This window comes from Drosophila gunungcola (assembly GCF_025200985.1).
Source record: "Drosophila gunungcola strain Sukarami chromosome X unlocalized genomic scaffold, Dgunungcola_SK_2 000021F, whole genome shotgun sequence".
Classification (NCBI taxonomy): Eukaryota; Metazoa; Arthropoda; class Insecta; order Diptera; family Drosophilidae; genus Drosophila; species Drosophila gunungcola.
In genome coordinates, this window is record NW_026453184.1 from 13,271 (window position 1) to 157,449 (window position 144,179).

The 144,179-nt window shown below is 36.9% G+C and overlaps 9 protein-coding genes and 1 long non-coding RNA gene across 23 annotated transcripts; 6 read left to right on the forward strand and 4 right to left on the reverse strand.

The window, feature by feature from the left end:
- Positions 1-16,094: 16,094 nt before the first annotated feature.
- LOC128260293 (uncharacterized) lies at positions 16,095-21,371 on the reverse strand. The gene is made up of 3 exons (XR_008268125.1): positions 21,009-21,371; positions 16,939-17,494; positions 16,095-16,631 (listed from the first exon to the last, which is right to left on the reverse strand). It is a non-coding gene; the product is annotated as an uncharacterized LOC128260293 (long non-coding RNA).
- Positions 21,372-23,800: 2,429 nt separating this feature from the next.
- On the reverse strand, positions 23,801-30,746 carry LOC128260356 (pyruvate dehydrogenase phosphatase regulatory subunit, mitochondrial). Its single transcript, XM_052993298.1, has 6 exons — positions 28,991-30,746; positions 26,843-27,140; positions 26,566-26,779; positions 25,688-25,841; positions 25,507-25,622; positions 23,801-25,440 (listed from the first exon to the last, which is right to left on the reverse strand). Exons 1-6 carry the CDS (start codon positions 30,552-30,554, stop codon positions 24,961-24,963), a joined length of 2,826 nt encoding a protein of 941 aa, XP_052849258.1. The 5' UTR covers positions 30,555-30,746; the 3' UTR covers positions 23,801-24,960.
- Positions 30,747-35,425: 4,679 nt separating this feature from the next.
- LOC128260355 (1-phosphatidylinositol 4,5-bisphosphate phosphodiesterase) lies at positions 35,426-85,698 on the reverse strand. Of its 7 annotated transcripts, none has more exons than XR_008268132.1 (15): positions 82,640-83,088; positions 73,882-73,924; positions 53,045-53,614; positions 52,539-52,598; positions 47,939-48,085; positions 46,808-46,887; positions 43,280-43,516; positions 43,049-43,215; positions 42,149-42,453; positions 41,146-41,310; positions 40,711-41,077; positions 39,259-40,522; positions 38,845-39,001; positions 38,251-38,764; positions 35,426-36,940 (listed from the first exon to the last, which is right to left on the reverse strand). XR_008268132.1 is itself a non-coding variant. In XM_052993293.1 (15 exons), exons 3-15 carry the CDS (start codon positions 53,222-53,224, stop codon positions 36,872-36,874), a joined length of 3,288 nt encoding a protein of 1,095 aa, XP_052849253.1. In that variant the 5' UTR covers positions 53,225-53,614; positions 73,882-73,924; positions 85,196-85,698; the 3' UTR covers positions 35,426-36,871. The 7 variants fall into 7 exon arrangements, 6 of the variants coding, with proteins under 6 accessions (XP_052849253.1, XP_052849256.1, XP_052849251.1 ...); XM_052993293.1 differs by lacking the exon at positions 82,640-83,088 and adding an exon at positions 85,196-85,698 and having other exon boundaries at positions 38,675-38,764; XM_052993296.1 differs by having other exon boundaries at positions 38,675-38,764; positions 82,803-83,088.
- Positions 78,357-80,901, forward strand: LOC128260358 (uncharacterized). 2 transcript variants are annotated; one of them, XM_052993302.1, is made up of 5 exons: positions 78,357-78,681; positions 79,133-79,202; positions 79,242-79,533; positions 79,685-80,175; positions 80,435-80,901. In XM_052993302.1, exons 1-5 carry the CDS (start codon positions 78,549-78,551, stop codon positions 80,697-80,699), a joined length of 1,251 nt encoding a protein of 416 aa, XP_052849262.1. In that variant the 5' UTR covers positions 78,357-78,548; the 3' UTR covers positions 80,700-80,901. The 2 variants fall into 2 exon arrangements, with proteins under 2 accessions (XP_052849262.1, XP_052849261.1); XM_052993301.1 differs by having other exon boundaries at positions 79,133-79,533.
- A 592-nt stretch (positions 85,699-86,290) lies between the features above and the next one.
- Positions 86,291-86,986, forward strand: LOC128260359 (39S ribosomal protein L33, mitochondrial). The gene is made up of 3 exons (XM_052993303.1): positions 86,291-86,446; positions 86,503-86,606; positions 86,835-86,986. The coding sequence occupies exons 1-3, from the start codon at positions 86,406-86,408 to the stop codon at positions 86,882-86,884; spliced, it is 195 nt and encodes a 64-aa protein (XP_052849263.1). The 5' UTR covers positions 86,291-86,405; the 3' UTR covers positions 86,885-86,986.
- A 264-nt stretch (positions 86,987-87,250) lies between these two features.
- On the reverse strand, positions 87,251-89,499 carry LOC128260357 (bifunctional lysine-specific demethylase and histidyl-hydroxylase NO66). 2 transcript variants are annotated; one of them, XM_052993299.1, is made up of 2 exons: positions 89,371-89,499; positions 87,251-89,311 (listed from the first exon to the last, which is right to left on the reverse strand). In XM_052993299.1, the coding sequence occupies exon 2, from the start codon at positions 89,305-89,307 to the stop codon at positions 87,295-87,297; it is 2,013 nt and encodes a 670-aa protein (XP_052849259.1). In that variant the 5' UTR covers positions 89,308-89,311; positions 89,371-89,499; the 3' UTR covers positions 87,251-87,294. The 2 variants fall into 2 exon arrangements, with proteins under 2 accessions (XP_052849259.1, XP_052849260.1); XM_052993300.1 differs by having other exon boundaries at positions 89,375-89,497.
- Positions 89,500-89,961: 462 nt separating this feature from the next.
- LOC128260331 (DNA repair endonuclease XPF) lies at positions 89,962-103,852 on the forward strand. Of its 6 annotated transcripts, none has more exons than XR_008268128.1 (8): positions 89,962-90,252; positions 90,315-90,476; positions 90,895-91,491; positions 91,553-91,707; positions 91,761-92,599; positions 92,667-93,670; positions 94,452-94,903; positions 103,355-103,852. XR_008268128.1 is itself a non-coding variant. In XM_052993234.1 (6 exons), the coding sequence occupies exons 1-6, from the start codon at positions 90,020-90,022 to the stop codon at positions 93,606-93,608; spliced, it is 2,928 nt and encodes a 975-aa protein (XP_052849194.1). In that variant the 5' UTR covers positions 89,962-90,019; the 3' UTR covers positions 93,609-94,078. The 6 variants fall into 6 exon arrangements, 1 of the variants encoding a protein (XP_052849194.1); XR_008268126.1 differs by having other exon boundaries at positions 92,667-93,665; XR_008268127.1 differs by lacking the exon at positions 103,355-103,852 and adding an exon at positions 98,368-98,965 and having other exon boundaries at positions 92,667-93,665.
- Positions 99,485-100,160, forward strand: LOC128260332 (uncharacterized). The gene has a single exon (XM_052993236.1). It carries the CDS (start codon positions 99,603-99,605, stop codon positions 99,891-99,893), a length of 291 nt encoding a protein of 96 aa, XP_052849196.1. The 5' UTR covers positions 99,485-99,602; the 3' UTR covers positions 99,894-100,160.
- A 9,667-nt stretch (positions 103,853-113,519) lies between the features above and the next one.
- Positions 113,520-115,743, forward strand: LOC128260290 (uncharacterized). Its single transcript, XM_052993152.1, has 3 exons — positions 113,520-113,652; positions 113,965-114,288; positions 114,406-115,743. Exons 2-3 carry the CDS (start codon positions 113,989-113,991, stop codon positions 115,549-115,551), a joined length of 1,446 nt encoding a protein of 481 aa, XP_052849112.1. The 5' UTR covers positions 113,520-113,652; positions 113,965-113,988; the 3' UTR covers positions 115,552-115,743.
- Positions 115,744-137,876: 22,133 nt separating this feature from the next.
- LOC128260367 (uncharacterized) lies at positions 137,877-138,371 on the forward strand. The gene has a single exon (XM_052993324.1). The coding sequence runs from the start codon at positions 137,999-138,001 to the stop codon at positions 138,299-138,301; it is 303 nt and encodes a 100-aa protein (XP_052849284.1). The 5' UTR covers positions 137,877-137,998; the 3' UTR covers positions 138,302-138,371.
- Positions 138,372-144,179: the final 5,808 nt, after the last annotated feature.

Here is a 144,179-nt window from a genome sequence, read left to right on the forward strand (position 1 = left end):
TTTCGAACAGCTGGCGACCTATACTACCCATCCCTAATCGGTTTAGTAAAATAATTTTTGATTTGATGCAAAAAACCGATTTTTAAAAATCGATATTTTGAAAAATTGATTTTATGACGCATTTTTGCGTTTTTGATAAGGGGGTACATCATCATTTTTTCTGAAAATTCGAAGATTTGAAAAATTGTAAACTGTAAATGCCATTTGATTGGCTATTTAATGACGGTTGTGATTAAAAACGAATTCGCCGATGTATGACATTCCATCGTTTGACCATTACTTCCCACGGTTGTGATTAAAAATCAGATTTTTTTTGGGTTTTTGGAGACTTATAAAAAAAGAAAGTCGTAAAGAGTCCTTTTGTTGTAACTTGGCCAAAATTAGACGCATAGTCATAAGAGTGACTGTTTTGAACAACTGGCGACCTATACTACCCATCCCCAATCGGTTTAGTAAAATAATTTTTGATTTGATGCAAAAACCGATTTTTAAAAATCGATATTTTGAAAAATTGATTTTATGACGCATTTTTGCATTTTTGATAAGGGGGTACATCATCATTTTTTTTCGAAAATTCGATGATTTGAAAAATTTTAATCTGTAAATGCCATTTGATTGGCAATTTAATGACGAATTCGCCGATGTATGACATTCCATCGTTTGACCATTACTTCCCAGGGTTGTGATTAAAAATCAGATTTTTTTGCGTGATTTTTTGGGTTTTTGGAGACTTGTAAAAAAAGAAAGTCCTAAAGAGTCCTTTTGTTGTAACTTGGTTAAAATAAGACGCATAGTCATAAGAGTGACTGTTTTGAACAGCTGGCGACCTATACTACCCATCCCCAATCGGTTTAGTAAAATAATTTTTGATTTGATGCAAAAACCGATTTTTAAAAATCGATATTTTGAAAAATTTACTTTATGACGCATTTGGCATTTTGATAAGGGGGTACATCATAATTTTTTCTGAAAATTCGAAGATTTGAAAAATTTTAAACTGTAAATGTTATTTGATTGGCAATTTAATGACGAATTCGCCGATGTATGATATTCCATTGTTTGACCATTACTTCCCAGGGTTGTGATTAAAAATCAGATTTTTTTGCGTGATTTTTTGGGTTTTTGGAGACTTGTAAAAAAAGAAAGTCCTAAAGAGTCCTTTTGTTGTAACTTGGTTAAAATAAGACGCATAGTCATAAGAGTGACTGTTTTGAACAGCTGGCGACCTATACTACCCATCCCCAATCGGTTTAGTAAAATAATTTTTGATTTGATGCAAAAACCGATTTTTAAAAATCGATATTTTAAAAAATTGATTTTATGACGCATTTTTGAATTTTTGATAAGGGGGTACATCATCATTTTTTCTGAAAATTCGAAGATTTGAAAAATTTTAAACTGTAAATGCCATTTGATTGGCAATTTAATGACGAATTCGCCGATGTATGACATTCCATCGTTTGACCATTACTTCCCAGGGTTGTGATTAAAAATAAGATTTTTTTTGGGTTTTTGGAGACTTATAAAAAAAGAAAGTCCTAAAGAGTCCTTTTGTTGTAACTTGGCCAAAATTAGACGCATAGTCATAAGAGTGACTGTTTTGAACAGCTGGCGACCTATACTACCCATCCCCAATCGGTTTAGTAAAATAATTTTTGATTTGATGCAAAAACCGATTTTTAAAAATCGATATTTTGAAAAATTTACTTTATGACGCATTTTCGCATTTTTGATAAGGGGGTACATCATCATTTTTTCTGAAAATTCGAGGATTTGAAAAATTTTAAACTGTAAATGCCATTTGATTGGCAATTTAATGACGAATTCGCCGATGCATGGCATTCCATCGTTTGACCATTACTTCCCAGGGTTGTGATTAAAAATCAGATTTTTTTTGGGTTTTTGGAGACTTATAAAAAAAGAAAGTCCTAAAGAGTCCTTTTGTTGTAACTTGGCCAAAATTAGACGCATAGTCATAAGAGTGACTGTTTTGAACAGCTGGCGACCTATACTACCCATCCCCAATCGGTTTAGTAAAATAATTTTTGATTTGATGCAAAAACCGATTTTTAAAAATCCATATTTTGAAAAATTGATTTTTTGACGCATTTTTGCATTTTTGATAAGGGGGTACATCATAATTTTTCAAAATATCGATTTTAAAAAATCGGTTTTTGCATCAAATCAAAAATTATTTTACTAAACCGATTGGGGATGGGTAGTATAGCTCGCCAGCTGTTCAAAACAGTCACTCTTATGACTATGCGTCTAATTTTGGCCAAGTTACAACAAAAGGACTCTTTAGGACTTTGTTTTTTTACAAATCTCCAGCAACCCAAAAAATCACGGAAAAAAAATCTGATTTTTAATCACAACCCTGGGAAGTAATGGTCAAACGATGGAATGTCATACATCGGCGAATTCGTCATTAAATTGCCAATCAAATGGCATTTACAGTTTAAAATTTTTCATATCTTCGAATTTTCAGAAAAAATGATGATGAACCCCCTTATCAAAAATGCAAAAATGCGTCATAAAGTAAATTTTTCAAAATATCGATTTTTAAAAATCGGTTTTTGCATCAAATCAAAAATTATTTTACTAAACCGATTGGGGATGGGTAGTATAGGTCGCCAGCTGTTCAAAACAGTCACTCTTATGACTATGCGTCTAATTTTGGCCAAGTTACAACAAAAGGACTCTTTAGGACTTTGTTTTTTTACAAATCTCCAAAAACCCAAAAAATCACGCAAAAAAATCTGATTTTTAATCACAACCCTGGGAAGTAATGGTCAAACGATGGAATGTCATACATCGGCGAATTCGTCATTAAATTGCCAATCAAATGGCATTTACAGTTTAAAATTTTTCAAATCTTTGAATTTTCAGAAAAAATGATGATGTACCCCCTTATCAAAAATTCAAAAATGCGTCATAAAATCAATTTTTTAAAATATCGATTTTTAAAAATCGGTTTTTGCATCAAATCAAAAATTATTTTACTAAAAACCGATTGGGATGAGTAGTATAGGTCGCCAGCTGTTCAAAACAGTCACTCTTATGACTATACGTCTAATTTTGGCCAAATTACAACAAAAGGACTCTTTAGGACTTTGTTTTTTTGCAAGTCTCCAAAAACCCAAAAAAAAATCTGATTTTTAATCAAAACCCTGGAAAGTAATGGTCAAACGATGGAATGTCATACATCGGCGAATTCGTCATTAAATTGTCAATCAAATGGCATTTACAGTTTAAAATTTTTCAAATCTTCGAATTTTCAGAAAAAATGATGATTTACCCCCTTATCAAAAATTCAAAAATGCGTCATAAAATCAATTTTTCAAAATATCGATTTTTAAAAATCGGTTTTTGCATCAAATCAAAAATTATTTTACTAAACCGATTAGGGGATGGGTAGTATAGGTCGCCAGCTGTTCAAAACAGTCACTCTTATGACTATGCGTCTTATTTTAACCAAGTTACAACAAAAGGACTCTTTAGGATTTTCTTTTTTTACAAGTCTCCAAAAACACAAAAAATCACGCAAAAAAATCTGATTTTTAATCACAACCCTGGGAAGTAATGGTCAAACGATGGAATGTCATACATCGGCGAATTCGTCATTAAATTGTCAATCAAATGGCATTTACAGTTTAAAATTTTTCAAATCTTCGAATTTTCAGAAAAAATGATGATGTACCCCCTTATCAAAAATGCAAAAATGCGTCATAAAGTAAATTTTTCAAAATATCGATTTTTAAAAATCGGTTTTGCATCAAATCAAAAATTATTTTACTAAACCGATTGGGGATGGGTAGTATAGGTCGCCAGCTGTTCAAAACAGTCACTCTTATGACTATGCGTCTTATTTTAACCAAGTTACAACAAAAGGACTCTTTAGGACTTTCTTTTTTTACAAGTCTCCAAAAACCCAAAAATCACGCAAAAAAATCTGATTTTTAATCACAACCCTGGGAAGTAATGGTCAAACGATGGAATGTCATACATCGGCGAATTCGTCATTAAATTGCCAATCAAATGGCATTTACAGTTTAAAATTTTTCAAATCTTCGAATTTTCAGAAAAAATGATGATGTACCCCCTTATCAAAAATTCAAAAATGCGTCATAAAATCAATTTTTCAAAATATCGATTTTTAAAAATCGGTTTTTGCATCAAATCAAAAATTATTTTACTAAACCGATTGGGATGAGTAGTATAGGTCGCCAGCTGTTCAAAACAGTCACTCTTATGACTATACGTCTAATTTTGGCCAAATTACAACAAAAGGACTCTTTAGGACTTTGTTTTTTTGCAAGTCTCCAAAAACCCAAAAAAAAATCTGATTTTTAATCAAAACCCTGGGAAGTAATGGTCAAACGATGGAATGTCATACATCGGCGAATTCGTCATTAAATTGTCAATCAAATGGCATTTACAGTTTAAAATTTTTCAAATCTTCGAATTTTCAGAAAAAATGATGATGTACCCCCTTATCAAAAATTCAAAAATGCGTCATAAAATCAATTTTTCAAAATATCGATTTTTAAAAATCGGTTTTTGCATCAAATCAAAAATTATTTTACTAAACCGATTAGGGATGGGTAGTATAGGTCGCCAGCTGTTCAAAACAGTCACTCTTATGACTATACGTCTAATTTTGGCCAAATTACAACAAAAGGACTCTTTAGGACTTTGTTTTTTTGCAAGTCTCCAAAAACCCAAAAAAAAATCTGATTTTTAATCAAAACCCTGGGAAGTAATGGTCAAACGATGGAATGTCATACATCGGCGAATTCGTCATTAAATTGTCAATCAAATGGCATTTACAGTTTAAAATTTTTCAAATCTTCGAATTTTCAGAAAAAATGATGATGTACCCCCTTATCAAAAATGCAAAAATGCGTCATAAAGTAAATTTTTCAAAATATCGATTTTTAAAAATCGGTTTTTGCATCAAATCAAAAATTATTTTACTAAACCGATTGGGGATGGGTAGTATAGGTCGCCAGCTGTTCAAAACAGTCACTCTTATGACTATGCGTCTTATTTTAACCAAGTTACAACAAAAGGACTCTTTAGGATTTTCTTTTTTTACAAGTCTCCAAAAACCCAAAAAATCACGCAAAAAAATCTGATTTTTAATCACAACCCTGGGAAGTAATGGTCAAACGATGGAATGTCATACATCGGCGAATTCGTCATTAAATTGCCAATCAAATGGCATTTACAGTTTAAAATTTTTCAAATCTTCGAATTTTCAGAAAAAATGATGATGTACCCCCTTATCAAAAATTCAAAAATGCGTCATAAAATCAATTTTTCAAAATATCGATTTTTAAAAATCGGTTTTTGCATCAAATCAAAAATTATTTTACTAAACCGATTGGGGATGGTAGTATAGGTCGCCAGCTGTTCAAAACAGTCACTCTTATGACTATACGTCTAATTTTGGCCAAGTTACAACAAAAGGACTCTTTAGGACTTTGTTTTTTGCAAGTCTCCGAAAACCCAAACAAAATCTGATTTTTAGTCAAAACCCTGGGAAGTAATGGTCAAACGATGGAATGTCATACATCGGCGAATTCGTCATTAAATTTTCAATCAAATGGCATTTACAGTTTAAAATTTTTCAAATCTTCGAATTTTCAGAAAAAATGATGATGTACCCCCTTATCAAAAATTCAAAAATGCGTCATAAAATCAATTTTTCAAAATATCGATTTTTAAAAATCGGTTTTTGCATCAAATTAAAAATTGTTTTACTAAACCGATTAGGGATGGGTAGTATAGGTCGCCAGCTGTTCAAAACAGTCACTCTTATGACTATACGTCTAATTTTGGCCAAATTACAACAAAAGGACTCTTTAGGACTTTGTTTTTTTGCAAGTCTCCAAAAACCCAAAAAAAAATCTGATTTTTAATCAAAACCCTGGGAAGTAATGGTCAAACGATGGAATGTCATACATCGGCGAATTCGTCATTAAATTGTCAATCAAATGGCATTTACAGTTTAAAATTTTTCAAATCTTCGAATTTTCAGAAAAAATGATGATGTACCCCCTTATCAAAAATTCAAAAATGCGTCATAAAATCAATTTTTCAAAATATCGATTTTTAAAAATCGGTTTTTGCATCAAATCAAAAATTATTTTACTAAACCGATTAGGGATGGGTAGTATAGGTCGCCAGCTGTTCAAAACAGTCACTCTTATGACTATGCGTCTTATTTTAACCAAGTTACAACAAAAGGACTCTTTAGGATTTTCTTTTTTTACAAGTCTCCAAAAACCCAAAAAATCACGCAAAAAAATCTGATTTTTAATCACAACCCTGGGAAGTAATGGTCAAACGATGGAATGTCATACATCGGCGAATTCGTCATTAAATTGTCAATCAAATGGCATTTACAGTTTAAAATTTTTCAAATCTTCGAATTTTCAGAAAAAATGATGATGTACCCCCTTATCAAAAATGCAAAAATGCGTCATAAAGTAAATTTTTCAAAATATCGATTTTTAAAAATCGGTTTTTGCATCAAATCAAAAATTATTTACCTAAACCGATTGGGGATGGGTAGTATAGGTCGCCAGCTGTTCAAAACAGTCACTCTTATGACTATGCGTCTTATTTTAACCAAGTTACAACAAAAGGACTCTTTAGGACTTTCTTTTTTACAAGTCTCCAAAAATCCAAAAAATCACGCAAAAAAATCTGATTTTTATTCACAACCCTGGGAAGTAACGGTCAAACGATGGAATGTCATACACCGGCGAATTCGTCATTAAATTGCCAATCAAATGGCATTTACAGTTTAAAATTTTTCAAATCTTCGAATTTTCAGAAAAAATGATGATGTACCCCCTTATCAAAAATTCAAAAATGCGTCATAAAATCAATTTTTAAAATATCGATTTTTAAAAATCGGTTTTTGCATCAAATCAAAAATTATTTTACTAAACCGATTGGGGATGAGTAGTATAGGTCGCCAGCTGTTCAAAACAGTCACTCTTATGACTATGCGTCTAATTTTGGCCAAGTTACAACAAAAGGACTCTTTAGGACTTTCTTTTTTTACAAGTCTCCAAAAACCCAAAAAAAAATCTGATTTTTAATCACAACCCAGGGAAGTAATGGTCAAAAGATGGAATGTCATACATCGGCGAATTCGTCATTAAATTGCCAATCAAATGGCATTTACAGTTTAAAATTTTTCAAATCTTCGAATTTTCAGAAAAAATGATGATGTACCCCCTTATCAAAAATTCAAAAATGCGTCATAAAATCAATTTTTTAAAATATCGATTTTTAAAAATCGGTTTTTGCATCAAATCAAAAATTATTTTACTAAACCGATTGGGGATGGGTAGTATAGGTCGCCAGCTGTTCAAAACAGTCACTCTTATGACTATGCGTCTTATTTTAACCAAGTTACAACAAAAGGACTCTTTAGGACTTTCTTTTTTTACAAGTCTCCAAAAACCCAAAAAATCACGCAAAAAAATCTGATTTTTATTCACAACCCTGGGAAGTAACGGTCAAACGATGGAATGTCATACACCGGCGAATTCGTCATTAAATTGCCAATCAAATGGCATTTACAGTTTAAAATTTTTCAAATCTTCGAATTTTCAGAAAAAATGATGATGTACCCCCTTATCAAAAACGCAAAAATGCGTCATAAAATCAATTTTTCAAAATATCGATTTTTAAAAATCGGTTTTTGCATCAAATCAAAAATTATTTTACTAAACCGATTGGGGATGAGTAGTATAGGTCGCCAGCTGTTCAAAACAGTCACTCTTATGACTATGCGTCTAATTTTGGCCAAGTTACAACAAAAGGACTCTTTAGGACTTTCTTTTTTTACAAGTCTCCAAAAACCCAAAAAAAAATCTGATTTTTAATCACAACCCAGCGAAGTAATGGTCAAAAGATGGAATGTCATACATCGGCGAATTCGTCATTAAATTGCCAATCAAATGGCATTTACAGTTTAAAATTTTTCAAATCTTCGAATTTTCAGAAAAAATGATGATGTACCCCCTTATCAAAAATTCAAAAATGCGTCATAAAATCAATTTTTTAAAATATCGATTTTTAAAAATCGGTTTTTGCATCAAATCAAAAATTATTTTACTAAACCGATTGGGGATGGGTAGTATAGGTCGCCAGCTGTTCAAAACAGTCACTCTTATGACTATGCGTCTTATTGTAACCAAGTTACAACAAAAGGACTCTTTAGGACTTTTTTTTACAAGTCTCCAAAAACCCAAAAAATCACGCAAAAAAATCTGATTTTTAATCACAACCCTGGGATGTAATGGTCAAACGGTGGAATGTCATACATCGGCGAATTCGTCATTAAATTGAAAATCAAATGGCATTTACAGTTTAAAATTTTTCAAATCTTCGAATTTTCGGAAAAAATGATGATGTACCCCCTTATCAAAAATGCAAAATTGCGTCATAAAATTAATTATTCAAAATGTCTTAAACAGTCCTTCTGTTGAACCTTGGCCAAAATTAGACGCATAAATTTAGTCTAATTTTGGCCAAGTTAAAACAAAAGGACTGTTTAGGACTGTGTTTTCTTACAAGTCTCCAAAAACCCAAACCTAGTCTTATGGGTGTGCGTTTTGTTTCGACCAAGTTACAACAAAAAAGAATGCGAAGAATTCATTTATGTATTGTAGTAAAATGTTTTATTTTGTTTCTAAAAATCTCCGCGTCAAAAGAAGGAGAAGAATCGGAAACAAGAGAACCAAAGACGGCAGGTGGCACTGCAGGTGGGTGGCCCGGCGCAGTTTATTGAACCTTCCACTGGCCAATTGAGATATTAGTAGCACTGCCATCGGTGATTCGGAGCACCTCCCCCCTGCCCCTTAACCCCCAGGAGCCCCCTAAGCCCGTAGGCGCCCACCCATTAACCCTTAACTGGTCGGCTGGCAAGCCAAGTTGCAATTTGGCCAACACTCATTCATTATGTCTCACAGTTATTTGAACCGGCTCGTTTGCAATTGGATTCAATTTAGTTACGAGTCCGCTGATGGGATCGGCCCCACCCCCTTCTCCTGCCACTCCCCCTTTTGTAGTGGTGGCGAGGGGAATGGGGAGGGGGAAAGGGAAAGGGAAAGGGGGCCAAAACGTCCGAGACACGAACCACGCCAAAATCGATATGACTCGATTAACGTGCTTGGATCGTCTTCGTCTTCGTCTTCGTCTTCGTCGTCGTCGTCGTCGACGGTGGTGCTATTGATGCCGGTGGTTTGGAGCTGCAGCCTGGACTTGTGCGATTTGGAGCCGATCTGCAGCCGTCGCCCCAAGCTGCTGCTGGATGTTGGTGGCGCCACACCAAGGCCGATCGAGAAGTTCCCGAAACAATATAGAAACTTTCATAGCTCAACCAGTGCCAAATTGAACTTAACTTACTATAATATGTTTAATTAATATAATGCAAAAATTATTTATCACTATTAGGAAATAAGCTGAAGATAAGCTATACACACAAAAACTAAGGTGTATTAAGTTTTGGTATTTTTAAAATTATTGGCTCCTAAATTTATTGGTCCTAAACAAAATATACCTAAAAAACGGACTTTGTGAAAGATATTCTCTATTCCAATATTCTCTTGAAGTGCAATTAAAATAAGCAGAACGTTTTAAAGTTGAAGACATCATAAGCTAGTAAATCGAATTATTTTGTACTCAATTTAAATCCATCACCCATTGCAGTTTTTATTAAAATATTAAAAATTTTTTAAATTTTTCATAGGACTATTTTTAAAATTGATTTTAATATCTGAAAATGTAATTTAAATTTAAGCCATATTTAGGTTTAATAAAATGATTTTTAATCAAAAAAGGAACTATTTTAAATCTAATATCTTCAAAATTAATTAAAGTATTTAATACTAAATCGTACAATTTAATACGCATTGTATTTAAAATTATGATTTAATATTTAATTTAAATATTAGGTATACAATTTTAAATTCAATAGTCAGATATTTATTTTTACTATTCCATTCTTTGTATCAGTGAACCTGTCATAGCCAAGTCCAAAAATTAAATAGATTTATTCTTTTGTTTAGGAATGGTTACCCAAAAAATCGTTAGTGATTAGAACGAATGTTCTTGAATTTTGCATAGGATCTCAAGGCAGGTGCTCATCTCGAACTGATGGATCCCCCCTCGATGACGAGGGCTCGAGATCGTATAGTCTGGAGCCAGACTCCCAGATCGGGCAGCTACTTCTACTTTGCGTGGTCGCGTTCATCATTTTGGTGTCTTGTTTTGTGGGTTTCATTGCTCTCGAGGCCCCCAAACCGATCCAAACCAAACCAAACCAAACCGAGCCGAGCCGAGCCAAGCCGATCCGATCCTCCGTTGTTAAATAGCTGGGCGGAACTTGATGAGATGATGGGCAATTATTTGCGGGAGGTCCCGCACACACAACACACAGGGGCGTAGGGGGGCGTGGAGGGGGGCTGGCAACAAACTATGTCTTACAACGTTCTGTTTTTTGTTGCCTTTATATTTTCTTTTTTTTTTTGTTTTGGTTTTCGGCCTCGGCAATTGTGATTTTGTGGTTGCGTTGCGCATGCGCGCCAGCTTCAGCGCCATCGCCATCAACGCCTCACGATTTCAATGAGTGCGAGCGGGAGGGCTAGAGGAGCGAGGGAGATGGCAAGACGGGGGGTTGGGGGTACTGGGCCCCCCAGTCGGTGCGAAAGAGAGGGGCACACACACAGGCTGACTGCTTTTTAGAGGGAGAAAGACACGCGTGCGCACTAACAAGCGACGACAGCTGAGATCAGTGTATGTTTGGGGAGATGGGGGGTTTCGCCTTATAAGGGGGCCCCAGGGGGAGGGGGGGTGGTGCATCAGGGTAGGTGGTGCTGGCATCTGGGCAGCAGCGGCAGCCAATCATTGCCTCAAGGCCAATTTGGGGCAACGAAAGAGTTGCAGTTGCGTAGATCCATTTAGTCAGCCAGAGATGGCAATGATCCATCTGGAAAACAGCAAACAAGGTGCCAGATAGCCAGCCACAATAATAACTCACAGCCTCTATTTCTAAAACAATCATCTACAAGTATATAACAAAAAAACATATTCTTCAAAGACAGATCAAGTATGTATTTAATTTAAATGATATAAAAACTATTGAAATTCTAAATATTTTATTTGTTTTCAGAAATACATTCTTTTTTCACTTTTTGAGACATTGTTTGTAAAAAATAACATTTACTTTTCTTTAAAATAAATAAACTAAATAAATCCTTTAAAATATATCTAAACATATTATGTTATTATTAAAAGTATTAAAATTAAATTAAATATTAAATTTAAGTATTTTAAATTGTAATTTTTAAAACAATATAAATCAAATCGCAAATATTCTTCACACTTATTAACACAAATGGAAGAAATGGATGAAAACTCTTTGGTATAACATCATTCTTGTATTATATTCCATAATCTAATCTTAGCTTCTAAATACAAAACATGAACAAGAACAAAATGTTGTTAATGTTTTCATATCACAGTAGGCCCCAATGTTCCAAAAATCATATTAATAGATTTTACTTTTGGAATGTGTACTATTTTTTGCTATTAAACCTATTTTTTGGGTGTGTTAAAAATATAATAAATAAATATATGCAAATTTATAAAAAAAAGTCCAAATAGTTACTTCTACTATTGCTTGGTTAATATTCGTATCTGATTATAATATTTTATCTTATCAGGTGCCGTTCGGGGAACATATTGTAGTGCTTTATGGATTTAATTTTTACAAAAACCTATTGAAGATCTCTGCGGTAAAAAGGCCAAATGGTCATCACTATTGGCTGGAGGGACCACCATCGAGTGGTGGTGGTGCTATTGGTGGTGCTTTCGGTGGTGGTGCCTGTGCCGGCGTCCCTGCGGTGGCGGCTCTGACGGCTCTGGCGGCCAAACAAACACGATGAGGCGTTGTTGGCGTCAGGGAAACTGAAAACTGAATACTGAAACTGCAGACGGGCCGAAAGTCCCGCTTCTGCCAACCGGCGACGCCCTGGCGACTCGAAAGCGGTAGAATCACCGACGACTGGTGATGTAGAGGGCACGGAGGAGATGTGGGGAACTGGAGAATCGGAAAATCGGAGGAATCGGGGTGAACGGGAATCGGGAATGGGGAGTCGGGAATGGGGAGTCGAGGCTGACACGCTGGCATTCGATAATTGCCTTGGAAAGTATGCGCCTCTCTCGATTGCAGTCGCTGTCTTCTGGCACAGTCTTCTGGCGCATTCTTCTGGCACAGTCCTCTGGCCCAGTCTTTCGCCTGATTCTTCAGTCTTTCAGTCTCGCACTCGCACTCGCACTGGCTTCGATTGGCTGTCCGTTTGGAAAATCACTCAACCAGGGTATTAAGTTGAGGGGGGTTTGGTGCACAAAAGGGGTGGGGGGTGGTGGTAAATTACTCTCCACCGAATCCATTGGCAATTAATTACTTTTGCCCAGCACACAGCAATAGCTGTGAGAAATGATTTCATTTTGCGGCAGCCGCTAATTGGCCACAAAAGTCGGGAGTCGCGAGTCGCGAGTCTGAAGTCGAGAGTTGGAGATGAAAAAAAAAAATGGGGAGAATAGAGTGATCTTCATTGCAGATCTTAACCGTTCCTGCAGAAAAATATCGATCACAAATGGCTGAGCTTCATGAGATGATTTTAATGAGTAGCTCAGATTAGAGGCAAAAGTCGTTGAGTGTAACAACCATAAAACTATCCGTGCTTAAACTATAATTCTTAAATATTCCTAAGCCTCAATTTTGGGCAAACAAAACAAATTGGCATCATATTACAAAATTGTTAATAACATTTATAAAAAGCGTGTTAACTGTTCAAAAACATCTTTTTTTTCAGTAGGCATTACATTATATTTATTGATCAATTAATAACATGTCATTCTTCAAAAATGTTCTACCAAGCCGCTTTAAATGTTTGATCATTATTGCCTCTATTCCAATATAAACTTAATAAAAACTAAATAATATAATTTTCAAAGGCCAACAAACACGTATCCTTTTTACCATTAAATAATGTTAATTTGATTTTAAAAATTTGTAATTTTTCGCTTTGCCTCTCTTTTTGATAATGATAAAGGGATACGCCAATTATCAAAATCTAATTAATGCGACATTTTTGTATCAAAACGATTATCATTCCACATCACTATCTTTCTGTACATAGATCAACAAAAAAATTTTTTTTTAATTCAAATATCCCTAACAAAGCATTTACCATGGAACCGCAATTATTGAGATGTCGATCCGTGTAACAGTAATTGCCAAGCTTTGATGCTGCGATCTGAAAATGTCAATCCAATTGCCCCGATTGATGTTAAAAAAGGCACAAAAGATCGAGGGACTCGACCCGGCCACATCCTTTCAGTCCTTGAGGATTATCCCTAACCACCGTGGCCGTATCCTGATCCCTTATCCTGGCTTATCGGGGATCTGCTGTGCAGATTCAACTTAATTAGTGCCCGCCAAGCCACTGGGCCACTTCAGGATGTCAACCCTAACTACTTTGCCTTGCCCCGCCTCACTTTACTTTTCTTTTTTGCTATTAAGATGGAGTTGGAGATGGAGATGGAGCTGGAGATTCGGGAGCTAAAGAAATGGCTTGCCATTTCAATAAGAGGAATGATGAATGACAGTCGCAGATTCACTGATTCGCTGATTCTGGTACCCCGAAAGCCGGAAACCAAGGCAGTTGGCCGTGTGACGGCTAGTGATGCATGCATCCCACTCCGAAGGCATCGCCATCGAAATTGCAGAAAGGACAGCCAGTACATGTACACTGGGCGAAATTGGGGCACAAAATATTTGGATGGTCTCATACTCAAAATAATTCATTATCATTGTGAACGACATCTATTTTATTTTAAAACAGAACAATCAAATAAAATATTGTTTAGAAAATATGATTGCTTAGGGTTCTTCTCAGTTTTATCAACATCAAGTTGTTTTATAAAAATGATTGTAACCAAGAACATAGAGAATATTTAAAAATAAATAAATTTACGTACATCTAAAATTGAATATGATACTTAAAAAATATTTCTTTAAAGCTCTTTTGATTTTTAAGGAAATCTATTTGTTCTAAACCGATATAAATATTCTTAAACCATATTTAAACTGATTAAAAAAACATCGCTACAAGAACACAAAAAAATAATGGCAACCAGAAGCAAAAAAATAAATAAAGTTTCTTAAGCTCTAAATAAAAATTTTACACTTTAAAGAGTTGTTATGAACTTTATTTTAAGGAAAAGGCTGTGCCGTATAATATTTTTCTGTGCATTCTCATCCATTTCGGGCTGCCTCGAGTGCGTGATTGCTATCAACAGCTTGATTTTAATTTCACCTCTCTTTCGCTTTCGGTAAACAAAGGCCTGTCCTTGTGTTTGTTTTTGTTGTTCGGCTTGCTGTGTTTTTCCAACTGTTTTGCCAGCGATTTGAGTCCTGCGTCCTGTATTCTGGGCTTCTGTGCCTCTGTGATCTGTGTCCTGTGCTATGTGCTCTGTGCTCTGTGTTCTGTATTTCGCATTCTGCATTCTGCATTCGGCGTCCTGCACGGCACTTCCTTCTGGCGGCGTTCAGCGGAGCGGATGAGCCGCATAGTTGGCCAGCAAGGTGGAAAAATCAGAGCGCCAGGACACAAGGACTGAGGACTAAGGACTATAGACTAAGGACATAGGACTAAAGACTTAGGATGCAGGATATAGGATATGCGGACGGGACCAAGGCAATCTGTACCGCATAGTTGCTGCACAATGAGCCAGCCGAGGCTCAGCCCAAGGATAATTACTTTTGTGCAATTATGCGATTAGTTTATAGGCCAATAAGTTTGTAAGAAGCCTACCCGGCATAATTGATGCGCTTAGAAGCGGTTAACAATACTCGCAAAACGGAAGTGACATACGGAAAAAAAAACATTTCTAGACATTACCTTTGACATTTTCAACCTTATTTATCGAGGAAATCTATGAACTGTTTAACTATTGTTGGACTACAAATTAATTTCTTATACTGTTTTTATTTATCCATTTTTTTTAGCAAATTTTCCCAAAAGAAGCGCAACATGTCCAAACATTTATCTTTGAAATATGCTATTAAAATTGTTTGTATTTCAAAAGGATTTGTATCAATGAATTATAAGTTATTTGATCAAATCACAATATTATAATATTTTAGACGCTAGCTATTTTGTTTTTTGTAAATTTAGCTTGGTGGTTACAAAAATATAAGAATGTGATTTCATAAGTTATTTGATCATACCTAAATAATTAGTTATTTAAAACACTAGTACTCCGTCTGGTGTATTTTTAGCTTAGTTTGTTATTATATAAAAAATCTACTATGGGGTCAAAAATGTAGGTTAATTTTAGCAGTACATTTAAGTTTCTTACTGACTCATGCTGACTATAGTCTTGGCCATCGATCTCATACTCATCCTCATCCACATCAACATCAACATCTGCACTGATTCAATCAGCAAACTCGAGCGAGACTAACGCACAAGTCGCCCATCAATAAAACGCTATCAAAATTGGCTTAAGTGGTGCATGTGGGTGTGGGTGGTGCGGTGGGTGGTGGGATGTGTGTGGTGCAGCCACCTGCGTGGAACCCTGCATTCCCAATCCCGATCCCGATCCCATGGGGTGGTTGCCATTGGCGAGTGATATATTTTTCACGCTCATAAAATAAATGTCAACCATAAACCGTGACTAAGTCGGGAGACAAACAAATTACTAAATAAACGCACATCACAAAACCGATGGGGGAGTGGCCTTGATGATCTAAACTCATATGTGGCGGACAGGGGCGTCCCTCAGAGGGGTTTAAAAATAAAAACTTTTTAAATTAAAATACAAATTAAACGGTACTAGGTACAGGTTGAATACAATTAGTTAAAAATGACATGGATTAAGTAGTAAAATATTGTATTGTATAACTATCTAGGAGTATCTAGACTATTTTCTGACAATCTCAGATAAATTACAAAAAAATGTGACTATTAGATCTTTATAAATTTGATCAGCCAATGAACGGACATATCTGAACAATATAAATCCCCCTTAACCTTGGGAAAACACCGCTCCTGCTATCGACAAGTGTCCACCACCGATTAGATGGCCACTATCTAGTATCCAGATGCCACCATCCCAGCGAAAAAAAAAACAAAAAAAAACACCCACATGTGAATCGAAATTTAGGCCTCATGCCCGCCGCATCCGCATCCGCATCCAAAATGTAAATATTTAATTCGAAACAGTGTAACTAAAGGGATTTGAAACGCGCGTGGCTGGCACACTGGATTATTTTTGGGGGTGGAGGTGGAAATCAACGGAACCCGCAGGATTCGACATGGTCCAATTTCTTGTGGGTTGGGAAATTGCCCTCGTTGTGACATGTGAAATGTTGCAATTTTCCTTGCCCTTCGGAGTGGAATTGGTTTTGATTTGGCCGAAGGATTCGGTTTCAGCCGAAGGACGGGTGCTGAATCCTTAAGATTTTGGGAGCAGGGCATCATGGTGTCGGCTTTCTTGCGGTGTTGCTATATTTTGCATGCTCTTTTTACACTCTGGGAAAAAAAAGAAATAATTAAATTAATAAATGAGCTTAAAGTCTGCGATTAAAAAGGAACTGTTTTATGTCTATAAACGTTTTTTATATGCCAACAATCTTTTAAACCTGAATTCTTCATAACTAATGCTTTAGGTTTAAAAACAATTTTCTTAAAAACTGTAAAACAATATTGTGATTAATCTTCAACGGATAAACTAAAATCTTAAATTTAAATCATCATAATTTGTTTGAATATACTTAAAGTTAAATCATGTATCTGTTAATAAAACAAGCAAATAATTTGTTAGTACATTTTTTCTTACCATTTAGAAGTTCAACGGTTTTCCGCCGAGTGTTGTCCACTCCCTCAGTTAAACTGGCCACATAACAAATGACATGTGTCTGTGTCCTTTTTTTATGGCCAAATAATATCGAGATAAGCGGCGCATTAGACAAAAGCCAGCGAGGCGACTTCCTTCAGTTGGCTGCGGGTCCCTGGGGCGTTCTTCCAGCAGGACCTCAACCTGGACACCATAGGTGGGCCATCATCCTTTTCATCCTCCGCCTGCTCCTGCTCCAGCTCCTCCCCCTTTTTATTTTTCACAACGCCTTTCCAGACTCAAAAGTTTTTGCCCTTTGCCCTTTTTTAATCGATTGATTGCTGCGTGTTTAGTTTTTTATGCGGGACCTGGCTTAAATCCCCGTATCCTGAGTGTCCGTCTGCCTCCGGATAAGATCTAATTGCAAATTGACTTGGGCAGAATGGAATATTGTAAGTCTAAAATCCCAGGCTTTTACTTTGGCAGCTGACCATTAAAGATGCAGAAAAGTAAGTTGTCCCATCAAGTGAAAAATTCATTTTGCGAATTAATTTTTTTTCTGAAAGATAAGATTGAAAATAAATTTTATAAATCTTTAAAAGGTAAAGAAGTTAGTAGCATATTAATATAAGATCAAATACAAGTTAGAATATGAATATTTAACTGGATTGGTAAAGTTATCTAATTTTCTAATAATTTATTCATTTAATTTTAAAACAAAGAAATCTTGTATTTGCAAATGGTATGCTTTTTTAAAAGCAACTAATTGGTATTTACAAAATGTTTTAGACAATTGAAATAAACCAAAGTCCATGACGTTAGAAACTCAAAATGTTATAAAAATGTAAAAATTTAAATTAAAAAATATATATCAAACATATTTTAGAAAATGTCTATAGCTATGTTAAAATAAGGAACTGTTTTTTGTCTATAAACATTTCTTATATGGCCAGAATCTTTTAAACCTTAATTCTTCAAAACTAATGCTTTAAGTCAAACATATTTTAGGAATACAAATTTATTTTATAATGGCTTGTTAAGTTGATTTAATTTTCTGAATCCACTGAATGTAACTTTAATTTGGCTCAAACTTTTTTAAGCCTTTCCCGCAAGTCTTAAAGTTTTTGCTGGATCACCTACATTTTTTTTGGGACGCCTGGCTTTTGTTTAGAATAAACATATATTTACGGCCCTTGGCTCTGAACTTTATGGATATGTGGCACTCCTCCCGGGCAATCAAAAAGGGCTCCTGGCCCACCCATCCTCGCGTCCTGGGATTCCCCCTTCGGGATTATTCTGACGGCAATCAAATGTTTTGCTAAATGTTAAAGACCACAGGCCCAGCGGGTGATATGGCGGCTATAACAATAACATCGGTGGTTGGGCTAGTGGGTGGCTGGCTGTGTGGTTGCTGGGGTTAGAGGGGTTAGAGGTCACACCTCTTGGCTGGCTATGCAAATCCGTCTGCTCTGGTTAATTTTGTATGCGCTGACAACAATTTAATTTCCAAAAGCCATAAAAATGAAATAAAATCTTCAATTGTAGCTGTTGGGCGTGGATTCGCCCTTGCTTGTTTGTTTTTCTTCTGTTTTTGTCTTTTTAGATATTGTTTTGGGGAGTGGGTGTTTTGGGGTGACTCTGATTTGGGTATTGAAATTTGGATTCGGTTCTGGTGGCTGCACTTGGCAGTGCGCAAAGTGACGCCGTCGACGCTGCCAATGACACTGTAATCGCAACCCTCCGCCGTCGGCTCATCCTCGTCCTCCACTGGCAGCGAACCACCCACTGAACCACCCACCCCCCTCCTTCGTTTCGTCCTTGGCATCCTGTTGACGCCTGCGACCGCCTGACTGGCTCAGATTCAGCTTCCTCTGCTCGGCTGCCTTTTTGACTGCCGCTTCTATTCCACTTGCACGGCCATGTGAGCTCGCGTTTTTGACTATTCATCGACCCCACTTTGCACCCACTTTCCACCCACTCTACACCCACTCCCCTTTGGCGGTGCAACCCTCTCAGGCATAAATCACAGTGACAAACTCGTCGCATGCAAAGGCGCGGAAAGCGAAGCGTGCCTTGTCACGGTGGAGTGGGTGGTGTGGCTGATGTGGGTGGTGCGGATGGAGCGGATGGTGTCGCGGAAACGGAGGTGGACCACTTGGGTGGCTACAGTGTCCTATAAGATAAAGAAAATTTTGCTTTCAATTATTAAAACATTTTTAAAAGCCTTATAAAGGTGTTTCAATATGACTATGCGTTCAGTATGATGTGTTTCTTTTTTAGTTTTTCGAAATTGAAAACAAATCAATAACAAAATTATAAATAACAATTTCACCAGATACTTATTTAAATATTCACAATTTTAAATGTAGGGCCTATAGTATCCTTCAAGATATTAAACGAATTCTCGAATATTTTAATTATTTTTAAAAGGCTTCAAAAAAGTTCTTAAGCTTTTTGTATTCAAATGCCAGAAAAAACCAAATGAAAAATAGTAAATAACAAGTTTACAAGCTACATAATTTAATATGAACATTTTTGGTAAATTTATTTAAAGGAGTGCTATCTAGATAAGGGCTTTTTTAAATTAACGAAGTTTAAATATATTTAGCTTAATTTAATTAATTAAATTATATAATTTGTATAGTGTCTGCATAAGTCCAAATTTTATTTCGAACTTCAGTCCATAAACTAACAGCTGAAAACCTCAAAGGAATTAATAAATGTACAATGTTTTTACATTTTCCCCCAACGAGTTTCCCAGCATTTGAAGCACAGTAGCCGGGGACACCGCGTAGTGAGATGTTTTCGATGGAAAGTGGCCTGACTTTGCCACCATAACTTTGCCGCCCGACATGGAATGAACCAATCCGAGACCGAGTTGCCAGCGCATTCAAATGCAATTTGGGCCATAAACAAATTAGGACTTATGGAGATGGGTGGCTGGGCAATCAAAGGCTTAGGCACGGTCACTAATAACTTCTTTGGGACGTGCCCGGCACTCAAAACTTGTAATCCCAGACCCGAATCCCGAAAATACGGAATACAGAACCCCAAAACTCCCAATCCCGGACCACTTCTATTGACAGACAATCAACATCAACCACTTGAGCGACGGCAAACAGAAGGGAAAAATCAAAGCCAAACCGCAAGATATCACAGATTTTCATTATGAAGCATTTAAGCCCGTCCAAAATCCACCCACTGGTCGTCCCGGGGGTTGACTTTTCCACTTCTTTTTCACATTTCCACTTTTCCACTCCTCCGCTTTGCCACACCCCCGACTTCTGTTTCGGTTTTTGGTTTTTGGCTCTGGCAAATTAAATTAGACGCTTAATATGCAGCGAACGTTTCATTTGTTTTGCGGCTAGAAAATCAACGTGGAAAATTAGGCAAACAAAAGCCCTCTTGCCCGACGAAATCCGGACGAAATCCGGATGGCCGAAGGCGGCGGAAAACCACGGAGCCGGGAGCTTAACCTCTAATGAGGCGCATTACTTTCGGCCATAGAGGATTTGAAATCATTATCCCATCGAACATAATCCGTCGGCTTTTTGGGGCTTCTGGGCTCCGGCATTTCGGCATTTGTTAATTTTCTGCAAACATCGGCTAACCAATCCTCCAGCTCCTGACCCCCACTGCATCCTTCGCATGGGCAAATATTGGACCAGTGGACAGCAGCACGTGCTCCGACATGAGTTGGGATTTAGGTAGAGATTTTCATGAAAGGAAATTGGGAGTTCATTTGTTAAGTTTCGCTTAAAAAGTCACCAATCATAGATTTCAATTAAACAATTCTTTTGGTTACTATTTAGACAATAATTCGTAAGCAAAAATCTAACTAAATTTAGAAAGAAGATTATAATTATTAAATTGGGCTAATAACTATAACCTTTTCAATAACACTTTTTGTTGCTCACATATAAACTAGTAATTATTAAGCAATTAATTTGAAATAAAGGAGCAGGGATACAATTGTGAGTTCATATTTGAAATTTCACTCAAAATGTAACCAATAATACATTTCATTTAAACAATTCATTTAGTAAATATATGGAAAATAGTTCACAGCATACCAACATTTTAATAACTATTTCAAGACTTCAACGATGCGAAGTGATTTTGGCTCCTTCATTAGGTAACAAGTCACATTCTGGGGTCTAGAAAAGTATAAGTGCGATTTTATAAATTCAGTTGTTGAGTTCCTGGAATTGTTGAGTTCCTGGAATTATTAATGCACTTGAAGATTTGGGAGCCACCCCTTTGATCTCTGGTTGCTCCACGAAAAGCATCTCTCTTCTGTTGTTTTCTAGTTGAAATGGCCGTAAACTCATATTAAAGTTAAATGCTTTTGTTCACAAACTTAATTTTGTTTTTGGAATTTCAACGCTTGCCAGTGTTGGAGGTTAGCCTTTTGCTATCAGCTAACAATTTATCGATATTTGTGCGACTGTACTGCCACAGAACACTTAACCTTAAATTAGATCAGACCACGTGGCAATTCCAGGAGCTCTAGGTTCACCGATAGGCAAGTCAAGTGATTCTTTTAAGAGTTGCCAACTTTCAAAAGCTGTGACACCAATAAAAGAACACCCTTGATGAACTTTTTGATATATTCCCTTGACTTATAACGATTAATTTACATTTGTGGGTCTTTTTTAATTATAAACTTATCTATTTATTTCTAGGGAACATAATTTGTAAAATATTTTTATGTAAGGGGGTATTCTGGTCTAGGAGCTTAAATTTTTTCAAGTAGGGTAAAAAACCAAATCGAATATCATTTTTAATACACATTTTTTTAATGTTTTTCCATTGACATTTTCAGATTAAAAAAAAATAATAAAACAAAATTCGCCTAGTCCGGTCTTCAAAAAAAATCGGTGCGACCTGGCTGACATGATCTCAGCCCTTAGTGAGATTGAAAAAAATTTCAAACAAATTCTTCGTCAATAAAATGGCGTCGACTTGAAAACAATAAATGTTTTTTACCCAATTTTTTTTTACCTTTTTGAATATTAAAAAAATACTTATAATCAACATCAACGCGGTTGAAAGTTGTATAAAGAAGATATATACCAAACTTTAAAAGAATCGGTTCAGTAGAACTTGAAATATCATGTCAACCACTTCAAAAAAGTAGTTTTGAGAAAAATGCGTTTAGTGTTTAGCAAGCATTTATAATGTTCATATTTCATGTAATTTCTGGTGTCAATTTCACTTAAAGTTTTTTTTTTTTTTTTTAATTCTGTGATTTTGATTTACATCTGTGGTAATCGATATTTGAATGACAACTCTAGACAGTAAAATATTGATGCCCTTGATTTATTGCATGCATCTAGCCATCTTGAATTCCAGAAGTCTCCTCTCTAATTCTTTTTGGATTCGCCTCCGTCGGAAAGAGACGCGTCTTCCCGGACTGGCAAAGTTAAAATTATAAAAAAAAGTAAGTGTTTTTTAATACAGTACTATACAAACAAAAAAGTAAGAAAGCTTATTTAAATTCAATTAAAATGCTGAATAGTTGAGAGTTCCTGCGAAAAGCTTAAAGTTTTGGCGAGCTGCGCCTGCGCATTTGTCTCCTTTTTTTCACTGCATTACGCAAACGCACGCTAGTTTTGGCAAACGATTTATCAAAATTGGATTGATTTGCCAAAATATTCAGTTTTTCCGGTATGTTTGTACATATGTACATACATACATAAATGTAGAGTCATCTCGATGAAGGCTCTAGTCTTCAGAGTCCAGTTTGCTGTTTGCAGACCACAAATTGACCCTAGAATTGCGACGACGGCGGCGACTGAAAATCGAAATCAGATTCTGAATCAGAATGGCTTGGGATGGGACATTTGTATGCAAATTCAGTGATTGCTCTCCGCAGAAACCACAGCAGGCAAAAGACGGTAGGAGCGACCGACCACACAATAAATGGGCATAAATTACACGACCCGAAGGAGGAGCCATCACCAGACAGTTGGTATTTGGTTTTTTTTTTTTTTTTTTTTTTTTTCTTTTTTTTTTTTTTTTTTTTTTGGTGCCACGAGGAGGGGCGTCGTCGTCGTCTCAAAATTGATCATTTCTGGCTGGGATGGGGATGGTGATGCGGATGGGGATGGGTGGATGGTAGGCAGATGCGGATGACGAAGAGCTGGCTAGCTGGCGCCATTGGAGTGCGGCGTTGCCACTTGAATTTTTGATTTAACAAATGCTCATTTGTAAAACGGCCCGGCCAAGAGCTCCTCCTGCTCCTCTTGCTCTGCAAAAATTCAAATGGGCCAAAACCAAAAGGCAAAGCCAAAGCCAGGGCCAAAACCAAATCCAAATCCAAAGAGGAGTCTCAGATGGGAGAGCCAAACTTTTGCCCAACTGCCTGGCAACAATAATAATGTCACGTTTATCGTGTGCAGCTAATTACTAACAAAAAGATAGTTTGTAATCCTACACAGCCGGGGGAGGTGGGGAATGGAGACTGGAGAATGGAGAATGAAGAGAACTTGGCCAGAAGAGTTAGCCAAGCGTGGCCGAAAGTGCCTTCAGGACAGAAAGTTAATGGCGGGGGGATAAGGGGAATGGCACAACAGACCACCGGTAGCCTGTATTCTGTATTCTGTATTTTTGGGGAAGCAAACTTTGCTAGCAAAGCACAACAAAAGCAAAGCATAAGCCAGCCAGCCAACCAGCCAACCAGTCAGCCAGTCAGCAAGTCGAAACTTGGCCAAAACATGTGCTGCAATCTTGGGCACTGAGTTTTCGGGCATTAGCACACGCCCAACTGAATGTCTTAGCCAAAAAGCCAGCGAAAACCCAACAAACCCCGAGCGCCGAACAGCTGCTCAAACTTTTTGGCAGCTCTCGGGGGGATCAACATCTTATGAAAGCTTTTGTAAACAGTAAATATATTTGTATAAATGTATATAGTACAATAGGATTTATAATATGCTGTATGTGTAAGTGTGTGTGTGTTGTATGTGGCTTATACATTTTACACACCATATAATTTACAAAGTCAATCGTCTGGGTTAGTAAAAAAAAAAAAACAAAAAAAAATTACTCAAAACTGTCTCAAAAACATTTTTTAATTTTTCGCTTATATAAATTTGCATTTAACCCTTTGTTTTTTTTTCGGTACTCCAATTAGTTGCAAAGCCAGCTCTGAGCAAAAATTTTAACATTTCTTGTGCCGTTTTTTTTTGTTGTTGTAACAATGTGCAAAACATTCTTCAATTATTCCAATATCACGGAAGTTTCTTAGATATATAGAACGGACATAGAACCGCATTTTGTAGCTTATTGTATATGTTTAATTGACAAGACAAAACCGAAACTCTCAAGAGAACAAGATATAAATGGCGATTTTCTTGGATTTTCATAAATACCAATTCGATGTTATGCCATTATCAGCGTTTAATTTTTTTTGTAGCTTTTCCTAAAATTTTGTAAAAGCTGAAATCGAAAAAAAACCAAAAAAATCCTGTTTATCTAATCTAGTAATTGAGCAAGCCAATAGTTTTCTTACTCATAACAATATCTCACCAAACGTTACCTTCTTTTTAATATCCAGTAATAAACATACTTTTTCTAATCAATGTGGAACATGAAATCAAGTGTTATTTTGTTAAATTTTAAGGGTCAGTATTTAAGCTAACAAAACTCATCCAAAAGAAAATTGTTTCATATAAAATTTGATATGGATTAATTGGTAGCTTGAATACTGGACCTAAAACGGAGTTTTTTTTTTGCGTCAAATGCTTCTCTAAAAGTAATTTTGTTGACTGATAAACTGATTTTAATGCCTCATAGTGGATAAGGGAAATTAGATTTAATAGTGATTGCCTTCGGTTGTGCTATCAACCATATTTGCCCCTCTAATATTCGCTCGAATCCCTAACGTACTAAACCGAATAATATCGCTTTGCTTTTGAGACTCTCGAGTGTTAACTAGAAATCTTTGCTTGGCACAGCCAAATGGCAGATGATGTTGGTCAGGAGCAGGAACGGGAACGGGAAGGGGAAGAGGAACAGGAACCCTTAAAGGTCCTCCGTTGGCGTTCCGGTGCCGGTGACTTTGGTCAAGTGAGCGCCAAATGAGAGTAGATCGGCTTGGTCCGGCTTGTCGCGAGTGGCATGATAGGCTTCGCGTTCTCTATCCGGGAACTTGGTGGGCAGGTTGGGCGAATGCAGATTGACCTTGGCCTCGAACCGTACGCCGGCCACCTCCACCTCGTAGTGGCCGGACAGCACGTACTCATTGGTCACCGCCAGCTCGCGTCCCTCGTCGTCGAAGTTGCGCACGAAGCCGAGGCAGACCTGCTTCTCGAACGTATAGCCATAGCCGGTGGTGGTGGTCATGCCCACATAGACGCCGTCGCGATAGATGGGCTCCCCGCCCCAGCACCACATGTCCACCTCGTGGTCGTGGTCGTTCAACAGCAGCTGCACATACATCCGCTTCACGCCCTCCTCGCGCTGTTTCAGCAGCGCTTTGCGGCCAATAAAGTCGATGGGTTTCTGCAAAGGAATTGCATTTCTCGATTATTTGATATTGTATCACATTTAGGGGGGAGGCCTGCTTACATTGAACTTGACGCGCCAACTGCGTCCGCACTCCAGCGGCGTGGTAAAGGTGTCCAGATCCTGGCCCCAAAACGCATAGAACTTCTCAATGCGCAGGGCTCGGGTAGCGTAGTAGCCTTAAATGGGCAACGATTGTCTTAATTCCCAATTCGGTTCAGATAAGTTATTGTTATTATCTCACCCGCATGCTGTATGTTGAACTTGTGGCCAGCCTGATAGAGTCGCGAGTACACATGCAGAGCATATTCGTTGGGAATATAGAGGACATAGCCCAGTTCACCCGTATGGGTGATGTTCAGCACTCGGATGCCGTCGGCCAATCCCACGTCCAGTTCCTACAAAGGATTGATCAACAATAAACTATCAATTAACAGATTCAAGCTTAAGCTTTTTAAAACCATTGTCAATGGGCAGCCGGTTTAGTGCTGTATCACATTTATACTATATTAAAAATGAATATTAAAACAAATCGATTTTAAAAAAGGAGGGATGTTTTGGAATATATGCTTAGGAATGAGGGTAGGCTTAAACTTAATCCTCATTCAAATCAATTAAAAATGGAGGGATGGATTGATACTTAATATGGATAATATGGATAATGGATTCACTCTTTAAATATTAGTCTAAAACTAATAACATTCGAAACGGAAAAGTTTTACAACGTGCGAAGCGTTAAATGAGAATGCAATCTTGAGCCAAACTTAATTCTCAAACAAATGCAAATCAAATTAAAAATGTATAGGATTTTGAATGAGTAATGACTCATTCCTTAGGAACTAAACTGAAACGTAGTACTTAAACATATCTCATTCAAATAAGAAAGGTTTTACTTGACTTATGCATAAAATAAAGTGCGAAACGTTAGATGAGAAAGCAATCTTGAACCAAAGAAGATTAGTTCTTAACTTAATCCTCATACAAGTACAAATTAAATATAAAATATATAGGGTTTTAAATGAGTAATGCTTATTGATAATGTTTTCTGATTCATTCCCAAGGAACTAGACTAAAACTTAGTCTTTAAGCAAATCTCATTCTTCCGGAAAATGAATCCCTCACCTTATACGTAAAGAAGGGGAAGCTCTTTGGCGTGAGATCCGTGTCGGTGAGCTCGGAGAGCAGGATGCGCGAATAGGGTCCCAGGATGCAGATGGCCGTGTACATGGAGGTCACATCCGCCACGTTCACCTTGGCCCTCAAATGATCCGGCATATGTTTTCGTATCCAGCACATGGAGCGCGTTTGCTGGATGGTGGGTGCAATCATCATGTAACTGAAAGTGTTTACTCATTGATTATCTCGTTTTGAAACAGGAAGTGGCAACAAATGTACTTACTGTCGCTCGGAGAGGCGTGCCAAGGAGCAATCGTTCTCGTAGCCACCATTCGGATTCTGCATGCCTGTGTGGATGATGGAGCCCACGGCCACATCGACGTCATTTGAGCAGAGGTACTGCAGCAGGTCCACCACCTCGTTGCCCTTCGACCAGAAGTCGTACTTGGTGAAGGAGCTGTAGTCGGCGATGCCAATGCGCTCCCTGCACGCCCGATACTCGGATGCCACGTGATCGAACCACGGCGGCTTGCCAAAGGTCCGCGTTTGGGCAATCCGAAAGCGCGGCAGTCCAAATTCATCTGGCACAAAGGAACAAAATGGAGAAGGATTAGTAATTCAGCCAAGGTATTTATATCTATTTTAGATTATTTATTATTTAAATTTAAAACAAGTGCTTTCAAGGTTTTGTTTTGTTTTAATACAATTTGTTGGTTATTGTGATTGCAATCATAGTTGCTGTAAATATTTATACAACACTAATGTTCTCAATTGGGATGTCAATACATTTAAAAACAAATAGCTTTACATTAACATTTTGATGTTGATTTAAAAGAGTGTTGTTTAAAATCATTCATGTCTTAAGAAGCATTGTCGTTAGATTGTTTTTTTTTTTTTACATTCTTTCGATAATGCTCTCTGAAACAAGATTGTGTTACTTCTGCAAATATGTATACATGCACATAAATACATATTAAAAAAAATATATATAATGAATTAAACATATATAAAATCAAGTGATTTTTTTTTTTAATTTTTTTTGATTATGCACTTCGTTTTAAAATCAACTTGTTCGCATTGTCTGTATTTGCATAATTTAGAAGAGTTTTACAATAATTTTAAGAAATTGAAACTAATTGACTGAATTCATTAATATTTAAGTAATGTGTTTCAATTCACTAAAACAATGGTAACATCATCTTCTTAAATGTTATGCTCAACGTGCTCTAGTCAACTTATTCGCGAAGATTTAATTTGAAAGCATACCATAAATATTTAGGCACCATGCTTTGTTTTCCCAATCACTTTAACAATATTTGTAAATGACAAAAATAATAATAATACACATTTTTATAATGAACAAGTGAGTATATTCAAATTGTTTAAAATCACTTTTGAACATTTAGTTTATACATTTATTCGCGTTGTCTGTGTATAAATCTGCCTTAAATCGACTATGTGTGTTCCAATGATTTTGTCACTTGAAGCATATGAACTGTATCTTTCAATATTTCAGACATGTGAATCAAATGTCGAAATCAATGGTAATATTATCCTCCTAAATGTTTTAAATAACATACCATTTAATGTTGGCTTTAAATATTAAGGCAACAGATATTTACGTTGAAACTGCCTTAAATCGACTATGTGTGTTCCAATGATTTTGTCTTTTGAAGCATATGAACTGTATCTTTCAATATTTCAGACATGTGAATCAAATGACGAAATCAATGGTAATATTATCCTCCTAAATGTTTTAAGCAACCGTTTTATAGTCAGTTTAAAATAACATACCTTTTAATGTTGGCTTTAAATATTAAGGCAACAGATATTTACGTTGAAACTGCCTTAAATCGACTATGTGTGTTCCAATGATTTTGTCTTTTGAAGCATATGAACTGTATCTTTCAATATTTCAGACATGTGAATCAAATGACGAAATCAATGGTAATATTATCCTCCTAAATGTTTTAAGCAACCGTTTTATAGTCAGTTTAAAATAACATACCTTTTAATGTTGGCTTTAAATATTAAGGCAACAGATATTTACGTTGAAACTGCCTTAAATCGACTATGTGTGTTCCAATGATTTTGTCTTTTGAAGCATATGAACTGTATCTTTCAATATTTCAGACATGTGAATCAAATGACGAAATCAATGGTAATATTATCCATCTAAATGTTTTAAGCAACAGTTGTATAGTTAGTTTATAGTAATAGTATAGGCAACAGATTCTCTCTGAAATAGTTAACATATTTTAACTAGGGTGAAATTTGATATGTATGTACTTATGATTCGGCAAAGTGAGTTCTTTCACTGTATGATTAAAATATTCAATGAATAGACTCTCTTTGCTCAATGATTTGTGACATGTTTTCTACGTAACAGTGGTTCCGTAAGGTTGTGCCCATAGCCCTTTATCGTACCCACCCTGTTTGTCCTGCTGATCGAAGTAGTTGGGCCGCTCGTAGCCCATCGACTGGCCGAAGACGGCGCCCGCCGCCTTGAGCTGCGGATAGATGGGCGACATGCGCAGGTTCCTGCCCGTCTGGAACTCCTCGAAGGGGTAGTTGATCTCGAAGTGCTTGCCCGGCGCCTCCTTGCAGCGGTCGCGCAGGAACTTGCGGTTGTTGTGCAGCCCCAGGAACCGACTGATGTCGAGGATGTGCAGGTCCACGTAGGTGGAGCCCTTGGTGATCAGATCGGTGAGCACGCGCCCAATGCCGCCGGATGCCGAAACGCCCATGGTCTTGTTACCAGCGGCCACATAGTAGTTCTGGATTTCGGGTGCCTCGCCGAGGATCCATTTGCAGTCGGGCGAGAAGACCTGCAGCGAGTTGGTCAGCCGGTCCAAGGTGGCCTCCCGGAAGGAGGGCACCCTCAGCAGCAGGGCGTCCAGCAGCTCGTGGAAGTGATCCCAGTCCGGCGGATGCTGGCGGGCTGTCTGCGAGAGCGGTATCACCCCATCCTCGTAGACCATCTTGGCCTCCCGTTCGAAGCCCCCGGCCAGGATGTGGCCCTCGCACTCCCGAAAGAAGATCCTGCCGTCGAAGTCCCTCACAAAGGGCGTATCCGGACTGAGGCCCTCGATGGGTCTGGTGTGCAGATAGTGATGTTCCACCGCCTTCAAGGGCACCTTGACCACCGGCTTGGACAGTGTGCCCACCTCGCGTGCCCAGAAGCCGGTGCAGTTGACAAAGTATTCGCATTCCACATCGCCAGCGGTGGTCTCCACACCCCGCACCTTGCCGTGCTCGCTGTGGATCTTCTTGATGGCACAATGCTCCACGATGCGCACTCCCAGCCGCTCCGCCTCGGTCATGTAGGCCTGGCACACGAGCTGGGGATCACAGACGCCGTCCTCGGGTATCCACAGGCCACCCTGGATGCCGTCCAGCGAGAGCAGTTCACAGTGCTGGCCACACTGCTCCGGGGAGAGGATTTCGCAGCGCATGCCCCAGGCCAAAGCCTGCGATTTCATGCGATTGAAGGCGGTCATGCGGTCCCAGCTGCGGGCCAAGTTGAGACTGCCCACTGGCCGCCAGCCGGTGGGCAGACCTTTCTCCGCCAGTCGCTTGATCAGGTCGATGGAGTACTCGGCCAGCTTGAGTTCCGTGTAACTGGGCTCAAAGCGGCCGGCCAGTCCGCAGGCGGACCACGGCAGCTCCCCGCCCACGCGATCCTGTTCCACGAGCAGGGTTTCGCCGCCCCAGCCACTCAGGCCCAGGTGATAGGCCACCGAGGCACCGGTTATGCCACCGCCACAGATCACCACCCGCGATTTTGTGGGCAGCTGGCCGGCCAACTCCTCGCTGAGATCCGCCGCCTTTTGCGGCTGGAACTTTCGCTTGCGCAGCACCTGCTCGTCGGCGGAATCGGCGGCGGACACCTGACCCGAGCCAACGCACCTGAGACACACTGCATCCATGTTGTGAGTGGCGGGTGAAATGCGCCTGGAAACTGCATTTCCCGTGCATTGCAGCAGTTTCCACATCTTGTACACTCGGGAAATCCAACTAAATCACGCACAATCCTTGTATATCACAAGCACCTCATGGAGCACATCTCCTCATCCTCTGCCAAAATCACCAGAATCGTGTTTAGCTATATATTATATTATATATATAGCAATTAAGTAAATCGCTGCTATTCTGCCACCATAACAAAAACAACGTCAAGCGAATTAGGGATGGTACGCGTTTAGCTTTTCGCTGTTAGAGATGGGTGAAAACATAATCGATTGAAAAAGTGCAAATCATCGAGTGGAACTTAGCGGTGACGCAAACCTTGGCGCCAGGTTTAAACATACATACATGAAAACACCAGGCCAACATAAAACAAAACATTCATTACTAGTTACTGAAGGTCAAGAGTTTGTTTTTTGTATATATAACAATCTCCCGACTTTAAGTAAGTAGTTATGACTGCTGACTTCTCTATCAAATAAGCTGAAACAAACAAACAAGTGGTAAATAAATTGTTTCGTTTTAATACAATTTGTTGGTTATTGTGATTGGGATCATAGTTGCTGTAAATATTTATACAACACTAATGTTCTCAATTGGGATGTCAATACATTTAAAAACAAATAGCTTTACATTTACATTTTGATGTTGATTTAAAAGAGTGTTGCTTAAAATCATTCATGTCTTAAGAAGCATTGTCGTTAGATTGTTTATTTTTATCATTCTTTCGATAATGCTCTCTGAAACAAGATTGAGTTACTTCTGCAAATATGTATACATCTATATAAATACATATTAAAAAATTATATATAATGAAGTGTGAATATATATAAAATCAATTGTGTGCTGAAGTGAATTTTCAAGTTCTCTTTTAACATTTTGTTGACTATTTCACTTCGTTTTAAAATCAAATTTAGAAGTGTTTAACAATAATTTGGTGAATTGCGTTGTCTGTGTATAAATCTGCCTTAAATCGACTATGTGTGTTCCAATGATTTTGTCACTTGAAGCATATGAACTGTATCTTTCAATATTTCAGACATGTGAATCAAATGAAGAAATCAATGGTAATATTATCCTCCTAAATGTTTTAAGCAACCGTTTTATAGTCAGTTTAAAATAACATACCTTTTAATGTTGGCTTTAAATATTAAGGCAACAGATATTTACGTTGAAACTGCCTTAAATCGACTATGTGTGTTCCAATGATTTTGTCTTTTGAAGCATATGAACTGTATCTTTCAATATTTCAGACATGTGAATCAAATGTCGAAATCAATGGTAATATTATCCTCCTAAATGTTTTAAGCAACCGTTTTATAGTCAGTTTAAAATAACATACCTTTTAATGTTGGCTTTAAATATTAAGGCAACAGATATTTACGTTGAAACTGCCTTAAATCGACTATGTGTGTTCCAATGATTTTGTCTTTTGAAGCATATGAACTGTATCTTTCAATATTTCAGACATGTGAATCAAATGTCGAAATCAATGGTAATATTATCCTCCTAAATGTTTTAAATAACATACCATTTAATTTTGGCTTTAAATATTAAGGCAACAGATATTTACGTTGAAACTGCCTTAAATCGACTATGTGTGTTCCAATGATTTTGTCTTTTGAAGCATATGAACTGTATCTTTCAATATTTCAGACATGTGAATCAAATGACGAAATCAATGGTAATATTATCTTCCTAAATGTTTTAAGCAACAGTTGTATAGTTAGTTTATAGTAATAGTATAGGCAACAGATTCTCTCTGAAATAGTTAACATATTTTAACTAGGGTGAAATTTGATATGTATGTACTTATGATTCGGCAAAGTGAGTTCTTTCACTGTATGATTAAAATATTCAATGAATAGACTCTCTTTGCTCAATGATTTGTGACATGTTTTCTACGTAACAGTGGTTCCGTAAGGTTGTGCCCATAGCCCTTTATCGTACCCACCCTGTTTGTCCTGCTGATCGAAGTAGTTGGGCCGCTCGTAGCCCATCGACTGGCCGAAGACGGCGCCCGCCGCCTTGAGCTGCGGATAGATGGGCGACATGCGCAGGTTCCTGCCCGTCTGGAACTCCTCGAAGGGGTAGTTGATCTCGAAGTGCTTGCCCGGCGCCTCCTTGCAGCGGTCGCGCAGGAACTTGCGGTTGTTGTGCAAACCAAGGCGCCAGGTTCAAACATACATACATTAAAACACCAGGCCAACATAAAACAAAACATTCATTACTAGTTACTGAAGGTCAAGAGATTGTTTTTTGTATATATAATAATCGCTCGACTTCAAGTAAGTAGTTATGACTGCTGACTTCTCTATCAAATAAGTTGAAACAAACAAACAAGTGGTTAATAAATTGTTTCGTTTTAATACAATTTGTTGGTTATTGTGATTGGAATCATAGTTGCTGTGAATATTTATACAACACTATAGTTCTCAATTGGGATGCCAATACATTTAAAAACAAATAACTTTACATTAACATTTTGATGTTGATTTAAAAGAGTGTTGTTTAAAATCATTCATGTCTTAAGAAGCATTGTCGTTAGATTGTTTATTTGTATCATTCTTTCGATAATGCTCTCTGAAACAAGAATGTATTACTTCTGCAAATATGTATACATCTACATGTATGTATGTATGTTAAAAAAAAAAATGTATAATAAAGTGAATGTATATAAAATAAATCGTGTGAATTTACAACTTATCTTTTAATATTTTTTTGATTATGCACTAGGATTGTAAAGTTTCGACAATAATTGGTTTAAGCTAAAGATTAATAAATACTTTAAATATTATTTTTAATATATGTCCAAATCCATCCAACAAAAACACAAACAGCGCTTTTCACTTGAAGATTTATTTCCAATAACCACCAAAACATCCATTAACTTCTTAGTTATTATATATTTTGTTTTTTTTTGTTTTTTTACAATTTCAGACGGAACCCAAATAATTTTCGTGTTGAGTTTTATTTAATGTCTATCAACTAGTATGTTTATGCTCCCCTGCTCGTTCCATAAAGTCAACAAACACATTTAGATCGAAATTATAGCAATCGAGAGCCCAAATCCGTTTAACCGTATCTGTATATATTGGGTATATAATGCATAGTGTGTGATGCTTCTCTAACATTTATGTTTTTCTTCTCGTAACGTTTATCTCTGTTTATCATCCTTGCGAAAGTTCGCTGTTTCTTAACACTGGGTAGGATCCATTACAAACTAAACTAATTTTTACAGGGGCAGAATTGTCATCGTGCGTGGGACTTCAGAAATTCAAATACTATACCACATTTCTCGGGAACGCGGTGATATGAGGCTAAAACTTAATCCATAAAATAATTGCTCTTATAGAGGGAGCTAAGTGCTGGCCACAAATAATGGCCAACAAATAATAAAAAGTGTGGTGGAGATAAATGAAAACAAATAGCAAACAAATGGAAAACCTGTAGAATCGCTTTGGAATAGAATTTATTGCAATTGAAGTTACTCACTCGCCAATCGTAATTATAATCATAATAAGGATAATAATGGTAATCATAATAGTTTAATATATAGTTTATAGTATATAATCATAAGTTCATACGCAGCATTTTAAATATAAGTTAATTTCATCGACCTCAGCTCGCGACCTCTTTAAACTATAGTTATAACAATTATGTTCTTGTAATCATATCTATGCAGACGTCGCTAATTTTTCTGCTCACAAACATAATCAATAAATACGTTGGTAGTAGATACATTTTCGAGTCATCTCGCTACTGGCTATCGCTTTTCATAATCTGGGTTTTTTTGTTTGCTCTCACAGAAGTACAAACTAGTTCAATGTTGCCCCGAATTTGTGGGTTACATAATCGTTCATATTGTAAACGTTTTGCTTTAGCGCTTCTTAATAGACTAACTTATTTAGATTAAAAAAAAACAAACAACAAAGAAATACAAAAAAAAATTGACACATTTTTTTAAGTGTAGACAAATCCAGGTAATTGGCTGGGTAAAATCACTTCTTTTTTTTTACTGATTGGAATATTTAATCAAAATTTACAGAGGTTTTGTGTTTTAATAACAATAAGACTTCTAAAAGAACAAATAAAAATAAAAAACATTTTTTTTATGTAACACTTTTTACATTGAATTTTAAAGAAATTATAAATCCATTTTACATCCATTTGGTGGTTAAATTTTATACAAAAGCCAGCCTGGTTTCAGATAAGTTTAAATTCGGAAGGTTCTCGATACATTCCCCGGAAAAGTTTTTACCCACGCCAATATTGCCTGGAGTTGTTAAGTGTTTCTAGGGTTTTTGGGTGTGCCAGAATTCAGGGCTTTTCGACTAAGAGGCTAGGCCTCTATCTAATGTATACATTATACATACATGCGAATAAATAAATTAGTTGCGATTTTTAGTTAGACGTTTTTCATTTCACTTCCATCTTCTGTTTTTGGTTATCATTGGGATTGGCACATTATATTACATATCATACAAAGCTTCGCACTCATTTTCTCCTTTAATCTTCAACATTCGTGCCCTCAGGGAACAAAAAAAAAATAGTGTTGGATAAGGCGAAAGTATTGGGGTTGAAAATAGTTGGGATTGGCTTTTCTTTGCTTTCGTGTAATAAAATGTAACCGCTTATCACATTCAAAAACTTGATTAATTCTCTAAATACATAGTCGTAGGCGTAGGTTAAATATAGTACATAATTTAGTACAGTTACCTTGTATGAGTTAACTAAATGTTTTCGTTTCGTTAATAGCACAGTGTAAACTTTTCTCCGACATCGATCTTTAGGGCACATATTCATGTTTAAATTCAATTCAAAATTTAAGGGAAATTAAATTTATGTGTGGATTTTTTTTCTTTGCCTTTTTTTTTTATATAATTTTCTAATTTTTTTTATAGTTCTTTTTTTTTTTTTTTTTGGTATTTTTGCAACAACTACATTACATGCAAACAGCAAATTTTGAGTGCAACATAAACGGTCTTGAAAACTCAAACAGAATCTATCTTAAGTTCATGTTTGTTTCATTTACTTTGGTATAATATATTCACTAGATCTATGCATGTTTTCATGTTTTTGTTTTGTGTGTATATATGTATATATTTTTTTTTGGCTACTTTTTCTGGTTGTAAAATTCGCAAAATCTTTATCTCGTTTTTGGTTAAAAATTACAAATTAGATCAAACTAATACGGAGCGGATAAAATTTCACATTTCATGTAAAGTTAGTTAAACCATTTTCGATTTGGCGTTCTCCGCCCAAAATGATGTGTGGTGTGTGTATTGTATATATAACTGCCGGTAGGGGTGTTTCATTGTTTGAATTACACATTTAATACTTAGGTTTTATAACATTTACTTTACAAACTATTCTGCATCGTTTCATCGTTCATGACTGTGAGTGCTGTTGTTTTAGGTTTTTTTTTTTTTTTATTAATAGTATTCTTTTTTCGAGCAGTTGAGGGTTTATTTTCCGTTAGGTATTTGCAAAATAAATGCTTTTGAAAAAAAAAAGTTCTACAACTTCTATGTTTATATATCATGAAATACATAGATCTGACTGATTTTTGGGTGTTAATTGTGGGCTCCTTGGATTGCTTTGCTGGTTAATGGGTTTCGGCTTACTGGTTAAGTTAGTTAGTTGGCTAAGCTATTAGGTGGAGAATCGGAAACTCATGTAAGTAGTTCACTTGAAACGTACGATTATTTTGGGAGTAGGGGTGTGTATGTGTGGTGTTGTGTGTATATGCATGAGTACAGTGTGTTCCACCGCTTAGGGGAGTACAAAGTAGTTCCCATAACCCTGAAACGCACTGTATGTGGTCTAAACTTATCGGTGTACTGTTGTTATCGTGTTATTAGCACAAAATACCATTCAAGATTTTTGGTATTCATTTTTTTTTCTTTAGTTTTTTGTTTCTGGTATTTCAAAATAAATTACAATGGATTCGAGTGGGGGGGGAATTCCCCGTAAACGACACACTTATGTGTGGCCTCTTCATTTATCTTTTCCTTCTTCATTAAGAATCTTAAATAAATATAAAGCACAGTGTTGACTTTCCAGTTTTGAATTCTAGTTGATAAGTATACTATGCTTATGCTTCTTGCATAGAGCACACATTTAAATATGTAAGTAAAGTTAATCCTTTCTAGATGTAGGCGAGTGTGTGTGTGTGTGTGTGTGTTTTGCATGAGTGTGTAAATACAGTATACAAAGAAGTATATATGTTAGCATCTTCATCTTGATCAGCAGCATTCTTTCATAGTGTTTTTCAACATTTTTTTAGTTTTTAGTTTTGGTATCGCAGTGCTCTCCTTTTTTTCACCTTTGACCTGGTATGATCTTAGGCATAAAACTCCGTTTTTCCTTGCGTCTTATAGGCCTCCTCCTCGATTTTGTACATGTCCATTAGCTTTTTTTTTTTTGAAGCGGCAGTTGGGTTTTTTGGATGACAGGCGGCAGCGTGTGAGACAGCAAATACAAAACATTTCGCAAAAGTAAACAAATTGTGTGATTTTTCGTGGTTTAAATGGCACAGAAAGAGACAGAGCATGGGCATGTGTACGTGTGTTGGAAAGAGGGAGAGAGAGAGAGAAAGAAAGAAAGAGCGAGAAAATATATAGAATTTTATTTAGTTTTATCTCGGTTATTTTGGCATTTATGCTATAGGGCGACACAGCAAACGATAAATGACAAGGCGTTAGGTGGGCGTGGCAGGTTGGGTTCTAGACAGAGACAGTTATAGAGAGTGAAAGAGAGAGAGACAGAGAGCGAGATATATATATGATATGTTATAATTTATATATATATATATATATATAACATAATATATATATATATATATATAAAATAATATATATATATATAAAATAATACATATATTTTATTTCTACAAAGTAGTTCGATAGTAGAGCTGCGAGCTTAGGATCTAAGGAGTTATAGGATTCGAGCCAAGAACTTATTTACACAACACATATACAAATTGGAAAGGGGACAGTCAGAGACAAAGGTTAGGGAAACAGTGAGTTGAACACACAGTACACAAAATATAATTTAAAAAGCACAGAAAAGCATATACAAAGAAACATATAAAGCCAACCAAGAAATAATATGAATGCCAATGTGAAAGATATTCCAAGTGAAATGCATTTGGCCATAAAACAAACTCAACAAAAGCTCCTATACAATACAGGAAACAGGTTTTACAACAAAAAACAATACAATAAATATTTAAAACATATTCCTAATAACCTTACATTGTTTTCACATTAGTTACTCTTTCATTTTTATTAAACCTTAAGAAAGAGCATTCAAAAACTTAAAATTCTGTTTTTGTTTCTTTTTATGGCGATACTCCTCGTAATCAGTACAAGAGATGATTCTTGAATCACTCTTAACATGACAATAGCAATATGTTATTTGTATTATTTTGTTTGGTAATTCTTTTAATAGGAACTATTTTAACGTTAAGGTTTCTTTATATTAAAAAAAAACCTCTTAACCAAACAATATAATTATATGAAGACTGCTTTTCAATCAGACATTCCACGTTGATGTGCATACCAAAAAATGCAAGCAAAATGAAGGAGCTAACCTATCCTCTATAAGATCGCAAAAACAGTGCTTGATTACAAGAAAAAAAGTTGAGCACACGATGAATTAATAAAATTAACATGTACCAATAAATATATAATACATATATAGGAAAAAGTAGATAATTACATCTTAGCAGTTAGTGTGAAAGATTAGCAGCTACTGACTGATCGATTACTTTTCAGGTTAGTACGGATGGGTTCGTTTAGGTTGGGTTTTTTGTTCGTGATCGGTTATTGTTTATCGATTATCGGAAGATGCATCCCCAGTCGATACTCTCTATCTCTCTTACTCTCTCTCTCTTTCTCTAGCGATAAGAATGGGATACAGCAACAACGATCGTATCTGGGATGCATATCTTCACTGTGGTTTCAGTATTGGTTATATTTTTTCTTGTTTGCTTTTGTTTCATTTCACGTTTCAGTTATCGGTTATATCGTTTGTCGTTTATCGTTTACGGTTTATCGCTCTCTAGCTATACAGGTGTGGTTGTCTAAAGTACAGTCTCAATACTGGTTATAGTGTCGGTCTGCGGCCGAGTTTCGTTCAGTACCTTTTGCACGTCGGTACTGAATTCCTCGACCTGCTTGGAGTGCGCCAGCTTCAGTTTTTCCATGGCACGACCCTGCTTAACGCCGATTTGCTGTGAAAGAGCGGATGTATATTTTGTTTAGATTCGGTTGGTTATTTTGGATAGGATAGGATGGGATAAGCGACTCGAACCTTCTTCTCCTCCATAAAGCGCTTCACATTGTTCTGGCGCTTTTCACGCAGCCTACGATCCTTTTCGTTCTTGGTCTTCAGCGTCTTGTCGTTCTGCACCTCCTTGGCGGTATCCGCCGACATCTTTGCCTGCTTGGCATTCAGATCCTTGATGTCCCTGTAAGAAAAAAAAACAAACAATAAAGATGAGATGCAAATCAACATAAGGGATTAAAAAAAAAATAAATTATTAAAGACTAGATAAATTAGTCTATTTTGTTCGAATCGACTAGAAATTTAACAGATAGTTGTACTTTGAAAATAAGCAAAGGGAAAAATTTGTAAAATTAAAAAAAAAGAACAAAACCAAAGTCTACAAGCTTTTGGGTGGTGATTTCGTAAAGTCTTTGGGAAAATATTAAGTAGCAAACGCACCTGGCATGCCGATCCTCCAGCTGCTTGATCTGCGCCGCCTGAACGGTGAGCATCAGCGCCTTCATGGCGTCCTGCGAGTCCTGGACATGCTGGCGCAGCATGTCCCACTCCTCCTTGCGATGGCGGGCGATCATGTCGGTCCACTGCTTGGTCTGGTCGTTGATCGAGTTCTTGATGTTGGCATCGTTGCGAATGTCGTCTTTGCTCTTGCCCTTGATCAGTTTGTCGATGGCCGCGTTCTGGGTCTTCTGCACGGAGGTGCGCTCCTTGGCGTGCTTCTTGCGCAGCGTGTCCAGCTCTTTGATCTGCTTCTTGCCCACCTTCTGGAAGCCCTTCTCCTGCCGCAGCGATTCGAGGGTGACGGGCTCAAACACCAACGGTGGCTCCTTCTTCTCCTCCTCCTTGGCCTTGCCGGCATCTCGGGCGGCACCGCCGCTCTGCTCCTCGATGCCCAGCGCCTTCATTTGCTCGTTCTGCTGCTTGGCCGCCCCGGCGAATCCACGCGGATCCGACAGCATGGCCATGAAATCCTCAAAACCGTCAGGTACATAGATCTTTAGCTCGATATTCACAAACAACATGGGCAGAGACATGGGGAAGTTGGCCTCTGTGCGCAGTGAGACATGGCGATAGCCAGCCTGCAGGCCGTCCAGCGGCAGGATACGCTGTCCCAGGATCTTTCCGCTCTCCTCATAAACGCCAAAACGCAGCACAGCCAAATCGGGCAACACCACTTTGCGGAACACGAAGGCGTCCTCGTTGTACACCGGATTCAGACCATTGTTGGCCACCAAACGGGTGCGAAACTCCTTCTTCACCGTATCGGAGGGCAGTCCGAACATGTCCACCTCCACATAGGTGCCCACTTTCTTATCGGACAAGAACTGACCGGCTATCACCTTGACGGAACACTGGGCCGCAATCACACCATCCACTGGCGCATCGGCAAACGGATCGAAATCCTTGTCCGCTCGTCGCATAAAATCGGGCTTCAATAGATAGCCACAGCCGCCGTTGTACTCGAACTTGCCCTGATTCAGTTGCATCGGCAGATCGGAGCTCTGGAAATTCAGCGAGACCATCTGACAGCCGGCATTCCAAAACACCTGCGGCATATAGTTCGAGGAGTCCGCCCGCGTGCCCTTCGGATAAATTCGCGACATCTGGCGCTTGTTGTAATTGACAAAGTCGATGGAGCTCTGCTTCAGGTAGTTCATGCCCGCCGATTCCGCGAACGAGGACATGTTGTGGGCAATGTTCTTTTCTGTATGGGTGTACACAATAAAATGCATTATTAATAAGTGTACATATATAATCAATTAAGAAATGTAGTATATATTCCTACATTTCACACAGTTGTCTCACATTTTCTATTTATTTTTTTGTACTTTTACTTTTAAATTGTACTTTTAAAATCAAAATGTGAATTTAGATTAAAGGCTTTTGCCTTACCGATTGCCTTGTCGAAGCCCTGGAACTTGATGGGCTGGGCGTAATTGACCATGGATGAGAGCCAAGGGTGCACGTTGGTGGTGGAGCCGCTGTAGTTGGCGGCGGCTGCCTCGGCCTCCGCTCCCCCGCCCCCCTCGGCGGCCCCCTCTGCGGCGGCGGCTGCTTCCGGGGCGGGAGCTGGAGCGGCGGCGGCCTCCGGCGGCTTGCCCGCACTGGCGTCCTCCTCGGGATCGTCGTCCGTCTTCAGCTCGCCCTTGAGCCACAGCTCCAGCTCGACCTTCTCCACCTCGGGCTTCATTCGCTTGTTCTTGATGAGGATCTTGCGCTTCAGCTTGCAGGGCGGCGGTAGCGGTAGTCCCGGATCCAGCTAAGAAAGTGGGTGTGTTCAGGAATAAAGATACACTACAAATCGATGAAGCTATCCCCACTACTCACCGGGTGATCCGAGAGCGGCTCCTTCAGCAGCAGGTCGCCGAAGAAGTCATCACAGTATTTGGCCAACTTGTATTGCTGGGCACGATTGCAGTGGTTCTCGAAGGATAGGATGACCGGGTACTCCGAGGATACAAAGGCGCAGTCCGCAATCGCCTGGATGCAGTCCTGCGAAATCAATAAATGAATGCATTAATTTTATTTGGCTGGAGTTTTATTTTTTGATTGGTAATCACTCTATTGAATTTACAAAGTTAACACAAGTTGGATAAATCAAGTTAATTGTAAAGTTCAATAAATATTCCCTTTCATTACACACTGCCCTAAACACTAATGTTATGAAAAGGATATTTCTGCTCAATTAAATCACAATTAACCTACACATATAAATTGGTAAACGAAATTTGATTGATAATCAAATTTCCGAAACCAGTTCACATCTAGCTACAATCTAAATTAGTGCAGTCGAAAACCATGTTATTATCAAAATCTAAATTAAATTAGTTCAGTCAAAAACTTTAGATTCATCTATTTAAATTAGCTTTACTTATTTTTCAAACATTTTATTTAACATAAACAAAATTATTTTCAACTTTTCATGACTTATTTTGACAATTAAGACTTTTAAATTTACAAACAAAAAGTTGAGCGTTTCAATTAACAGTTTTTTTTTCATCAATTATGAACTTTTATGCATCACATATATTTTGCTTTTGGCATGTTTGACCTGCTTTTGGTTTAGAAAATAAAATGTCACCTAAATTAGAAAATGTTTATTAAATGTTGAATGTAACTACAAGCTCTGTAGTATTGTCAATTGGTGCCAATTTACTAAATCAGCTAAATAAGAAACTTATTTGTATTATTTTAAATGTGCTAGATATTACTGCGTATTTTAAATGTGATAAATATTACAGCAGGTATGCTGTATTACTTATATTGAGAATAAGTTAACCTTGAACCTTCAATAAGTCAACCTTCTTAAAGGACTTCCCAAAGCACGTACCTTGAAGAGAATTTCCGTGCAGTAGGCGTGGCCGTGGGTGACGATCGGCTCCTCATCCTCCCCCTTTCCATTCCAACAGTCCAACTCCACACAGCGGCATCCTGCCAAAAGAGTCTGACGGTACATCTCCACGGAACTCTTTCCGCCGATTTGGCGACCCGACAGATAGGTATTATGAGAGCTGTTTATATAGTAATGGGCCAGTGGCTGATCCATCTCCATGTAGAAATCAAGTCGATCCAAAAACACCGGAGCATTCTCGTCAGACATCAGATAGCGCTTAAATCCATCCAGCGATAGTTGAACTAAGTGTAGGAGGAAGAGAAAAGAACAAAACAAAACAAATATACTATTTTAAATTCTCCGAACACATTGGTACATTGAATCCCTCAAAATGTTTTAGCATGTGTGCTTTTTATAAACATTTTTAATTACGAAAAAAGTTGTAGTCGTTTTAGTAGCTTCATATCAATTAACACAACTTTTCCAATTAGTTTATGAACAAATAGAGAGTTCATAAACTATTAATAAAAAGTCAGACTTTCTGAATAAGTTTTACTCTGCCTTTACTAGTTATAAAAGTAATACATTTTTTCTAGTTTATTATAAGTAATCAAAAAAATATTATATTTATATAACATATAAATGGAGCAAAGCCTCTTAGGCCTCCAAATACATTTTAATACTAGATATTTCAATATAACAAGAGCGTGAGCCTTCAAACTTAAGCCTGTTTATAATGCAATCAAATTTCCATAGAATAACTATGTAAACTGCTTTCATATATGTTTCACACAACTTTCAAGTATCTTAAACGTGATAAGAATCTAACCTAACAAATCAATGGAAAAATGTTTCTATACGTTATACATATTTTGTATTATTTTATTATCTTCTCACCATTCTTCTTTTTTTCCTCCTCCAGTTCGTAATCGTTGATGATCTCCGTGCAGCGTTTTTCCTCGTAGAGAGGATACAGGATCTCGTTCATTCGGGGATCACGCTGTTTGTCGTTCATGAACTGAATAAACTGTTCCAGACTGATGAAATCCTGCTTGCCCTTGGTACTGCAATCAGATATACCATTAAAATACCATTAAATGTAGTTATATATGGGTAAATTTCACTTACATGGAGGTGAACAGCTCCTCGATATCGTTACGGGGACAGACCTTGTGGTACAAGGCGTAAAACTTGTCGAAGGTGAACTGCTCCTTGGTCATCGTGGCGTTCTTGTCATCCGGCAAACCAGCATCCTTGATGCACGTGTACACCAGCTTCTCCGTTTTGCCGGAGGCGAAGGTCTTTGCCAGAGTTTTCACTGGAATTTTTCCGCTCTTTTCCACGCAGTAACTCAATCGCATCCAACTATTTTTTTTGGGTTAAGAGAGAAAGGCGGAGAGTAATTAATTGCACATTTTTCTTGGAACGAAACAAAGAATTTTTTGGGGGTGTTCGGTAAATGCAATTTAATAGACAAAAGCAAAACCAAGTTTTCGTAGAATTATAAACATTCAACAAGCCGAAAATTACTTATACATACCTGGAAGTGGTACGGAATATTTTAATCTTAGTTTAACTACAGTTTATGAATTAAAGTGTTAACTTGTAAAAACACAGAGGTTCATATAATGAGTATTTATTTAAATAATATTAAAAGAATATTAATATATTGAAAGAACGCTAAACAAAAGATGTATTGACTTCATTAATTTATGAAAGTTACAAATATGAAGGAAATATTGTTATTCATAATGTCTTATTATGCATAAAATACAACAAAATATTTATTGTGAAGATTGTGGTAAAAGGTAAACAAAAAATTAAAGCTAAGAATATTGAAATTTCTCTTTCTTATAATTAATTAAAATTCTATTGAAATTGTAATTTAAATTGAAATTTGTATTCCCCATAAGCAAAACAACATGTCTATGAAAGACCCTACATATTTTACAAATTGAACCCCAATCCACTCTCCTTTAACGACTGTTTAGTGAACAGTAAGCTGACCGGTAATCGAATCAAATATTGATTAGCAATCAAGTCCAGGCGATCCATTACGCAGATGATTAACGACCTGACCTGTTCCGAAAACGGAACTCATAACTAATTGAATCGAGAACCGCTCGCACTTGTGTGTCCAATTTGCATGCATCCATCCGTGGGAAATATTGCATCCTTTGGTTTTGTTTTCGATTTTGGTTTAGGTTTAGATTTCGGTTCAAGTAAATTGCCGGTCCGCCGCCGAATTACGCTTAAATAATGCAATCACAAACTAATTGCAAACTAGGACAACTAATTTACAACACAAACATGCAACTGCTACCCAGCCACGCCCACCCACCCACGTTCCAACACCGATTTTCCCGCCTTCCGTTTGACCAAAGGTGTTGGCCTCGTCGGTGGCTAACACGGTTGCTCGTTGAATGCACTTTGCAATTTTTTACTACCCAACCATAGCACCACTCAAAACTGCGGCACTGAATGAAAATATTACTGGGAATTGGGTTTTAAGATTGTTAAATAGTTGTCTGAATAATAAATTAGAAAAAAAAAACATAAGTAACGAGTTCATAAGCATTATAACTGACCTGAATATTTTTACCAACAATTACAAATTCAGAAATATAAACAAATAAACAGTAATATGCAAGTTCTTTTCTCAATAATGGCAACCAAAACAAGCGATTGTAGACTTCGGATGGCTAAAGTTTAACTTGTTTTTAATATCTTCTTCAAAATAAAAGGGTTTAATTTTTCAATAAAATCGTATCCTTAAAAGATTGTTTAAAAACTCGTAAATTTAGTATCGTTAGATTTCAGTGTATCTTTGCAGGTGTGTGATCCCGGATGCATAGCACTCGACTGGGCAGAGAGTTCACCGCAAGGCAACGCGTATCCAATGAACCGGACTTTAGTGGTCGTCTTTCAACTGCCTCCTGGAAATCGACCATTCGACCATCAACCATTGACCATTGGCCATTGAATGCATTCGTTTCACCTGCCTTTCAGGCGAGAGTCAAACTAAACGTTGGGCTGTTCAACCAATTTCGGATGACGAGGCTGCAATTTTCATTAAAGCACTCAATTTAATTTGGAATACACTTTGAAGATGGAAAAGGAACCGGAAACTAAAACGAATTCAGCTTTTAAGTGGTGGAAATGATTTAACTTTAATAGTGGGATAAACTTTAACTTGGCAATAATAACTATTTTTAAAATATGACTATTTTTTACTTAATCCATTCAAATTGTTTCACTGATTTAAAAAGTCTTTATTAAATCCTGTTCAAATAATTCAAAGCAAACAATGCATTGGTTCTTATACAAATATTGGCAGAAACCTTAACAAAAATATATGCATTAAAATCTGAAGGGAAAAATAGAAGAACAAGTCTACTTAAAACGTCAGTTTCATTTGTTTTAGTAACAAATTTTTTGTTAATTTTTGTTATTTCTTAAATTTAATATGGAGAGATTTTGTATCAAATTATAATAATCAGAATGAGCATTTATTTATTCCCAATGTTTTGATATGAATTTCTTTTTAAATAAAGATTACTTTTATTTTCGTTATTTATGTTATGACATTTCCTTATTTTTCAAAATGATCTTTGCCAAAAGTATGAAAAGCCCTTTGACCAGACACACAACACACACTACATCGCCGCACCCACTCATGAAATTCTCACGATGGCTTCGGTGGGAAAAAGAACAGCAGACCTGCAGAACGACCTTCCCCCTTTTTCTCTTATTATTTCTTTGCCCATTTTGTGTGGGACAGGAAATGCAAATAAAATGAATTTATTTTGTGCTAAAATTGAAAGGAAGCCATGAACGGACGTCATGGAACAGGAAAATCAACAACTATGGGAAACTAGAGTCCCTTGGCCACGGATCGAATTGCAGCTAGATTCCGAGGGATCCGACGGAGTTGGAATTCTCGGAATTGCGTAATCAGCAATCAGGAAATTAATAACGACAGAGCGCGAGTAATTGACCCGAAAAGTCTAGAAGTCGATGAAATTTTGGGGAAATAAGTTTAACGGATGGAATTTCAGTTTTTGTGGAATAATAGGAACGGGGATTCCAATTAGTCACTTTTTGCCTTTTTTCTCTAGCGACTAAGGCTTTAAAGTGCTAAAAAATTAGGTGTTTAAATATACGTTATAAAATAATGCTTTCAACTATTTACAAAGGACACAAATTTACTTACCGATTCAGGGAATATTCGCTCTATTTAATTTAAACCTCCAAACAAGCATTTCTACTTATGACTGTGTGACACCAGCTTTGAATTTTTTAAGCTTGATTTTGAATACTATCTTGCATTTATATTAGCTCTTCACTAAGTTAAATTTAAGGAGCCTAAATTGGTTGGCTAATTATTGTAAAAAATATCAATAAATAAATTATAGATATATTTTTTTTCTTAGCGTAAAATAGAGATTATTAAATTGTTTAGTCTTATACAAGGTATTTTAAAACATTTTAAAGGTACGCGACCATATTTTTTTCATTTTCTTCTTTCTCGTTCGAATAGCTTTTCTTACTTTTAAAATGCTGCTTAAAGCATCACTTTAGAAAATGATTCATTTTATCGCTTAGTGTCATTCAAGCACAATGTTTTATTTCTTTGTTTAGTGTGACCTTACTTACTGCTTCATCAGGTTGACGCGCGGACACACATTCGTGGCGCGATTGTTATGCGTGATGAGACGCAAGTTCTTCTGCCAGCTCTGTGCGAGTGAGACAGTTGTGTATATATATATAAAGAGAAACCAGACAATCGTAAAGGATAACGACAACAACAATAACGAGAAGAAGAAAAGAACAGCATGCAGAACAGAGAGAACGGAACAATCGATGCAATTATGTACACAGTGTAATCGAGTGAGGTGCAGCAAGTGGAATTAATGTGGCAAGGCGAAAGGACATGGGACTTGGGACATGGGACACAGTGGATAGAGGATAGTGGACCCAGGACTAAGGACAAAGAAAGGAAAACGTAGGGTAAGGGGTGAGGTAAGTGGTGAGGTAAGTAGTGAACACGCCCACTTACTGTTTCCGCAGACACATCATGGGGCAGATATTGTTCGCTTTGACATTATGGGTTATTTTTCGTATGCCATCTAGCCAGATCTAAAAGAAGAGAGAGTCGATAGAAGGATTGTGTGTTTCGGTGAGTGATTTCAGTATCAGTGTATTACTGCATTTGGGTGGACCTCTTAAGGCTATTAGCTAATTTTTTTTAAATTATAGTTCGATTAATCAAAAAAATATGTAATCAACATAATTACAAATTTATAACCAACTTATCAATGACAACCTTGCGTATGTGTTATATTTCCATAAACATTGAACCACAATGAAAACTAACTTTTATAATTATTGGTAGAAACTTTTTTATACTTTAATTTGGATATGTGTTTTATGACTTCCTTCTTTTGACAAAAAAAAAACCTCAAAATGTAAATCATGCAGATCGAGCTACACTGCGAATGAGTGATATAGTAATAAACCTATTTACAACGAATGCTTTTAAAGGCACAAAAAACTATCAATAAATAAAGTTTCTAGATTGAATCATCAATTAATACCAACAAATGGTTGGATATATGCCCTCGAGGTCCACTCTACAGTTATTAATATTGTATGCCAGAAAAATGAAATGCAGGACTCAGTTGCGAAAGGGATGTGTAAATTACAGATGTGAGCAGGAATTTTTGGTCCTAATTGATCGCTGCCATTGTCACTTTGGATCACTTTTACTCCATAACTGTAACTCACCTTAGCGGTTGCCGCATCTGGACAAATAACATGGTGATATGTTATATTGATATAGTCCGTATTCGAGCAGATCGTCAGGGATCGCTTATCCAGTTCCGGTATATTGGTTCCATTCTTCTTCGTCACCTTATCAAGTATCTTCGGATCCTGCAGGTTATACAAAAAAATATATATAGAAATAATGTTTATTAGCTTAGCCTTAGCCTTAAAAGAATCCAACTAGCTATATCCGTACACATTGCGCATACGCCCCGTTGTCAGCCATTTGACTGCAATTTGGCGCATTCAGTAGTATCTGAATCAGCATCGCAGAACATTAATCTCCAGTCGCATCATTAATCAAGGCTTGCGCAGAACATTTATCAACATTTGTGCAGCATTCGCGGAGCCAAACAAATATATTTTCATTCTATTTTCCGTTTTTGCCGTCAGCAACAATTAAATGCTGTGTACTTTTCCCACCAACCTTACCCTCATTCAATTTTGGTCAGCATTTCAATTTAATTGCTGCCGCGTCCAATAAAATGCAATTACGCAACTTTCTGAGCTCGAAAAAGTATGCTACGGTTAATTTCATTCGCCCAAAAACAAATTGAATACAGAAATGGTGGTGTAAACTTGGCAAAATGAAACATAGGCCAGAAGTAAAAAAAAGAACAGGAAATCTTTTGGTAGTAGAAATTTAGTTGGCCAGATTTGTTTGTTTTTTTTTTTTAATCTAAATACTACACATTAAAATAAAGCTTCAAACCCGTACTGTATCTATACCTAGTGTAGTTAAGAAACTTTAAATTATCTTGCTGTTTGCAATCCATTATTGTATATAAGAATAAATTCCTCATATTCTGATCTTCCTAATTTTCCTTCAGTGTCATAACGTGCAGTTATACAAAAGAATCCTGCTGCTTACCGCCCTAAATGCTGTTTCAAAGTCATCCACTTAAACAGTGAATTTCTTAAAGGAAATTGAATTATGCAGAGACCCCATTGAAGGTTTTTTTTTCTCACCTTCAAAATACACACACACACACACACACACACACACAGGCACACAATAGCTCAATCAGTTCAAGTGCAATTTGTGAGGAAAGTCGGGGAAGAAAAAGAAAGAAAGCAGCAGACTTTCGAGTGCTAAATAAGTCAGCCTTCCCCGATTTTATCCCCCTGTCGCTGCTTTGAACCAAATAAAGTGAAAGCAAATGTTATAAAAGTTTCGTTCCCTTATTCTTTCTTTCATTCTATATATATTTCTTCGTTTTTTTTTTTTGCCACTCGCTTTGTTACGTTTGCAGAGCTTCGTGCATTATTGAAAAGCGCCAGCAAACTAAAAGCCAGGAAAAGTCAGGGGCAATAACGAGAAAAAAACTGCAACCAAGCTCAAATTTTTCGTTTTCAATATTTCTTTTCGGTTGTGTGTTACCCACTTCCCTCTTTTCTGCTCAGACTTTTTTCTGCGGTTTTTCTCTGCCAAAACGAAGCAACTTTTAATGGTTCATTGTGCAAGGCTTTTCGGTGTATTTTGCCTCTTTCAGACTCAATAAACCCGTCTCTTTTACGCCTGAAACTCAAACACATTCTCCTCTTTCTCTTTCTGGTCCTGAGTCATTTCTCTCTTTCATTTATTTGACTGTGTGTGTCGCTCATTGATGACCGAACATTTCAAGTGATGGCAGAGCACTAAACGCACACAAACACACGCTTGCACACGAACTTTACACACAAAATAAAATGTTATAAAAACCATTTTTCAATTAATATGTTTCCTTTAATAAAATAATAATATAACATTTAATATTCTTGATTTAAATAAACCATATGTTCATACATTTAATTAGGCTGGTCACACTGTAAGTAAACTTGTATAAATAAATATCGAAATCAAAACAATAGTTTTAAATGTTTATTTCAATACGTGATCGAAAATAAAAAATGTATATATTATTGTTCTAATCTTGTTTAATAGTTTAAAAATACATTTTATTTGATACCTTTAGTCATCGTTTTCTCAGTGTACGAAAACTTGTGCTCTTCTAAAAACTTTTTGCATTTTGTGTCTGTTGCTTTCTCTCAGCTGGCGTTTTTTTTTTCGGCCATCTCATTTATGGTCAACTATTTTGGCACACACAATATGCGAATTTCTTGCAACTTCTGCTTTTTGGTGTTTATTTTGCATTTTAATTGAATTTCCCCGAGGGCAAATGTAGTGAAGAATCAAAGAAACACAAAAGATGTTAGGATGGGTTGTGAGCCAGAGATGATGGGTTCAACTGACACAAAACTGGCCAAAAGGTTTTCAGCTCAAGTTCTAGACAAATAAACGGCCGTCACTGTCAGAAAGCTAAACAAAAATTTTGCATTGAGGAACAGAAGTGCAAAGTTTAAAGGTAAGTGTTATATAAAACCTTTTTTTAAATATATATTCGCTACATTTATATAATTTTAAGGACATCATTTGAATCTGCTTTTCATAACTTCCTGCCACTTAAGGACTTATTTCTTTTTTTTCCCCTTTGGGTCAATTTCTGTTCCAATTTGTTCAAATATTTCTCAGCTGCATTCTTTTTTAAGCTTTGCCGGAGGACTTAGGCCGCTTCCAGGGCAACCTGTTCACGATTGAATGGAGCATTACTGGGTTGGTACCTAGCAGTCCCTTTCCGCTTTCCCTTTCCCCGATGCCAATGCCCAATGTTCAGTTCCCTTCTCCCACTCTTCATTTTCCCTTTTTCTTTCACATTTTCCCTTAGATGCACCTGTAACCCACATGTAGCATAGTCAAAGGGTTTGCCCGGGGCTAAAAAGCAAATGAAGATGAGGCGGAATTAAGTGGGGTATTTCCTGTGCTGTCGTTAATAGTAGCTAGCTCAGGCTTTTAAAAAATCTTTGATTTAAAATAAAAATTGTTTATTCTAGTTCCCTTTTTATTTTGATGATTAAAATTATAAATGGTGATAGGGTATACAATTTATATAATAATATATTGTTAAAATAGTCTAAGGTAAATAATTTCTTTAAACTTTTTTTTAAATTGCTAAGTACTATCAAAAACAGCATTTTATAAAATGAATTATTAAAGTTGTTATACAAAAATGATGATGATCAAACTATAGATTGTTTTTCAAGTGGCTCTCAAACCAAATTATATTTCACCAAAAACAACCAAGTAACTATTTTAAATGGTATGACAAAATAGACAACTTAAATTGTCAAAATTTAAATGGTAAATATTAATGGAGTTTTAGAGCTGAAAATAGGCTAAAAGGCCCCAAAAAAAAAGGATTAGTGAACATCACTGTTCGAGTCCTCTGCCAATGCAGTATGGATGAAGGAATGGGTTTGGATATATTGGTATGGGCACATAGGCAACAAGCTTGCCAGTTGGATGCACTCATTCGAGCCTCCGCTCCGTTTCAGTTTCAGTTTCACTTTCAGTATCCGTCCCTTCGGCAAAGTGTGTCAATGGAGGGCAAGGGGACAACTGGACAGCAAATTTAAATTAGTTCGACTCTCTGGGCAGCACCTGCATCTGCCATAAATATATATGTATATATACACATATATATACAATATATATATAGGACTGCGACAACATATAGAATGGATTGGCCCAAATGGAGGTTCATTTCGGGCTGTTGCTGTTTGGTCATAAATTTCATTTAGGAGACGTCGACAGACAAACACAAATACATCACTCTATCAGTCCACTTCCCACATATATATCTATACATGTATATGTATCTATATACACATGTGTGTGCCATATGTCGTGATGGAGTAAATAAAGGGGGCGTGGCAGGTCGGTGACAATAAATCTAGCACATGGAACAAATGCGTTTCGAGTCGAAGACGGCGACTTTGATCCACAAATGGCGCTGGCTAAAAACAATTGAGAGCAAAAGTGACATATTGACACATTAACCGACGCATACAGACGTACACCCACAACCACACACACACATGCAGCCACAGGCGACAGTTTTATGGCTTTGTGATAGTTCATCCTGCCAGCAGAAAAAAAAAATAATAATATAACGGAAAGGAAAGAGCAACTGCACTCAGTCAAAACTCGGCATGAAAAGCGAGGAAAATACGTGGCGAGGGGAAAACGCGGAAAAGTAGGCAATGAAAAGTGCTAGACAGGTGTCACAGAAGAAAGCACACAAAAAAAAAAAAAAAGACAAGGAACTACATTATTTTCCCTAAGACAAATTGCTCAATGGTACTGATTGATTTACAATAATATAACTATAAAATTCTTAAATTGTATATATAACAAGCTAGCCATTTTTTTTATTGTTTATGTTGGTTAGGAAAAGGTTTTCTTTTTATCGAAGCTTTAGCTATTTAGTTTTCATTACAATAATCAAGTAATTTTAATTAATTCAATTTAGTTACTTAATACCCTCACTTATTATTCACAGTAAATCGACTAATTAATCAGCGCCAACAGTTCGCAAAAAATAGCAATTTATAGTTATTTAAATTTAAATCAGTCTCAACAAAAAAATACGCAATTATTTGCAACTAATTAATTTTTGGACGAGCTATTTTAAATCCTTTAGTTAAATCCCGAAAACATATTGAATTGGTATTAAATGCTTACCTTTGGCGTTCCCCCCGCACGGATGTCGCTCACTTGACACAGCTCAATGACATCGCCATCCTGTGGAGGAAATACATATTCAATCAGTTTGGAACTTTATTTATTCATATTTTTTATGCTCTTAATTTATAAATACGCATTCTTTAATATTTAGTAATGTCAAAACGTCTACCATAAACTAAATGCGCATAACTAGTTTGTTTTATTAATATTGTGCATCCAAAGACTTTGAAATTATTTTTAATTATTTTGTTTTTACTGAATTCTAGAAAATTCTTTGCGAAAGGTTAAGTAATCTGACGTTATCTAAATACGTCTAATTAAATTTTTTTATTTAAATGTATATTACTTCTTTAAAAGTATTAAAATTATTTTTTAAAGGTTTAGTAAGTTAAGTTGAACAATAATTTGCAAAGGAAATTGTTCCTTAAATGTTTTAAACGACGCTCTACGTTTGGAATACATAAAATACTATGTATATATATATATATATATATATAGCTTACCCGGCCCTCGCTCTTCCAGTACAAAAAGAAGCCGTACTCGTCGACCTTGAAGAGGGCATCGCGCTCAAAGTCGTTCTCCTTAGTTTCCTTCTCGTTCTCGAACCAGCGATCGAACACACAGCCCGTGGTTAATTCCGGCGGAACCGGGATGATCCAATCGAACTCGTACTTCTTAGTCATTATTGCTCTGGTGACGTTACCTTAGCCACTTCCGTTTCCGCTTCCGTTGCTGTTTCCGTTTCCGTTTCCGTTGCCGTTTCCGTTACCGCTAACACTTCCGTTTCCGTTGGCTTGCACATGCGATATATATTAGTATATCTTGATCCAGATCTAGATCTGTCCCACACGACTCTCTCGCACTTTCTCTCGTTAATTTCCAGACATATTAACCACACGTTCCAAACGGATATATACAATTGCATTTATTGTAGATCACATGGTCCGCTTAAGTTTCTGTTTCCGGCTAATTGAACTTGGCTCGGCTGCACTTGCTGCACTTCTGCCACGAATTCCAGGCCGTAGGTTCCCTTTTATCCAAAACCCTCGACTCGTAACGACTCGACGACTCAGCTGCAAAATGGCAAAAAAAAAAAAAGATACAACCATTAGACATGACAGGATTGGGTTTGTGTTTGGTTTTCAGTTCGGGTTCGGGTTCTCCTGCAATAATAATTGTGCGGCTTGCCACAAGCAAAATGAAGACATGGGCATGGTGTACTGAGCGAAAATCAGTCGATTGAATTCGGAAAAGAACAAGGAAAAAAAGAATGGGAGTGCTACAGAAATCACATGGGTTTTTAATATACTGCATATTCTTAAACAAATTTTTAAGTAACTTAATTTCCTGCGAATTGTTCAAAAATGTATGGAGAATTGTACATTGAATACTGAGAAAAATTGTTGAAGATATAACATTCGTTAAATAGTTAATAAACCAAAAAAAAAACAAATTTTTATAATTTTAGTTATTCAAAACTGTAAATGTTCTCTTTATATGCCCTGTTTAAACGCTTTCTTGACGAAAATTCTCCAATTAAGTACAATTTTTCCCAAAGTACTTGAAAAGGGAATCCGAAGTGTGAGTCGATTGGTCATGTTACAATAAGAAATTCAACAAAATGCATTTATTTTGTTCCCCAGTGTCCATCAAGGCTTAGTTTTTAGTATTCGAGTGTGCATCCTGTAATTTACAATTTCGATTTGTGGTCAAAGTGTCTTTAAGAGTATATGTTCTTTCATCAATTATACATGGAGTGCCTTTTTGAACATCCGAAACAAAAGACAGTAATTAAGCAGCCCTTGAAAATGAAATGATTTTCTGAAACTACGGAAGTAGTTTAAAATTTGACATGGTTTTAAAATAAAACACAAATGATCTTAAAGGCGTAAAAAAATAATTTAAAATGCAAATAGCATATGCATAATCAACACACGAATCTATTGTATATCCCCTGCCAATTTGCGAACAATTTTGGCAAAAAGTTTAACGAGTTTTTCTCTTCCGAATTGAATTAGCATTCGAATTGAAATAATTTCGCACAGAACCGAATCCGCTTTCCAATTTGCAATCTCAACGCACTTTATGAACTTGACACAATTTAAAGAAACAAAAAAAAAATTCAAAACAAAAATCCACTTTAAAGTTGAGCCTCTGACATGACGAAACATTACCCCAGATGGAGATTTATGCAAATATTTGAAACGGGACTCCTCGCAGGAGCTTTCACAGTGCTCACTTGTGATTTTTTTTCTCAGGGAACAGTCACAGTCCCGGGTCCGGCTGATAGCTGACAGACAACTGAACTAACACCGAATCGACACAGCCGGAAGCCAGGAAACATCTGAAAACTAAGACTAATGGAATTAACGAGTGACGACATTGCCAGGGCCATGGCCACAGGTTCTTTTCTCTGCGATTCGATTTGGGCGCACTTTGGGGACTTCTCGGCCAGCCACCACCCACCAATGAGCACACCAAACCTTATAAACCTTATGAAAACCACCCAACCACCATGGCCATGGCCTCGTGCACCTGACTTTGTTCCGATTCGGGGACAAAACTCAAGTGACTAGCATTCTCTACATTTTTTTTTTTTTTTGTCTACACGGAAAGATTTCCTTTTGTCTCGAATAAATATAAAATAAGTTTTAAATTCACCAACAGCACGTTTTAGTGCTTAACTATGATAATTAGTAGCTTTTGTTAGCTATCAGTCTGTTTGTTTAAGACACATTTAAAGCAAAATGTGAATACCTCATACCTGTATATCTGGACTACATAGTAAATAATTATAAGTGTGAACATTTCTTTTAAGCTAAATAATAGTTAAAATAAAATATAGCTATTGAGCTTTTGTTTTTGTAAACTTGATGACATATTATTGAAAATGAAAGTGTAGAAATAATAACATTCAATGGCTATCGGGGTTTGTCTGCCTTTAAAATTGAAGATGAAAATATTGTAAAATATAAGCATACTGATGACAACCAGGGTTGCCATTCCTCCAAAATCTACAAATATTAATGCAGAAAAGAAGACTTTAAAGTGGAATCGCATTAACAGAGGTGATGATGATAAAATCAAAGACTTATGCTTGTGGAGCGTGTAGAGTGTCAAGGAAAAAAGAAAATTCAAACCAATCTATTGAACTTAGAAAAAAAAGTATGTATAGTACGCATTTTTAAGCGATTCTGCTATATATAACTATATTTATTTATTTAGCTGACTGATTACTGGGGTCCCGTGATTTTTTCCGCTTTCCATTCTATTGATGGCGCTGTCGTGTTACACATGACTTCAAATTCAATGAGCTGCGAAATTTCGCTCATTGTTAAACTTGGAGAGCTCGTTAGCCAGACACACACACTCAAACACAAACAACCAAACAGCCAGGACTCTTAAAAAGCGTGAAAAAAAAAGAAATACTTTCACGCCAGCTCCACGAATGTTTAATGAATTTACGCTCTTTGCGCTTTTGAACTTTCGGGCTTGGCGAATCAGCGAACAAAGGAAGTGCCAAGGACGCAGGGGAAGGTCCACGAGGACAAACAAGGATGCGACATTCAATGCACTCCAGTTAAAATATAATGCGTCTAATGGGCGCCAGGATATAGGGCAACTCGGGAAGATATTTATTTTGGCCAGAAAGAACAGAAAATATGGAGAGTAGGAAAAATAAAAAAAAGTTTTATCGATTCACAATTTAAAAACTTTTATCCATAAACATTCATAGATATTACTTTCAGTGACTGCATATGACTTGTATCCCCGAAAATGAGTTTCACATACAATACTAAATTTCATTTTATTTATGCTAATGCTTATATGTTCTTTATTTGAATTTTCTTGTAATTTAATTTTTTTCTTACATAACATAAATAATAATTGAATTATTTATATATTTAAGTCTTGAATTATTTATAGATTTATTATCGACTTCATAGAATTACAATTGTTCATTTCACTCTTCAATAAAGGTCAATTTCAAGTAAGCTACTTTAATATAAAAAATCTTTTTGATCTCGTTATATGGTTTTTAATAATATGGCTTCAATAAATCGTAAATTAAATCATGCCCATTAAAGTGCTATACTACAACAGCAGCTTCACTTCCCTTCCTCAAACCACTTGAACACAACACTTTTCGCGAAATCGAAGCACTTGAATTCATCTTTCACTGGCGACCATTAAATGCAGATATACCAAAGGAAAAACTTGAGCACGGAAAGTGGAAAAAGGAAAGGAAAACACGCTGGGGGAACGAAAGAACAACACGAAGGGAAATCAAATCGTCCTTCAATATGGAAACCCCCTCTACACTGATTAAAAAAAAATGACTATTGGATCCAAACAAATTTTTTTTTTCATATTTAATATTTAAATATGTAAATTAATGTGGAACATAAACGATTTTAAATGTGTCCTATTTAATTTTAATGGTTTTTTTTAAATTAAATTTTCTGATAATAAAATCTATTCCGAAATAGTTAAATTATAAAATTAAAAAATATATATATTTTCATAACTAAAATAACTAAATGCGAGTGCATTCTACTACTTGGATTCGCAACATTTTTTCTGCCAGTGTAGTTTTCCATCGAACGTTGTGAAGGAGTGTATGACAACGGTCCTTACGCTTTTTACTTTTTGTGTGGCTCCAAGTGCCACGCCTCAACACCTGCGCCCCGAATCGAGCGGAAATTCGGCTAGCAGTTCGAAGGTTCCCGGGGTGAAAACAGGTTGCCGACTTTTCCGGGTTACAGAGTAAAAATAACTTGCATAAACTTTCCCTCAAAGGACACACACGTACGGCGAGAAGTGTGCTACAAATATGCTCATTACGTGCGCGCCAAGTGGCAGCCTTAGCCCCAAAGGACAGACGATCCCGCCCACCGCCCACCGTCCAACGCCCCATTTTCCCGCCCCCTCATCCTTTTCAGCGACAATTGCTCAATTTATTATTGCATACTTTGCGGCCATAAAACTTGGCTGGCATCCTTGCCATCCTTTCGCGGCTTCTGTTGCATGTACTTATGGCTATCTATGGGGAATATACGTATATAAAGATACATATATTGTGTATATGGGTGTATGCAACGCAGGGTTACAGGTACTATACATATATCTACAATTTGGAGGCTTTTCTGCATTTGAAAGCTCTCATGGACGCAAAATGTCATGTGTTTAAACTAGAAATTTATAAACTATTTTCTCGAAAAGTTGTTCTTTTATGAAATTAGATTAAAATCTAGTTATATAACTGTTTGATGATAATAAAACAAAAAATATAATACATAAATTTATTAATCGATTTCACTAAACAATAAGCTATACAATAAGCTTAATATTCAAAAAATTAAATAAACATATGGTCCTTTTGTTGTTCTCAAAGTTTTATTTTGTTGTTTGTTATCCTTATCTGTTTGTCATATCTACAATGATTTAAATATTTCGTCTGTTCCTCTATTTTATTATTATTATTATTATTATTATTATTATTATTATTATTATTATTATTATTATTATTATTATTATTATTATTATTATTATTATTATTATTATTATTATTATTATTATTATTATTATTATTATTATTATTATTATTATGTTGCTCTTTTTAATGCCTTACAAAGTTTTAGATATATTGCCATAGCTTGTTTTTTTTTTTGTTGAATTGAAGTTGTCATTGTCATTGTCATTGCTGTTGCTCTTATTGTTATAAATGTAAAAACAAATGTTGATACAGCTTTTATTGCTGTGTGGCATTTTATTCGTACTGTTTTTTTTATTGCAATATCTGGGTATCTGTAAACAATGTAGAAACTGCAGTTATTAAATTTGCTTTGTCGACGGCAAGGTTGCTCGATGCAATTTTTAGTGAGCTTTTTACGGCATTTTATTGAAAGACTTTATGTTGCGTCTGCAGTTTTGATTTGAGCAGTAAATAATGCAAGCTTTTCACTTAAAAGTCTGTATTTTCTATTGTTACTCGTTTTGAATGCAGTTTTGTTCTTTATTTTTAGTGTAGGTCTTAAGTTGTTTTTTTTTATTTAGGGTAGGGTGTGCGACACAATTTGCTATTTTCATAAATGGTGTACTTCTTATTTAGTTTTTGTTTTGTTTCATTTTCATTTTTTTTTAATGTGATAAAGATCTTGTGGCTGCTGATTTTTCCAACCAATGTTGGTGGCCATTACACTTACGAAATTGAATTTGCCGGCCATACAATATTTGTGAAATTGGCATCTAAATATTTGATGAGACAAGCAAAAGGGAAATCCGCAGCGAATCGCAGGTAGTAAAATATTTGAGTGTCTGCTTTTTTGGGTGCTAGCCAACCAGCCAAGTCGAAAGGGAGAATTAAGGCAACCGATTCGAACAGTGAACACTGATTGCACACATGAAATATTGAGGGGAATGTTGTGCTGTGCAAAGGGGAGGGGGAGGGTTCAAGGGTCACACAATTTGACCTTGCTGGCGCCGGGCATCCATCAAAATTGATGGCAATGCACACGGTCTCGCCTCTCATGCAGTCAGTTGATCAATCAATCAAGCGCCGCTCCGCTCAATTACATCAATCAAGCGGGAAAGGTAATCCAAAACCGAAAACCAAATGGGTTTTTTCTCAGCTTGACTTTGAGGGCCAAAAGTAATTACGACTGATAAACAACAAGTCCTCTATTATTGTATGCACAAATTGAAATGGCATGTTTGTCGAAGGAAAGGGATGGTTAGAGTGCACGAGAAAGAGAGGGGTTGACTGTCGAAGAGTGAGAAAGGAAAAGATTTACTTAAAATGCATTTCCAAATAGAGCCAATAAAATGACAGGAAATTTGTCAAAATAACTTAAATTGTTGCAAGCAGTTGCAAGAGCTCTGTATACAAATATGAGTTTTAATTTTCATCTCTTTTGCCCCCTCTTTTTATCCGTCTCTCTCTCTGCCTTTGGGAAAATTGCAAACTTTTGCATATTTTCCTGATGCCACACGAACACATTTCATTTAATTAAAGCAAGAAAATCATTTAGATAGAAAAGCTTTACGATGTCCTGCCTTATAAAATACTTACAAAATAATAGAGTCGGGATTTAGTGTGCTTTCTGGCTAACGGATATGTGGAAATAATTCGCTTTGTTTTTGGCAGGAGCTGAAATATATTTGCTTCCGAGCTTCTTATATTCGCTGAACTACGCAGCATCCTTTTTGTAGTCATTTTAGAATTTCGTAGGTGAAATGTAGGTTGTGAGAAAGTGCACACACTAAAATGCTTTTGTTTTCAACTTCCTTTATATTCCTTTAGATGTTTTATTAGGTTGCACAGTTTGTTCATGTTTATATATAAAAACCTTTTTACGCTTTAAGCCCTAGTGCAATTGATTTTGATTGAATAAAAATCTTTAAAGATTTTTGTGGCAGATTGTTAATATTTTAAACCATCTTAAAAATGTAGTATTTTATTCTAAATATATCTTAAATAATTGTGGGTACATAAATCTTTTACACTTTAAGAAAAATAGTTTTAATTGATTGTAGACAAATAAAAGTCACCATTGACACTAAGCCACTTGTCTGCATCAAATATTATTTACCTCCCAATGGCTTACGCACACTCCCAAAACACACACATACCCACATACCCACATACATGTATGTATACATTCACCCAGGTGACCCTGGCGTATACGTGATGTGTGGGAATATACAAAGTCCTGGGACAAGAAACTCGCTTAGGCACGCACCATCCGTCAAAAAAAATGCGAAGAATACCCATGAAAGACCCAAAGGTGGAAGGCGTCAAAGGAGGCGTGGCAGTGCGAGGGAGGTAGGTTCAAAGGGCAGTGGGCGTGGCACAGGCAAATCAAAACCGAATGATGGGCGGAACGACAGCACGGGCATCCTTCAAACAAAACTGTCAGCAACTGTCAGAAGAAGTTAAATGAAACCAACGCAAAAAAATAAGAAATAAAACAAAGGAAAGTGGGTGGTTCACCAGCAAAAGAGAGAGAGAAAAAAAAGGAAAGACAACAACATTGACAGCAGATCGGGCCCAAGACCAAAAGGAAAAAAAAAAGAAAATCAAGGGAAAAGTAGGCTTTGTCATATGGCTTACAGCTGTTGGCGGACTTTTGCGGCACGTAGCTCTCTCTTCTGGCGGTGGTTTTATTTTTAGCCCCACAGGCCGTGAAAAACTTCGAATTCGGCGGAATCAAAACAATACATCATCATGGGGGCGGACGCAACTCGAGAAACCAAATGCCCTTTCCCTGACCCTTTGGTCAAATTGTGCATATTAAATATGTGACAAGGAAAACAAAACAGGGCAGCTGGGTGAAAAATAAACTATTTCCTTGCACCAATAAGGCGAAATCATGAATGCTCTTTAAAAGGGTTCTTGCCGAACATTATTATACTTCCCTGTATATTTATACGATCTTTTTTTGATTCCCAATAAAATGTTACAGAATTAAACTTCGAATTGAAGAAAATAGCAAAAAAGAAAATATTACAAATAAATACATATGATATATACGAAGAAAAGACTAACATAGTAACTGATATATGTGTTGGTTTATACCCGATACTCTTTATAATCAAATTATTAAAGCGTATTTTCAGTCGTTTTAACCTTCTGAAAGTGTATGCAAGTATGCAAAGCGGAGGACACAATTTGGGTGTTTTGATTTGACAAAGGTTTGCGGGATCCTTCGGCTCCTTCGTGCGATTGCAGGATGGAAAAATTCTCCTCGAATCCGAATCGTAGGCCCAAAAAAAAAAAAAACCGGAAAACCCGACCCAAACCAAGATTCTTTCAGGTCCCCTCCGATGCAGAAAAACTCCTTCGTTTAGATGGATGGATTCATGGGGGAATGGGGCGTAAAGCATTTATACTAATTTCCCCGATAATTTCGTTGAGCTCGTAAAATGTTCGCTTATGTTTATGGAGACACACACAAAGTGGCCAGAAGAAGGAATGGCAATGCCAATTGGGCATGGGAATTGAGCTGCCTGTGACTAAGTGAGCAGGTCTAATAGACATTTTATCGATTGCCATGCACAATTATATTTGATGAGCTTTTAATCGAATTGATTTACTTTCACTTAGCCGCATACATAGGCAGGCAGCGATGTCAAAGGAACCGCAGGACATGCGGTATGGCCTAGATAGCCGGATAGATAAGCCCTCGATAGCGGAAATCGGGTTAATTTTTGTGGGTCAGGAATAATGGATCCAAGGCTATAAAAGAGCCGTCATTAAAAAAGTAAATTACACACTCAGTTAATCACGAAGAAACATTTAAATATTAAATGGGTCAGAGGCCAGCATTTTCTAATTCAAGCGTAATTTTATAGTTCGATTTTGGCTATCAACTTGCAATAAGTTTATTATCGAAAATTTTTGAATAATATTTATAAATAAATATATAAATAAAATAACATTTTATACTTTTTATACCCTTACTGATGGTAATATATTTTCAGTCCCGACATTCTTGATCAGCTGAGAGTCGATCTAGCCAAAATGTTATCTACAATATTATCTTTAATATTTATTGATATCAGAGTAAATGTACTTTTAGTTATATTAATGTCAAGAAGTATGTATTTTCTCTAAGTTAAATTATGCTTATGACTTAACTGTATAATTTTGTTAATAGTTTTAGCTAAAATAATGGAAAATGAGAATCAAACTTATATGGCGGTATCGGGATAGAACAAAAGTGATATCAAGTTTCAAATTTGGAGCAGCCAAGTGGCAGGGCAATTGTCAGCGACAGAGGCCAAAACTTTTGCGATGCCTTATCATATACTAAACTCGTCGTCTTCGTGTATCTCTGTTTTTAGCGGGAAGAGTTCATCTGATTTTGGGCTCCCGGCTGGCGGCTTCTGGATGAATTTTCCATCCACCGGAAAACTCACGGCTGATGGAAAATGCCAACAGCAGCCGAGAAGTTTTCCATCAGAAAAGTTTCCATCGAAAAGTTGTAATTCCGTGCACGCCGCTTTTGGTTTTTCCAAAAAAAAAAAAAAAAAAACAACTTTTCTCTAGCTGCCTGCGTTGATGACTGCATTGGAAAAAACAAGTTTGTTTTCATTTTTCCCGTTTCGTTTTTTTCCCTTCTTGTTTTCGTTACAGTTTTGTTCTTCATGTTTGATGGCCTTTGGCTTGTGCTTCCGTCTCTTTTCGATGCCCCTCTGTCTATCTCTTTTGCCCATCGTCATATTGTCCCATTTCCTGCCATATATACTTTTGTATTTATCCCACCCACGCTTCAGTTTTTCACCCTTTTGTCCTGACTGCAAGCTTTAGTTGTAAGCTGCGAGCATAATTTCATTTTAATTCTTTTTAAGCGCATTAATTACACATATACAAAAAAAAAAATTGTATGGGGGAGAGTGAAGGGACGAGTGAAGGAGAATGAGACAGACAGACAGTTGCATTGACATTGCACAACCCTCGTAACCCTTGCGTCCCTGTCTTTCAATTTAAGTGGATAATATCTGCGGTAATAACATCAAATGAATTGTGAGAACGCTCTCGGGAATTTGCCCTTTTTTTTTTCTCCCACCCATCACGCTTTCCTCTTTTCTGTGAGAATGCAAATAATATTTATGCATATACTTCTGTTTATTCAATTTGTAAGCTTTATTGTCAACGTCGTTAGTATTCGTTGCTCATTCATCCTCCGATGCCCAGGCAAAAGGGACTTTTATTTACTACTTTTACTGCACATTACGTATTCGCCCCATATATAACTAGCTCATTGCGTTAGTGGAAATTTGTGATGAGGAGGCTATTTTCTAAACACTGTGTAGGGAACAAAAACCATTAAAATATATTATTTTCTCCATGTCCAACGCGCTTTTTCTTTGGGGCTTGCTTAAAAATAGTCGAAGCTTAAAACTAACCGACCGTTTACTCCAACTTATTACAAGTTATAGTTGATGTACAATTTTTAATGAAATATATTTAATTCCATTTAGTAAACTAAGGCATTTATTTTAAAAATATAAGTCTTTTATTGCATTCTACTTTTTTATTACACGGTCTTAAGTGCATTGCTTAAATTACTTTTCTGCTAGCGTGACATTGTAAACAATTTTCGAACGTCCAACTCACTAGGTAGAACAAGAAACCAAGGACATTTACTTTTAATCCATCCAACCAATTAATTCGCTTTTAACACTAACGTTATCAGAATGGGTTGGAAATCCCTGGAAAAAAATGCACCTGCTGTTGGCAAAATCGAAACGTGTCAATGCCATAAATTTGGGCCAATCCATGAAGTGCAGCGTATTTACGACCAGCTACTCCAATTGCACTAATTAACTGAGTGGAAAAGTGGGACAGGGGCGGGGAGGGACGTTGTGTGGGTGGTGTGTGGTGCATCCCTTGCAGGCGACGGACAGACAACCTTCACCTGAATGGACAAACAGTGACGCCATTGCGACATCCGACACCAGAACCATTTTGCAATCGACAGTCTGCTACGTACCCTGCACTGAGAGAAAAATGCACCACCATATCGTTTGCCCTGAGGCATTTAGAGATTTTGATATTTATACCATCTAAACAATTGTTTACATTAGTTTGCAAGTAATTAAATCATAATAAATATCATTGTTATTATGAAGTGAAGATAGAAAATTGGCCAAAAAACAAATTATCCGAGTTAAAAAAAAAAATCAGCCCTAGTTTCAATTTGATTAAAACCCTGAAAAAAATGAACAAAAGTTGAAATTTCCTCCATTGTTGAATTTGTTATAACATTTGCAGTCGATTGGCATTCTCATTTGTCAAGTTGTATAAAATATTCCGATTTTTAATTGACAACAATTCAAATATTGCCATGCCATATCAAGTTGAACTTGTTAAAAAATTCCAAATCGATTGTCATTCAAAACTTAACATTTCAATTTTTCGGCCATTTTGATGCATTTTTTATAAAATAAAAAAAACTTTGAAATTGTTTTCTACTTACAGTGAATTTTCTTCCAGTGTTACGACCCCTAAGCACACCCTCTTTGATTAGCCGTGTGTTGTTGAGTGCATCCTAGTTGGTAAGAGGTAGTTGTATTGCATTATGTATACGTAATCAGCTTAGTTGCTGTCGCATAATCAAATAATCATTGCCAGAGTATAGCATCCTGCTCCCAAGTTCGACCATCGACCAGGGGAAACCGAACCGAATGAAATCGAATCGAATCGAATCGAGTCACAACGAAACAAAATGAAACTCCCCCTTTCCCGGCAATTACAAACAGTCGAGGGATCGATCACTCGTCAGTCCGGTGACAATTGAGCGATTAGTGGGAGTGTGTGCTGGATACCTGGATACTTGGATGACTGGAAAACTGGGAAATTAGAACCTATTAGGCAGGTGTGCTAAATACGTACTGTTACTGTTCGGATTGGATTAAGTCATTTAATATTAGTGGCAATGTCATTTGGTTTCAATTGCAAAGCACACTACCTTGAAATTTACCATTTTGTTGGTTTCAAAGTACGATTTCTCCTAATAGTCTTCTTATTTTTCGAGGTAGTTGTTTTGAAAAACAAGCATTCTTTTCTATAGTTGTCCCAAAAATTCAAAATTTGTACATCAATTACATATATAATAATTAAATTTCTTTAAAAATGAGCAACGAAAGTAGGATTTTGGAAAACGATTGGCCCGTTATTACAATTAGAGTTCGAAAATTGGTAAAGCAGTTCCTAAAAAAAACAAATGAAGAGAAAGAGGGATTAAGAAAAGACAGTAATGCCAATGTTAATAAACAAAATAATGAAAATACCGCAGAGGCCCAAATAGCTCCGAAATTTCACAAATATCTTGTTCAAAAGGTGCAAACACGTTTGTTGGCAGAAAAGCAAAAGTATTCTGCAATGGAAGCTGAAGTCCTTGAGTGTCGGAAACAATTGAACGCCTTTAAAGAACGGACCGAAAAGATCAGGGAGAACTTAACATTTATCAAGTCCATGACCAATGAGGCTCACAAATGGATAGTCAATTTACAAGCGCAAAAAGAAAACCCACCAAATCTTTATAGTTTAAAAGATCCGCGAATTAAATAAATCGTAGTCCTAGTTTCAAAAGCATTTAACCCGGAAATTAATTAATTTTATATACATAATTATAATAACGAAAAATATATGTACTATATTAAATTTACAGCTTTGAATGTAGTAGTCCTTTTTAAATTTAAAGAGCTTGATATAATTCAACATGTAATAAGTTAATTGCGCTAAATATATTCACAAACATAAAATAATTTTGTATGCAAATTGCAATTGGATATTGAAAATGTATAATGTCAATGATTTATATGGTTGGGATTTAATATTTAAAACCAATTTTAGAATGCTATGCCACTTCTAATTGTTAATTTGATGCTTCAAACATGAGCATAAGCTTGTTTTTAATGAATGCCGAGCTTTGGACATTGCAACTTTGACATTTGCGTCCAATTTCTGCTTCTGACTCTTCTTTTCTATCCCCTTTTTGAGATTTCTGCTGCTGGTCTTCTCCCCAGAAATATTGTTCTGGGAATTCGATTGCAGTCACTTGTTTGTTTGAATGCCTATTTATAGTCTGTCATTTGAATGGCATTCCAGGCGGGCGGTGGCCCACGCATCATTTAAAAGATATGGGGGGAATATGGGATAGGGTACACTATATATGCATATGTATATTGGTATCGTAAACACATTTCCAGTTACACGTGCGGTCATTTTGTTTAGTTAGTCAATTTCTAGCTGCGTGTATATGTATATGTGCGCATCGTAATTACATAATGATTTATTTTCGCATACAATTCGCTTGATTTTGTTTTTTTCCTGACTGGTTGTGGTGTGGTGTGTGTGTGTGTCTGGATTTATTTACATTGGTTGCGAGGCCATCACAGCATCATCACTGCATTCAGGAAAAAAACAGATCTTAAATGATCAGGTTCAGCAAAGCTATCGATTAGGGTTTAATTTGGATTTATCGATATTTCGATGTCGTATCGATATAGGAAATAACTATTATCCAAATCTGTACAATATTATATCGATTTATTAGACTACTTTATCGTTAATAACTTCATTTTTGATTTAGTATTCTATTAAAAAACTTTATTTATCTTCTTATAATTTTTTCACCAATATCCGCATTCTGCAAAATCGCTGCCCTCTCTCGCATTTAGTGTGACCCATCTTCACTCCAGTATTTGCACAGTATTATCACGTTTTAGTGGAATCGAAATTAATTTGATTTATTTATTGGCTGTCTGTTATTTGTTTATAAACAATAAAAGCCGAAAGTATGCGCATTTGAGGTTTATGAACATTTTCGGAGCGCCCAAAGCCAAGCGAACGCAAAAAACAATAATAACAACAATTATTTTTATGGCAAATATTTATCTAACAGCATTTTGGGGGCGATGGGTGGTTTTTTGATTTTCCGTTGGGGCTGTCAAAGGCAAACAAAAGCATCGAAGGTTGTTAATGCCGAAATATTAATGTGCGTTAATTACCCGCAGACGGCAAAAAGTGGGCGGGGGTGGGTGGAAAAGTTTTGTGTTGGGGGGTCAGAGGGCATCTGCATTTGCTTTTCTGATTTCATCCACCCTTTCCCTGTTGCTTATTTTGTGTATTTAAAGTACCAGCACTATATATATACTTAAAGGTTCAGTTTTATGTATTGAAAGCACTGAGAAATTATAGTACATAATTTAAATATCCATATGCGGCAAGTTGAAGGTTGTGGGCAAAATTATCCATTCTTTCAAGGAATAAATATCCCATAATTATTTAAAGATATACACAATTATTGGAATGCCATTTAAATTAAAAATATCAAGCTTATCAAAAAATAATAAAATCTGTCATTAAAATCTTGCACTCTCATGCATATTTGAGTATTCGAAGACATTTATAGCATCAAAGGATTAGTATTTCTTAAATTTCAATTCAAGTTCAAGGTTGTCATTTACCAAACGGTGAAAACTTATAAATACTTAACAATATTGTCGGAATGCTATGGACAGTAGTATATGGGATACCAGACATCTGGTGGGAAAAACTTATGATTTGTTATTGGTTTTTTACGATTGAACTTTACCTGAAGGGTAAAGTTTTAACTATTTGAGTGCGGGATTTGTGACATGTGTGTACAACTTTGTATTTCTATAAATATTTTTTGTTTTCCCAGTCATTCATTTGCCAGTTAATACTTTTTAAATCCACTTTTCAAGGTCGTAAATTCATTTGATTTTCTTTTATGAGAATACACAACGACGGAAGGTCAGAGATCCTAAATTGCAGCTGGGAATATCAATCAGATTTGAATGAAAGATTATTTGCTATAATGTAATCAAAAGGCTTAAGCCAAAAACTGAAAACCAAAATCACTGCCATCGGAGCCAATAAAAATTTTAATTTAATTCGCCCGTTTATAGCCGATGTGGTGTATATAAATCGAAATATAGATAGACGCACATGGTTCGATGGTTCTAGCTCATAGATTACGCATTTTGTTTATTGATTTGATGAAGTGATGGTGGTGCTATTGTTTCGCAGTCTGTTATTGTTAATTTATTTTTACCTATTCGCCAGCTTATTGGGTGGCAAATGAAACGATTGCCAAGGCGACTATCGAAAAGGTTAAACGCATCGAATTACACTCGCATGGGTGAAAATATTGAAGATCAAATTGCGTGAATTTAATTGGAAATCATAACATATACAAAAAGTTGAAAAAAGTACAGGAGGAAAAATTATTTTATAGACTTACAAAAATAATATAAATAAAAACCTATTATTACTCCGCCTTTTATAAGTATATATATATATTTTAAAGATACGAACTAAATTTGGCAGATGTCGAATGTAGTTTATATCATACAACAATTCAGATAAGGCTCTTATTTAAGTAAACAAGTCGACTTAAAATTGTTCATTACTTTGCTGCTTAGTTTTTCCAGCTGAAAAATCTGGTGAAGAAAAAAATAAAAGCGCGACGCCCGAAAATAGGTAAATATGATGAATTACGGAGTTAATGAGCGACCCGGAAACCATTTTCAGCTCCATCAACACTGAAAACCAAAACAAAACCATAACTGTAACATAAATTCAGGGGAAAATTGGAAGGGATTTTCAGACGACTTTTTTTTCCGTCATCTGATTTTTCCTTTCAGCAGGACAACGAACTTTCAGTGGGAATAGTCGGAAAAACCGAGAAGAGTGGGGAAAATTGAAAGGGGAGACCAACGGCAAACAATAAAAAAAAAAAGCTGAAAAAGCATCCAAATATTTTGGCTTGGTCAATATTAAGTTGAAAATGAATGCCAAGCCTCTCTGCCTCCCCCTTAATAGCCAGCACAATGGTGTTAGCTTTGTTCATTGGCAAAACAAAAAAAATATAGGTATGTACAAAAATACAAAAAACTGAGTGGAAAAAAAAGTTTGCACAAAGCGTACAACAAAGCAATCATCAATTTGAAATGCTCAAATGACGAAGAACTTACTTCTGCCAAATTAATATATCGACATTCCCAGTTCAATGACCCTTTGCTCGATATATATTTGTGGATGACAAAAGCAGCCGGAATCAATAGATTGGATTAAAAGATTTAAATAAATCCAATAGAATTATAAATTATATGTTAAAAATCGGAGTCCACCTGCTATAACCCATTCTAAATAACGCAAAGCTCTTAACCGATACGATAATTTGCTCCTCGAAACGACATTCAGTGGGGGATATGAAGAGACAAACTGGCGGGAAACCAATGACAAATAATTAATTGCGCACACTTTGACGGGACGAAGCGGGACAGGAGGTCCTCGAAAGCCCAGTCTATATCCCTCTGTCTGTCTTTCCGTCCGTCCGTCCGTCCGTCTGTCTGTCTGTTTGTCTATATGCCTGTCTGTCAGAGTCCTCGTGGAATCCTGTATCCATTTATAAACAGCACACAAATATGTCTGATGTGCGAGAGGCTTAGTGGAGATGGTGATGGCCCCGGCACCAATTAACTTGGGCGTATTGTGTAAATAATGTGCTAGACATGGTTACACATTCATGTGCCGGCCATAGACACATCGTTGGCATCGTCATCCTCATCTCCGGATCTTAAAGACTCACCGCCCCGCCAGATCCCCCGAATCCCCAGAAAAACCCGCCCAGAGATATGATTTTCGATAGCACTTGCTTCTTGATTCTCTAATTGAAGACCAAGGCAAAAGAGTGAAGAAGCCACGAGATGGGGCTGTTGACATTGATCCATTCCGATTAGACGTTGAATTCTAATGCCTTGTTCGTAATTGTCATCCAATCGAGGGATAAAAAACAAAAAAGCGAAAGGCTACAAATGCTCAAACACTGCGAAAAAAAAAGTCCATAAAACGACATTCTCGAAAAAATTGAATATGGCATGATTTTATATTTTTCAAGAGAACCAAACAATTTTTTATTTTACTTTCCTAACAACATTTTGAATACTTAAAAAAATTTTTTGAGCATTAGTTTTAAAACCATCAAAAATTATTTTCAGCATTATAATTCAGTAAACGTGAATCTTTTAACATATAAATTACAAAGCTTTATATAAATAATTTTTGTTGTTATTAATATAAAAAAATTCTTTAAATATTTTTTTAGACATTTTGTATGGAAATAAAATATTGAACATACTTCTACAAAAAAATAATAGATTGTTACATTTTCAAAGTCAAGTAAAATAATTTTTGACGATAAAACTGAGAGTAAGAATTATATAACCATTTGATTAATCTTGAAATATTGAAAATCATGTGATTTTGTAACAAATAGAAATTTGTTATTATTAACATTATTAGCTCGTAAAAAAAGTTCAAAGAACTGAGGGGTTTTTTTTTCCAAGTGTAAAAGGAGAAGTGTCCTCCTGACTTGTGCGCCATGCATGTGACGGCAGCTCAGCAGGATATTTTGTAAATCATTAGTCAACAAAATGGTGGTGTTTGGATGTGTGTGTGTATTTGTGTGTGTGTGACTTTCCTGGCCAGAGTGTATGTGTGTGTGAGGGTGTCTGTGGAAGTGACGCCATTATTCTCTTCTTGTCCTCATTTCACCTCCTCCCAAAAAGGACCGATCTCATGGGTTTATATTCCACATTCCTGGTCTGATGAGATGCGCCGCCTGCGCAAGATTGCCCTGAGTTTCGCTATTTTGAGTGCAGTCTGCCACCAATGTCATCAGCATTACGAGTGGGTGGTTTTTGGGTGATTTCTGGACGGTGGTGTAGGTGCCGGAAGCCGCACAGGTCCAGCCAACTAACCATTTGGCTAACAACCATCCATCCGCCATCAAAAAAAAAAAAACTTCTTAGAACCTCAAATTATTTTAAAATAATTTGAAATTCATTTTTACTAGTTTATACACATAGTTTTTATTTAGTTGTTTTTATCTCAGTAAGATTTAAATCAAAACAAAGCTAAAAGCACATTTCATCATTATTATTTTGTTGATTTCAAACCCGAAGCTCTTTAAGAATATTCCTTAAACAATTTAATCGAAAAATCTATAAACTATTTTTAGATAAATCTTAAATTGTTTAGTGTATAATAATCAAAAGCCAAAACTATATCATCTGATAGTTTAGTTTTCAAAATAAAACCTATTGCTCAGTGCAAAATATAGACTGGCGAGAATTCAGTCACAAGGAGAGTCATGCTCAAGGCATGATAATGGTGAAAAAGTTTGGGATGGAGGTGAAAGTGTGAGGGAGAGGTAGTGGGAGTGGAAGAGTGGGCGTAGGTCAAGGGAAAGGGGGCGTTTTTGTTGGTGGCGCGGCTAATGACGCCAACATTAGGCGGACGTTTAATGTATGTGCACGTACGTAGCCAGGTCCATTCCAAACACTATCTCGCTCTGACTCTGTCTCTGTCTCTCTTTCTCTTAATCTGTATTTCCTTCACTTTCTCCTGCTTTCCCTCCATCTCTTTCACTGCTCACACACTTACGCACGCATGAAAGTCAAGGCAGACAACGTCAGATGCTCGAGCATTGCATTACATAAGCGACGCAAAACTGTATGCTACACTTTTTGATGGCCACCCATCCATCTGTCTGTGTGTGTGTGTGTGTTTGTGTATGAGTATGTTATTTCTGGCCATGGAAAGCACTGAGGAAAATGGGTGGGGTGGAAAGGGAAATGGTCGGAGGAGGAGGGGAAAGGACAGCGGTTGAGGGTCGACAAGGATACGCACGGCACGCCACTCAAAAGCCATAAGCCCGGCAAATTAACATGCCCAAATTATGACAAAAGGAAAACGACGCTAAAACAAAGGCCCAAAAACTAAGGCTGCAAAAGTGATGGAAAAAGGAGGGGCACTTTTGCCATAGACCGAAAAAGGCAAAAGTAAGATTAGAAAACTTTTGCGCTAATATCATTTTCCAAATACTCTGCACAAGTCATTCTCTATTAACTGAGATGGCAATTCATCGATTGAAAATGATAGATAAGTTATCGAAACTATTAATGTAACTATAAGTTATTTAAACCTCAATCATTAATACTGCACTCATAACAAAATCAACTGACAGAAAAGATTAACTGACTATATATATTTTTTACATTTTGAAAATTTTGAATGATTAAATACTCTTTTAGAGAAATCCACAACTAATATTGTACTTATGCCCAGATACTTCGTGTAATCACCAAAAATCATAGAACCAACCCAATGAACTAACAACCGCAACCGAATCATTTACGCCATTTGCATTTTGGCGGGTCATTTAATTTGGTTTAACCTGTTTTTGCTGGTTTTCCTGAGGTTGAGGGAGCTTCAACTGCAGATTACTCATTCGCCCCCGTAAACCGAAGCTGAAACTGACTCACCAAACCAGCCGCACGACATATAACTGTCATAATCAGGGATGCGGACTCGGTAGCCAACATCAACTGAAACATAATGGGTAAGTTTTGGTAGAACCAAGGGGATAAATTGTACAGAACCAGAACCCCAAAAAATAAAAATAAAAAAAAGGTACAGGGGCACCGCAGTCGACGTAGTCATAGTTTAATATCCATTTAACATGCTCGTGTTGTTGCTTCTGCTTTTCACTGAGAGAAATTTATTTTGAAACGGAAATCAATCCGTTAATAAAGTGTTTAGCACCATGCTTTTGCAATAGGTAAATATTTATATTTGTTTATGATTATTTCAACAAGCATTGGACCACGTTAGTTTACCAAATGCAACATAAATGTTCACAAATACCCCACTTTTCAAAAATCTCTGCTGTAAATATTTTTATTTCGCCACAAATTTAGCTTTGGTTATTTTCTAAATTTGGGTTTTTTGAACTACCAGAAAGATGAGCAATCAAACATTATGCTATATACAAAATTATATATATAAAAAAAGTGTAATTTGCCAACATTTATTGAAATGTAACTTTCATATTATTAAATGCACAACAAATTTTGATAACAAAAAAAATATATATATTAAAACAAAAAAATAGATTGACGAAAAAAATGAAATGGAAACATTTTGCTTTGTTAAATAGTCGATAATATTGAAAACCCAGATAAAACAAAGCACAAACTACTTTTTAAGTTTTTCTATTTTACAAACTATGAATTTTGCACCGTGTTTTCGGTAAGTCGGGGGAAATTCCCAAAGTGATTATATTAATACAACATGAGCCACAAGTGTGTTGCATACATTGAGGCGTGCCGACTTGAATCCATGACAAAACTTTTGCCCCATTGTATGCGTGTGTATCCGTATCCATATCTGTGTGCGTGTGTGTTCCTGTGTTTTTGTGTATCTTTGTGTGTGTCAATGTGCGTGTGTGCCATTCATGGCATATGAAATATACATAAACCAACGGAGCCAACGAACCAACTCAAATAATAATAAAATAATAAAAACCAAAACAAACTTTTCACCAAGCTCAAAAGTTGAGGCGGGTTTTTTGCGAAAGAAAAGCTGCGACCAAGAAACAAAAAGAGTAGTAAGAATAACCTAAAACTTTAAAAGTACGATTCCGATTGCCCGCCATAATCAATTTTTGAAAAACATTTAGAATTTTTGGCTGGAGGAAAACTATTTGGAAATAAAGTTTGTAAAAACATGCAGCAAATATAAGTTTTAACACCTTTTAATCTTTGATTGATTGCCTTCTTTGGGGTTTTTAACCTTAAATAATTTTTGTTTTGTTACTTTAAATTATTTTTATTTTTACAAACTTGCTATTTAACTTAATCTTAATATATCCGAGTGGGTTTTTGAAAGTTAAAATTTTTTTAAATTGTTTACTCTACTTAAAAATTACTTTAATTTTAATAAAAGTATAAAACTTACCGCTACATTGAGTTTAAAGTTAAGGTCGAAGTTTTTGCGAGAACTGCAAAGAGAAAATAAAGAAAATACATATATTAAAATGTGAATAGTTGGTAGGATGCTTGTGTACACATCCGAATACAACTAACCATGTGTTTCAAGTCCCTCAGCTGCTGCAGTTTTGGCCTTAATTTTCCAAATCAAACAAAATAAAAGAAAAGAAAAGAAAAGACGAGCGACCAGAGCACCCACACGAGCGCGAGTGTAATGGTTTTTGTGTGTGTAACTGAAGGTCATCCCAGTTGCATCTCTAAATGTTGCCACCCACTTCCCACTTAGATACTACATACAAAAAAAAAAAAAAAGGACACTCACACAGACATGCAACGCCGGTGCCTAATGAACTAAATTTCCATTTCTCGGCACAAGTTTGAAATAATATTCTGTCAGTTGCATACTCTTTTCATTTAAATATTAAAATATATTAAAAATTAAACTAATATATTAAAAATTTATCCTAAGAACATGCTCTTTTAAGGAAAACAAATAATCTTAACAAAATGTATAATTTGATATATTTACACTGCATAAAGATGATAAGTTTAAACAATATTATTTTACTGTATTTAGTCTTAAACCTTTTTGATATATATTAAAATAAAATAACTTTGGCTTTGTGAAATAAGATATAATTTATTTTATTTATTTATTTAGCATTAGTTTTTAAATTTAAATATTTTCAAATTTATCTTAAATATAAGTTTCTAAATTTGTTTCCCTTTCGGTTGCCAATTGCAATGTATTAATCTTGGGGCCATGTTTTTGCCTTTGGTGTACGCTGTACGTTTTCTGCTTCAGCTGTCTGAACCAACCACCCTTTTGCCACCCCCTAAAAACCACCCATTGCCTTGCCCTTGCCGTGGCAAATCCAAACAAGAAATAAAGAAGACGAAAAGAAGAAGCGGCTGAAACTCAGCTGGCGTTCCCTGTTCGCTGTTTATCTCGCTCGCTGTGCACATTAACCTCTTTGTTAATCATTTACAAACAAATGCAAATAAAATAAAATACAGCAGCCCAGGTGAGGCGAAGGTAAAGGTAACGAAAAAGCAGCAGCAGCAAACAGCGATGACGACGACGGCTATGCAAATAAAAAAGCTGGCAAATGAGCAGCGAAATTGCAAAAAGGGCAGGAGGCCGTTATAAAGAGGCAAATTCCGAATGGGGATGGGCGGCTACGTTCTGGGATAAGCTCTCCAGCTTTACGGCATACACAAAAATACGGGGACGGCAGGAGAGGGTGAGGGCCACGCCCACACAGGATTTTTGGTTAAATACACAAAGAAAATTTAAAACAAACATTAATTACAAACAATGTTCGTAAAAAACAAAATATTTCTAACATGTTTATTAGTAATTAAATAAAAAACTAAAAATGTCTCAGTTTGTTTTACCTTCATTTCACATTTGAAAATTAGTAAAAATATGAATTTCTCTAAATTGTTTATAAGGTTTTGTTGTGTGTACATATTTCCGGTTTATCTGGACATTCAAAAAATGTTTCCACAGTTGAAAAATTCATCTTGAATCGCTGAATAATTCAGCGAAACTTTTGTGACTCTTTTCACTGCAAATTGCATTTTGGTCTGGTCAAAAACCAGAGCTCCTGTGTTGACTTTTATGAAAACTTTTAATCAATGGTGAATAGAGGGCTGTGAGTTGGAGGAAAATGGGGTTTTCCACTGGCGTTCCAATTTCCCAACTGCTTTCATATGCAAAAGATACTTGACTTTATGCTGCTGCTGCTGCTGCTGCTGCTGCTCGACTTGTTCATAATTAGTTTGGTGATGTTTGCAGTCAACCTACTTCCTCTTTCACTCGCTTTTTACTTTGCCCACCTTCTTTATTACTCACACATTTTGATCCACTCCCTTGGTTTTTTGCTTACTGCGTTGCCAAGGCTAAAAAACATTCATTCCGCTGGCCTAATGATATTTTAATTAAAACTATGCCAACTTTTCAGACATGCGAAGAGGTACTTTTACCAAAATACCTCTTGATTTACTTTATTTATATTGTAAATATAAAGTTACTTAGTTTTTAAGATAAAAAAAAGAAAAGTGAACGTTAGTTATGGCGTTTTGAAATTTTGTATTACTGCTATTTATTTTTGTGAATATAAATTATGTCACATAAGTTCCATATTTTACATAATTTTCAATATTATTTTTTCCAGATATAAAATAAAGTTTAACACCCTTATGTTTGTATTAAGAGATTTCAGACATAAGGAAAAACATTTAACAACACCAATCAGATTTAACAAAATGATTAAACGTAAAAGCTAAACATAATTTAATATCCATATTGTTAAAATTTATTTCCTAAATTCAAATTTAATATGGTGCGTAGGCAAGTTAATAGTTACTTAAATGAAGTGCCCCTTTAAATAATATCTAAGGTACTTCGCTGGCCATTTCTCAGTAGGTCATTCAGACTTCCTGTCATTTCGTCAGTTGGTCAATCGAGTAAAAGCAGCGGAGTGGGGAAAACCTTTTGGCTTTTACGCAACACGGCTGCTTTAATAAAATTGTTCACGTTTCTCAGCCTGTGTGTCTGTGTGTGTGTTTTGGGCCTGATTCGATTTTCGTTGATTTCCCAGAAAATTCCTCATTTCCCCACCACCCACGATTTGCCGAGCTGGTGCCTTGGGGCTTGGGATTGTTGAATTTATGTGCTAGCCTCCTTATTGTGGCGGCAATCTTTGATCAAATCGAAAGCGAAAGATACTTCTGGTTGGCTTTCGACTACCTAGAGATACTCTCGGTTCAAGTACTACTTGTATATCTCGGATAAACACGGTGAGTAGTAATTACGATATGCACTTGAGTGTGTATTGAAGCCTGGATATAGCAACAAGCTTAACATGAACTAAAAGCCTTAATTAGGGGAAGATATGCGAATTGGATTAGAGCTATTAGAAATGTATTTAGCTTCACGGATTTTTAAACAACATAAAGCAAATAGGTCAACCAAAAAGACTCAAACATATTTTTAAAGAAGTAAGTATAAGCTTAATAATATTTTAAAGCATTCCTGATTACCATTTCGTCTATTCTCTTGAATAGCGAAAACAACAATGAAATTATATCCTTTCAATTTTCTTGGAATTCATTATATTATTCATTATAACAAATTAAAAAAAATTTATTGATCAAAAGTAAGTGAATTTGGTTCACAGTTTGCAGATGTCACACACAAAATTCGTTCACTTATGCACAGATACTTGTGATATTCCCCAGCCATCTAGGACATTTTATCCTTGCAAAACCAAAAATTGCAAAGTGCAGAACATATAGTCTATATAGTCTGACTCTGAGGTGGCGAGTGTCCCTGGGTCGTATCTAATCTCCTCTGCCATGGATCCGCCGCCGTTTGTATGCCAGGTAATTGCCCGTCCAAAAAAAAAAAAAAAAAAAAAAGTTACCCACTACATGTAACTACATTCCCTGAGCATTTGCAGTCTGTACATACTTTTTGTGCCCCCCACTTCGCTGATATCACACATTTATCAACACACCCAGAAAAATCTTTGTCATTTTAATATAATATTTTTAAGTAGAAGTCTGAATTATCGTGGCACACAAATCGGTAGATTTCGATTTTTAAATTTGTGTAAAATTAAGTTGTTGATTTACAAAACCCCAAAGACTATAAAATTTTTACTTAGGTTTGATTCCGTTTCTTTGTCAGAACAACGCTCCTTTTGAGCTTTTAAATACTGTTTTTAAAACGAAATCAAGCTTAAGATTTCGCATTTTAAGATTGCTTCCATGGCCAAGATTCTTAAATGTGAATTTTAAAGCTCTCAGAAAACCATGCCAATTTATGGGTAATTTTTTCTTGCAGTGGAGCGTCAGGCATCGCGACGTCCATGCTGTCAACGCCATGCCTCCTTACAGTTTATTTGCAAAGCGTTCAAACTGTCAAAATGGCGTGCGGTGCGCGTAGGCAATAAAAAAGAAAGGAAAACCTAAACCAAAACCCCAAAACAGAAACAGAAACAGAAACTGAACGAGCGGAGAAAAAACCAGGAACGACAACGTCGTCAGTGAGTCAATAATTTAATTTTCTCGTTTGATATTTCGACTACATAGACACAAAGTGGTGAGGAAATAAATGAGGAAATGAGTTGAAGGCGGGCCATTAAATGAAGCCAAACGAGGTTAAAGAGACCTAAAACAGTTGCATTTAGCATTTACCCACCCCGATTACAGTTCAAACTTAAAATTGGTGAAATTCTGGTAAAACAACCATATTAACTTGCTTTAATCAACCTTAAACTAAGTTAAACAGAAATATTCATTTCTGGATGGATTTTTAAATTAAAAAGTGTATTAAATATTTTAAGTCTTTTGAAGAATACTTTTTTAATATCATACAACTTTATTTGTAAGACCTTTTAAATGAGTTTTCAACAATACATAGTAGACTGCTGTGAGGGGGCTGTCAATCAGTGCCAATAACATGCACACACGGACATCAAAGTAAAGTTTAAATCAGTTCCAGATCGGCTCTCCACACAACACTCCATATTTTGGTCATTTTTAGTCTTTAAAAGCCAGAAAACATTGAACACTGCATTATTGCTAGGGAGCATATTGTTAAAACTTGATTCAGACAAGGACGCCATGTCGACATCCAAGGATCAAAAGCCGCAGGTTGGCGCGTTTGATTGTCGTGAGTTTCAGCAAATGGATATATCCAATCTGGGGATGAGTTCTTCGTGGGGAATTGTGGAGCGTCAGTTGCAGGACGGTATTGGTGAGTGTTGGGGGATGAACATAATATCAATATCACATTGATATTTCAAATTCTTTAATATTAATATTGCTTTTTAATTGTGTACATCGCTATTCACTTCTGATATGTCTATATTTTGAAATATATAAATTTTAGCTTAAAGCCCAGTCCCACAGAGCCAATCCAAGCGAAACGGCTGAGATTTTGGATGGATGGTGGACTTTTGTTCCCACAGAGCCACCATCCACAGACCATCAAAAGTCACAGTGGCGTATGCAGAATGTTTTGAGGGGGGTCTTTTCCCTCTATCAAACTCTTTAAGAAGTACTTATTTTATTTTAACGCTATGGATTAAAATTTTTACTATACTATATCGGTTATTTAGATATTTTGTTGAAAATAAATATTTTTTATGACATTATCGAAACGATGTTTAGATCGACATGACATGTTAAACTTTTCTAATCAATAGGTGAGCTGCATCGCATCTTCGACCGATTGGGAGCCCCACTTTCCCCCAGAAGAAATTCAGAGGTGGTCCCTCCCATCAACAGATCCAATCTTATATCCTCCGGCTCGGATGGGAGACCACTGCCATTGGCTAGGGGAACAAGTGGCGGCATAGATAGGAACCATATTCGTAATCCCATCTTGAATCCCTACGATAGTGATCCGGAAACCCAGGAGAACACCCATGTGGCAGTGCAGGTGGCAGACAAACAGGCAGCTCTGGCCGTTCTCGAACAGCAAATGGATGCGGAAACCCGCCTACTAGCCACTAGGTTCTTCAATATAATGCTCGCTAGGCTTTGGCGCCGACGAAAGGCTGAGGTTTGCGACCTTGACACTCTAGTTCGCAGTTACCAAGAAGATGTGAGTTAAACAGAGTTCTTAAACCCTTTTAAATTTAAGTTAAATAGTCTGTTTAAGTCTTTAAAAAATATTGCCACAGTACTTTGTTTTCCTTTTTGTTATTTTCGGTAATTTGTTATTTTATTTTTCTGACACCCATTTATCCCCGTAGGCCGCTCGCACTCAAGCCGAGCTGTTCACCCGGAACCAAATGATTCGCTTCGAGCAGAGTCGTGGTGAACAGCTTACCACTCGGCTTGCGCGGGCTATCAATCGCGTTCGCGTAACTATGGAAAATTGCAGCGAATTGGAGAAGGAACTGAAAGAGTTGAGGAAGCGGGAAACGGCTTTGCACAGTGACCTGGCCTCCAAATCGCTGGAATGCGAATATTTTTCTGAAATGCTGGACACCTATCGGACCGAAATGTTCCGGGAAATGGCAAATTATCGCGAAGGAGCCAAAGAATTGGCCAATCAACAGAGGCGAGCACTCGAACTGGAGCGCCAGAATGCCCAGTTGGAGGATGAGCTTCTAACTATTAAGGATCATTTCATGCTGCAGAATGACAAGATGTCGGTAGCGCTTGGCATAAAACAGGAGCAACTGGACACCGCCTACGAAAGCCTGAAACTTTGCGAAGAGGAACTGGCCAAGCTTGAAATGTAAGTTTGTCCATCAGTTAATTAAAGTTGGGGGCAGTACTACATTTATATTGCTAATGGGAGGTCCCCGCTTCAATATCCACCGCTTATCTCTAATATAGAGTAAATTTTGGGTTATAGATAGGTTATAGGGTATGTTGTTTAAAGCAAACTAAAGTAAAATAATGTTAAAAGAAGCGTTCATTTGAAGGAGAGTTTTTTGATAAATTTATATTTAATACCTGGTTCTTATTGACATGCTTCCCTTTTTTTTATCTAGGAAATACAACGAGCAGCTGCGCCAAAGTCAGATCGATATGGCACTGCAGAACGAGTTGTTGGATCTGAAGAGGAATTTGGGCATGGCACGATATCTTATTTTCTACCTGAGAGCCTGCGGCTGGTCAACTTTCCAAGGTTGCGTGTACCACATGGTTGCCGGATCACTAGACTGTTTGGCACCTGCATTTTCCTCACCGCCGATGGCAGACAATTTGCTCCGAATAGCGATTTCCACCATTTTCCTTCTTTTCGCAATGTATTAGCTTATCTTGTGAATACAAAATGCACACTCAATGGAAAGTGGAGAGAGTTCGACAGTCGAGCATTTAAAGACTGGGATCTTGTGAACATTTCAGGACATACAACCAGCAATTGGTTGCAACGTATATATTACAAATATTCTTGTTTTCCCTTTTGTCATAATATTTTTTGGGTCCGGGCATTACGTACTGTTGTCTAATATTTTATGTTTCAAATTATGGTAATAAATCTTGTCTTGAAAATCTCATTAATTAAAATGTATATATAATTTTTAATTTTCGTTTACAGATCTCGACAGATAAATTCCAAATTAAGTCTGAAGTTTAAGCAGTTTTTTATTTGTTTTTTGATGATACAGGCATGTGTGCATGAGCATATCCCATTTGTATTTTCCACCTCACTTGATTGCAATATCTGAATGTGACTGTCCAAATCCATTATTGTCGGTTTGCGGTCGACCGCGAAACAATTCATTCTAATTTCGAAATGGTGTTCAAACACGATTGACAGTTCGGTAGTGATTTACTTGGTAGAAAGATCTGACTATAGTGTTGAATTTGCTCAATAAAAAAAAACGGGCTATTCATTTATAAATTCAAAAGGAAAAACTTTGAGATTACCAATTAAATATTTGTGTATAAAATAGGTTAATTTGTAAAGAAACCAAAGATTCAAACGTCAGGAGCTTTTTTTTTAATTACAGTTAATTTTGTGTACTACGTGTTTATGTATTATGTTTTATTATTATCCAATTCTTATACCAACGATTTAATTCAGATTATCGGTTAATGATTTGGATTTCGAGTGTGACGCATAATTTATAAAATTTTTATATAAATATTTATAATTTTATACTATGAAAGATGGGCTTGTCAGCAAACGGTTTTTGATGATAGGTAAATAAATTAATACATTTTAAATTAACTACTTTAAAATTGGTAAGTTAGCGATTAAACGATTTCATTATGGACAGTTTCTTCGTTTTTACTTGTAACAAGAAAAAGTCCGGAAGAGCCTTAAACAAATTACGCATACGCCGCGTGTACAGTTCAACGATTGAAACTCATTGGATGGCCCAATGTCATCCGAATTACTGAATCGCTGATTCAAATCAAGTGAGGTGAACTGAGTCGGGAGCACAAAAGGCCTTAACTCGATAAATGCATAATACAATGTGAACCATAATTGTCGCAATGGGTGTGAAAATACAAATAGGAATGGTTTTGTAAATCTACCCAATGGATATGGCAAATGAAGCTTTGAGTCAGTTCATCGAGGTTAAACCACTTTGATTAAGCAAAATAATCTGTATTTTGGATATGTTATTCGATCGTCTTTAATTTTGCTGATCCGTAGGGCGAATAAAACTACGAGTATCAAACAAACACCTGTACTCTTCTATCCTTAGTTCTATACATAGAATCAAAACAAAGCGATGTTGTATATCCACTAAAATCGTGTTTTACCCTCCAATGTTTTATCTTCGAACGGGTAATCCTCAGCGATTTTTGATTATTTATGATAATTTAAGTTTATTTACTGCATACAACACCATCAGTTGTTACCAAGCTATTTCCATATGAGAGATAACAATATTTCCGGAACTGGGCATACATTTATTATCTATTACTAAATGTGGCATGTGTTTATGTCGCCTCTTTAAATCCCTTGTAATTCTTGGAATACTATTTGGAGTTATGGTATCTTTAATAAAAAAAATGTAATAATTGACCCACTCGGAAATGAGTTGCATATGCATATGAATTAAAATACCTCGGATTATGTCAGTGATAAAATGGAGAATTTAAAATTTTAATCTAAAGATTGTTTTTTGATAAATGGAACAATTTTTAAATTTTTTTTTTACCCTATTTTCATTCATTTTTAAGCGGAATATTTTTACCGTGTACTGATCACAGTTACTGGTGTTTATTTAACTTACGTATTTAATTAATTGGCGAAACAAAACGTTTTGTTTTTGGTACCTATTTTTGTTTATTAGTTCTGTTTATTATATTTGTTTGTTTTTTCCCGCCTCGCAAATTCTGGGAAGATCATTGCGCGATTTACAGTTTGATCAGCAGTTTTCTCTTTTTCGTTTTTACCTTTCTCCCTCTCTTTCGCCGATTCTCTCTACCGCTGTTTCTCACAACAGGTGACACCCGAATGTTTTTTGTTTTACTAAAAGTTGCAGTGAAGATTCGCACATAAAAAAAATATTGACGAAAACAGAAAAGAAAATTGCAACCTGCGCGGCAAACGAAATTGAAATTAAAACCAAAACCGAAACCGAAAAACACGTTGCCTTCTCTCACTCTCTGTTTTTTCCTGTTTATCGCGGAATTTATTACGGGAGCGTACTAACGGGAAAAGCTCCGGCGGACGGACACTGACCAACTGAGAACGGAGAGCCAAACGACGGAGAAATAAGTACTTGACATACGAGGAGAGCGTTTTTATCTTAAGTACAGTGGGCCCTCCGAACAAAAAATGAACAAATTAGGAAATAATAAGAAATAAAAGTTAAGGTTTAAATTAGTATCAGTTTTAAGTCGTGTCTTAACCTTTTAAAAAGACACCCAAAGCACTGAAGGAAAATGTTGATCTGGTAGACTGTTGTTAAACTTCTACTAATCAAAGAATCACTACATAAATACAATTAAATATTGTAATTATATTTAAGCCATATATTATTATTTATTTTGGTCATGTCCTTTTCTTCTTGACCATTAACTACTATGCCGGCGCTCTCTGATGCATATCCTCTCTCGCGCTCCCCATATCTCCTTCTCGCTCTTTCTCTTTGCGTGGGTGCTGATCGTGGGAGCGAGTGCAAATATGATTATTGTTTTTTTCGCCCCCCCTCTTTCACCCTTCCGCTTTCTCTCTCTAACCCACTGAATGTGCGTTTATGTGGGTGCGATGAGTGTGCTATAGCGGTTGTTGTAACGATTTGTTTGTTATTTTTTTTTGTTATAACTTTATTGCACAATCCGATACCACCCACCGCCCATGGGGCCTGCCACCTTTCGGTCGGTTGCAGGGCAAACAAACAAAGAGAAGTGAGAGAAACAAATGCTTCTGATCGGCACACTCGCCACCAAAAGTACGACACTGCAGTAAAGTGGAGCCTCGTTAGTATGTGACTCATTTTTATATACATTTTTATTTATCATCATTATGTATAGTGATAATCATAATTTTAATAATAAAAACATTTAGAAACAAAAATTTGAAAAAAAAAAATTGTACACATGAAACTGCAATTTTTTCAGTGCACTTTAGTATTGTCGACGTCGGCAGAGGTTAAAACAAGTGTCCGCTGTGGGTGCGAGCGAGACGGGGCGACCAGGTGGCAATAAGTGGGAACGAGAGGGCTTGCGAATTTTTGTTTGCTTTTGCGTGTGTAAATTTCAGTGCTTCAATTTTATGTGTGTTTTTCTCTACTTCCCTTCATCATTCTTCTCCGTCTCCCCATTATCATCAGCCACTTCTCATCCCCCGTGTGTTCGTGTTTTTGCGTCGGCGTGCGCGCAAGTAAATTTCTTCTAATTTAATATTTTGTTTACATTATTTATTCATTTACTTATGTATTTGCGTAGCTTCCTCTTCGCGCGTTTGTTTGTTTATGTATTTCACCTGGTCCTCCTCCTACCCTTCTCCTCTTTCTCTGCTTCCTCCCCATATTCACTTGCTTTTCTCTTCCATCTTCATGGCCAAGTTTACGTTTTGGTTAATTATTTAAAATTTAGACCACGATCGCTTTTTCCAAACCCCCTTTTCCAAATATCAATAATTATGAATTTTTATAGGAGCACAGAAAACAATACTTATAAATAAAAGTGTACATATATTAAAACGTGCAAAAATTTAAAAACGGCAGAGATAGAGCCCACAAAAATTAGAATCGCCTTCTAAATCTTAATAAATAAAAAAATATATAAGAAAACTTCTCTAAAATTATGAAAAAGTTTAAAATGAATTTAGTTAATTATTTGCGCTAAATGTAGCTGTGAGGTTTTTATATCATCATTGTACGAACAAGTTTTTAATCAATATAGTATAAAGTAAATATCGAATAAAACTTAACATATATGATGTATTTTTGAATTGATTTAAATTTTAATAACTAATCAATGAAAATTAAAGAGTTGACTTATGCTTTGATATGATTCACATAATAAAGATTTTTTGGTCACTTCAACAATTAGTTTTACATTTCTTTATATTTTGTATACGTTCTCACGCGGACTTTACTCTTAATCTTCCACAATATTTATATTATCTACAATTGACTTGAGTGAGACTTAAAGTTCACTATATTGACTACTCACTGTAGTTTATTGGCATGATTTTGCCATCCTTGCAGGATGTCAGCTTAAATGAGGCTCCTAAAAGTGGGCTTTAAAAACTAATTTCGCATTTGCAACCCCTAAACACAAAACTTTTAAAATATGCAAATCAAAAAAAAAACGCATTTTTCGCAGTCTTTACTTACCTTTGATTCTCTCCTCCTTTTCCCCTTTTTCCTCCCTTTATTCCTCTCTTTTTGGAGCTTCTTCCGCGTCTGTCTGTCGGTGTATTTGTTTGACTTTGATTCCGTTTTGTTGATTTTTTGTTGCTGCTTTTTTGGTTTCTGTTTTTTGATCTACTTGTTTTGTTTTTTTGCACTTAAAAAACTTACACCGCAAAAAAAGAGTTGTTTACCACGCGCAATCTTAAATTCTCGGGAAACCAAAATATAAGAAAAACAAGGGCGCAATGCAAAAAGGAGTGACAAAAAGCGCGTTGCGCTAATTTTTTTTTTTGCTTTCTGAAACGAAGGATTGACTTTGCGCTATTTGTTTTGATTTTTGTCTGTGACAGTTTTTTTGATTTTCACCGTATTTTGTTTTTTACCCGGAATTTTCGACGTTTTTTTATTTGTTTTTATTTTGTCTGTTGTTGTTGGTTTCTGCAGCACAAATGAAAATTCGCGTCCGTTTCGCACGAGTATGAAGATTGGTGTGGCCAGAGTGGAATAGTGTGACCACAAGGCACCCAACAGAATCTGAAAAACGAGACCATTAAGCTTGGGCGCAAACCACTGTTTGAAACTTGAATATAATGTAGTAGGCACTTAAACCAATGTCTTGATTTCTTGCTTGCATTTTTAATTTATATCTTTGATTTTAATCATAGTAATTTAAAATTATTCTTGGGTTATTTGTTTTTAGATTTTTTCATATTTCCATCATGCATTCCTTCACACTCAAATATCTTTACATTAAATAGCAATTATTCTATAATTAATAACTTTTGAATTTTTTTAAATTGTAATTTTTAAAGATTGACAATCGTTTAGTAAAAAGATAATCTTGTTTGTCCAGGACATTTTTTTGATACCGTACCATAAATTATAATTGAAAAATAATATAAAATTGCTGAAACTGTTATTTATGAAAATACGTTCTGCAAGCTTTCAATTACTGCAATTAGAAATATTTTGACATTTTTTATTTACAGTGGTTTACACTTCTTGAGCTTTTGAGATTCAAAGTGCGCGCGCATGAAGCTTTACATCGACCTATCTGGCAACTCTGTCGCAAGCCAACTGACTATCGATAAGCACAGTCAGCTGTTTTGCGTACTTATCGTTTTGCTTGCACAACAATTTTGCGGCATTTTTCCAAAATTTTACTAAGATTTCTTCAATTAACTGAAACAAAATGCGTCTAACCAGTGTTTTATTCAAGAAAGTGAAGAGCAAGTAAGTGAGATTGGTTTCCTAACTGCATTTTTCATTAATAACTATGGGTTTTACAGGCGAATCATGGTTGTGCTGGAAAGTGTGGTCAGTGGACATCAATATAATGCTTTTCGGGATCGGTTGGCCGAGAAATTGGAGATAATACGCTTCGATCCGTACAGTGAGTACTGCCTACGAGAAATTTGCTCAAGCTGCACACCAAGAAGGGCATTTTTTCTATTTTCAACTGATTTTATTTTAATCTGTTGAATTTAGTTCACCTCGAATGAATATAAACAAATTTCTTTTACTATTACAATATAACATTTTATACTTTAATTTATGTTCTTTAAAAGTGTAATAATCATAGCTGTTTTCTTTTCTTTTACTATACTTTCTTTATTTGCAGTTCAACAGGAAAGCCTCTATCGCGAACGCAAGAAAATCCGCAGCGCCTAAGGAGTATCCCATTTATTTTTGATATTCCCTTTTTTAGTTAGTGTCAATAAAACAACCATTTAAATAAAAATAAACAAATGTGATTGATTTCCCAGCATAACTTGAGAATTACAAATTATAATTTATTATACAAAAAACAAAATAATCCAACGAACATAAGTTGGGATATTAATTCTATGACATTTTTGATCCCCTTGGGATTCCTTTAGCATGTCCTGGATCTTGGATTGGTTTTATGACATCCAATTAAAAATTCTTAATTATTTTATGGTCTCGGCTTCAAGAAACCGCATCACATATTCTGCAGTCATCTGTTTCTGATCTATTTTATACATTTCTCTTGTTTCTCTCGGTGATTTCAGTACATTTTTAAATCTTTTTGTATCCAGATCCAGTAATCATTCAAATTCTTAACGATCTTCATCATATAATGGCTTCTCGGTCATGAGGAGACCCCGTTCCCACAGCGCAAGGGCAACCTCCACTTTGCGATCCGCATTCTTCATGGGCAACTGGCCCACCTTAATGTACGATGGATAGGCGGCAATTAGAACCTCAACGGCAGCCCCTTCCGCTGGCAGAATCTCCATGAAGGTGGGCTCGTACTTGCAGTACTCCAGGGCATTGTCCATATGATGATAGATCCTCAGGTTGCTGCCATCTTCCTCTTTGACGAGGCGCAGGATATTGGCACGCAGCAAGCGCACGGATGTCTCCTCAGTGATGATATAGTCGCAGTTGCAGTAGCCCTGGGCATTTACCTCATTTCGGGAACCGAAAACAGTGCGCAACTTTTCCTCGGGCAATAGTGTCGGTGGCAATGCCTCATGCTGGAATTTCTTGGCCAGCTGATCCACGGCTTCATCGATTTCCTGGACGGAGGGCATCAAATGTTTGCGAACCAAGTTCTGCACATTCTCCACCAGTTGATTGCGCGATTGGCTGTGGACGGAGCGAGACTGTGATTCACCCAAAACTTGCCAGGTGTGCAGCGGTAGACCGCGACGCAGGGCCACACTCTGTGAGACAGCCCGTTTGAGAACAATGGGCATTAGTTTCTCGAGCAGATTGGCATAGGCCTGCTGCTGGTACACACTCAGTGTGACGTGCAGCGAGTGCTGATTCTTTTCGGTGATTGCCTGGTGAACGGTGCCACGTGGAAAATATAGGACATCGCCGGCTTCCAGCACCTCGTCGAGTATCGGCTGACCCAACTGCTCCTGATCATAGTTGCCCGACGAGATCCTGGCCAGCAGATCCGACTTATGCGGCGGCTCGTACAAGCGCCAACGCTTGCGTCCCTCCACTTGGACAACGAACGCCTCGATGTCATCGTAATGGGGTGCAAAGCCTTGACTATTCGGTGGCGTTAGGTAGACATTTGCCCCCACCAGGCAATGGAAAAACTCCTGCAATATGCTGCACACCTGTCGCAGTCCTGGCAAATAGGTGGATGGATTCAACAGGCGTATGCTGCAGCCATCCGCATAGAAGCCCCAAACGGCTGGCGGCATGGCCCGGCCCTCGGGATTCAAGGTCTCACGCTTGCCATCCTTATAGCTGGTTATGTCCAAATTGATGGTAAACTGCAAATGGTGACGAATCAGCATGTCATCGATCATCTTGAAGGAAATCAGATCGCTGTAGTATTTGGGATTCTTGCGCTGCACCAGGCAGGCGTTCTTCTCCCAATAGTCGGTGAAAAAGTTTTCCGGCAGGACGGGATTGATGATCCACTGCAGAATGCGACGACCTTCTTCGATGCTGTTGGTCTTGTGGACTTCTTTTGGCTGAGTTGGGATTATGTCTTGTCGCTTGAGACTGCTACTGCGGCCCCATTGCAGTTTAATGCTTGTATTCTCTTCTTTGTTTGAGTCCTCGGAATCCTCTGGTGTTTCCAGTTTAATCACCGGGCTCTTAGCTTTGCCCTTTTTGGGCAGGGGACATGATTTGGGTTTGGCTTCCGGGGATTTGGCGGCTGTGGAAGCCGCTTTACCTGCTGGCAAAGATTTTCGCACCAAGGGACAGGCTAGAGCCCCTCCATTCACCAGAATTGGTTCGGTTTTTTCCAATCCCTCACTGCGCCTCTGTTGTTTGCGATTGGATGCGGCTGGTGCAGTTGGTTCGTTGGTCGCCTTTCCCGCCTGCTTTTTGTTGCCATTGGCATCCTCTGGCGGCGAGCGTCTTTTGCGATCTGTGGCCTTTGCTGCCTTCGATTTGCCCTTCACGGCGGCAGCGGCTTCTGGCGAGGATTGGCTGGATACGTCACTCCAAGACACTGCACCATCGGTGTCACTATCATCATACATCAAATCCTCTAGATCTATATCGTATTCAGAATAAGCCGGTTTCTTGGCTTTAGCTGTACCGTTAGTTCTTGGGCTCTTGGACTTTTTGCCCGAGGATGACACCGCTTTTGGCATTATTCTACGTATTTAAAAAATGGAAATTAGTTATATAACAACGTATATGCAGCTTTAACGAACCTACACAAATAACGAAACGATTACTGTGATATATCGCTATATTCTGACATAAAATTGAACTTTAAAAATGGTTTGCTGCACGTGCTTGCATTTACAGTTAATATTGCCGGTCTCCTCTATGGTTATCGATTATCAAAGCAAACAGTGGCAAGAGTTGCCAGATCAGTGGTTGCAAGTACAGTAAATAGCCAATTAACGTTACTGAATTACAATAACAAAATGTTTAAATTAAAAACATATGGCTTAAACATTCTTGATTGATTACAATTCCTAACTCCACAAACACTTTAAACATTTTTATAACGATAACAATGAAACTGTATATACGATATATTAAATACATTTTATTGTTTTATTTGTTTTGCGGTCACCAAAATGTTAGTGAAATGGACCAATTGAAGCAAAAACTGTTAAAAGATTTAGTTTAATAAGAGTTTTAAATATTATTTAATTAAGCATATTTGACAAAGTGCCTGACGATTTTTTTTGGCACATACACCTAGTAATCACTGTATTTCTATATTGGTAAACAATTTATACCGATCCGGCAACTCTGTCGCAATCGCTTATCGATAGCCCCGAACAGCTGATTGAATTGAACCGGCAGATTTATCAAGTTGCGAAATAGAATTGGGAGCTTAATCCAAATATGTCCGATTTGGAGCCGGAAAATGAAGAAAAGGTGGCGGAACAGGAGCAGCCTGCGGAAATGGATCCCGCCAAACTGCTGGAGACCACCGCCGCTCTTCAGGAGGACGAGGATCTGGCAAATATCGTGACAGCCGAGGAATATTTGATGTGCAAGGATGTGGTCCTCTTGGAATACGAAAAACAAATGTTTCTCGATCAGGTTCAGGCGGATGGTCTTCTAGTTTGCGCCAAGTAAGACCTGTAGGCTATACCTATGTATGCGCCAAATTTAACTAGATTTATAATCCCTACAGGGGCCTGAGTTACGAACGCGTTTTGATCAATATTTTAAAAGCCTACAGCGACTCGGGGAATCTGGTACTCGTGATCAACAGTTCCGACTGGGAGGAGAAGTATTACAAGTCCAAAATGGAACCCAAATATGTCCACGAGGTGGCCAATACGGCTACAGAAAGGTGAATCCGGAAAATCACATTAAAAATGGTTAATGACGGGTTTTAAGGGTAGTTACAAAATTTGTTGTATTATTAATAATATTTGTGATCAGAATTTTATTGTATTTCTTAAGGAATCCATTTATCCATATCAACTAATCAACTATCAACTAATACAAACTATTATAGCATATTTTAAATTATTCACAGGATTTAAGCAAGGAGCGTTTTATATGGTCAATAATTTTGATAGTTTTTGCTTTGTTATAATCATTTTTTAATTTACTCCTTAGCCTTAAAAACATGAATATTTTATCAATAATATCCTGGTATCAGTGTTTAATGAGCTTCCCTTTCACTCTGATTAGTGATTTTTCTCTTTGAACTGCAATTTAAATTTGAATTTATTATAAAAAACTGTGGTTTTTTCAATTCCTAGAGAGCGAGTTTATGTGGAAGGTGGCTTGCAGTTCATCAGCACCCGTATCCTGGTTGTGGATCTGCTGAAGCAGCGCATTCCCATCGAGCTGATCAGCGGGATTATTGTCCTGCGGGCGCACACCATCATCGAGAGTTGCCAGGAGGCGTTCGCATTGCGATTGTACCGGCAAAAGAATAAAACCGGCTTCGTGAAAGCATTCTCCAGCAGTCCGGAGGCCTTCACCATTGGCTACTCGCATGTGGAGCGCACCATGCGCAATCTGTTCGTGAAACATTTGTACATTTGGCCTCGATTTCATGCCACCGTTCGTGGCGCCCTGCAGCCGTGGCAGACACAAACAATCGAGCTGCATGTGCCGCTCAGCCAGAGCATGACCGCGATTCAAACCCACATCCTGGACATAATGAACTTTCTGGTGCGGGAAATCAAGCGGATTAATCGCACTGTTGACATGGATGCGGTCACCGTGGAGAACTGTGTGACCAAGAAGTTTCACAAAATATTGCAGGCCCAGCTGGATTGCATCTGGCATCAGCTCAATTCACAGACCAAGTTAATTGTGGCCGATCTCAAGATTCTGCGCAGTCTGATGATGTATGATTATGAGTTGTAGTCTTACCATGTTTTTCATTATTAAATTAATGTATTTCTATAGCTCGACCATGTACCACGATGCCGTCAGTGCATATGCCTTGATGAAACGCTATCGGAGCACGGAATATGCCCTGAGTAATTCAGGTTGGACTTTACTGGATGCCGCCGAGCAGATCTTTAAGCTTTCGAAACAGCGTGTTTTCAATGGACAGCAGGGTAAGCTTATTGGCCCAAATGAAATACAAGTTACTACCAATTTAATCACCTAGAATTTGAGCCCGAACCGTGTCCCAAATGGCAGGCTCTCACGGATCTGCTCACCCAGGATATACCCGGTGATATGCATCGCTGTAGGCGAACGGAACAGCCAAAAGTATTGATCCTCTGCCAGGATGCACGCACGTGCCATCAGTTGAAACAATATCTCACGCAAGGTGGGCCACGTTTTCTGCTCCAACAAGCACTGCATCATGAAGTGCCCGTGGGCAAACTGAGCGATAAGTACGCCAAAGAGAGCCAAGGCAGCCGGGAAGCCCCATCCTCCGCAATGAAGAAGCCCCTTAAAGAGGAGGCTGCTAGTTCTCAAACATCTGCCGCTGCTGCTGCAGCTTCTGCTGCTGGTTTAGATGAACTCGCTCAGCTTTTAAGCGAATCGGAGGCAGAGGGGCAGCACTTTGAGGAGAGCTACATGCTAACCATGACACAGCGGATGGTGCAGCAGGAGCCTCTATTGGACATTAAATCCGATCCAGATGTCTCCATTTTTGAAACCATACCAGAACTGGAGCAATTTGATGTGACAGCGGCACTGGCGGCGGTTCCGCATCAGCCGTACATCTGTCTGCAGACCTTCAAAACGGAATCAGAGGGAGCGATGGCACTGGAGCACATGCTGGAGCAACTGCAGCCGCACTATGTGGTCATGTACAATACGAATGTGACCGCCATACGTCAGCTGGAGGTTTTTGAAGCCAGGCGTCGGCTGCCGCCTGCAGATCGGCTGAAGGTTTATTTTCTAATCCATGCACGCACGGTGGAGGAGCAGGCCTATCTGACCAGTTTGCGTCGCGAGAAAGCCGCCTTTGAGTTGATTATCGATACCAAAAGTGTGAGTTGCGCTGGATTTAAATTATTTCAACTATTGCAATCACATTTCACTGTAATTTTCTTTATAGAAAATGGTGATACCCGAGTACCAGGACGGCAAGACCGATGAAGCCTTCTTGCTCTTCAAAAACTATGATGATGAATTGGCGGGGGAAAATGCGAAGAGCCGCCAGGCAGGTGGCCAGGTATCGCAGGCACCCAAAGAAACGCCCAAAGTTATTGTGGATATGCGTGAATTCCGCTCGGATTTGCCGTGCTTGATTCACAAGCGCGGCCTGGAAGTGCTGCCCCTGACCATTACGATTGGCGATTATATACTTACGCCGGATGTTTGTGTGGAACGCAAGTCGATTTCGGATTTAATTGGTTCTCTGAACTCGGGCAGATTGTACAACCAGTGTGTGCAGATGCAACGCCACTATGCGAAGCCCATTTTACTGATCGAGTTCGATCAGAATAAGCCGTTCCATCTGCAGGGTAAATTCATGCTCTCACAGCAGACGAGCATGGCCAATGCGGATATAGTGCAGAAGTTGCAACTGCTAACGCTGCACTTCCCAAGGCTGCGACTCATTTGGTCACCCAGTCCGTATGCCACCGCTCAGCTTTTTGAGGAATTGAAGCTGGGCAAACCAGAACCGGATCCCCAAAAGGCCGTGGCCGTGGGCAGTGACGAGCCAACGGCCGGCGAGCAATTGCATTTCAACAGCGGCATCTACGATTTCCTGCTACGTCTGCCCGGCGTTCAAACGCGCAACATACACGGTCTACTCCGGAAGGGTGGCAGCCTGCGGCAGTTGTTGCTGCGCAGCCAAAAGGAACTGGAGGAGCTGCTGCAGTCGCAGGAGAGCGCCAAGCTGCTGTACGACATACTGCATGTGGCCCATTTGCCGGAGAAGGACGAGGTGGCCGGCTCGACGGCGCTGCTGGCAGCTGGCAAGCAATTTGGCGCCGGATCGCATAATCGCTTCAGGAAGGCGGCAGCCGAATCGCGAAGGGGTCGTCGCTAAACTGAATGGAGGTGGAATACAAATAGGCTGCTGTTTGCAGGACATCAAAAGGATAACGTAATGTGCGGTTTTTGGGTCTAAAAACAGGCATAAACCAACTATATGCTCTGATTATGTCTGTAGGACTTACTTGCTTATAAAAACGCGAATTCTTAAGAATAACATATTTTATTCCCTATTTTGGGTTATAATTATTGTCCCTGTGACTCATATGGGTATAAAAATGAGCATAAATAACTCAAATTCTTAAGAATAAAATCCCTTATTCCCTATTTTAGGGTATAATTTTGGCCTTTACAAATATAATGCTTTACATGGTTATGAAAACTAGCATTAATCGACGTTTTGATTCGATTATGTCTGTAAAACTAACCATTTACAAAAACGCAAATTCTTAAGCATTGAATTCCTTATTCCCAACTTTTGTCTAATTAAATGCATTACATAAGAATTATTTATTTTGAGTCATAATTTAGGTCTACTGAAATATCTTTGTATCGTATGAACTCTGTTATATATATTTAATTATTAAAAATTTCGAAATATAAAGTTAATGACAAAAAATAATAAGGCAACATTTTAATTTGTGCAAGCCTTTGATATCAATTTAAAAAAAAAAAAAAAACAAATTCTTATTTAACAGTTACTTATTTTTGGCCATAATTTTGTTCTTTTAAAGTAAAAATATTTTAAATAATTTCTGCAAAAACATTTCGATGTTTTCAATTAATCGTATGAAAGAAAATTATCCACAATGTGTGATACAATGCATGCCTTTCCTTTCTATAATGTGAACTTTATATATATTATAATTTAATTAATTACAAATTTGTTTATTGATAGATTCAAGGCATAAAAGTGGGAAAAGCAAAAACTGATGGACAACCAAGACAGCCAGTAGTCTCTGCACCAAAGTGCCGAGCAAACAGTCAGACAGGCAAATTATGGAAATTTTTTAAACGTTGCAATTAAGACGACTAGGGAATGGGATGCAGATGCGGATGCGGATGCGGATGATGAGGTGACTGTCTGGCCGGCAGACAGCGTTGACCGTTGGGAGGCGACAACTGCGACAGCAAACTGCAGCCGTAGCCTTTGGGATGAGCGCTTAAAAATCAATTTTCAATAAATTTTTAATTACCCCCGCGCACTGGACGTCTGTACCTGTCCATCCCATAGGATTTCCCTTCAACAGCACACCTGCAACATTAACAGCCAGTCCGTGCGATTTACAAGCAGCTTTAAACTGCATTTTTCATCCACAATTAACCTGCAAAGCAGCCCCAAACTAAGATGTAAGTGCATTTTCTTATTCATTTTTCTTCTCTATAAAAGTGTTTCTTTGCTTTTATTTTTTTTTTTAATTCTTTCTTTAAATTCCTCATCGAATTCTATATTTTTTTTAAGGAAATTTTACTGTTCTTGTGGAAAGTAAAACTTAAGGCATAAGAAATCAAGACCAGCAGTGATTAAACTTAAGGGCAATAACAAGGGGAAATAAATGAACTCTGGGCATAGCACTGCCCAATGCACATCGAAATCCTTTCCAGATTTAGTGCATAATTTCAAAAACCAGAATAGGCGGCCAACGGCAATGAAATTATGCGCGGTAATTGGCATTCAGATTGAAATGAAGTGGAATGATGTGAATTTGAGAAGGGATTTTTGAAAGGGGAGCGTAGAACATTGAATTGTATGCACATTATCTCCTCATACAGATTGCTCATTAAGTGGAGAAAGCCTCGAATAGTAAATCTTCCACCTTAAAAAAAATCAAAATTAAAAAAAAATCGTAATAAATTTATAAAAATGTGATTGTTTCCTTTCTTTTTTGTTTTATTTTTTTTATTAATTAATATTATTTATACAAATCATTTGTACAGTTTATATGCTTGAAGTGTAGGGCAAGTGTACTTTAATGCGATCCCATCCGGCCGAATTCCTGTGCGTGTTTGCTTTGCCTCTCGCTTTTTGTTGCGCCCGGCTGCGGCTCATTGGGCAATGCGCGCTTAGAGCGTGTTTCTGATGGTTGGCATTATCTCCGGGTTCGGTTGCCACCTCCTCCGGAACGGGGGAAGGGGCATACCCCCCCCCCCCCCACAAAACCAGTAAATGTGTGTAAGCGAAGGCAGCATACACAGAAAAAAATAATACCTGAAGGAGTTATTATTACACAAAAATAGTGTAATAGCGCCCAACAGACATTGATGCGTTCACAGAATATTTTAATAGAAAACATTCATGATTACAGATAGATTTTATTTATCTTAATATTAATATGAATACAGTTATAAAATATAATTGTTGAAATCGGATGACTATATCATCGAAAAAATAAATAAATAATTTTAAAAAAAGTAAACCTTTGCATTTTTTAAATTGATTTGAACATACCTCAAAAATATTGTGTCGATATATAGTAATAACGTATTATTTTTGAATTAAGGTTTAACTAGGTTTTAAATATGTTATATGTAAAATTCAAATATAGTTAAAGAATATTTCAGTAGGCAGGGTATTTACACTTTGGCTTGCCACAATGTACTTTCTTTCTTATTCAAACTGTATATGCTTTTGTTGTTCAATACTCATCAAAAATATATAGAAGTAGGCTGCAATTTTTTAAAATAATGTAGACATATTTAGCGGTGTACTTTTCAGCGCAAGTGAATCCAAAATTTGGCTGCCGTTGGCGGCTCGTCTTTGGTCTTTTGAACTGTTTGACTGGCTTTGTGGCCTTTCGATCCAAAAACGATCCGCTCCGGTGTGTGTCAAAGCATATTTGCCAATTGGCTGCGCTTTGTGCTCGGCTAAATCGGGAAATGCCAGGGGGCCGAAAGTCTGCATTGGAGTGGGTGGCCGGGGGAGGGGGGAGGGGTGGAGGAAAACTCATGAAGGATGGGGCACAATTAAAACTCCATTACAGCACTCTTGTCCTGCTACTGATTTTTGTTTGCCCCGGGGTGTCGGTTTTGACTCGCCCTCGTCCTCCTCACTATTTTCCCCATTTTACCCATTTTACCCAGTTTTCTATTTTCCATTTTCCATTTCCCTTTCAGACTTTCCCTGTTTGGCCGCAACAAACGCTTCAATCAATGGACAATGGGGAAACCTGAACCCGAATGCCCCCAAACATTTGGCTCCTCTCGTTTTTTTTTTTTTTTTTTGCTTTTTTTTTTGTTTACCCACCCACAATGACAATGTTAATTTTCTCTCAACGAAACCCAAATGGATCTTTGATTTGTTGCAATTTTCTTTTATATTCTAGTGCGGCTTGTTGTTTGTTTTTGTTCAGGGATTTCGAGGGGCTCCGAAAAAAAATAATCCAATGCCGAAAGGCTTAATTCGGCGGATTTCGGGAGGTGTAATTGATTGTTGTACGTGGGAATTCAGGAAACTGGCCATTTTAATGGATTCAGGCACTATGAATTTTTTTTGCCAATAAAGATACTTTTGGTTCGTATTTTTCCCATTTGTATGGAACAATACAAAAAACAATTGTAAACTAACGATATTTAAGATTTGCATTATTTGCTTTACTTGCTTTACATAAAACCAAATGAAGTTCTTGGCAAACTTTGCTAAGCAAACAATTTCGCATTATTCATGTTTATTTCGAGCCATTAATAATCTTCATTAATTAGTTCAAAACCAGCACTTGTACACAAGTATGCTCAAAGAAAACTTAAAGTGGGCAAATTAAGCAAGACAAACAAATTCAGTCGAGTGCAAAATGAAATTAGCTGAAATTCCGTGAATTTAATTGAACAAAGTTGTCTCGACTAATTCGATAATTGATTGGAATTAATTGCAAACTTTTTGCATACTTCATTCATGGAATCCCCCCGCTCAAATCCAATACAAAGTCCATTATGGATTGCCAATGGCCGGCAAATTAAAAGCCGCATCGTTAACCGCAGGCATCATTAAATATTGGCAGAAATTGATAGAGAAAGTGCCTGAAATTGGCAGTTTTGTACTTGTTATAGGGGGCAAATTAAACGTTAGAAAGCCAAAAATTCAATTTAAAATACTTTCGGTACTTAAAGTTAGTTTAACATTTAATCCCAAGCAAACAAAATAAAATCATTTATAACTACTTTAAGCAATAATATCCTAAAGCAAGAATTTGATTTGGCATTCTGGAAGTCGCACTTTCATTAGTCAAAGTCAAAGGCAAAAGGGACCTTATTTCTGGGGCGTTTTTCATCGATTTTTGCTTAATTTCATTAGGGCAGGACGAAACTTGTTGGGAAATTTGACACATTTCAAGGCCCCCTGGCATAAGTAATGCCTTTCGCTGTCAAGAAAGCGAGCAAAATGCATCTAAGAATTTATGGCAGCCCCACCACACAACAAGTGCACAAAAATACCTTTATGTGAATGTGTGGAATTTCACTGCTCAAAAAATAAATAATTAATCCTAAAAACAAATAGTTTTAGAATCCAATACATAAGTTTAAGTTTTCTTAATGTGTGTTTTAAATCAACAACTCCAATTATGTTTTACAAATTTTATTAAGAAAACGTTTGTTAAGAGATACAAATTAATCTTAAAGCATGCTTATAAATATAACATGTATATAAATAATAATACTTCAATTTATAAAACATTTATGAGGACCAAATAAAAAATAATATTTTTATTTAATATTTTAATAATAACTAAAATTTTGATATGTTTTTCCAGCGATTTATGTAGTTTTCCTTTCAATTTCTTTTCGATTAGTGTGCTAAATGATATGTATCTCTTTCTCAGATTTTTCTACATGTTTCACAGAGCTCCTCCAGAATTTAAAATTTGCATCTAAGCCAAATGCAGTTAAGCTGGACATGTTTCACTGATATGTATACAGAGAAGCACAGTAGTTCCTGGCTTAAAAGGGCGGAAAACAGTGGCTCGGCCGTGCCGTTTTCGAGGCAAGACTGCTTATCATAAATGACAAATCTAGAAGTGAATGCGAATGCTAAACGACCAACAAACAACTAAATGGGCCAAAAGAGTCAGAGGAAAATCGGAATGGGAATGGGAATGGAAACGGGAATGGCTGGCGTTCCAATTTTCCTGCATTTGGTGTAAATGTAAATGTAAATGTAAACGATATAATCGCCCCTCTCCATCTGTTTCGCTTGATGTGAGGTTTAGGGGAAAATTACCGCCCAAATGGGGCGGCCAAATGGAAAACACAGAACGGTAGCAGCCAAAATAAACGAAAGCCATGAGCCACAAGTCCTTAAACTTGTTTAAGGAGTAAAGAGGCGGCTCTCAGAATTCTGCCCTAATGGTTGTTTAACACCAAATCGAAGACTTCCTAAAGGCTAACCCTCCGGAAAATAACTATTTGGCCTAACTAAAATCGGCAGTCTTTTTCCCAACTCGATTTGGTCGCTTAGAACTAAGGAAAAAAGATTTTAAGATATGTAGCTTACAAGTTAGCAAAAAGATGTTAAGATATGTAGCTTACAAGTTAGCGAATGCTATTCCTATTGAAAAGTATTTTAACAACTTTCCTATTGCACTTTAAAAATAAATATTATAAATTGGGTCAAAAATGCGAAATAAAACTCACATGAAAATCGTTATCGGTACGCTTTTTAGAATACTATTAGATTAAATAAGATTTAAGTAATTATATAATTTGTATAATCTTTAAATCTAGAAAAAATAATTGTTTTAAATGTGGCTTGGTAACGACTTTTGGTATTTAACGGATCACTTTGTTTATCACTTCTTTTTAAAAGTTTCTGATACTTGATCAATTAAATTGCTTTATGATAAAATAACTTAAGTAAGTTAGTTAAAACTGATTTATTTTATTTAAAGGCTTAGTAATAATGCTTGTAAACTTAAGCAATGATTTCATTGAAAAAAAAAACGGTTTCTTTTTGTTAGGAAGCAGTGACACAGTCCTCAAAATTCACTTAAAATTTTTGAAACATTTAAAATTAGTTTTAGACTGGTCATTTTTGGCAGTCCTTGAAATCTGTTGTGTAATGTCGCGTTACCTGCACGCCGATCACATTTTGGAGGCCTTCAATGTATTCCACAGACCATTGGTTCTGGATGAGGTGGCCGGATTTGTGGCCGAAATGGAGGCCAAGTCCGTTGATGAGGTGCGATTGGCGGTGGACAATACGTTGACTGCCGGCTGGATGCACGGTTTTTTGGACTTGGAGGATGGCATGTTCACACTAGTTTGTGACTATTGGGGTGACGGACAATCAATTCAGGGCAGGAAAAGCCGACGACACGTGGCGAAACCGAAGCTAAGGAGGTCCTGGTAGGCCTTACGACAGTCCTTTCGACACCCGAAACGCTTGAGGTTGTGCATTTTGCCGATCAGATCATGTCCTGAGGCTTTCAAAGTCCTGAAGCGTCAACTTTCGCTAACCGAAATCGCGGACTTTGTGAGCAGCTCCTCAAACGGGGACTCTTCCGAGGTTGGCAAGTCATTGAAGAAAACCCTCGCTTTGGCCCTCAAACATCGATTCATTCGGCAGGGCATCTAAATAAATAGGGTGTAATGTTGCGACATAAGATTTACTTAGAGATAATAAATATAAAAATTCATACAATTATTAATCAATCAATATATGTATAGATATAAATTTGCTTATCAATTAACAGATATTTATCAAACCCATTTAATATTATTAAAAATTGCTCTTTGAGCAATGGATTGGGGTCTCTTTAGAACATCATAGCTTTATATTCATTAAATAATATGTTATACCTTTTGCCTAAAATCATCGGCCACTTAAAACTGAATTTTTTAGAAAATGTCCAAAAGTTAAGTTTAGTGGAATGCCACTTTGGTTTAGGAAGTTCAGTTTTGGACAAAATTTTGCATGAAATCAAAATCTTCAAAAATAGCCAAATAACCAAAAAAATAATGTTTTTTAAAATAGTTTACTAATTTAAAAAGTATTTTTTTGTTTTTAGCAAAAAACTTTGTTTTCGGAATATTTGAAACTCGAATGGCTAACAATTTAGTCAACAAAAAGGTGGTAAGCCGCTTAAAATCATAGTGAAGTGGCAATTGTCGGCTTTAATTTTTTTCTTAGACGTCGTCAGTTAAAACGAAGGTGAATGTTCCATGATCTGGGTCTTATTTGCCCCGTGTCACCAGATTTTCACCCGACGCCCTGCTCCTGGACGACAATTGTCCGACATGCTGCCTGTTTGTTGGCCATCGGGGACTGAGTGCCTGGCTCCTGGTTAAGTGACCGCACAGGGACCCATTTGGTGACCCAGTTCGTATTGATTTCGGCTCTGGAAAGCCCTCATCCAGCTCCATCCCCTCATCATCATGTCGGCAGTGTGAACAAAGCACAAGCCGTTGGCTTTTATTGTTTGCCAGCCGACGGCCGTAGAATTCCCCAAAGTCAGACGACGGAGTTCCGAGTTCCATCGAGATGGAGTCTCTCCGATAAGCTCCCACCTATGCAGACCCAAATTGGACTGTCAGCTGGCTGTAATTGTGTGGGTCTAATTGCACTGGGCGAAAGACAAGTTCCCAAAAATTCTTGATTGACAAAAAAACTGGTTTATTTTTATATACAGTTGCCGTCTATAAATAAACAATGTAAAGTGATAAAAAATACTTATTATTTTATTTTATCATAGGGTTTACCTATCAATAAACAAATTAGAATAAAAAAAACTTTAATATTGTATAGTTTTTCAAGAGCAATGAAAATTGTTTATAATTCATAAAAATGTACTTTCTAATATAAGGTATAAAATGATTTTATACAAACATCTTCGCTCACTTGCATTTTGTAAAGGAATACAATTTTGAACTATTTATTAATATTTTAAAATATTATTCTTATGTAATGCGGATTTTATTTTTTGTCAATTTAGTTTATACAAACATAAAAAATAGTGTATCAAGTAGCTACAAAACTACCGCAGGTATCTAGTCCTACACAAAAAAAAAATATTATGTATAAAAAATGGTTTTCTTTTTATACTAGCACAAAACATTTCCAACTCGATTATAAACTATTATAGATTATTGTTTAATTTTAACATGTTCCAAATTCATGCCTAGTTTTTCTCCCAGTGTTGGGCAGTGTGTGCTTGTGTTGCGGTTAAAAAGGAACTGCGCCAACTTATAACGCAGCCAACTTCAACTTCCACTTCCGTTTCCGTTTTGCTGCCCAGACGAAGGACATTCACCACGTCCTTCCCTTTTCGTCGCCCAAAAAAGAGAACCCCCCCTTCGCCACCCCTGTCCTCTTTCGTTTCCTGTGCCCTTTGGCATTCGCCGAAACTATTAAATCACATTTTACGAGCGTTAAGTGCACAATTAAAAGCATTTCGTTAATGTGGAAAATGTGGCGCTGTCTTGGCTCGGACTCGCTGCCACGCCTCTTTTTTTTTTCGAACCCCACCCATCCCCTTGACTGTAAGAGAATATTCCACCCCCTCTGCCATTGTGATGTAATTAAATTTTCAGCTGGCAGGCCGCGCATTGCTTTGCGTTCACCTTGGGTCCACTTTTTTTTGGGGCCATCCCACAGTTAACAAAACATTGGATTTTGGAGGGTCATTATCCTGAAGGTGCCATTATCCCGGCTCTCCTGTGTGTCCTTGCTGCGAGAAGAAGCAAACTAAATCGATTATGGTTTGATGTAAATTTCATTAGAAAGTTGTCTTGTGGCCAAAAAAACACCCAAAAGATTGTGCCTTAATCCCCAGCTTAGGCCTAAAATCTGTCGAAGGAATTATTTATGAAATTCGATTGAATAAAAGCATACTTATTTTTGTTGGGCACCAAACCCCCCTCTCCTTTGATTTTTCAATCTTCTTCATTAAGAGAAAACGCAAACTAAGTAAGTAATATATGAGTCTTAGTAGGCGTGTAAAGTGCACACTTGAATTGTGGGGGAGGTGGGTGGTGGGTGGTGGAATGCATATCACCCACACCTCAAGACCATCCACTCACCCCCCTGCAACCCCCATCATCGCTCTTTACGCATTCGTCTAAGTGCGAAAGCATGTTCAAGTGTGTTGCAAAATGGAAAGCAATGTGTTACTTTATTTTTTTTTCTTTTCCAATTTCTCATTTTGCTCTCTTTGCTCATCACCAGCAATGACGTCACGCCCCTCCGCCCTAGCTGGGCGTGTGCGTGGCCGATTCGCGGGCGGATGACATTTGACGGTACAAAGTAGCGCTGTCCCCTTACTACCGAAAAAAAAAAACTTACAAGGTGACTGCAAAGAAAAGGACATCCCTCGATTTTGTCATGAAAAGAAGTGCGATTAAAAAGAACATGATAATTTAATGGCCTTAACAATTTAAAGGGAAAGTGCAATTAAAAATTGTTATAGTTCGATTTTGTTAGGATAGTTTATAATTATAACAGCACATAAAAAAATGTTTCGTAAGATGGCAACTCTACAAAATTAATTTTTTTTTTATTAAAAATGTATAAAATTATGTTTTTCTAATAGTAATTCTATATACTATATACAAAACGAATCTTAAGATAATGGACTATAGATTATATTTGTAAAAGCACTTAAAAATTTTTTGGTAAGATGACAACTCTACAAATTAAAAATTTACTTTTTTCTGTTAAATTATTAAATCAAAGGTACTTATAAGATTTTTTAAACTATGCCGTTTACCAAATTTAAAGTTGTTATAGAGGTTAAGTGGTTATACATAACTAATCCATTTTTAACCCCTTTTTTTCAATGTTTCCTAAAAACTAGTTTAAATTCCTGTTTTCAGCTTTGAAAACTTTCGATCCACCCTAGCTGCAGCTGCAATGGAGGCATACTCGACTTGTGCACCGTTTTTCTTCCTTTTTTGCGAATATGCCAGCGCTTCCGGCGCTCTCCTGATGGCCTGCTGTGTGTCCTTTGATATTTGGGGATGCAAAGGAGGATGGATATGGAGCCACAACACTTTAAAGGCGAAACATTTAGTTTGTTGCATGTTTGGACATGTTGCTCGCTGACTCGCTGTACGTGACATTTTGCGGAAATGGAAACCCAGCTAGAAGGCAACAACAACCAAAAGGGACACAAGGACATGGAAGCAGGATTCACCACGATAAAGCCAGAGCCAGAGATGAAGATGCCAGCGATTTCTTATAATTTGCATTGAAGTTTTGATTGCCACAAAGAGAGCAGCAAGGCGAACTGAGACGGGTACAAATGCATGCCCCAAAGGAAATTGTCAAGAAACATGGAAAACAAAGCTATAACTCAAAAGGAACACATACGCTAAAATGATTGTATTTCTTCACGTACATTTAAAACTGCATTTTATATGCCTTAAATTGAGATATCTTAAACTAAACTCAAGTGTTTAACAACAAAAAAGAATTAATTAAAGGTTAAAAACAATAGTAAGGTTTCTATAGTATTTTTATATTTTACTAAAATAATGAAAATTTATTTATGTATTCATTTGCCTAATTTGTGTAAAGACTGGACTTAATTTTATCTTGAGGTCGTCTAAACAATTAAATTTAAATATCTGGAGTTTCCAAAAAGCTTCTTGCTGTAAAATTCCATTACATCCAAAGTTCTGCAAAAAGTTTCGACAACTAATTTCAAGGTCCTTCCGCATCCCCCCATTAACCTTTCGCATACAGAGAATAGCAGCAGCATAAAAGCAAATTAAAGTTCGCCTTTGCCGGACATCATCAAAAAGGTAAGTTTATGTGCAATCACGGATTGCCATAAACCGTCTAAATAATGAAGGGGACTGGGGATGATTTTAATCGAAGGGATCAGGTAGCACACGACCCAACAAAAGCGTACCCAATTCGTTTTCCGACCAGCTCAGTGTTGCTCAAATATAGATAACTAAATCCAGCAGTAAAGTCTGGCCTACAAGATACTAAAGTCTTCACAAAACAATTTAGAAAACTAAATATTCTACATTTTTTGAAATAGTTTACTTTAAAACTGGAGAAAAACTAATATGATATGACTAACTTAAATTTCGTATTTCCACGTATATTTAAAAACCTATATATAACAAATACTGCCAGAATTTCTCAACAAAAAATATTGATGATTTTTTTATATATGCACAAAGTGGAACAATTTGAATTCTTTATTTATCACAAAAATTCAGGCTTTTTAAATTTAAAAAGTCGATAACTAAAACAAATTTCAAAATTGGTTTATGTATATAAATGTCAGTTTATAGATATAAAAAATTTTCTTTACAGAATATTAGCAATTACAATAAAATAAATAATAGTCTAAAATTATGGCAAATTAACTTGTTTAAGAGCTCTTAAAAGTGGTTTTATAGTTTTGTCACATTAATATTTTAATATAGTTTTGCTATTTTATTAATATTGGTTTTTCTGGGACATAAAACAGATAGACTTCCAACTCAAATGCAGGACATTGGTTGAATCCCCTGACACCGGGTTTTCTTGCTTTTTTTTTTTCTTTTTCTTCAGCTTCTGCTGGTATTTCTGTGTTTTTTGATATTTTTTCTGTTCGTGTCCAAGTTGTCCGGCGGTGGCTAAGTCTTAAGACCCATAAAACCCATGTAGCATAACTAATAGGTCTTTGCCCAGGAGAGTTTTGTTTATTCTTTGCTCTTGCTTTTGCTTTTGCTTTGCTTCTGCTTTGCTTTCCTTACCCCCATAGACGCCCTCGATTGCAGTTCAATGCACGAGCGTTGAAATTGTTTTCATTATTTCATTTCATTTGGCCCGTGCCATGTGCACCTGTGAGTTATGGCCAGGTATCGAGCCGTGGATTAAAGCCAAGTTATCCTCCCTTTCGGAAAATCCTAGGTAAAACACACCTCCTCCCTTCCCTTTGGTGCATGCTGTGGCAAAAAGTATGAGCCATTAAATAAATACCCGCTCCAATCGGAAAGGGCAAAGAAAACGCGATGGAAAGCGTAGCAAAAGGAAAAAAAAAACGAAAGGAAAATATAGTAAAATGGAAAAACGTCGCCAAAGAAGTTCAAATAAAAATGCATAATTCAAACTTAATGCAAACCATGCGTAACTAACAGTGTTGTCCTATAATCACGTTCAGCTCTCAAGATGTGATTTCGAATAAAAATACATACATGACCGCAGAGGGTCTTAGATTGAACAATTTAACATAAATATTTTTGATTGCATACACATATATTTTTCAAAGATTCCTTTAAGTCAATGTAAATTAAATGCAAATACTTAAGATGAGTTTATTTATATAATTTATACAATTAATTCCATTAAGTCTTGGTTTATTACATACTTAATTTGATTTGAGATTGTATCTATAATAATTATAAAGCATACATTTTGTCTAATACATTTTTTTTCAAAAGGATTAAATACTTCACTAAGCATTTTTAATATTATTACTATATATCATAACAGTATTTCTATTGAAAGATTGTCTAATATTTTTTGGACTTTAGTTAAAATGTTTTTCATATTTTTACAATAAGAAATGAAAACTTAAATATAAGATTATTTTTTTTTCTATGTCCTCAAAAATTTGTATTGCGTTACCTATTTTTTGTATTTTATTCAATCAAGTTAACATCAAAAATTGAAATTCTGTGGTTCCAAGGTGATTAAGGACCACTTTAAGCGGCTAAAAGGAAAAGCTGCCGAGCTTTCCGGAAAAAAAACCCACAGCTTTTCACTGTGATCGTTCACCAAAGGATTTTTTCATCGACAGGGGTACATACACATACAGACACGCACACACACCTGTGTGTTTAAATCAAATATTGGCAGGTGTACGTGCATGTAAGCCGTGAATTATGCATGTGTGCGTGTGCCTGGCGAACGGCGCTTGAGCATAAATAAAATAATTGCATATGTCGCGTGACGCAATTCACCTGTCCACCCATTTCCCATTTTCCACCTTTTCCCACATCTTCCCTGATTTCCCGCAAGCAGTTTGCATATTAACAATATGTTTATATGGAATGTACGCTTTGATGAGCCGATAAGCATATAAAGATAGTTAAAACGCTGCTTCAAACCGATTGGTTACAAATTTTTTAAATATCACATATATAAATATATATTTTAGACTTTAAAATATTTTGGTAATACTTTTACAATCTCAAATAATATCTGAATATATATCTATTAGATTAATTTTATTATATATATTCGGAACAGTTTATTTTATCTAAATTTATTTCCCTAAAATCTTAATACCAAGTAACTCTGTATACGTAAGGGGTAATTTAGATCCATATTCATATATTCCAATTCAAATTAATATCTTCCAATTAATACAATTGATATAATTTTAAGTGTTATCCTGGCTTTTTCATAGTTTACTTACTTAAAACTCGAAATTTAAATAGTTTAAGTATTTAAAATTTTTTATTACTTCTTTTAATATATTTTTTGTCTTACTATAGACTGCAAAACCAATACTTATTTATTTGTAAAGTAATTCTTTTGGGGTTCCAAATTATTTAAGTTAATACATTTACGTGCTTTCTTGATTACAAAATTAAAACACATCCAACCTGTTCGTTTCTTTATTTGTGAAAAACTTAAACTTGTTTCAACTCAGCCCAAAAAAAAAAAAAAAAGTAGAGAAGCCCAAATGAATGCCGGTTGCATTTTCAGTTACCCCCATGCTGTATTTTTTTATAATCTCCGTAATTCCCCTTTTCCACAATAAATATATAAATTTTTTTGTTTTAGCTACTTTTATTGTTCCGCTATGGTGCCGGAATAATAAATAAGAGCTGGTAATCGACGCATTCTTTGAATAATGCACACGGACGTCGGAACTCGAATGAAATGTATCGAAATTCACGGAGTGTATAATAAACACAGACGGTAAGCGGCTTACAGGTAAAAAATTGGGTTCCCACATCATTTGGCATCCGTTTTCGGGGCCAATTTGGAGCCGTGGGCACAAATTTAAGTCTCCAAAATCAAACTTAAATATTAAGCTAAGATAATAGCTGGCATGCCCCTAAAACATTTGAAAAATCAGAAAGAACGCTAACGCAAATAGTTTCTTAGCTAACAAATTTTAATCATTTTACAACCACATAGTATTTGATATTATTTTGTTCATTACATTTTTTATATTTGTTTCTTATTTTATGTCAACCCTCCAGCGATTTCAAATTCGAGAGATACATTCCAATTTAAAAACTACTAACTGTTTAGCCCCTGTATTAAGTAAAAAATATAATTTATAACTACTTACAACTAATTACAGATTTAACCACAACAAAGCTTAACCTTTTTTTATTGTTTTTTTTTTGCAAAACTAGCCTGTGAATCCGACATCATTTTAATTGCAGCCGTGGGCTTTGATGAATTTTCACGTGGCATGCAAATTCCAACTCTTTCTGTTTCTCTGCCTCTGTCTCACTCTTCCGGTCATTTGTTTAGCTCTTTGTCAGGCAACAGCTCATTTCTCATAGTCGCTGTGTGAAATTTCATTTGAAATTTGAGAAATGCATTCGCTCGCAGTGGAACTTGGAAGCATGTTAAAGCGCATTTAGAAGCACATTCGTGGTTGCCCCCACCTCCACAGAAAATGGATCCTTATGGTTTCTGCATCTCCTCATCTATATCTCCTTATCCTGATCTCCTTATACTTTTCTGATCATCCCTATCTCCTCATCCTGATGTTCTCATCCACATCCTAAAAGCGCAAAAGCCCAATAGCCCAAAAGCACAAAAGCGCAACAGCACAAGTGCGCAAAAGCGTATGAGCCCAAAAAACGCAGATAGGATCAAGAGATAAAGATCAGGAGATAGGGAGAAGCAGCTAAGGATGAAGAGATAAGGATGAGGAGATAAAGATGAGGAGATATATTATTAATTTACTATAAATATATTATACATTAAAATTAATATAATTTTTCGAGTGACATATATGATTTTGACCTGATTTAAATGCATAATTTTAAGAGGTTACAAATTGTATTAAAATATAAAATGAAAAATGGGAAATGCACTTTTTTTATTCAATTGCATTATTCAATGTGAATGGGGAGTTGGTGATGTAGTGGGTTTTATAGTGGGTCTTACAGTGGCTGGCACACTATGTGTCTTGACTTTGCCCAGAAGGTTTCGCTCTGGCACTCGCTCTGGCATTCGGCTTCTTTATTTATTCAAGCAATTGCCACTGTCAACACAGCGCACATTGATAGGCCAATGATGAGGATGAAAAGAGGGAAACGCGGGAAAAGCGGGGGAATAGAAATCGAAAATAAATTTTCAAACGATGAGGGAAATGGAAATGGCAATGGCGACGGCGACGGCAACTTCTTAGCAATGTCTTCTCTTGCCTGCAATTGGACAATTCTATTTTTGTTTATCTTAGTCTGTTGCTGTGCAGCTCATTTTGTTCATTTACATTTCCCATTTTCCATTTTCCATTTCGCCAGTAAATGTTGTGCAAAGCAATAAAAGGGAATGTGAATGCGAATGGTGACAGGCGACAGGAGGCGCTGACACTTGCCGGGTATTGTCCTGAAATTCAAGGCAATATTCGTGGACTCGAGGACTCCAGGACTCGAGTTGGATGGCCTACAATATGCTCAATGTCAATTTGAACGGGAAATGAATACACAGAAACATCTAGTAATACCGACTATCAAACATTCCCTTGCTCATAAAAATAAATAATTCAAATATTCTATAATTATGATAAACTGAATACTTTCGATAGAACAATTTTGGTAATTCAATGACTGATTTTTTTACATTAAACGAACATAAACTAAGTTTATTTTTATTCATCGTAATAGTAATCTGATCTTTTTAACTCAGTTGTTATTTTCGATAATTCAAGCGATCAAACATCAAGCCTCTATTGATTTTCAGTTCATACATTTATAAAGTTGACAATAAAAACAAATTATACAACCCAGTTATTGGATATATCCTTTTCTATCGCGCGGTATCAGCTATCGAACAAAGCGTGTAAATACACGCTATCGAGCTGAAGTAGAATCCAGCAAATTACTGCAAATCCACTTATTCATTGCCCAAATGGAAATGGAAAATGAGATCTTCTTTCGTCTGAAGTGTTTTTACGGCGTTATGCCAAACCATACATATATTTTGTTTGGCTGCCAATGACATGCATAAATTAACGCACTTTAAAGTCCAGCGGAAATTGTAAGGAAAAGCAAAGAAAAGATGCTTAGAAAAGTATGCAGCAAGATTTGCCGTTCTGCCATTTACGCAAATAAATGCGCAAAACTTTTAGACCCAAAAAACTAGAGAGAGAAATGGCGAAGCGCAAGGCAAGTGAAATCAACAAGGAGCTAACAGAAAGTCCGAATATCCAAGAATCCGAATCCAAAGTTGCCGTCTGAGCCAACTACTTAGCGTCAGCGACAGGCGTTTCGTTACCACCCTCATTTCTCACTTTTTCCCCTTGACTCCATCCACCCCGCATTAGCAATTACACAGAGAAAAAATCAATGCGATTCTTATTTCTTATATACTATATATATATATATATATATATAATTATTATTACTGAATTATTAGTTTTAAGTATATCATCAGATCATTGAAATAGATTTTTTGAATATTTATCAAATTATGTTTATTTATAAATAATACGATTTGTTAAAACTGTATAAATTTTAATTTTTTATTGGAGGTACATAATTCTGTTATTTGAAAATTGTAATTTAATGACCATTGAATAAGTAGATGTTATATCTATATTTAATTTTCTAAATTAAAACATCCGTTTCTCTGTGTTTTTTGTTTTTTGATTTAATGGGGGAGTTGAGTGGCCTTGGAATGGAGCTAAGCGTCGTTTGAAATGGTGTGCACCATTTTGTTTTAAATATATAAACACAATAAATATAAAAATATAAATAAAAATAAGCAAATGGCATAGCGTAAAGCGCGGCCAAATGTTTGGGCAGTAAAAATTGTTTACGACCACTAAAGGGAAACCGCGGAACACGACACGACAAGGACATCAGGCACAGGCTTTTCCACCCACCAACTCCCCGTTTTTGGAAATTTCCTCTGGAAATCCCCACACCCCATAACCGCAGGTCACCATATTGCCGATGTTTATGTGGCTGGCTGACAATTTTATGCTCATGCCCGGCAACGTCCAAACGTTTTTGGAATCTTTTTCAATCCATCCCATCGAAGAGGCAGTTAAACCGACCATGATTCAATTTTAAGAGCGGTACAGCTTGAAGTCCAAAAGAAAGTTTAAGCTTAACCAGCTTTTGTGGTGCCACTTTTGTCTGCTTTACCAAAATCCATCAAAAAGGTACTTAAGTATGCATAATATAAACAACAAGAGGAAAACAAATATCAATGAATTTTAAATTGTTTCCATGTTTTAACGGTGCTATCAAGGTTGTAGACATACCTTGCTATTTATAGGAGTATATTTTATGTAACTTATATTTTATTTTTGGATTAAAGATATTTTCTTACATTCAGAAAATAAATATTCTTAAAAGCTAAATTAATTTAAAAAAATCTTTTTTTTTTAAAAAAATTATTAAATATTTGTATTATATTTTTAAATATACAAGTATTTTTTGTATATTTATTTTATAGTTGTTTTTATAATTGCAAATTATTAGTCATAGTGCTTAAAGTTTAAAAGTGTATTATAGAAGTTTTTATCCTTTGTGTTTCTGAATTTTGTAAATTGAGTTTTTTTAAAACGGTGTCCGGTAAGCCGTAACTGTTTTTTCGTATTTGATTTATAGAAACTTAACATTGTTCTGGCTTAAAAATGTGACTGACCCCTTACACTTTGTCTTCTTGCTCCCAACTAAAGCAAGCCCAATTGAACCTATCCCAACTTAACCTTGAGCCACCCTGGTCAAATTCCAACTTGATCCGGGTGGAAGGACCAAGACAAATGTGCTGTCAAAAATGATTTTAATAACACTCCATAGCAGCCGCAGCCCTTAACCCACCGTGTAACCCACTTTGAACCACCTGCTCGTCTCAATCCCGAATTGCTGCTTTATCTTCTGCAATAGGAAGTCCTTCTCCTCGTCCTGCTGCTCCATTTTGGCTAGCTAATCGAGGTGGCAGGGGCCAAAGTGCCGACCAGGTCTCCTGCCTAAAATTATGCAAAAGCCGGGCTTTAAAGTAGATTACACGAAATTTGCACACGAAGGCACAGAAGCCCACGACGGGCATTAATCACGAATGAAAACCTCCTACCCCCATCCTATCCCGAATAGCCCCTTCTATTGTGTGTGTGTTTTTAAATAGTTGGCCACGCCCACTACAGGCGGCGAAAAAAAAGGGGCAAACGGAGCACGGACCAGGAGCAAATAAATTGCCAACGTGCCGGAATGCAACGAAAACCCTTTGGGTTTACGAGATTTTTCCATATTGCTTCTTTTGGCTCCCCGGTTCTATTAGACTTCTGGAACTTCTGGTTATGGTTGCCTGCCAACCCCTTCCCACGAGAAGAAGAATAATGGAACAACAAGAAAAACAATGCCGGAGAATTAGCATAATTTTTCAATTGTTTTTTGGCAAATAGTAAAAGGCTTTAAATATTTCCCATGCGAACTATTTTACACATATCTTTTAGCTTTTATAGACCCTTAAACCTATTCAGTTATTTTATTGCAAAGCTAGTTATTGTCAAATATTCCTTACTTTAATGTTGTCTTCAATTTGAACGTTGTTAAATTTTACCCTTAAGAATTTCCTAGTATTTTTGTGTTACCAAAATTTTCCAAAAGATTTTTAAGCAAAGAATTTTATACATTTCTTATACAACATAAAAAAAAATGCTGTTGTTTCAAAAATTATATGTTTTACTTTATTTATTAAAATTACTTATATATATCTCTCTATATATATAGAAACCAATTATATTCTCCTACATTATGAGCATTGTATGTCTAATTTTTTGCTTCTGTGCCCCTTCTTTAATATTTCTTTCCTTCTTTTTTGCCCAGACACACAACCCTACGACCCCTTTTTTTGCCTGGGGTTTTCCGCTTTTTCAATCCGCCAAATATTTTTCTTAAGCTCAAAGCGAAATGGCATAAATCATGTTCAATATTATTTCACTTTTTATTCGTTCCGTTTTTCGGTTTTCGTATCGAGCAGGCCCCGGGGCTAAATGATTTCATTTCGTGGAAGAGATGACAACCCTGGCAGGAGCTGAAAAGCAGCGCTTGCTGCCCTGTTTATTTGATTTTATTGGCCAAGAAGCACAAGAAAAGTATTGAAAATGACCGAGGAAGGGGAAGGGGATAACGAGCAGGAGATCAGGTTAAGCAAACGTCCTTAGATGTTTTGCCCAAAGAAATTGCTTTTGCGGTGGGTTTGCGGGCTCTGCTGTAATTACCAAAAACGCCGCAGGTCAACACCGGCTTTTTCGTCCTGTCTCCGGAACTTGGCATTACCAAATTACGAACTGGCATTTAAGCAATACAACTAATTTGTGTTCAAATTCCATTAGCTAGCCCAAAAATATGCTCAGCAGGAGTGATTGAATTTGAGGCGGTTAATCTGGGGTTGGAATGGCCAAAATCAATCACCAAGTGCCATCACGCACAGTGATGAATAGTCAAAAAATTCAGATTTGCCCTGGGGGCAACATGAATTTTCCGCGGGATCTGTATCGGTTTTCTTTTTAGCAATTAATTTTGATACAACCTTGAAAATTGTTATACAAAAGTTACATACAAAAAATATATAGACAACATATTATATTCATTAAGCTGGTACAATAAGTGTTATAAATATATATCTTATATTTTGTATATATATAAATATATAATTTACAAAGGTTTTATTTTTCTTAAGTATTAATATTGTTATGTGTTCGATAGTTTAATTAAAAAATGCTTTACAATTATTCAATAATTTAGCATCAAAGAATGCTATGGTTTGCCCAAAAAAAAACCATAACCGAGCACTCTACGCTTTTATAGGTTACCTTTTGGAGTTTATCAACTTCATAACGTAACCTAATACAGTTAAAACTAGTTTGTTTTTAGCAGACAGATTTCTTTAAAATTTGTAAAATATTATTTTTTTATTTGAATACATTTTATCGCAGACGTTGCGTAGTACGTGTGATTTGGTAAGTGCAATCTCGTTCGTAATCGAATAAACAAAGCCAATTCCGCAAGGCCCCGAGGCGTATGTTTTTAAAGACCGGATATTAATTGCCCTTGAGAAATAATTGAAATTCTTGCGGCGCCGTGCAAATAGAATCAATTCTGTTCACTTGAACACCAGTGCAACTCATTCTGAGATAGAAATCAATGAAGAAAAAAACATGTATAACATTTGTATACATTAAGTTCTCTTTAAGCAAAATATTGCAGTTACGATACAACACGATTTATAATTTTTTTCTTATGTGCCTTGTTGATATTTTTATTTCTGGCAGTTTTTATAACTTTAAAGAAGTCTTATGATGGGGGATGATACAAACCGCAATAACGATGGATCCGATCCGGAATTCAATCCGGTGGAAATAATAGTTGAGATCATCGAAAGCTTGCTGTACTCGAGTGTTTTGCAATGTCAGCGACGTCAACTCCAAGTGGAATGGGCTGTTAATCGTTCGATTCTCTGTATAGACGATTATAGTATCACAAGGAACGAAAATCTGGAAGCTTCAGTGCAAATTTGGAAGGGCAAGGTCACTGTTTGGTGTCTTCCCTCAATTTGTCAATTGTTTTGCCAATATTTTGTTCGCCAAATTTTTCCGGTGAGTTTTGAAAATACCAAACTTAAATATGTAGCAAAACATTCGAATTATGAAATAACCAATGATCAATTATTAATTATTAATGCTTTGTGAATAATATCAATTCTTTCCATCTAGGTGAATGTTTTTCGCGAGGGATCTGAACTTACTGCCGTGGGTTTTCGATGGATCATATTATACTTGCTACGCAAGCTGATGCTTTACTTTCTGGCTGTATTTCGGGGAACTAAATATCTGAAAATGCACATCATATTAAGTATGTTGGGGCTAAATGCTTTGGTTGTTAATTTTGAAGTGGAGCTACTATTTGTTCGCCATGAGAGATCCAAGCTAATGCCAGAATTTAAAGTGTGCTTGAGGGTCACTATACTGCCAGTTGCGATTTTAAAAGCAATGATCGCTTTGAAAAGCATTAACTGCTTTGATCGCATTGATGCCCGTTTTTGTGTCTATACGGCATATATTAAGAAGACGATTAACAATGCCATTTCTGTGGCGCATATGGGACAGATGATATGTAGTCCTCGCTGGGAATTGGTTATATCGCGAAATTGGTTATTCGACGAAGCGTATCCTTTTGGCCATAATTATGAATTGCAGAGGGCTCAAAGGACCTGGTATCGCCTAATGGGTTTTAGGCCCTTTAGTCGACCAGTTGACCGTATGGAGACCATCGTGGAGGTTTCTGAGGAGGAGGAGAAAAAGGAGGAAGAGAAAAAGGAGGAGGAGAAAAAGGAGGAAGAGCAAGCAAAAGCACCAGAGGATTTCAGTCCAGTGAACCCACAACAATCAAGGGAAGAACACTTGACGGCAATGGCACGTATACAGGAGCAACTCGATTCATTGATGTTGCAGGCATTCGACTTTACCAGACAATCCGATCGCGTGGATCGCTTCAATATGATGTGGTATAATGACCCAGATGTGTCGTCGGAATCTAATGATAATGCGGAACTATTGAGCGATACAAGCGAGGAATTTATAGCAATGCCACTTTGGCCCTTACATATCCCAAATCGAGGCCCGATGGTTGATATAGAATCGCGAGACCATAATAGTGATAATGAAAGTGAGAACGATAGCTATTTGAGTCAGTTGCAACGCATTTGCGAGGAAAGGCAGCTGGTCGCTGAGGAAACTGAGAGTCCCCAACCCGAAGAAGAAGAAGAAGAAATAATACCTACCGAGGATCAGGTGCAACCCTTGGAATCCCTTGTGCAGCAAACCGATCGACTGATCCATCAACTCCAGAGGAGATTCTAGTGCCCCATCCGTCCCTTTTAAATTTTAGTATTTTATGATTATTTGGAGTTACAAATATTAAATATCAATTGACAATGTGGCAAAATTTCATCCAGGAATTGATACCACTTTTTCAAGAATATAAAATATTTATGAAGGTTATTGATTTCGACACCTCAACTAATAAATGGCAGTCTCTAAGAGATTTTTATATTAGGGAATGGTGGAATGGGATTAAATATGATTAAATATGATAATGTGCTTAGAATTTCTGTCAAAAATATGTTTTAAATACTTTTTTAATTGGGAAAACTTTTAAGGGTTCATAGCCATACTTAGTTTAAACAAAAATAAAAATTCCTTTAGCTTATTCAACTCATTTTTTTAATTTTTGTAAATAAATAGGTGCTTTGAACTTTTGAATTGAGTTATTTGGCCTAAAGCAGTTTCTTGGCTATGAAAGCTGCATTTTCTTTATAAAAAATGATATAACATTAAAGAAAATATATAATTCCCTTAATAACTGTCACAATTTTTCAGCCAAGAGACAGCTGTGCTAAGCGTTTTTCATCTCCTCGCCTTTTGTTATTTCCGCTCGTTTAATTAAAGCAATTTATGCCGATGAATTGATTTCAATTATTTGTGCTGTGGTCCCGGCATCGCCTTCTTCCCAATGACCTCGTTTCACAAATGGATTTCTTGTGTTTTGTCTGTCATATTGAATGGAACCTGGTGCTGCGCGATGGGTGAAAATCTCACAGAATAAGGTGAAGAAGTTTAAGGATAGAGGTCCAAGAGCTGGACTGTGCCTGGAAATAACTAATTTAGGATAATAAAATTTTTAATTACAATATATCAAGTCAATATTGCAAAGCGAAATTGTATTTAAAAGTGTTTTATGGGTTTCGCCCTTATAACATTTATCATACCTGTTTTTTTATTATTTTTTTTTTTAGATAACTTTAAGGTTCTCAACTAATATGTTTAAATTGTTATAGGTATTATTATTAATAGTTGCCCGAGGAAAAATTGTTTAGCAAGAGGGTACAATCTGGTTTACCTGTTTTCTTTTTGTGTGTACACACAGCCACAGTTGCGCATCATTAATTTTATCCAGGGGGGATTTCCCGATGCCTTTTTCTCAGGACAACTTGTGTGGTTGTATGTGTCCTTGTATATTTCTGCGTAGAATGTGCGTATGAGGAACACACACGTTTTCATGTGTTAACGAGTTGGAAAAATTATTATTACATTATTATTTTGTCGGCGAATGATTCCGACAGCAAACGGCGAACAGCAAAAGGTGCAACCACCGCCTTAACCCTTATGGCCACCCCATGGCCACCCTTGGCCACCTTAATCACCACCCCCCCCCCCTTCCTCCCCGTTCCACCCACATTTTTGCACGGAGCTTACAATAACAATAAATTTCAATTTTTCACACAAACACACAAATAGGAACGCTTGCATTCATGGGAATTGCGCTCTTTGGGTTTCCCGCTAGATTCATCCTTCTTTTCCGCTTTCCCAGCACGAAGGACGAAGGACAAAAGACAGCCAGCCCTTGAGCAGCTTGCGCTCAGCAATTTATGCGCTTTACGCGCTTTTGCTAAATAAATTTATAATGCCAGGCATACACACACACACACTGTTGGTAAAAGGTAGCGAAAAATACGTAACTTATTTCGACCACAAAATTCTCTTTAATTTAACATTTTTAAAATATCCCTTTTTGTTTATTGTTTGAAAATTAAATATTGTATACATTGTAAACACTAAAATATAGCAAGAAAATATTTATTTTTAAACTGACCACATTTTCCATATTAATCTCTAAAATTGCTTTCAAACTTATTCGTTTTAAATACTAAGAACTTTGATTTATTTTGTTTTATGGTTATATTAGAAAAAGGGTTTAATTGTTTCGAAGTGAATGTTAAAATCTTATCCTTTTCTGCATACTTTTAAGGGACTTGCTTAGTTAATTAAATTAATTAATATTATAATTTTAAATTTACAAAGTCAAAAAACGGTTAATTTTTGTTCTCGGAAAATCTCATTTAAAATTTAATTAATTAGTAATTCAACCAACCTTTTTGCTTGTTAAGATACGGATATTTTTTTGATGCTTTATTTAAGCGAAATTTGCAAAATGTATAAGCATAATGTTTCGGAACTGGGTATACCCTTGGCTTCCTCAATTCCAGGATATTTAGAAGACAGACAGGCGAGTCGAGAAAGTTACACAGTTACAGTTGCATAGCCCCCAAAAACTTTGGCGAGTTTTAGAGCGTTTGTCTTGGCTTACTGCGGTGCGCTGGGTACAGTGGAGCCTGGGTCTTGTGCCACAATTGTATCTACGATAAGTTTACGCCATGCATATGGTTCGTTCATCTCGCTCTTCCCTTCATATTCCCTTCACACCCAGGAAAATCCCACACATTTTCCGTCTGTGTGTTCGTGAATTACGTAAATTTTCTTGCAATTAAAATTTGTTGCTTTCGGGGTATCATAATTTTATAAGTTTGGAAGTGGAACTGGGACTTTAGGGTTGAGTTGGCGTCTTTTTCGTCTCGACTGCCACATAACAAATTACACAAAGCTTTGTGCATATGCTTAATAAAGTACTTGTGTGGAACATCTATATAACAGATTGCATTAAGTACCAGTTTAGTAAAACAAGTTAATAAATAAGGAACAATTTAAATAATTTTTTTAATGGAATTAAAAATTAACCTCAATTGATTGTGATTTCTTAAGAATTAACGTGAAGAAATTTCTTGGCGTTCGGCCATGGTATTGTCTTCAAATCGGATTTCAAAATTGCAGGACTAGATATTTAAACCAGGTTTTGCTATACAAAACAATTTTTCTTTGTCAAAAATTAGCTAATAAAATATCCTCGATGGTCGGCGATTTCTTAAGAACTCATATGACCATGGGATGACCGGTTTATAACATTTTTTATTAATCTGAGATTTTAGCATGGCATTGTGGCTTCCACAGCATGCGGCACTTTATGAAATTCTAATAAGTGTGCAGCATGTGTCATGTGGCCCGATTAGTCCCGTATACGGGTATATATGGTATGGTTTACAAATGCATACGTATATGCGGGTTTCTCTTCCCGTTTACGGCCAGTACAAATGCCAGACTTCGGGTCAGCTTAAGAGCTTCCAGTGCAGGCCACACCTGTGGCCTCTAATGCGGCTGCACTTAGAATTTTAATGAACTGTTGTGAATAGCACTTGTTAAGCAGGATCTCTTTAAAATAATTATATAATAATTACCAATTCAATGTTTCAGTGTTTTAGACTTTAGATTAAAACTAAGTACATTTATTAAAGATTTACATATCTTATATAAATAACAAAAAACTGTAAAAAATATAAAAGCTTATGCCTTCTTAAACTATGTTCTTTTAGAATATTTAGAAGAATATATATATATTTCCAAAACCAAATGTTTATTGACCAGTATTTTAATTACTGTTACTTGTTCAATTAAACAAACATATTATAGAAAAAATAGTATAACTTTTTATTAGTGTATTTAACACAACACGGACTGGCTTGCTCTCATATGCAAATGCCACCATGTTAATGCCACAAATGCGCCTAAAATTATGTTAAGCACTTGGCAGCTTTGCTCTTGGTCTCCGGAATCTACGGATATGTATGAAGGGGGCAGGGCAAAAGGGGAGACTATTAAGGATGGTGAATAGAGAGGGGGGCGATTGGGTGGGACACAGGAGCAAGGACATCGGCAAAGGTAGGAGCTCAAGTCCTGATAGCTAAGGCTCATTTATAAATCGACGACAGTAAATTATAAATGGAATTACTATTCGAAATCCCCTAACCTCGATCTAATGCCCCTCTCTTTCGCACATCCCATACCCCTCTCATTCACACCGTCTATATCCTTCTCACTCGCTATTTGTGTTGGAATGCTTACATCAACGCCTTTTCTAAAGTTGAGTTGTCCTGTGTCTTTAGCAAATAGTGCCTGGTAGAGAGTGAGGCGCCCAAGTCATCCAAAAGAGTTAGAAAGAGACGGATTGCTAGAGAGAGATAGCGTTAGAGCCAGCTATATGCAGAGAAAAAGACAGCTATATGCAGGGTGTCGTCTTCGCAAACACATGAATGTTGCAGTATATTAAAGTTCAAAAAGGCAACGACAGAATGACTTAGAGAACGCCATCCTCTTTTTTTTTTTTTTTTTTTGGCCCTCTGGGGAAAATCAGGGGGACATTAGGTCTAGGAATAGGAGAAAATAGGGTGGACCAAAGGGCAACAGAAGAGTTCGTGGCGGCGACAACATCTGCCATTCCATGTGGGCGTCTGGCGAAAGTTAAACAACGCCAAAAGCCTAAGGATGACAAGATGCCCAAAAAAAAAAGAAAAGAGTAGAAAGAAAAAGTAAAGCTCGCCAAAGAAAAAGATGGGAGAAAAAAAGGCCGAGGAACCAGGACATTGGCATGTTTGGCAAAAGCGAAAAACAAACTGGTCCTCTCAAAACCCACAGGGGAATTGGTGAAAAGCTCGTGAGGAGATCGTGATTTAGAAGTTGAAACTCATTTCAAACGTTTGTTTTTTATTAACGAAAAATAAGAATAATTCTTCAAAAATATAAACTACATATTATCTTTGGAATATTTTTTATTATATCGTTTTTAATGCATCTGTCCTGAAAATGCCCTGCCTATAAGTACTAGAACCCATTGGGAATTATACGGCAGTTGCGTGTGTGCTTAAAGATTAATCTGCTTGCAGTTTTAAATAATAGGTTTTTATTTGAATGAACATATAAATATATATTACTCAAGTATACCAAGTCGTGAGTGACTCACAATGTCATCGCCAAGCGGTTTCATCGCGGATTTGCGCTTAGTTGAGAACTAGAGAAAAAGACGAAAAGCCTCGCGAGTTTTGCCATTTGCCGACTTTTCAGCCCGGCATCCTGAATGTCCTCCTCCTGTTACTTCGTCCCTTTTTTCACCCTGCTCTAGCTGGAGCTCTTCATACGAAACGACGACGACGACGACGACATGGTCGGATGGCTTAGGAAGTAATTTTAGCATTGTAAATCCTTTTGGAAAATTATAGCGACAGTCAGCTTGTAGTTAGTGGCAGCAGGCAGTTGGGCAGGGCCCAACTGATGAGGATCCAGGATGCGGGGCACACATGGCTGACTAACGTAGATGGAAACGTAGACAGGGCTATCATAAGATCAGGCACACACAAATTGTGTTAGCTGTTACAAAATGCACAAAAATTGTGCAAAACACAAGTAGACAAACAATTTCAGATTGAGATGGAAGTTGTTAGATACATACACAGAGAGATTTTTTGTTACATTTTATTTGAATTTAACAATAAACATATATCAAATTTGTATGAATTAACGCGAAGCTCAAACCATCAAAGTGACCAAGTGCTATTAACTTTTTTTGTACCCAATCGATTAAAAATGTTTTTAGGTATAACTTGCATTAAAACAGCTTCACGCTTAACTAATGCCAAGTATATCCCTATTTAGAAATATTTGTAATAAATATATATCTTAGATTGATGTTTAAAATGCCCTACTTTTCATTGCAGTGTATGTGGGTTTGGGAAACACTAAGGAACCACGCACATGTGACAGTCGAGCGCGAAAATATTCATATGACATTTTGGTAGGACAAAAGTGGCAGCCGGGATACAGAAGGAGCCAAATCCAAAGCCAAAGAAGTAGCAGCCAAAGCCAGAGATGAAGCCCCAGATGAAACTGGAGACTAAAAAATTGGAGGAAACTCGGAGAAAATCCGGGGAAATGGCGCAAAAAGACTGGGCCAGATGCAGCTGGTTTTTGGCCGTCGGGTGAAAGTGCGCAAAGTGAGTCGCATAAATCTCACTGCCTGGAAAAAATAATGAAAAAAGAAAACCCACAGAAAATACAAGTTAGAATATATTAGACGGGGGCTCAGCCAAAAATGTAACCTATATTATGAATGCACTTTTAACTAATCGAAAAGAAACAAATTTTTATAAAAATTATGTAAATAAAACATTTTTTGTACTACTAAGTACTAAAAAAAGAAGTTAAAGTTCTCAAAATGTATTTAAAAATTTGAAGTAACTTAAAAAATGAAGAATAATATTTACAGGTATAAAAAGAAATAAATTACTTACCTACAGACTTTAGAATTCCATGCTTACTCTATTAATAAAGGGTATAAGAAGATATAATACATGCATTCCCAATTTCCAAGTACCCTCCATCTTCATATAATATATGTGCGGGAATCCAACCTACATTGAGATCTTCATATGTACATATGTACATATACTGCACATATATATGTATATCCACTTTTGGGTTATGGCTGGGATTTATTTCACCATTCGATGCGGCTGAACCGCATGGATGCGAAAAGTCAACGATTTGTGGGCTCGGCCAATTGACGTAACATATTGCAAGGAACAAGGCCCGAAATCGAATTATGCCGATGACAGAGATATATATGCAAAGCGGTAATATTTATAGTAGTTTTTTCCAATTATAGAAGTTGGGTCTTCGCTTGGGGTTTAAGCCAACAGTACAAATTAGAGGTTTTCTACTTGATAACCGGGTTTAAATTAGTCAAGATGTGGGCAGTCCTGGGACTAAAATAATTGAATCATAAGTAATTAGTAATCTGGCATTAAAAACTAGATACAATATTTTTAGATTAAAGTTAAAAAATAAAATAAAAAACAAATGAATGAAATGGCCCTTTTTTTCCAGGTGGGATAATGAAGCGTATGAGGAACATTTTATACAAAAAAATAAAAATAATTAATTTTGATAAATTTCACTTACATTAAATTTAGCTATTTGCAGCTATTTTTACAAAGGAATTAACTAAGACATGCGACAGTTGGCATCACTGATGCGGGCTAAGATGAGAGAGGATAATGGGAGAGTGAGAAGAAGAAGAGAGAGAAAGAGAGTGAGAGCGAGAGCGAGGGAATAACGGAAAAAGCTTCGATCTCACGGAAAGGCACGCTCCATCTTCTTCTTCAGTCTTCTGTCATTCTGCCATTCAGTTTCATTCGCTCAAAAAATTAAGACGCCGATTGAGAAGCGTAAGAAAATGTTTTAATTTTGTGTGTTTCGGTCTCCAAAAAATGGAAAACGCCATTTTTATTAAAGATTACAATTGATAGCAGGTATGTGCATTGAATTCCATTGATTTTTAAGCCTTAAAATAGTTAATTTTGCCATTTCCTTTGCCAATATGTTATACAATCATTTGTGCATACATATCTATACTTATGTATGTATGTACCTACATATGTATGTACATATGCAACTCTTATTGAATTTAAAGTCGTTTGAGTATTTGGTATTGTATGTATGTGTGTACGTACATTTGTAGGTAAAAGCTATAAGTGCATTTAAATAAACTAAATTTCCATTCTTATTACTGCGCAATTTTGAGTATATGTATGTATGCGTAATAAGTGAGTAAAAATATAACTTACACTATCTATACATACATATGTACATATATACATACATAAATACATAAATACCATTCTCTTATTCTGGTAAAATTAGAGAACAAATTTTTAAATGGATGCATATTAAGTCTACAAATATAAAACAAAAAAATATTTTTGGTTGTTGTATGGCCATTTAACTTTTGAGGTTTTTATTTTAAAATTCAGTTTCCGATGGTTTCAGTTTAAACTTTAAAGGAATAATCTATTTTGTTGTTTATTTTTTTATGCGAAGCCCCAAAAACAATAAGGGAATACAAAAATAATAATCTGCAATCAATTCAAATTAATATTACACTCAAAGCTTGAGTGAAATCCTCCTCCAAAGATTCGCAACATCCAATCACATAACTTAACTAAGGTAATCAAGAAAGTTTTTGGTCTTGGTCTCCCTTCCCCTTGGACTTGTGCATATAACATTTGCAATTGATTTCTTGGCCCTATTCTAAATGTAATTAGATTGGGGGCCAGTTGACCTAAAAGTTGCGAAACACACACTCAAATCGGGAGTCAAGTTTTCCCCCATGTTCAACCGCATATTTTTCAATCTGGATTTATTTCAATTTACTTGTTTTGCTTTTTTGTTTTTCCTTGCGAGTGCCTTCGGGGGAAGAGTTTGGTCTGTTTTTTTTATATTATGGCCAAACTCGAAATTGCAAAAGTCGAGTTTCGGCAACTTGATATTTTATTCGAATGCAAAAACCAAATCCCACATAATGCATCTGCAAATAGGAACAAACAGTTGGGACTAGCGTTACATTAGTACATACATACATATAGCTGCCTGTTTTTCCGGAGTGGGTGGTTTCTATGGATTTTCTTGTCTATTTTGGCGGGATTTGGCCGCCACACGTCCGCCATTTCCGGAGTTTCGAGCCCGCGGCGAATGTAAACATTTTCCGGTCTGATGTAGGCCGTAATTGGGTGCTAGTGCTACATATATAGCTCCTGTTACTGATCTTTAACGGGTACCCACTTCACACTCCCTATAACTAACTAGTTTTCAGTTTAAAAATATTCTATAATAAAAAAAAACAAGCCCATTTTTTTAGGGGACTTTCATATACAGTGCAAACAAACTAAACTACGCCATAAAAACGCTTATTTTTATGGCATTATTTTGTATAAAACAATTTACTTTCTTAATTTTTTTTGTTAACTAAAAATTTGGACTATCGTTTGTTGAGTTTGTGTGAGGCTCTTTTTAAATATTTGTTTGTAATTTAAAGTAGACAACACTGATTTGAGGGTTTTTCAGACATCTTCTTTTGCGCCGCAAAACTTGGCTCAGTTTGGTTTAAGCCTTTTTTCTGGCCAAGAAAAACTTTTCAACTACGCTGATGAGTAGAGCAAGCTGTAAAGTATTTGGCTAAAATATTTTAGAGCATTTTCATACTCTTCAGCAAAGCGAAACAAGGATGTTGTTAACTTGGTTACTTTGTTAACTAAGATTAAGGGGGTATTAAATAAAAATGATGTATAATGTAGCTTGTCTTTAAGTAAAAGAAATGTTATTTTTATTTTTAACCCAACTGTATGTTTTATATCTGGGAATTTTCTTTAAAAAGACATTGTTAAATACCTTTTTCCACTTTAAAATAGGCTACGTTTATTTTTTCTTTTGATATTTCTTAAAAAAGAAAGATTTTTGAATCTATAAATTTTTTGTAATTAATAAAGAAAGATTAAGTTGAGAACGGTCAACGTCGATTGTTAAAACGACTTTCGTAACGAAACGATATTTTCGATATCATTCTGAAAGAGTTCTTCGTTATACATTTCTGTTAAAGTTTTCCAAAACCAAAGTATTTAAATAATTCGGCTTGAAGTCTATGGTCTTTCGGCGTTCATAAATTTGTGTGCTCACAAAATTTACTCCTTGGAAACGCGCGCTTTCTGGGTGGATTTGAGGGGGTTTCCCCCGGGGGACTTGAAGGGTGGGGGGGGAAACCTAAGCTAGGCCCAAGTTGTGTAGCCATTTTCCTGTTTCTTTTGGCATAGTTTGGCGTACGGCCGAAGTGGAAGTTGCACCGCAAGTATCTGTTGCAACAAAAGCCAAGGCAACTATGTTGCATGCTGTTTCGCATTTCTACTGCCATATACCCCCTGGAGATCCACCACCGCCCCCATTTAACGCCCTTCTCCAGGTGAAAACTTGGAACATTATCACCATCACCGCATAGCACTACAAAACAGCCCTTAAATTCAGCCACAAAAATCTGTCATCTTGCTGCCAACATTATTTAGCTCTTTTCCTTGACCCCAAAAACCGAAATACTCAAACGTCGGTGCTTAAAATAGTTCCATAGCTGTTGTCTGGCAAATTACGCAAATTGAGTGAAGACCGCAGGATATTCGAAGGGATTATGGCTGCAAATGGAAATTAAATTAAGCCAAATTAAAACTGGATTTCATAAAATGGCTTGCCGTCTTAGCTTATCAAAATGGGTTAAACACAGTGAAAAATTAAATGAAGATAAACAACCATTCTAAAGATGTAATTAGCTTTTTTTATATTTTTCAATATTATTACGAGATATAATTTTTGTTTTATTTAAGATACGTTTTTGTTTTACTCTATTTTTAAAACGTTGAAATACAAACAGTTCTTTAAATTGATCTTCCACGAATCCGTCAGAAATTTAAAAATTATTAATGTATTTCTTATAAATATTAAATTAAACGTGGGTTATTTTTAATTTATGCAAAATAGGTAAATATTGTCATTGCTTTTAACAACCTCATAAAACCAGCAAGCCAACCAGACAATATGGCTGATTTATTATATAACCACAGGTGGAGCTTGAATGAGAAAACATGGCTTAAACGCGGCTTAGCACACCGATAAGACCCGTTTCCTGGGTAATTGTTTTTATGCCCGCTCGCCATTAAAATGCTGCCACACAAATTAGACTATAAATCGGCGCCAAAGTCCCCAACATGCGGTGAAAATCTCGGCAAATCCTCTCAACACGCCTGCATATTGAATGCGCGCAGCCAACGTTTTAATTTAATTAAAAGCCAAAATGCCGGCTAACAATTTTGGCCAACAACTACCACTGTCCATGTGTGCTCCTTCATATTCAGGCATGAAATATGTATTACCAAATCAGCGGTACGGCCCAAAACGGCAGCGGAAACCGCGAAAACCACACGCCGGAAAACTAAACACGGCCAAAACGCGATGAATGAACATGGCCTACAAGGGATTGCGAATGTTGCCAAAATAAACGTGACAAAAAACAATTAAATTGAAAAAGAAATAGCTGTAAAAAAGATAGTTATATTTTACTTATTTATTCCTTAGGGAATATTATAAAGTTCTGAAACTATTCTTATCGCTAGACAAAATTACATTTGGAGCTTTACGAAAAAATTCTTGAAAAACAAAGGGAAATATTTGTTTTATGAGTGAAAACGATTGACAAGATATTATCAAATTTAAAGTGATTAATATTCAAATTTTTCCAAGCCCCTTTTATCCTAAAATATTTCTTACTCAATTATTTTCTTTTATGTCTCTTATCTTATTGGATTAGGTTTTTTTTTGGATACTAAAGTATTCCATATAATTAATTAGGGGCTTAGCTGTGTGAGTGAATAATAATAAGTGAATTAATCTTGAAATTTGTATTCAGCATTATTTAATGGTGTGTTAAATACGTATTATGATCATCAGAGCAGATTATAAGTTCAAAGTTAATCCATGTTTGGCTATTAAGTGGCCAAGTTGGCAGCACGGATGGGTGGGCGTTAGGGGGTTAAGTATGGGGGTGGAAATGGTCTTCTGTCTGGACGTGGCACCTGCTAACTCGTTAGCGCTTAGCTGGCCAAATGATATGGCCAATATCAATATTGACATTAATTTGCGACTCAACTGGGTCGAGGTAGCGTTCTTCTCTTTGGCTGGAGTGAAAGTGCTGCGAGAAGTCAAGGGAATGAGGATTGCGGAAAAATCCGGGAAAACCAGGGGGCGTGGCTGGGTTAGGATGGTGGGAAAACCAGAAGGCGCTGGCTGGCCCATATCGTATATCATTGTGCTACCAAAAACTGCGGCAAAGAAAATGAAAAATGCCGCCGGCTGGCTTGTTTGAATTTTGCCACAGTTGCTGGGTCCTCTTTGCACCCCCTTTTTTCACCCATTTTTCCTACATCAGTTACATGCTATACAAACAAAAAGTGAAGTCCATAGCCATGGGGTTCGAATTGTTTTTATTCTGTATTGTTAATCCCAAAAATACGTTTACTTTGACAGAGTTTGGCCGTTGTTGTTTTTCGTCATGACATAAGGTCGGTCTCACCGATGACACTTATCTGTCAGATTTTATTTAAAGTACAACAAAAATCACAGTAGTCGGAAAAACGTTCCGAATAAATAAATATATATTTTGGTAACAGTAAACGAGTAGCAAATATTAAACGAATGTATTTTACACAAAACGACAAATTTTGGTCGTTTTTAATATTTAGATTTATATGCCAATACCTTTAGATTTTAGTATACAACCAAACATTATTTTATAAACCTAGTATAAATATTTGTTGACTGTTTCTCTTTCGTTACTGGGCTAAAATTGTACTTTCCATATAAATTTAATATCTTTGAATATAATACTTTATACCTGAGTTGTATTATTAATTTAAACTTATTTAATTTCCGGCTAACTAATTTACAGCTTATTGTTCCTTGAATAAAGGCAAAAATGCACAAGCAAAGCACCTGAATTACGTAGGTCTGGATTCGGGTATACCCCGAAATAAATTCGAATTAGGGTTACTGCCGGTGGGTGGTCGGGTCACTAGCGGGGTTATTATCATGTTAAGACTGCCAGCCAGCCATAAGTTAGCTGGCAAACCGCAGGCTCTCCTTCTTCCTGTTCCTCGTTTCAGGACCTTTTGCTGGTTTGGTTTTCAGGTTCCCTGCTGGGATGCAAAGATTTATTTATCTGCTATGTGGGGGTGCTGCTTGCCACTTTTTTTTTTCTTCTTTTGTTTGCCGGTGGAGCAGACAATGTGTCATCAGTAGGTTTCTTGTCGGCGGCTGGCATTTAAATGTTTTGCCGCCAAGTCATTAACGTTATCAGTTGTGGTAGCGAACAAAAATGGCCAAAACAAGGTGCCGTCGGGGTGGTGGTTGTCCCGAAAAGTCAACAGGCAAAGCAATATTCATAATGGCGCGGTTCATTAGGGTGCAATTTTGAGTGTCGTTTGCATTTTGGGTCGGCAGCAAGAAATATGCGGTCTTCTAGGTGCATCCTAATGGCAACTTAATGGCATCTGTATCTATAGTCACTCTTGCATTCGCATTTCGATTATGCCACTGGGAAACTCTAATGAACACAATCCTTTTCTCAGCCTAGGTCGTTTATGGGATCTACAATAGAGGACGTTTAGTAAATGTATATGACCTTTTTCTTTATCTGTGTTTTTCTTATTATTAGCTGATATATTTTGGAAACTGAGATTAATATTAAATCTTCTATAATTAAATATAAAGGAAGTATAATTCTGCCGGTTGATTAATAATAATCTCTAAACCCCAACCCGGAATTCTTCTAGCCCAGTTTAAAAAACCATGTATGTAACTTGAGTTTACAAAACTCACTAAAGCGGTTTATCCATAATGCTAAAAGTTCTGTGAATTTTCAATTATCAAAGCCACACAAAGAAAAATGCCAGTAGTTTGCACTGCAAAACTTAAGCCAGCAAAGTCAATTAAATTTAAATTGCTTGAAAGCAGAACAATGTAATTACATTGTGTTTTTTTTTCAGCTTAAGTTTTATTTTGGATGCTAGCGATACGAACCTCCTGCATTCCCCTGGGTGTTCTTTTCAGTTCCCTCTATTATTTCTCGATGCTCGCCCGTTGCCATAATTAAATTTACCTGCGCTTAGTTCGGCTTTTTGGCGATGTCCTTGTTGTTTTGGCTGCTGTTCATGATGTGGCTGTTGTGTCCATGTTGCCGTTGCCATTTTCCCGTTTTCCCATTTTTCCACTTTCCCGCAACAATCAAGAAGCAGGTCATCCCAGGTTTTCCCATCCTATTTTCTTTTCTCCTGGGGGGGTGGTTGCAAACTACATGTGTTGACAGATTCGTTGACATCTCTCCCCTAAAGTTTCCCGACCTCTCTTTTCCCTCAACAGTCATCTTAAATTTCCATCGATTAATTTTATACAAATTGCGGACATTTTTACTTGACTATGGCCAAAAGTGGTATAACCCCACACGGTTTGGTTTTGTTTGGTTTTAATGCACTTAATAGATGAAATTTTTAATCTCGGCTTACATCCACACAAAATGAACTTTTGAATGCATAATTGAAATTACAAATACACAAAACAAAAATTTCTAGAATATGTTATTAAAACAAAATCGGTTTAAATTTGTTTTGTGAATTAAATATTTTTTGGGCAATTAATTATGCGGGTCGTGGCCAACTGTTCGTATTAATTAGCATGCCGCGCCTACACATTAGCCCGCCCACCATTGTGTAACTTGAAATGCAAATTTAATCTGTTTTGGGTCTTAGAACTCATTAAATTTAAGCTTTCCATTTATATTAGTTTTAGGTATTATTAATTGTATGATTCTTATTACATATTTACCTTGTTTTGCTTAACAGCTCTCATATTTATTGTCATTTGTTAAATCTTTTTGTTTGTTTTAAATATTTTTGTTTGTCTGTTTTATTCCAGTTGAATGATTTTAATTGTGTTCCAATTGAATGCTTTTTCAAATGGAAACAAAAAATTGTGTTTTCATATAAATAATTTTCTTTTTAATAATTCCATTTGTTCGACTAACATACATAGCAAATATTTTTAATTGCTTTAGTGGTAGTTTTAATATGGAATTCGTATTTATTATATTTCATAAACTGTTTCTGTTCTCCAAAATTTGCTAACCATTGTACCCAAAAGACGTCACAAGCTGTTCCCCAAAGGGATCGTAAAACAGATTGGCAAACGACATAATTTCGAAACAAACGGAATGGAACAGGGATGCATAATTGAGAGGAACAACGGGGCTATGTTGCCCAGTTCCCTCTCGCTCCCTCTTTGACATTTTGTCCCTGTCGCACCCTTTTGCCCTTGCCTTTCATTTGTAATCATTTGGGTGTTAAAATTTTTGGCGCATTCATTGCTTATGTTTCCCCACTTGCTCTCCCATGTTCATCCTATCCCCTTTTCTACCGCTCCCCTCACTCTTTCACTTCCTCGTCAAGCGGATTGTTGTTGCTGTTTTTGGTGACGCTGTTGTTTTTTACAGGCTTCATAAATCTTAATTTTAGCGCATGCAAGGACAGGATTTAAACTGGCTAACGGCAGAATTGGGAATGGGGGGGTGGGCTATATCACAGGGCTGTCGAAAAGGGGGAAGGGGGCGGTGTAAATGTGGCGGTGGCAGGCTGTTGGCACATTGCTCGTTTTGAAGTTTTGAGCTGCACTTTTGACGTTACATGCTGCCTCCCGTCAGCCTTGCCCAAAAAAGGAAGTATGGGCCAAAAGAGGGATTTTCCACAGAGAAAAATAAATTCCAACTTGAAATATTCAAACACAGTGTCTTGAAACTATGCAGAAGACTAACTCGAGCTGGAAAGTTGGTAGTTTTTTGTATTATTTTAGTAAATACTTTTGTTTTTTCATTTTTAAAACTGCTAGTTTTTCATTGACTCATTTACCCTTTAAATTAAAAGAAATACAGATGTTCTCCATGGTATATAATAGTCGTACTATCTAAGTATCAAAGAGATTTTTTCTAACTTAAAAAGATAATCTTTAAACTAACTTAAGCTGAAAAGTAGGCAGGGATTTTATTAAATTTAAGAATAAACATTTTGTTGGACATCTCAACTGTTAGTTTTCTTAAACTGTTATTGCTTATTTTCTTTTTATTTCCATGCAAAAAATGTTTAAGTTAAAAAAAAAATTAAAAGAGCTCCTTTTTAAAAGATAATTCTATTGTTTCTATTTTCCTGGGGTAATGAATTGAAACCTAGTGCACCAATACTTACTCAGCTTTTATGATCTTTGTCACCATAAAATGTTTACTATTATCTTGGCTCAGATATGTAAATATTGAGCTATATTTTTCTTAGTGTATCGGGGGTAGGGGCGGGGAACACGACGGATGAGCTAACTGAAATTTGTCGCAGCAACTGAGGCGAAGGCATCCAGAAATGGCACAAGTTTTGGCGCGTTAAATTTAATGCCTTTGTTTTTGCCACCACCCCCTCATTTCGCAATCCCCAACCCCCCTTTTCTCCCTGTGTGTGGGGAGTGTACAAGATGTGCCAAAAATTTGGTCATACTCAGCTCCAAAACTCGTAAGAAATGTGCTTCGCTTTTTGGGTCGGCGCCCCATCAGGAAAATGCCGCCCCTTTCCTGTCCCATAAGCTTGATCACACCCCCGCAATGACATTCAACCACCCACCCATGCCCTTTGGCGTAAGCAAAACGCATTTTGAAAGCTTTTAGCTGTTAATGTGGCATAAATTTGTCTTTGTTGTTGTCTTTTCGGGCGTTTTTTTTTTTTCATTTTGTGGGCGGAAATTGAAATAAAAAGCAACAGCAGCGACGAGAGCAAAACTTCAAGTGCCAGGGGCTCTGGACCCCGTCCGGTAAAAGACCCCTCTTCCATTTACTCGACCCTCCAACCACATGGAGAAAAAAAAGGCATTTATACTTTCGGTTGAGGAAAACCACAAGTTATCTGGCATAACTATCAAAACAATACCTAATTTAATGGATAATTCTGATACTTTACCATAAGTAAAATAAATAGTTTCTATTATCCATAAAATATAAACAGGCAAACTATTTTATTATATATTTTTTTAAATCAGTTATTAGTTTTTATTATAACTTATCTATTTTTTTACCCAATCCTTGTGTCGATGAATTATCATTTGTTTATATATAATATATAATACATGAAACACTTTTTTTCTCTGCTCAAAAAACCTCTACCAGGGGAAAAACCCCTGCCAAAGACCCAAAGACAGCTGTGCCGGCAATTCAAATGTTTGTTGTATATATATTTATTGATTTGCATTAAAATGAGGCAAGCGCTCGTAAAGTGTGTCATTTCGGTCAAAAGCAACAGGGGGGTACGCACAAAAAAAAATGGTTGGGGATTTTGACATCAGGACTGGGACATCACCTACCCGCCATCACTCTTCCGCCATCTCACTTGCCTTAAATTGAGATGGATGACATGTCAATGAACTTGTAATGACTTGCGAGCAAAATTCTGTCATCCGGTTGCCGCAGACAAAAGCCTCGACTAATTTTCCACCGAAACGAATTTTGATTGCAGGCAAATTATAAAGTCGATATCAAGCGGCGGAATGAATAATGATGGGGATGAATGTATGTTGCAGTAAACTTCTCCAAAATGAATTTGAAATACTGTAGTTTTTTCGCTTCCTCAAGAGATTGTGGAATGTTTTTGAAGGTGGAGATTAAAGAAGTAAAATAGGAACTTTATTTAATATATTTCTCCACCAATTTAAGCTTGGGCAAAGTTTTATTTTATTTTTAAAGCATTATTTTTTCTTGATCATCGGATCAGCATAAACAATATTTCTTTATTGAATTAATAAATAATCTCCATTAGTTGTACAATAATTGGTTGAGCTATCAATAAAAGGGCATTAAGATACCACATTAGCAGCAATCAATAAGGCCATTTGCAAACCAATTGTGCGCTTAATTTAAAATCTGTCACTGGTTTTTGACGCGAATCGGGAAAAATGGAATTCGGTTTGGTTCGGCGGCAATTGCATTTTTGGACCGCGGTAATGTGTCATTTAATTAACACATTCGCTCGCTGACCGTTTTTAAGTGCAAGTCGCTTATGCTGTCAACAGCTTTGCGGTGGCCAAAAACCAAACAGCAATACAGCAAACCCTGCAAAATTATACATCCCATGGCCAATTTCTGTGCAAATAAAACTGCCAAACAGCTCGTTTCGCTCATTAATGTAATTTTTCATCGAGTCAACAATTAACCAATCGTCGATGTTCTCAATGGCTCTCATCATCATCACTGTAAAATGCTCGAGATTTATTTATTCAATCCAGTTGTAAGTTGCAAAAATGTTCTCCAAATTAAAGGATTTCCGTTATATTCCCTCCTTTCACGTCTCGCTTATTGTCTGTGTGTGTGTGTGTGTGTGTGTGTGTGTGTGTGTGTGTGCGAGTGTGTTTGCGCACATTTAATTATAGAATAATCTTTGATTTAATATGAAAATTGCATAAGAGGATGGCCCAAACCCGGTTGTTGTTGTTGGTGCTCTTGATGGCGTGCTGGCCGCGTTGGAAATTAATTAATTGCCGCCATATGCTAATTAAACACTCCTCTTTTGTCCAGCAATTTCACTCATCCTCGAAAGCGGTTACATACGAAAAGTTATCACATAGATATGTATATATTTAAACGAATAAATAAATATGTATAGTATACAGACACTGCGATGGCGAAACTTTTTTTGTGTTTTCCATGCATAATGCAAACCCATTCATGTGGCGCGGATTAAAGTGGACACTCATTAATATGGAATTTCAAAGTAATTATATGGTGTAGCGGTGACTATCCTACTATCCCATTTGCTTTAAACCCGACAAAGGATCCTTTTCCTCATGGATTTCCTGTAATTGAATAACAACACCTTTTGATGAAATAAGATCGATAACGTTTAACAGAATGAAAGTAAAGATAATTGCAGTTTATGAAGGTAAACACTTTTTAATTCATAAAATGAATGTGGAAAAAATATTCCAGCTATGAAAATAATTTAATTTTGACCTATACAATAGTTTAAAAACTTTAAGAAACATTTAGTTTCTAATTTTCTAGTTTGTATATTACATATATACTTGGAAAGTGTTACTAACATGGCTGTGCAAAAAAATGAAAACTATAGCTGAAACAGCTCTGCAATAACTTAATAATTTGATAATTGTTAATAAAATAAACTGAAAAATCGTTTAATCGAAGGCATTTTTAAAGGATTTAAGTCGATACTTATTTAACCAGTTATTAAGATAAAATATTACATAGAACAATATGTATTAGATAAAATATTATGTGCGTTTCTTTTTTGGTCAATCTGATGAAAGTTATTTTGTATATTTACGAAGGATCATAATTAATGTGTAAAGTTGCACTGATTTCCTATTTTTGATCTAGAAACAATAATTTTTTAAACAACCAATTTAAAGCTCTTCAGGGTTCAGCTTCAGCTTCCACGCAAGTGCAACTGTTGTGACTTTTTGCCTTGTCCTTCTGGCAAATTCGAAATGTTGCTCGGCATTTCGGAGTGGGCAACATGTTGATGCCGGTGTGCGCATGTCCATGTCCTTGGACTCACACACATCCTGGCAACATGTTTCCGGATCTCTCTCTCTCTCTCTCTCTCTCTCTCTCTCTCGTTCCGGCGGAGTTTTTCTCGAGACGCCGCTGGTTGTTTTGATTTGCGCGCCGCTTGTTTATGTTTTGCCCATCCTGACAGGTGGTTGTCGCATATGTGTGAGTGAGTGCCGCAATATTTATGCACGGCAATTGCTCAATGTCGTCCATTGTCTGGCCCTCAAACTCCAAAGAATCTAACTCCAGTTACTAGTTTTACACAGATAAAAACGAATTCATCTATTTTTATTAAGTACTATAATAGGGAAATAGCAAAGGACTTTAACTAATCAATATGACTTAACTTCTGGATTTAATTGCCATCCCTTTTTCCGAGGAAATGTAAAACAAATATAGAAATAATTTTAAAGACTTATTCAATATGACTAAACATGTGAATCTAATTGCAATCTAATTTTAGGTAATATAAAACAGGTACTTGCTATTCCTGTGCTTTCTAATTAAATAAACGTATCCTTTTTAGCCTAAGCGATACAAAATAAAACAAGGATATTTAATCGTTATTGGAGTTAGGAATGGCGCTAGCTCTTGGGACTACAATAACCCTTAGAGTAAAGATACATTTTTTCCACCGTGTAGATCCCACTCCCCAGTGGCAGTCCTATCTGCCAGCTTAATCCCATCGCGAGTCCGCACTTGCTGGCATTCTCGCATTCCTGGAAGCGTAAATTTATCATTCCTGGCTGGCATTTATGTGTTCGAGCAGTTTTTGGAGCCGTATTACCTCTCCTCTAATTGTTTCTCTGCTGTATATGTATCTGTTTTGGGACGGACAAGAGGCCTATTCAATGCGCGAAATATATCTTTGGATCCGTGGGGAATCCAAAAATGTTTTTAAATGTACAACATTGTTTTGCTGGATTCTCGTTCCCCCCATTTCTCTCGCAACACATTTTTTGTTTTGCAGACTTCATGCATTCATTCCACCTGTCGCTGTCACTTTCAATGGGAGCTTTCATTGGCCGAGTGCCAATTGGCCAAGTTCGTTGTGCCCGATTCGAGGGCCCAAATCGGATTGGATCGGTGGAACTTTAGCGACTAGTGACAAGCGACTGGCGACTGGCCGTCTGCCATATGGAGAGAAAACGCTATGCGAGTCCTGCGGCGCTGCAGCATAATTCGCCCCATGCAGTTTCGTAAGCAGCTTAAGGACAGTGAAGCCTCGTCTTTGGTCGCCCACTTTTCAACTTCCAAATGCCCGACATCGAAACTCAACCACCCGCCCAAACCCCACGGTGCGACAGTGTTGCTACATAAATCACTTTTCCATTTGCTTGCCCCACGCTTTTGCATAGACACCAAAGCACATTTGTGCTTGCTGCGAAAGTTGAAAAATATTGAATTTCGAGGAGGGTTTCCAATAAGGGAATTATGCTCTCAGATACTGATTGCAAATATAGACCTTGTGTTAGAGTTCCAATAAGAACTTGTAACACTTGTCGAGATACCTTTAAAAAGTAACCAAAATATATTGTTCCTGTTGAAAATTCCCCATTTTAATTTAATAAGATGGTTTTTTGATTTAAATCGCTAAATATATAAGCCTAAACTGTTGCATAAATCGGTTTTTACCCTTTTTAAAAGACTCAAATTTACTTTATTATTCGAATACATTGAAAAAAAAAACTTTTAGAAACCTCTTCCTTCCTAAAAAGGTTTAAAGCACTGTCAGTTTTTGGTTGTCTTGAACTAAGGTTTCGTTTAAGAGCTTCTTTCGCTCGATTGCTCTCACTGAATTGAGACTAGCTTCCATCCATTGCCCCTTCGTCTTTCGTACGACATCCTGCATCCTGAGTCCTGAATCCAGAATCCAGAAGCCTCCATCCTAGTCCTAGACCTAGACCTGGGGTCCAAAACAAAGCTTAATCGCACACAAAGCCAATTGCCCGGCTTCTATCTCGCTTTTTCTTAGCTAAAAGGGACAAAACGAAGCCACGCACTTGTAGTTACAAAGCGGATACTCATTTAAGTTGATTCACCGCACCAACAACTGCACAAAGGACGCGAGGACGCGACGTCAGCCAATGACACTTTATGACAATTGCACTTGGCGGCTGCTCCTGATGATGAAGGAAGATGGGGGGCCGTATACCCGGGCTATAGGTTCACAAAACAGGGTCGGCTTTCTCTTGGGGCAGCCGAACAAAGCAGCCAACGAGGACACAACAAGAACAAACAAGTGAAAATCATTCAGGGAAAACTGCCGTCTGCCAACTCCATCTCGAAGGAAATCCGCGTACGCTGGGGGGCGCAGAAAATGCTACGCAAAATAAAACAAATAGAATGGTTATAGTCGTGTTTGGACTATATGATACCTGGTATTGACAAAAATGTAGCCTACTTTTGTGAACACATTTTTTATGTTGCTAAATCCCTTTTAAATTAAGCACAAAATAAATGCGAAACTCATCGATGAGTTTATAGGTAGGGTAGATTTTAATTACGGTAGTAATCCGTATGGAATCATAAACAATTCCGCTGTTACCCAGATCCCCATAAAACGCAGTATACCCCTTAACTGTACGAATACCAGGTATGTTCACAAAAACAAAAAGGAATCGTAAACAAAATGCCGGAAAAGGCAAAAAAACATGGCGACAAAGACGACGGCGACTATGGCGGTGGCGATGGCGATGGCGATGGCGATGACTATGGCGATGACTCCAAGCCACGTGCTCCATATGCTGCACATGAGGCGAATGCGAATGCGAAGTGCCATATGGCGGAGATCGGGGAAATGGGTGGTGTACTGGAGATGAGAGCGGCCCGACGTCGCCGTGATAATGACTTTTTGTCTCTGCTCGAATGTCACTTGATGTTTGTGGGTCCTTCGCTAGTGTGCCTTTGCTTCCTGGCTACACTCGCAAAAATGAAATCGGTACCATAAAATGCGTTCAAACCAACATCACCTGAAGTTTTCTACACTTGAAAAAAGTTTTTGAAAACTATAAGAGAGATTCAGTGTTTAAGTGTATAATAAGATTGTTTTCATGATCTTATCTCAGGCAAACAATACAGTTCACTTTTCATAAGAGAACTTGGTGATTATTAACAGCTTATACGTTTTTGATTATTTTTTCTCCATATTATTCAGCATTCAAGATTTTCTTTTGTAACCAATTTTCCTCGGAGTGTAGTGTTTTCCTATACTTTGTTGCTTTGCTAGCTGCTGTCTTTGTTGTCGCAGTTTTCGTTTTTATGCCTCGAGGTCATTCAAGTTCAACCCGCTACTGCCGCCTTCTGATTAATTGGCCATGAGGAAGTGAGTTTGCTGGTAAAGCACACCGGCAGGGAATCATGCTTCTCGCATGGTAGAAAGTTGGCGGGGCCTTGAATGTCATAGAGAGTTGAGGGTGGGGATCTCAATTCCAAACCTACACTCTCACCGATGGGGACAAAATTTTTCTACTCTTTTACATTTGGTTTCCCATAAAATTTAAAAATGAAAATCTAAAAATACAAAAAAAATTGGAAAATACTAAAAGACGCAGTGTGATCGAAACAACCATGCCGGCGGTTACCTATAAGACACATACCTTGCCCCAACAGCGACGTCTGGTCCCTAATCTGATGCGCACCATAGTCAACATCCTGGCGGACGCCCAGCGACCGATGAGCGACATCGAGCTGGCTTCCATCTTGGGTACCCATTATCGCCGCAGAGATCTCGATTTCTTCCGGCAAATTCAACTCAATTTGCGCGATGGTGTCGACTACGGCATCCTCAGACGCCAGCGGAACCGCTTCTCACTGCGTTCACAACGACTGAGCGAACTGATGTCCACTCTGGGATCATCAATTCGCCGCTAAATGGGATTCCAAAAAAACCACACATTCACACACATCGGACTAAAACACCAAAAAAAAACAGTTAAATACACTCAAGTCTCACAATTTATTTAGACATCTATTGTTTTGCAAACTTTTTGAAGGATTTGAAATGCAGATCACTGAAGAGCTTATCTTTTGAAATGTTATATATCAAATTGGAGCTTTCACAACACCTTCTTAAGCACTCCATCCAAAAAAATTAATGCTTAAATTTAAGGCGTTGCAAACACACTTAGTTTAAAAATTGCGAAATCTCATTTAAAGTGAAACAACTTAAAGCTATTTTTGGCAGACAAGTTGTAGTTTGTTCACGAAGCGTAGATATAATTCATTTTGTATGGATTTAATTGCTTTGATGTCTGCACACACTTACGCACACCATCGTTCAGGTGCGCTTATAATTCCTATTTTGCCACCCCAATGGGAGGCAGCGATTTTGACACGCCAGATTGGCCCTCTGGAGGCAAACGCGTTTTGTGGCAAATATTTGCGGTTATCTAAATGAAATGCATGGCTTGGCTGTGCGGTGGTGTGAGTCCAAACCGCTGGTTGATATTTGCATTGCACCGCGAAATGTGCAATTAAATCATAAATTAAGCGGTAAAAATCAAACATTATCCTGGGGAGAGTAGTGTGCACTTTTGAGATGTGAAAAAAGAATAAAGTTTCGGGCTTATGCCAAACTTTTAAGCTCATTTTGTTTCATTTTTCCACACGCACTTTTCCCCGAGGCCAGAGGCTTTTTGGTCAAATGCCATTATGAACTTTGAATTATGAATATTTATGCACACAAATCGAAATGTGCGTGTGCAGATGCATATGTAGTATTTCAATTGTTTAGCCATTGCGATTGTCGCGATCTAGATATGCAATTCCAATTCGAGCTCTATCGACATGATTTGACCAACAACTATACATGGCTTTTGATTATTTTCGAATTTGGCGATTAATGAATTTTATTTTATGGAATAACAAAGGCATTTTATAATCGAGTTCTATTTAAATTCCTTTTTATAAATTTATTACTGCCACATACTTTATTAGTTTCATATTCATTACAAATCTGAGGCAAACCCGCATTTACAGCAATGGCCAAGTTAAATGAAAGTCCCTTGCAAGACAATATCGATTCCCTCTTCGAATCACAAATTCATGAATCGTCCCCAATGTTGACTAATTGACTATGCGAACGATTTCGTGATGAGGCGACTGACTGCCCGTTATTATTTTAGCCGCTCCGTGTAATTGCAAACGGAAGCGGAAACGCTCGTCAGCCATAAATTTGCTCAGCTCTAAAAACCAACAACAAACCAACAGCAAACCAAACCAAACCAAACCGAAAAAAGCGAAACCGCAGACAGAGACAGCTGGGGGCATCCTGAAATGGTAAATAAATTATGCATTAAAGGCCATTGCGTTGATGATTTATGCAGGAGCCCTGAAACCAGTGGCAACTAAAAAAAAATGTTAATAAACTCCGACAATGTTGACCATGGCGAAAAACAACAGGCGGAGTAACACTTGCAACTTCAAGCTGTTGCAGGTTGCAAGTTCAAGGGGCACGGACTGAGCGGAGTTCAAGAGCTTCAGAATTGGACTTGGCCAGGATATAAAGTTGGCAAGGTGGTTCCCAGGAACCTTTAACCTGAAACTCACTTGGCAGGAAAAGGAGCCAACACTCGGTACTTGTACATTTTTTATAAGCACAAACAAACCATAAAAAAAGAAAACAAGGCAAGAGCTCATTTTGACTGACTGACTTTTAAAATACTTTTTAAATTTGGTTGAAATAATAATTAAATTGATAAATTGTGAGAGGAAAAATAATGTTGCTTCAAGGGTTAGTTTTAACGTTAACATAATTCATTGATTTTGTTGTTTTCTATGCTGAAATAGAAAGTCACATTCAAAACATAATTCAACTTAGTAGGGTAAATAAATAGTTATACATATTGTACATATTAAATTTGTTTTAAGCTAATTTTTTAATTTTATGATAACACCTGTAAACAGTTGTGATACTTTTTGCTAGGGCATAGAAAGAAGCGACCACAAAACATATGAGCAAAAGTTGCCAAGTCGTAGCAAGTTGGCTGAGTGCTTTTGTTGTTGCTGCTAGCAGGCACGCACAATTAAATCAAATTACCTCGAGTGCACTTGGCGCTTTTTCACAGTCGTCGTCGCTAGAGTCAGAGTTGTTGGATTTGGGCTTGGGCCCTCTGCAATTAAGCTTTGTGTTGAGTGTCAGACTTTGTTTGGGCTTTATATTCACCCTTTGCCGCTTTCGCCGCCCCTCCAAGTGAACATCCTTCACAAGGATGTGCCAGTGTGTGAATTGCTTCCGGCATTGGTCAATGAACCTGCTAAGCCTTTCCTTTTTTTCTTCCACCAATAAGTTGGACACCAACTAAACCAGTTATTATTTTCACAAGTGCTATCTGTCAGAGGTTGCGGAGGTAACTAAGTTAACCACACGATATGTGAGGGGAGTTTTGCGGATTATTCGATTAGGAGCCGGCATATGCCCCGAAATCCAGTTTGAAATTGCATCGGTTTTTGCGAAGTGAAGGGGGGGGGGGGGGGGGGGGGCTTTAATTGAAATCGCAGTTCAGCCGGGCGGACAATGCAGCACCGGAAACCAGAGCGGTAAAAAAAAAAAATTCGCAAAAAACAGGAACTCGATTCGGAGCACACGTCAGGGAATCGAGTTGACATATTCATATGGGGCGAGGAGCAACGGGCAATTTTACCGCCACCTCCTTTCCCCCGTTGGACAAAAGGCGAACAATATGGGACGCTGATGACAGAGTGACAGGGCAAAGGAAAAGAACAGCAGCAGCACGAGTTGGGGTGAAGGCAGCGACGATGAAAGAAGCATTACGGCAGCTGAATATGCTCCCCCGAATCCCCGGGGATGCGACTCATGAGGGGTGAGGATTTGGGAGGACAGGACCCGGACACGGACACTCACTTGGAGTTCAGGACTCGGGACAGGGGACTCTGGGAACAGGATACCAGGGAACACGTAGAGAAAACAACCAGAACAATGACAGTTTTATAATTTCATACTTATTTGTTATATGTTTTATTCATGCAGGCTCTAGCATTCAAAAATCATTACTTTGTATTTCTATTAATTTAAAAGCTGTTAATTTGTTTAGTTACAAATTAAAATATATGTATGAGGGCTCTTATGCACTGCTTAAAGCACTGCTTAGGTGTTTAATATAAAAAGGTTAAATAAATAAACAAATAAGCAAAGAATTAATAAATAATTTATAAAACAAAATAAGGTTAAATGAAAAAGCAGTCATTATAATTCTTAATATCTTAAACACCTGCTTTGAGAAAACCTACGTCTGTGTAATCAGGCTATACTAGATACTATATCTATAGTATTGTATAGGCTATAATCAGATCCTGAAGCTATTATTTTCGCTCACTGCACTACCCTTATGCCAGCATGTGGCTATGAAAACCTCAAAATGTGAAAACCGAAATTAAATTTACATCAAAAAGGAGCGAAAAGGACAAAGGGGCAGGAGCAACATGTGAGGGTGGACCTGCCTTCATTGCGGGGGGTGTGTGGTGTGGCCATTGTAATTTTATTAGGTGAGAAATGTGCGAGGGGGGAGGTAAGTGTCGTAGTGTCAGGCACCACTGCAAGCCAAATAAATAAGCAAAATATGGTCAGACGCCACTGGCTCGCTGCGTATGCGTTTCCGTTTCCGTTTTCCGGGGGCTCTCCATTCTCCCGTTCTCCCATTTCTTTCCATTCCACTCCGTTCCGTTCCAATTCAGTTCGTTTCAGTCCACCCGGGGGCGCCACATTAAATTAGTTGTGACACGTAAATGCGTTTAGCAGCAGGCCAGAGTTTTTGTGTGCCTCTGCTGGATGTCCGCCCTCGTTTCTGTCTTGACTTCTACATCTATTACTCCCAGTCTCACTCCCACTCGCCTCCGAAAACTTTCCGGGGGGTAGGCATTCCTGGAATTTTGTAGCATAATTTCCAGCCTGTCACTCCACGCTCCACTGAAATATGCGAATAAATTACACAAACACCAGGCAACAGCCGACGAATGCACACAATTTATGGCCCAACACAAACCAAAGTGTGTGCAATTAACCTGAAATTAAATGATTGTTATTATTGCTGATTGTATAGGTGTTCATGGGTGGGGTTGTGACGTTAATTCGTTAATTGGGTGGTCATTCCGCAGGAAGGAAGTGTTGCTGGTTTATGACTCGGTGCTAGAACCCTATTTAGTAACTCACCTTTTTAGTGGAATTTTTAATTGTTTTCACTGCTTTTGTTTCTTACCGTATTTTCTGACATGTTATGGGCTTTTATGTTCTTATACTTTACTTGTTTACTTTTTGGATTTAATAAAATCTTTTATCTTAAATTTGACTTTCCGTTTTCTTTATAATACATATAATCTGGCAAAACTTTTTTTTTATAAATTTATATCTTTTTAAACTTAAAACGGCTATTTTGTTGTTCATTTTATGACATTTCCAGATTTGTCCTTTTATCCTGTTTAGCTGGTATTTTTTTAGTTTGGCTCCTATACTTAAAACCACTTTACCTATTTCTAGGAGTTATTATCTGCTCTATTTTTGCTAAGTTTTGTTCTCTGTCTATTAGGCATAATACTCAACAAATTTCAAGCAGCCTTAAACCCCTAGTTACTCCCTACTCGTCGTTGTAACCACGCTACAATGCCTTATTGCTTGGCAAGAAAACAGGAAACTAGAGAAGCATTGTTCTTCTTGCAGATACCTTGGAGTCCTGGGGCTCCCCCTATTCCTCTGTCCTTACAACAACACCCTGCCTTCCCGCCAACATAACATACCTTCTTAATGCAGCCAGGAGCTGCATCATCGGCTAATGTGACCTGAGTGTGCGGAGATCCGAGTTCGAGCTCAGCACTCCGTTGACACGCAACATTATGGCCAGCTCAGTCCAGTTCAAATGCCGGAGGATCAAGCAGCCTCTGAACTATTAACATTTAAACTCAGCTCCTTTCGCACACATGCCTCTTTTGCGTTTGGTTCACGCTTCTCTTCATGCAATGGCATGACAAATGGCAGCCAGCTCATCCTTGCGGAGCAATGAAACTCAGTGAATTGAAGTCCTTGCCTTGCACTGCGAAAATCAAGTTAAATAGATGATATAATAAAATCTCCTTAAAAGTTTCCAAAGCCATCTGAGAGCATGAGGCTTTATTTGGTTTAGTAAAGGATTGTAAGGATGGATCTTAGAATTTTTTTTTAAATGATTACAATATATTGTATATTGAACACGATATTAAAAATATTAATAAGTTAAGAGTACAAAAATCATGGTTAAAATAAAATTTTCGAATTATACGTAACAATGGAAAATCAGCCAAAAAGTATCTAACAAAATGTCTGCTTACTGTTATGATTTGACAAAAGTTTTTTATTGATTGAGGTCAAATAAAGTGGTATAGAAAAATATTAAAGTTTTAGTGTCTTAAGAAAATGTTTAATTTGTAAACATTTTCCCTTAGTGTTGAGTTGCGAAAGGGGCATAAGGACAATGGACAACGGACACCGGGATTCCTGAGCCAACGATGAGAAGAGATATTTATGAATCACATGAGCTCAGTAAATCATCGCTCAGCTGGGTCGCTCCGTTTTCCTGGCATCCTTGCAGCCTGGACTCGTCTTCCGTCTGTTCCTTTCGGTTGGAATAAGAGTCAACAGGTTCGGTTTCGACGGTGGCAACATCCAATGGCAATGGCGTTGAAGCAACAAACTTTGGACTGGGCCCGGCCTCATCGAAGTGCCTCTGATCCTTGAGTGGCGGCAACAAAATACAATTATGAC

Excerpts from the sequence above, each read along its gene's own strand:
- LOC128260358 (XM_052993301.1), top strand. The coding sequence starts at position 78,549 with ATGTCGACATCCAAGGATCAAAAGCCGCAGGTTGGCGCGTTTGATTGT. Across the intron at positions 78,682-79,132 it reads TCAGTTGCAGGACGGTATTG|GTGAGCTGCATCGCATCTTC; the intron begins GTGAGTGTTGGG and ends TCTAATCAATAG. Across the intron at positions 79,534-79,684 it reads TTCGCAGTTACCAAGAAGAT|GCCGCTCGCACTCAAGCCGA; the intron begins GTGAGTTAAACA and ends TTATCCCCGTAG.
- LOC128260359 (XM_052993303.1), top strand. The coding sequence starts at position 86,406 with ATGCGTCTAACCAGTGTTTTATTCAAGAAAGTGAAGAGCAA. Across the intron at positions 86,447-86,502 it reads TTCAAGAAAGTGAAGAGCAA|GCGAATCATGGTTGTGCTGG; the intron begins GTAAGTGAGATT and ends TGGGTTTTACAG. Across the intron at positions 86,607-86,834 it reads AATACGCTTCGATCCGTACA|TTCAACAGGAAAGCCTCTAT; the intron begins GTGAGTACTGCC and ends CTTTATTTGCAG.
- LOC128260331 (XM_052993234.1), top strand. The coding sequence starts at position 90,020 with ATGTCCGATTTGGAGCCGGAAAATGAAGAAAAGGTGGCGGAACAGGAG. Across the intron at positions 90,477-90,894 it reads GCCAATACGGCTACAGAAAG|AGAGCGAGTTTATGTGGAAG; the intron begins GTGAATCCGGAA and ends TTCAATTCCTAG. Across the intron at positions 91,708-91,760 it reads TGTTTTCAATGGACAGCAGG|AATTTGAGCCCGAACCGTGT; the intron begins GTAAGCTTATTG and ends TTAATCACCTAG.
- LOC128260332 (XM_052993236.1), top strand. The coding sequence starts at position 99,603 with ATGTCGCGTTACCTGCACGCCGATCACATTTTGGAGGCCTTCAATGTA.
- LOC128260367 (XM_052993324.1), top strand. The coding sequence starts at position 137,999 with ATGCCGGCGGTTACCTATAAGACACATACCTTGCCCCAACAGCGACGT.
- LOC128260290 (XM_052993152.1), top strand. The coding sequence starts at position 113,989 with ATGATGGGGGATGATACAAACCGCAATAACGATGGATCCGATCCGGAA. Across the intron at positions 114,289-114,405 it reads TTGTTCGCCAAATTTTTCCG|GTGAATGTTTTTCGCGAGGG; the intron begins GTGAGTTTTGAA and ends CTTTCCATCTAG.
- LOC128260357 (XM_052993299.1), bottom strand. The coding sequence starts at position 89,307 with ATGCCAAAAGCGGTGTCATCCTCGGGCAAAAAGTCCAAGAGCCCAAGA.
- LOC128260355 (XM_052993293.1), bottom strand. The coding sequence starts at position 53,224 with ATGACTAAGAAGTACGAGTTCGATTGGATCATCCCGGTTCCGCCGGAA. Across the intron at positions 52,599-53,044 it reads ACTGGAAGAGCGAGGGCCGG|GATGGCGATGTCATTGAGCT; the intron begins GTAAGCTATATA and ends TTTCCTCCACAG. Across the intron at positions 39,002-39,258 it reads CTGGAGGATCGGCATGCCAG|GGACATCAAGGATCTGAATG; the intron begins GTGCGTTTGCTA and ends TTTTTCTTACAG.
- LOC128260356 (XM_052993298.1), bottom strand. The coding sequence starts at position 30,554 with ATGTGGAAACTGCTGCAATGCACGGGAAATGCAGTTTCCAGGCGCATT. Across the intron at positions 26,780-26,842 it reads GCACGCCTCTCCGAGCGACA|TTACATGATGATTGCACCCA; the intron begins GTAAGTACATTT and ends AAACACTTTCAG. Across the intron at positions 25,842-26,565 it reads TCCCCTTCTTTACGTATAAG|GAACTGGACGTGGGATTGGC; the intron begins GTGAGGGATTCA and ends AATCCTTTGTAG.